Source organism: Microchirus variegatus, assembly GCF_963457635.1.
Source record: "Microchirus variegatus genome assembly, chromosome: 1".
Classification (NCBI taxonomy): Eukaryota; Metazoa; Chordata; class Actinopteri; order Pleuronectiformes; family Soleidae; genus Microchirus; species Microchirus variegatus.
In genome coordinates this window covers 7,155,370-7,299,008 of record NC_139802.1, presented here as the reverse complement: position 1 = coordinate 7,299,008, position 143,639 = coordinate 7,155,370, and the positions used below count along the sequence as shown (strand labels likewise).

The window sequence follows — 143,639 nt, the reverse complement described above, 5'->3', positions numbered from 1 at the left end:
TCAGAGGCTTGAGGCCGCAATGCAAAACCAGAGAACCATCTCCAAGTGCTGTAATAGTTCATTTTTAACACACAGTATCCTTGACAAAACTGTTTATTTGAAAGCTATGGCATGTCTTCTGAAAAACCGCTAGGAGATCGGTGGTTCTGCCTGGCCTACTACCTGAACTAACCCAGACTAACCTCATTATGATTGCACACTCTCCCTTATATGGAATCATGCCAATGTGACTGGGATATCTATGGGGTGATGGGGAGTGTGTCCGGCATAGTAAGTGTGGTTGCGCTCATCAAGGTTCCGACTATCTCCACGTCAAGTCAAATTTCTTGGTTGACGAGCAGTGTCGGGAGAACTTTAATGCTCATTCAGAAGATGATATCATTCCTGATGATGGATCTGAAATATCTCAGGCTAAACTAGCAGCGGATGTGTGGACATGGCTGTAAACAAAGTTTGCAATTTACAAGATATGGCATTTTACCAGGGAAAACATTTTTGTGGAAGATTACTGCATACAGAGGATACAGAGCTGTTATCAAACAGTCCATCCAGAAGATTTTTATGATAACTGTCAATGATCTCTGTTACAGTAACCAGACTACACTATGCCACATTCTTTTTTTTTCCTCCCTTCTCTTGTCCACCTAACAGTGAATACCTCCTGTGCTCCAGTCATATCTGACTGTGGAAATCCAAAGTCCTCTCACTGTGACATGCAAAGAAGGCTGTTTCTGCAAACTGGGATTTTTCCACAGTTGTGATGGTGGTGGTGGTGGTGGTGAATGTGTTCTTGTCTGACTGCATATATAATGACGTCTTTTATGAAATTCATGAGAACGTCTGTCGAGATGAGCACCGTGTCAGCTGCACTGTGTCTCTGTGTGTGGGCCACAATGCACATGCCACACAAGTCCTGGTGGATCAAAATGTGCCATCCAAGAAGGGTCAGACGGCATATTGGGCATAACAACCTGTTAAAGATAGTCATGCGTGCTACACACTATTATGGACAGAGCTTTAACTTTTATCACAGTTTTGAAATGAGGAAGAATGTGATTCTATTGTTATTATTCAGCAAGGGCAGCTGTTCCTGAGGATGAACATATCTTTGGCGAGGAGGCATTTGGGCAAAGTAAAGGTCAGAAATTTCACATTAAACATCTTTCTATATTTCTATTCTTGCATCTTCCCGATCACCGTCACCGCCTGGAACAAGCTACCATGAAAATGTGATCTCTGTTCAGTGTGCATCTGTGGCCCTGCTGCTTTCTCCGACAGGACCATTTAGTGGATGCCACTCCACTGTAGACCCAGAGGCCTTCTTTCAGAACTGCGTGAATGACTGTTGTGTGTGAGTGTGTGTGTCTAATGGGAAAGAAGAAATGTTTTGCAGTAGTTTGAGAGAATACACTATTGCGTGCCAGGGGCCAGGAGCTGGAGTCAAACCATGGAGGAGTGAGAAGTGATGTGAGTGATATTAATGTTGACTCTCTACATGTGTTGTTTTGGTACACCAGTAAATCACTGAGGTCTGCACACATGCTTCTGTTGTACTTTTCAGAACTCTGACAAGATCTATACGATTAAGTTGGAAGATTGATGTGAGGCTCGCTGAACTTTGGACTGCACCTGATTTTTTTTTCCCCGTCCTCCCGCAACACTCTCATGCCCTGGAAATTCACACTACAATATGTGTCAGTGCATGCCCCGAGTCCTGTGGTTTTTTTATCCACTGCCCGTGGCCCTGTTATGAGGGATGTCACTGTGACTCTGGGCACACACACACACACACAGTGGAAATGGCTGTATCATAGCTGAGCAATGTGGCTGTTTTTATCATGCGCACAGAGGCGATTCTAGAGTCTGTAGGGGCCCTAAACAAAAATACCCAGGGGGCCCTGTGTTCATCACCATTATGTTATAAATAATCTGACACCAACGAAAAATGTGAGTTCAATTTTAAAAAAAAAATTTTTAAATGAATGAAAGAACATCGAAACACCTTGTAATTAAAAAGTATGTGAAACTATAAATGTAAAGAACAATAAAATACTGTAAAAAACTATATAAACTTAGTAAAACAATACATTACACTGTAAAGAACCCACATTATAAAACAATATAAATATATAGAACAATAAAATACTGTAAATAACTGAAAAAAACATACAAACTGAGTAAAAAAGATCTGCATTACACTGTAAATAATCATTTTCCAACTTGCAGAACGATAACTTCACACAGGTTAACGTGAGGAGGGGCCCCTTTAGGGAGGTTTCCTAGTGAGATGTCATTGCAAATCGCCCATTGTTTTTTAAGGGGGACGGGGATGCGGCTGGTCACTGCACATTTCAGTAAAAACAGCCCTCGGACTCCGAGTGTCGGGGGGGCCCCCTATCAGCTCGGGGCCCCAAGCAGTTGCCTGCCTTGCCTGTTCACAAGCTGCGCCTCTGCATGCGCACTACTATGAGGTAGGTGGACATAAACACACAGCATATCGACGATCATTCACATGTTTTCCTTCGTCGAAGCGATGCAATGAAACTGCTTGTTTTTCATTTTGACAAACCTTTTTGATTACTCGTGGGTGTGCCATTGTTACACATTTACATGTGACACCACTCCACTGCCATTTCAGTTAAAAACATGTTGCCACACTTGAACAAAACGAGTAATGTCCTTTACTTATTCATGCACTACTAATAATATGACTCATTATTGATCGTGCCAAACGTACACAGGCCTCACCTGAATGTGACACACATGATGACTAACCGCATAATCTCAGGCCTTTGTGTTATCCTGGTATGTTGTTTTCCTGACTGTTAAGCGAAATAGCTGGATCACACATGCCAACAGTGACTCACCGTTTTCTGTAGATTGGGGAGAGATTGTAGACAGAGGGATGTTCTGAGCTGTTAAACTGCTCTGCCACTGCCATCATGCGCTGTGAGCCTGTGTCTTGCCCTGAGGGAGAGAGCTGCACCCTTAACGATACCTGGGGCTGTTCAAGAAGAGGTAAGCCTATCTGGTTCTGCTGGGTTGGGTGAAATTTCCTCACAAGCCAACTGTTTTTTTTTTTTTTCACTCAGCACACAAGTCTGTCAGCTTTTATGCTACTTTGATTTTCTTTAAGAGCTGTTTTGTCAACTCATACTGACCAAAGTTGTGTGTGTGTTTTTTTTTTCTTCTTTTCTTAGTGCCCTTTCATTTTGTGCTCCCATCTGCCTGTGGGCTTCTGAATGATTTTACTGCTTTGTCAGTTGAGATTTAATAATGCCTCCTTTTAAAAAATAAATAAATAAATAAATGTCTTATGGAAGGCTGTGACATTTTAAAAGTAATAATATGAGTGTATTGGTATTAACATTTACTGTCAGCCTAAATGGGCTTTGATTTTTGTGCGCAACATCATATTTGTACAGCTCATTTACATATTGTTTTCTTTGTTATGTAGCAGTCGTTTCATGGATGTCGTCTTCAGCTGCATGCGTCGCCTGCTTGACTGGATATTTTTTGATTTTTTTTTTTTTTTTTATGGGGTTGTATGAGTTATAGTCACTTACTTATAGTATTACATGCAGCTGGCTGCACAGAGATGAGTTCAGTGAATGTTGTTTAGCCAATTTACCACTTTACAGCTTGTGTTACTTAGTAAGCTGCTCACTCCTCTGCACCAGAGTCCGTTCACATTGGCACCATTGACAGTCATTAGAGTCACACAGAATACACGTTGATGTGTAATTCTGGGTTTCTATATCTATTTTGACTACTTGTATGTAATCAAGTAACTTATTTATGAAGTGATTACTTGCCATTTCCAAATCAACAAAACAGGAGACATCGTGTATCTTTTTTGTATGCAGATATGCTTTCACGTGAGCGCGAATCCCAATTTGTTATTATTAACAACCCAACAGCTGCGTCTGTTTGAATATATGTAAAGTATTTCAGGAAGATTATGTGAAGTTTTTGTGTGGTTTCTCCTCAATATTCATTCTTTTCTCCCATCAGCCATGTCTTGCCCACTGAATAGTCATGATGAGTCCTGTGGCACAGGCTGCCCTGCCACCCGTGAGATTCAGTTCAAGCCCCCATGCACCTTGGCCTGTGAGGGTTTTTGTCCAGTATGGTGACGTCTGTGCCCCCCCCCCCCCCCCCCCCCCCGTCCCAGTGTGGCTTTATTCACAATAGCAACAGTTGCCACAGCAACCAGGTGCAGTGCCACAGGGATCCGTGTGCCCCTGGTGAGCCCTACGGTCTTCAAGATGGAGTCCAAAGTTGTGTGCCCCTCAAAAATCAGACACCATGTGCTCAAATTTGACCATTATCAATATACAACTCATTTTCACCTGTTAGTACCAGACATATGTGGACAAAAACAACGACTTGAAATAGAGTCAGAACTTCACTTTTGAAGCCTCACAAACAAACAAAAACGCTGAGAGAACACTGAGGTGAGTGCAAATACCACATTGTTGCCGTATTTGTGTGTCGTTGTTGTTTAATTGCAGTGTCATAATAAGTGGTTCTATCTCCAGCACTTGTTATAAATAAATATTATCATAAATAAACCAAACTTGACAAAGATTAATTTTGAGAATGTGTTGCACTCTGCTGATTTTAATGTGTACTCTTGGCTCCCCCTACAGGTCGATGTTGTCATGAGGAACTCCACCGCACTTGCTTTCTCTCTGGGACTGCACAAACACACACAGTTAGCATCAATCTCCCCTATAAATATGCTAATGCTACTTTTGGACACTGTGGAAACTTTACCTCTGATCCAGACACACAGGAGCATCTCAATCATGAGTGTTTTTGCTTTGGAGAAGTGAGGTGAGTCCTCGGTGTGTTAAAGGGCTGTCTAGGAAGAAGTTGTCCAAAATGTTCATCTGAGATTCAGAGCCACTTCTCTGACCTGGAGGTTTGTGGGGAAATTCTGGAAGTTAATGGACCATTCAGACACTGTCATGCCAAAGTGGACGCACCCCTCCAGCTTTTACAAGCGCTGCCTCAATGGCTTGTGTCTTTATGGAGGTCCCCAACCTGCACTGTGTCACTTGCTCGCAGAGTATACTGCGCTCTGTCTTTCCCACAAGGCTACAGTTTATGCCTGAAGGAGTCGTGGACTCTGCTGTGAGTGTTCATTCACTTCCAAGTTCTGTTGTGCCAAGTGAATTAAATGAATATCCTCTAAAATTGTAAGCTGTGAGCTGTTCATGGTCTGAGCAAGCACACATTTCATCATGATCAGAGTGGTGATACTGATCACTGTACATCCAATTAAAAAGTGTTTGTATTGGTTCAAAGTCACATTTTCTTAATTCAACTTGCATGCAAGGTGCACTGTGACTCATTGATATTTAGGCCACAACCATTATTTAAAAAAAAAAAATATATATATATACTGTTAGACCACTAGATGGTACTAATGCATCACTGGTCAACCATAACCTTTACAGCATTTTTCCTTTGTTTCATAGGTGATCTGTCTCTCTCTGTGTGTCTCTACAGACCTATCCTGTCTCTCCACCATCCCTTTAGAACATGAGCTCAGCCTCTGTTCACCTCTGCTTTGTCTGGCAGAATAACACAGGAGAGATGCCTCTCTCTGTGTCTGTCCAAAAAAAAAAAAAAACTGTGGCTGCTATCATCAGAGCGAGTATCTCAGGGCAGGGTAACAGGTGATCTACATGAAAGCAAAAGCCGTTTGTGTCGTGCAGGCAGTGATCTGACTTGTCATCATGTTTCCTGTGAAAAGGGTAAAGACTGCTAGCTTGTTAGAGGTGTCCAAGGATGCCACCCCTAACCTAAAGTGGCACACTGCTCTGTTGAGGGATGCCAGTACATGTTTGATGGACAGGCATTGGAATTTCATGGGTCATGTAACGACACTTTTGTGTCCTCATTGTGTCCTGATATGTAGGATTAGTTAAGCGTCCTGTTCCCCAGAGACTGTGAGGGAGGATGTACATGTGTGATAGTGAGTATTTTTTTTATTTTATTTTTTATGGCCAGATCTGTGTACCATACCAGGCGAGCAGTGTGGCTGTGTAAATGACGGCATGGTCAGAAGTATTTTTATTTAATAAATGACTGTCACTTGCCCGGCTTACTTACTTAAAGGTGCCATATGTAAGAATGTGGCCAAAAATTGTTACTACATTCAAATAAAAAAAAAACGTGGTTTCGTTTTCTGACTTAACTGGCAACCCGTGGTTGCTCGGCAGCTGAGACTCTACTGACTGCAATGATTGGTAGACGGCAGTAGGTGGCGCCACATGCCAAAACATGATTTCAAAACATAAACATGATTTGCAGTCTGCTAAATATTTTTTTTAATGCAAATATTTTGGCTGTACTGTTGTTGTTGTTGGTGGTGAGTTCAGTTTGTTATATGAACATTATTCCCGAGTCTCTGTGACATATTAGGAGGATTTTATGGCCAGTTGCTTTAGATTTATTACATAATGCACCTTTAAATATTATACAATATTAGTAATCAAATTATTGGACCCCTGCAGTTCTTTCTTTTTTACTCTGGTCTGTGATGACTACATATGTCCCCTGCTGTGCATTGTTGTATAGTTTTAGATGGAATCGTGGGCTGTCAAAGGGATGGTAGCCATCAAGAATGATTTTCAGTTTCTCATTTACATGCCTTTGCATGAGTTTTTTTTTTTTTTTTCTTTAAGTAGAGCATATTCAAGATCAATGTCAGGGAAGCTGTGATGAAACAGAGAAATGTTCCTGAGCAGCAGTGTGTCTGTCTGTGAAAGCCATCAGAGTGTTGGTGTTTGCAGGCAGCACTACTGCAGCTTTGATGGGCTCAGCGATGACTGAGAGCTCTCGTACCAGTGGTGATTGCTCTAAGACAGCAAGGGAAAATCAGCTTCCTTTAAAATGTTGTCAAATATGTACTGTGTTGTGTTTATATTTCAACGCTATACTCAGACTAGAATGTGATTATAACGTGTCACTAGTTCGATCAGATGCAGCTCTTGCCTCCACTCGTATGTAAAAAAAAATTATATTCAACAGCAAACACAAACATATCATTTTATTGCCTAAATTATGATATGACATTTCACTTATGTTTTTAACAACTTAACTCAATTTTGCTGCTACATAAACAAGGTTCTTATTGTATATAGTACAAGCACATGAACCTCACAACACAAATATGGATGTCAGTCACTTAAACGGCAGAAACCATTATCAATATACAAGTGTAATAAATTGCCTTAAACAAGGTGATAGTAACGGGAGAATGATGAACACGATGCACCTCTTGACTTCACTGGTATGTATTAAATGAGGAAGAGTGATCCTGCTGGATGCCCGAAGGCATTACTATTCCCATTAAGTTCATTTAATTTCATTTCATTTAATGTATCCACATAGACAATGATCTGTATTTCCTGTTTGCATTCAACTGAAAACTGAGACAATAGATTCACTGAAAAGAATGAAGAAAGGTACACTAGCCACCATGAAATTACTGGTGATGAATATCAGATTACTTAGTCATGTCTGTCATACTAGTCATGGTTACATCTCAAGGGCGTGTCGACCCGAAGAACGCCCAAACTCTACGGTTACCACGTTTTGACTTTTAACACCATCTAGCATCACTATCTCTAAAGCAAGTTGCTATAAAAGGCTTTTTCATAGCTTCACTTTAACTCTGTCACTCTGTCATGATTTGGAAGTGGTGGAAAGGTTTTGGCAAAACTGTTCAATCTACTATTGGTTGTTTTTAAAATCAACAAATTCTAACCCTGCACACTGGTGGGGCAGCTACCTCTAATATATAAAATACCACATTCTCACATAATTTATAGCACTGCATCACTTCTGTCACAGAGATGGGTATCTTCTATATAGCTCAGAATATCATTTCCTATAAGGACACCCTTTGGGACACTGTCATAGGCAGTAGGGAACTACATAACAGTGCCCTTTTTTGATTGGAAGGTCACCCATAGGAAACAAGGTTGCAAAGGCATCTTAGGGCACTGCATGCATTATCTCCACTAGAAAAGAAAAAAAACATAATAATAATATTTTGCTTTAGCAGCCACAAATGAATGGCAGCCACTGCTTATGCTGTTGCCTGCCAGGCAGAGGAGGAGTGGCATCTTCTGTGGTTTCATGTCAAACGCCTCACAGCGGATGGACTTAATTAATAATTCTCTGTCAAGGTTTACTGATCTCCTACTGTGAAAACATTGACAGGTGCTTTTGTATAAGGCAAATACATCTGTACATCATTCATCAATAATACCTAACAACACAAATGACAGAGACCTGAAACATCCCACCACCCAGCAATTTTTTACCAATTTGATCGTTAAAGTAAATTCCTTTTCTTGTTTTCAATTCAACCTTACACCAGTGCTTTTCTTATAAATGGAAAGTGAATAAATATTTCCTGCTCCTTTTAATAGACACAGCAATTCAGTTGTCAGTTGTTGAAGAGCCACTGTGAACTGTGTGGACCTTGGTGTCCCACTAGCTGTGTCACAATAGTCAAGGCTGGATACTCCAAGTGTGTATTCATCATCCGGATGTTGTCAAAATGCTTCACTGCGCCACAGCATGGGCTGGAGACTTGGAGGAGCCTGCAGACAAACACAAATGCAAAACTTGTCATCTTCATGTTTATTCTCCAGATGCTGGTGCCAATCTCAGTTGACATAGGGCGAAAGGTGGTACATCCTGGACAGGTCCATAAAAAAAAACTAGACTCAAATAATAGCAATATGAGAAGATAAAAATATATAATTTAGAAGCTTTTTATTATTATTTAATATCGACAGGGATTAACTAATACATTTCAACTCATTCTTCATATGATTTAAACAGGGTTTAGATCTGAAGAGTCTACATTTGTGGATTAAGAATTTGAAAGAAGTTAAACCAGCTGTATTAGACCTGGTCAAAGCTGTATCTGTCCAAATCTGCTCTGAATAATTAATAATAATTATATAGTTGACTGCACTGGTTCAATAGTTGACTTGTTTATGATTATATGATGTTGTAATCCTCATATTAAATAGTGTTTTGTTTTTGTACAAATTATATCCGTTGTTCAAATGTGTTAAAGAAATCTGTGCAGAGGTAAGATCTATTTGCAAATCATATAACAATTTTGTAACATTCGCATGAATTTGAATGAAGAGCTTTGAGGGGAATTATTTTATGTGTCCATGTTTGTCTCAGTGCATCTGCATTGATGCATCTCCATTCCCTTCAGTATTACATACAAATATATATATATATATATATATATATATATATATATACATATATATATATATATATATACATATATATATATATATATATATATTAGGGCTGTCAGAATTAATTGTGGAATTAACGCGTTCATTTTCTTTTTTACGCATTAACGCACTTTCATCGCGCTACGGGTAGACGTGCAGTTTATGAACAGGCAAGGCGGCGGGCAACTGCTTGGGGTCCCGAGCCGATAGGGGGGCTCCCGACACTCGGAGCCTGAATGCATCAGTGACCAGCCGCATCCCCGTCTCCCTTAAATAACAAGGGTTGATTTGCAATGACATCTCAGTAGGAAACCTCCTTAAAGGGGCCCCACCTCTCCTCACGTTAACCCGTGTGAAGCTGAAGGAAAATGAAGAGGAGTTATCAATCAGGAAGTTAGCTAGGAAGAAAAAAAGAGGATGAAGAAAAAAGAAAGAAAGACACACAGTTGTAAGTGGCGCTACTGGCGCAGATAATGATATAATCATAACATTAACAGTCACTGTCTAACTAACGGGGACACAGACAGCAGCTAACATTAGCGTCAGAATGCTAGCTGACGCTAACGCTAACGCTAACTAGTAGAAGCAGTGCTTCAAAGTGCTGATGAGGAATTTCCTGCTGTGGGTTTAGTAAGAAAACTATTTAACTTCTATACTTTATATTTTGTTTATAATGTGAGTTATTTACAGTGCATTGTATAGTTTAAAAAAAAAAAAATTCGATTTATTTATATCGTCTTATAATGTGTTTTTTACAATGTAATGTTTATTTTTTAATAAGTTTGTATAGGTTTTTACAAGTAATTTACAGTATTTCATTGTTCTTTACATTTATATTTTCACATACTTTATTTATCTCTCCGTTCATACAACAATATAAAGAGAAAATTAGATTTTTTTTGGCATATTTACGAATGGTAATTAATCGTGATTAATCGTGATTAATCCACAGCTACCCTGTGATTAATCTGATTAAAAAATGTAATCTTTTGACAGCCCTAATATATATATATATATGTGTGTGTGTGTAATAACTGGAGCGTCCATCAAAACTAAATAATAATAATAATAATAATAATAATAAATAATGTGGTACATCACAAAAAGAGAACTGACTGGAAATAAATCACTAAACATTGAAAAATAAAATATATTATTGATATATTTATTTTTATTTATTTAATTGAGGGGCAGCTGTGGCCTGTTGAGGCAACTAACCTCTGTGTGTATAGTCTGCTGGAATTTTATTTTTTAAAATGTATTAGGAAAAAGAAGAAGGGAAACCATGAATTGTGCGGATGAGACCGTCTCATTTCTCACTGCACACTTGGAGGATACAGCCTTGACTATTGGGACGTGACTACCGTGTGTGTGCTAAGCTGTCCTCTTGTGGGAACTGTAGTGGACGTTGTGAGGAGTGCTGCCAGTGTGACCTTGGCTCATCAAGTGATGGACAGTGTGTGTACTGGTTTCTGACAATGGCTGCATGAATGAGGGACAGTATCATCTTTCTGGTCTGTTCTACTCTGACAAAAGTTGCCAAATGTGCAACTGTAACAAAGGAAAAGTGACCTGTAGCCTCATGGAAAACTACTCAGTAATTCATGGTCTTGATTTTAAACACAGTGTGCCATGTGTTTGCTTGCTATGGCTACATCACCTTTGAATGTGTTATTCTGCCTCACCACCGTGCTTGCACCAATATGGTGTCCATCCTTTCTCTCCAGAATTTTACAGTGGTCTGACTATTCTCTGGTAGTTAGCTATAAAAGTGTGGTAAATAAAGGTATGTCTGTTATTTTAGGTGAATGGAGAAGAACACCCTTTTGACAACAGAGAACTTGCGGCAAACCACATTGCAAATAGACTGATTATCAACCACACACCATCCGGGCTAGGATCTTGCTCTTCCAGAGCTCCGGCCCAGCTGGACTGTAGTAGCTCCGGGACAGTTGACACTTGTGGCAGGGACGGTGATGAGTGCACCCTGTCCTCACATGAAAGCATGTTCTGTGACATCCTGATGGACAACAGAATATAATTCAAGCACACTGTAAATCATTTCTGTGAATTTACGGCAGAATTTCAACAGTATTAGGTGTTTTTTAATAAACAGTGCTTAATATTACAGAACATCAGTGAAATTACAGCTCATTTACTATTTTTTTAACAGAACTCTAATGTATTTTACAGCACTTTACCATTAAAGTGTATTAGATATACAGATAGACAGTATCATGCATTATTCTTGGCATTCTGGGAAGAGCATTGCCCGAGCTGCACGTGAAGCTATTTACCTGCCATTCCTGATCCAGCTCCATCTTACTAATTATTTGGTGAGTAGCAACTTTATTTTATTGATTCATATTACATATAATATTATTGTATGATTCCATTAGTTTTGTTTGCATTGATGATTACAGCATATGCACATGCGAGAAGGATTTTGATGAGCAGCTAACTAAATTTTTAAAGTAGTCAAAAACACAAGGAGCACATTTTAATTTTTACAAAGTTAACGTTTGTTGACACCTGCATTTTGTCAGAGAATTGATTAAACTATTATAGTTTGTGTTAACTATTATCGTCTATGTAATTTACTCGCACAAGATTAGAATTACTTGGGGAGCTCTGGCGACCCCAGGTAATTAATCCAGTGCGAATAGGGCTTTGGACAACACTTTAAAGACAGTGCATGCTAATTATTGTGTGTGATAGGGCAGATTAAAATAAAGGCAAGTTTATTTTCAAGATAATTATTGGATCACACATTTAATAATGAAGAATTTTTGCTTTGCTGTAACTTTGACTGTTTTTCCATCTTGCATTGTGCAATTGTCTGTTCATTTGTATTTGGATTGACACATTTCTCTGATATTGCAGACGCAGTAGATGTTTTCACTACTGCTACTTACAGGCTGGATTGAGAAACCTGGTGTCTTTGAGTGAGCCGTAACTCTCCTGCCGATGTTCTTGGACTTCAACACAGTACAGTACTACAGACAGTGAGCTGACTTTCTTCTCAAAAACAAATAGTATCTCGGAATGACTTGAAATTTCACCCTGAACAACGATCCCTTGAAAATATTTGCAAACCTCTTAAGGAATAATTTTAATGAATTTTTGAATTTCAGGAAATGATCCATTTGCTCTGATGCACTTTGACAGTGAGCTGACTAGTCTCAAAAACAAAAAGGATCTCGGAATGACTGGAAATTTACCATCATAATAGTCGACATTGCCCTGAACAAGGATGCGTTGAAAATATTTGCAAACCTCTTAAGGAGTAATTTTAATTAATTTTTGAAATTCAGGGAATGATCCATTTGCCCTGACACACTTTGACAGTGAGCTGACTTTCTTTTCAAAGACAAAAAGTATCTCGGAATGACTTGAAATTTACCATCATTATAGTCTACATCGCCCTGAACAAGGATGCGTTGAAAATATTTACAAACCTCTTAAGGAATAATTTTAATGAATTTTTGAATTTCAGGAAATGATCCATTTGCCCTGATGCACTTTGACAGTGAGCTGACTTTCTTCTCAAAAACAAAAAGTATCTCGGAATGACTTGAAATTTACCATCAGAATAGTCGGCATCGCCCTGAACATCAAACCTCTTAAGGAATCATTTTAATGAATTTTTGAAAACCTTCTTTTAAATCCAATTTAAAAGAAGGTGTGTGTTATCCTCAAAACTCAGCTCTGTTATCAAACTTGAGTGATTTCTGCTCAAAGACTCTCAGGTCATTTTGCAGATAAATGTTTGGTCATATCGCACCAGAAAAAGTTGGCTGATTTGTCGCAAGTGGCTTTTTTGAAATAGAGTCACTGGAGGGGTCTGAAATTTACATAACAAAAAAAAACTATGAGCATGGCTTTCCACAGAAATGGCGGTGTTCATTGTACTGGGTGTGGTTGGATTAAAGAATCACACTTATGTCAACCTACAGCAGGACCTACATGTCATTTCCAGGATCTACTTTCATTTGTTTTAGAGGAATGTTTATTTTGAACTGAAATAACTGTTTTTTGCTTAGTTGACGATTTCCTTCCATCAGGATTTATAAAAGGTTGGCAAGAAATACATTCTTCATACTCTCAGAAGGTAGGATCTCTAGTCTACACTCTTCGCTTTCACATTATTTATGCTGCAAATTATATGTAAAATGTAACTTAAATATTTGTGTCTTTTAGCCACCATGGGCACTCTGCTGCTGCTTTGTGCTTTGGGGGTTTTACTCAACTGTAAGTATATTTTTTTTACACTTTGATTGTGCAAGGTTAGCTTTAATTTTACTCATTATGTATATATACACTACTCACAAAAAGTTAGGGATGTTTGGCTTTTGGATTCAATTCTAGAATGCACCTAAAATGCACTATAATCTTTACAGATGAACTTTAGTTAACTTTATCGTAACTTTTGAATGCACATGTCCAAATGTTCAATGTTTCAGTACTTAGTATTGAATAACAAGCTGTTCTCTAACAAGGTGATTAACTGCAAAAATCACAACAACTGTCTGATGTAGTGGTTCAATTGCTATTAAACCACTAAAAGTTCTGGTTCAATAACAATTTGTATTCAAACAGTCCTCTTCATCGTGATGTTCAAATTTAGACATCATGAGACCAAGACAACACTTTAAATTGATCAAGTTATTGAGAAATTAAGAAAGAAATTAGCATTACATCCTTCTACTCAAATGCCCTGCTGTCATGGTAGAATATCACTGTAGCGTCTCATCATTAATCCACTCACTGGCGCCTAAAGCATAATATGTTTTATGGGTCATCAAGCTGTATCCCATTCACCAAGGTGAATTTCCAAAGCTGACTTGCTTTATCACTAGGCGACAAGTATGGAATGAAATATGTACCACCAGAAACTGAATTTGAATCGTTTATATTTGAATTTGAATCGCTAAACTTGAATAATTGCATTAAAAACTGAATTTGAATCGTTTATATTTGAATTTGAATCGCTAAACTTGAATAATTGCATTAAAAACTGAATTTGAATAGTTTATATTTGAATTTGAATTGCTAAACTTGAATAATAGCATTAAAAAACTGAATGAGAGAGTGGTGCCCTTCTGCGCGCATCCACAATGTTTGTATACAGCAGGGATTAAAACTAACTTTTTTCACCACCGTCCTGGAAACGTCCCGAAAAACATTTTGAACCGTCCCGAATCGTCCTGAATCGTCCCGAAAATCTTTTTTGACATTTTGAGTTGTTACTTACTGATAATATAATAAAAACACAATACATTATGTTGATAATTAATAATATATTTATTTCCAGACTAGATTTGTTGTGTTGTAGATGACAACCAACACGCTCAGTCACAGAACTGTGGCCTACCGGACCTTCTGCCACTACTCCACCATTTAGTGACTGCATTTAGTGGGTTGTAGTCGTCATGAGAAGAGCCATGCATTGAGATTTGCATGAGGCTGTTTAGGGCTGTCAAAATTACTCAAAAGTTACGTTTGAAAAAACACAAATATTCAAATATCTGTATTTGCGCAAGATATCAATGACGCGCGCATCTGGGGTGCGTTTCATCCGCTGCATCTGGGGACTTTAAATCAGTCAGACGTCCTATATGACAAAACTACTTGTATAGGTAGTTTATTTAAGTTTAAACATATTTCACAACATATTACCTACACATGACCAAGAGCGCTGATCTCTCTCTCTCTCTCTCTCTCTCTCTCTCTCTCTCTCTCTCTCTCTCTCTCTCTCTCTCTCTCTCTCTGCGCATACTGGTTTACAGGGTTTCCCCCAGAAAACCTGCTAAGCCCGGTGGTACGTCTCGGGTCCACCGGCGGCCCACGGCGTTTTTATAAAAAAAATAAATAAACGCAGCCAAGTTTCGCTTTTGCGCAGAGACTTTCCAGCGTTTAACAGGTGATGTTCCACAGTGAACTCGCTCTGTTTCGACCGCCGAATTATCGGTGTTACCCTAAATATAACATCTTTATTGACAAGAACGGTGTAACCGTAATAATGACGCACTTGATAGTGTGACTTGGGTTTCAATCGGCACCTGGACATGCGTGCGCTGCGCTGATTACATGGGGGAACATGCGCCCGGTATAGAAAAAGCTGAGGTGTATAAAAAAAATATATTTTAAATAAATAAACGAGCAACGCTAAGCCTGGCGGGGCTTCATTCAGTGATTGAAACAAACATGTCAACATTAATGAAATGTTTACATGTAGTGCGGGCGCGCAAAGCAGACAGCCGCGCCGCGTCTCAAGCGGCGCACAGTGAGAGAGGAGCAGTCTCTGCGTCTCACTGAACAACACAAACATGAGCGCGCAGACATTTACCTTTTCACATAAGTATTTCCCACCGACCACGAACCCGTTCTGGTTCACAGAAAGTGTTAAAAACTTAAACAGAAAAATTTAGTCATTCAAAATTCTCTTTCGTTCTGTGGTCGTCCAGAGAGAGAATATTGATCGTCCCGATGACAATTAATTACGTCCCCGGGACGACGGGACGGTGTTAATTTTAATCCCTGGTATACAGCCAAGAGCCCTATACATATATATATATATACACATATACATATACATATACACACACATATTTTCTGGAAAATATATCTATATTTTTATAACTCCAAAACAGCTGCCTGCCATTAACAGCTAGTAAATCCGACTAAATGTAAATAAATCACAGCAGCTTCCCTCAAGCCTTGGCTCTGAATTCCCCATCGGGATATGAAGCCAAGTTATCGCTCAATTTGAGAAAATTAATCCAGGTTGTCAGTCCCATCAGTTGTGCATTGTTGTGCAGCCATACCAGGTGTCTGTGTGAATGAAGCTGAATGTTAAACGGGTTAAGAATTTGAGAGTGCGGCACATACTAGATAGTCATCTTGTTAGGATTAGCATTTTACTTCAGCTGCTATTGAGTCGGAACTCCTATAATGTATTTCTGACACAGGGATGTAATCTAAATCCTCTAGGTCCTGACTGAGCACAGAAAATGTTCTTTTCATAGAATAGGCACAGAAAAGTGACTTATGAGAGGCAGTCAAGTGTCTTTTCCTCAGTCTCAAACTCTTTCAGTGGCGATTAAAAAAAAAAAAAAAAAAAGCTTGCTTTCTCTTGCATGTCATATTGTTTCTTTGTACTGTTCGTAGGATCAAATATGACATAATTGATTTAATAATTTTCTTCAAATACATGAATTGTGAAATAGTTTTGTTTCTGACTGCTTTGCTTAAGGTAAACATTTCTTTGCTCCCACCCCATCTGTCAGGTCCATCGTCCACTGGATCAGTAGGCAAGGAGTTTGTCCTGTCATTCATGCAGAATTGGAAAACTCATGCAACCCCTAGACATCGGCTCTCTATCACTGCTGTTGAGGCCAATACTAAAGTGACAGTGTCTGTGCCTCCCTTAAACTTCAGAAAAGAAAAAACTCTTAATGCTGGACAAGGGGTCACTGTATTTCTCCCTGCCAAAGTTGAGATGTACGGCTCTGTGAAGTCTCCCAACTCAGTGCGCATTAAAGCTTCAGCAGATGTGGCTGTGACTTCCTTCAACTATAAGTCATACACGTCTGACTCTTCTTTAGTGTATCCCACCACTGAATGGGGTAATGAATATTTTATCTTCACACCCAGTGGATCCAGCTGTGGCACCTTTAAGGAGTTCTCTGTGACGAATGGAAAACAGAGAAACAGAATTAAAATTTTTCCACAAGGGTCCATCTTGTTCCACCGTCATGTCTTTAAAAAGGGTTCTCAAATGGTAATAGATCTCCAGCCATATGAGAGTGTCCAACTCCAGAGCAGATATGACCTCTCTGGCAGCAGGGTGTCCTCCCAGTACCCTGTTGCTGTTTTCACAGGTCACAGTTGCACCCAGGTCTCCACAAGATGTGACCATGTTAACGAGCAGCTACTGCCTGTCAGCAGCTGGGGATCCACCTTCATTGTCCCTCCCCTGAAACTCCAGAACAAATATGATAGTGTTATTATCCAGGCTTCCCAGCCCACCCATGTTACCGTCCGAAATGGCAACCAAAATCAGGTGATAAATATGATCAGAGGGCAGACCGTGACTATCAAGTCTATCAAAGAGCCGGTGTTCATTCAGGCTGATAAAGGCATTCAGGTCCTCATGTTCTTCAATGGCAAAAAATTACGCCGGTACAAATCCTTTGACCCTTTCTTGATGACCATCATGCCCACAGACCGTTTTTGCACCTCTTACTCACTAGGGGGTCGCAAATGGTTTAAAAACAACGCCCTGTTTGTGGCGCAGACTAGTGCTTTGGGAAAGCTACGTATCGATGGTAAAAGCTTTCCTCGTAATGTCCAGTGGAAAAAGGTTGCAGGGACAGATTTTTCATGGGCACAGATTTCTTATTATCAATTATATGGCAAAGGAATCCGATCCTCTCGAATCCGATCCTCTCGAATCCGATTCTCTCGAAACCGACATAATTTATTTAAAGGAAGACATGTCGTGTCCAGCTCCGGCTCCCCCTTTGCTGTTTACAGCATAGGATTCATGAACAGGAATAGTTATGGTGCTCCGGCACAATGTTTACAGTCAGGTAAGAAGCACACACTTCACTTGTTGATTGTAAAAAAAATCATAATAATCTGCTTTTCAAACATATATCATAATAAACACTAAATTGAAACTATGTGGAAACAGCATTTTACAGTGCAGATTCACTTCATATTTGTCCATTTTGTTTTTTTAAGCGAGAGAATCTTTGCCTGGCACCTGCTGGGCTACGGGAGATCCTCACTACCGTACCTTTGACAAACGACGCTTCGACTTCATGGGTACCTGCACTTATGTTATTGCCAAAAACTGTGGAAAGAATGATTTCCCAGCCTTTGAGGTCCTTGCCCAGAATGAGAATAGGGGAAGCCTCAGGGTGTCTTATGTGGCCCTGGTCACAGTGAAAGTGTATGACGTGTCCATCACAGTAGCTCGGTCTGAGGCAGGTCGTGTGAGGGTAAGACTCTTTTCCTCTTTTCCAAAATGAATCTTGTTTCATAAATGTAATTCTTTTTTTATTGTATTTCTTTGCATGGAGCATTAAAATGCATCATTGATAATTTATTGATTCCGTACCTTTGTGATGTATTTTCCGTTGCAGGTTGACAACATTGTGTGGAATTTGCCTGTAATCTTGAACGACAACAAACTTGTTATGAGTCACAGTGGTCGCTTTGTGCTCATTCAGACTGATTTTGGCCTGACTGTTCGTTATGACTGGAACCACCAGCTCATTGTCACTCTGTCCGGCAGTTTCGCTGGTAAGACCTGTGGTCTCTGTGGCAACTTCAATGGCAACCCCAGTGATGATTTCACCACGCCATCTGGCACACAGGCACGTGGGGCTGTGGCCTTTGGTAGCAGCTGGAAGGTGCCGGGGCTGGTGAAAGATGCTCTGTGCAGAGATGACTGTGTGGGTGGGTGTGACAAGTGTGAAAGCAACTTGATAAAGAAGTGGGAGGGTAGCTCGTTCTGTGGGCTTATCACACTTGTAAAAAATGGGCCATTTAGCAAATGCCATTCCATTATTGACCCACAAACATACCTGGAGAACTGCAAATATGATGTTTGCATGGGAGGTGGCAATCGTCATTTCCTTTGTCAGGCATTGGAGGCATATGCTGATGCCTGCCAGGGTGCTGGGATTCAGGTTCAAGACTGGAGAAGGGAGGCAAAATGCCGTGAGTCATGGAAAAATAAATCATGAAATTAGCACATTTATATTGTTTGATATTGATATTTAAGATCACTTATAACATGATATTCTTCTTTACACCCCTAAAGCTGCCAAATGTCCAGCCAACAGTCACTATGAGCTCTGTGGCAATGCCTGTCCTGTCACTTGTTCTGATCCTATTGCTTCCTCCAAATGCAAACGCCCATGTGTGGAGACCTGCACCTGCAATGCAGGCTTTGTTTTGAGTGGAGATCAGTGTGTACCTGCTGATCAGTGTGGCTGCACCTATGAAGGACGATATGTCCCTGCTGGGGAGTCCTTCTGGGCTGATCAGGGCTGCCGGAGCTGGTGTAAATGCATCCCTGGAAAAAGACAAGTAGACTGCCAGGATAAAACCTGTGGTGCAGGAACACAGTGCCAGGTGGTTGAGGGCATGAGAAAGTGTCAGCCAGTCTCATACAGCACATGCAAGGCCTCAGGAGACCCACACTACACAACCTTTGACAAGAAGAGGTTTGACTTCCAGGGCACATGTGTGTACCAACTTGTTGCACTCTGCTCCAAGAACCCAGATTTGGTGCCTTTTGAAGTTTTGGTGCAGAACGATCACCGTGGCAGCAAAGTGGTTTCCTTCACCAAGCTAGTAGAGATCAAGGTGTATTCCCTCAGCATTGTTATTACGAGGACACACATGGGTCGGATCATGGTAGGAACTGCACAAGTAACTGCACGAGTAATTGATCTCTTATTTGTTTTGTATTTCATCAAAGTTCATGGCATAATATATTCTCCTCCAGGTGAATAATGAGCTGGTCAACCTGCCCATCGACCTGGCAGGAGGGCAGGTATCTGTGTATAGGAGTGGCTCCAGTGCTGTTGTCACCACAAACTTTGACCTCAAAGTGTCCTTCAACTGGAAGACTGTTGTGTTTGTAAAATTGCCAAGCAACTACATGGGAGCCGTTTGCGGCCTGTGTGGCAACTACAACGGCAAATCCCAGGATGACCTCATTCCAAAGAATGGTGACAAAGCTGTCGCACCAACAGCTTTTGCTACCAGTTGGCGCGTGGCTGAGATCCCGGGCTGTGTTGAAGGCTGCGAAGGGGCGTGTCCAACTTGTGACATTACCTCCAAGGTTCAGTATGAAAAAGGAGATTTTTGTGGTTTAATGAAGGATCCCCGTGGGCCCTTCCGTGACTGCCATGCTAAGCTGGATCCTGCTGGATACTTTGAGGATTGTGTTTATGATGTTTGTCTGTATAATGGCAGAAAGGATGTGCTATGTGAGGCAATTGCAGCATACACATCTGACTGCCATGCTGTTGGGGCCAACGTGTACAGCTGGAGAAGCAGTCAATTCTGTGGTAAGACTTTTTATTATTATTATTATTATTATTATTATAGATAGATAGATAGATAGATAGATAGATAGATAGATAGATAGATAGATAGATAGATAGATAGATATTTATATTACAAGAATGGTGAAAATTATCTTTTATTATCTTTTAAACGGTTCTGTGAACCTGTTCTTTGTTTGTGCAAATTTCAATGTGTTTCTTCCATTTGGAATTGTATGTAGCTTTGTGAAGTATTTGATGACATCTGAAATCTTTACTCTCTGTACATGTCTCTTTTATATTACCCTGAAAATGGTCATATTTTCTTTTATGTTCTTTGTGTTCAGCACGGAAATGTCCAGTTCATAGCCACTATGAAATCTGTGCAACTGCATGTCCTGCCACATGCAAGAGTCTGGTGCTTCCTCAAATCTGCCATGATCGGTGTGGGGAAGATTGTGTCTGTGATGAGGGGTACATCCTCAGTGGAAACAAATGTGTTCCCTTCTCAAGCTGTGGCTGCATCTACAATGACAGATACTACCAGGCTGGCCAAGTGTTTTATCCCGATGGTCATTGTAAGAAGAAGTGCAGATGCATTGGCGATGGAGAGGTAATAGATACTGAAATAACAGTTTAACAGTTTAATAGTGGTCAGAGTGAACCTACTGTATGGAATACGAATTGTTGGATTATACGGTGATTCATTTGTTTTCCTCAGGTTGAATGCAATACATTCACATGTGGCCCAAATGAGCAATGCAAAGTTGAGAACGGGGTCCAAAAATGTCACCCTGTTGGTAAAGGTGTGTGCTACGCCTCTGGTGACCCCCATTACCGGTCATTTGATGGGCGAACATTCGATTTCCAGGGCACCTGCACTTACACACTCTCCAAGAGCTGTGGGCTGAAAGGCACCCACTTGGAGGCTTTCTCTGTTCAGGTGGAGAATGTGCCATGGACCCGGACGATGAACAGCAAAGGTTGGACAGTGTCTGTCACTAAACTGGTTGCAGTGGAAGTCTATGGCTTCACTCTCACATTGATGAACACCATGTTTGGAGTCCTGGTAAACACTTAATCCTGAATTATTGGATACTCACACAACACAATGTAACAGTAATGTTGTGCAACTGTATCATTTTCTTGTGTTGTGGCCGTAATCATAGTAAGTCATAGAGTGTTATAGTGTGATAGTAGTGGGGATGTGATGTAAACCTGTTATTTTAAAATCTCAGTGCAAAACATATTCACTTGCTTGGTTTAGTGGATTCACTGGCCACCTCACTTTCTTACACTGCTACTCGATATAAGTAAATTCAAAATCTCGTCCTCCTCAAATTATATCATCAACATCATCAAATTCGTCCATTATCAAATCCACAGATTTGGATACAGATAAACAAGCTTGAGGGAAAGGAAATATGGCAACTGCAAGAGCCCGCTGGAAGAGGGCGATTACACATGCGAAGAAAACTGAAACCTGGAGCATAAACTAAAAACTTCATAGAATCGGAATTCCATCTCAGTCCAATTTAAATATGTAAGTGAAAATGTAAATTAAAATATGCATATTAATTCAATTTAAAACAAATACCCGTAAAGTAAATCAATATGGATTATGAAATAAATACTTAAGTAATTAAAACTAAAAACGGGAACTAAATATGAGGCATCGAGAGGTTAGGTGCGGTGGGTTTGGTCGTGTTGCACAACAAAGTATAAACCAGGCTTGATTTTTTCATTGGTACTCAACTATTTTTGGAAAACTATGACTTGTATTGCTAATTGCATGAAATAACATGGTTAAATACCTGAATTTGTATGTATTTGATAATGTTATATTTTCATCATTCTTATCATCACTAAACTAAACTTTCCTCCCTTTTCAGGTAAATGGAGTGTTTGACTTCTTTCCACTCAATCTTAACGATGGAGCTGTACGGGTCTATCAGGAAGGCATACATTATGTTATTGCAACAGATTTTGGGCTGCTTGTGACTTACGATCTGGTCTACCATGTGACTGTCACGGTGCCTGGTAACTACCGCGAGAAGGTCTGTGGTCTGTGTGGCAACTTCAATGGCAACCAAAAAGATGACTTTCAAAAGCCTGACCATAAGGTCATACAGGACGTGAACAAGTTTGGAGAATCATGGCAGGTCTCCATTCCTGGCAAGGTGTGCAGCAGTGACTGCAAAGGAAAATCCTGTCCCAGTTGTGACCAAGCCCACAAGGCTGTGTTTTCAAAGTCCACTTACTGTGGAATTCTTACAGCACCCAAAGGTCCTTTTGCAGCCTGCCATAGTAAACTAGACCCACAGCCATACTTTAATAACTGTGTGTATGATCTTTGTGCTTCCAACGGGGATGGAACGGTGCTGTGTGACAGCGTAGCAGCCTATGCCTTCAGCTGTCACTATGCAGGTGTCGATGTGAAAAAGTGGAGGACGCCTTCATTCTGTCGTGAGTAAAAAAACCAAAAAGCTTTTTTGTTTCTTCTTATTGCCCTCTGTCAATTTGATGTTGTATCAGGACATGGTTTTCTCTTTATACACTTTCACCATGTATTTTGTGATTTATTTCAGCCATGAAATGCCACGCCAACAGTCACTATGAGTTGTGTGCAGACCCCTACTCTGCATCCTGCCCAGGCCTTATAGAGATTGCCCAGTGCTCCACTGGCTGTGTAGAAGACTGTGAATGTGATACTGGCTTCTTATTCAATGGACAGACATGTGTTAATGAGAATGAGTGTGGCTGCTTTGACAATGGGAAACATTACAAGGTAATGTTCAACACCTCTTTACAGAAAGGCAATTTCATACACAGTAACATGGATTCTTCAGTTTATTATTGTTTAATTTTCCACATCGGTGGCTGTAAGCCAGTTTGATCTGAAATATGTTCACTGAGGATTTCTCTGAAGCTTATGAAGCAGATTGTTTAAATTTGTGTTTTGTGACCATGTAGAATATGTTTAGAATGACCTCTCTTGAACCTGTTAATCCTGTTTTGTTTTCTCTGTATAACGAATGCGATCTGCATCACAAGCCTGGTGAGATTGTGTACGAGGAAGACTGTAACACCAAGTGCTCCTGTAATCAAATGAAAGGCTTGCTCTGTGAAAAGCACACCTGCCCTCAAGGCACCAAATGCTTGATCAAGAAAGGAAAACAGGCATGCTATAACACAGGCAAGTCAAATCATTTTAATGATTCATAACGTTTTAATCACACAATAAAAAATAAAGAAATTGGCAAAGTGATTTACCCCTGATTTATCCTGTGTAGATCCCTGCAAAGATGCCAATTGTCGAGTCATGGAGACATGCTATGTGAAGAAGGGTGAAGCTATGTGCGTCCCCAACTACAGAGGCACATGCTGGGCCTGGGGTGACCCGCACTACCAAACGTTTGATGGTTACAAGTTCGACTTCCAGGGCACCTGTAAGTACGTCATCTCAAAGACCTGTGGGAATCTGGATGGTCTCGTGCCATTCTCAGTCACTGAGAGGAATGATAATCGAGGAAACACAGCCGTCTCCTTCGTCAGGGAAATAGATGTGTCTGTCTATGGGTTCACCATCAGCATTGTCAAGAACCAATTTGGTCAAGTCATGGTAAGATTTGAGTTACTTTACTTACAATGTGTATACACACAGATTGTAAAACTATATATTCCATGACCTTCAGGTGGATGGGGAACTGGTGAATCTCCCAGTACAACTGGGTGATGGTCAAGTGTCAGTGAATCATAAAGCTCGCTGTGCAGTGATAGAGACAGACTTTGGCCTTGTTGTCAGCTATGACTGGATCTCGCAAATAGCCATTAAGCTGTCCAGCAGCTATTATGGCCTGGTTTGTGGACTGTGTGGAAACTTCAATGGCAAAAGAGGTGATGAGCTCCAGAATCCCTCTGGAAAAGCTGTCTCGTCTGTGATAGAGTGGGGCAAGAGCTGGCAAACACCTGAACAGGACAAGGACCATCCCTGTTGGGACACATGCAAGAAAAACTGTCCAAGCTGTGATAAAAGCCAGGTTAAGCGCTATGAAATTGAGACTTCATGCGGGGCCCTCACAGCCAAGAAAAATGGCGTGTTTGAGACATGTCACAAAACACTGGATCCTGAGGCCTTTATGAACAGCTGTGTGTATGATATGTGTTTTAATAAGGGCGACAGGAAGATGTTGTGTCAGGCACTTTCTTTCTACAGTGAGCTGTGTTGTGAGGAAGGAAAATGCATCACTGGCTGGAGGAAAAAGTTGGATTGTCGTGAGTATTTGTGACGCCCTTCTATCTTTTTTCAATATTTCAAACTCATATTCAATCAATGAAGAACTTATATTTCATTAATGTTTTTAAATTCCACTTCTATCCAGCAATGAACTGTCCACCTCACAGCCACTATGAAGAATGTGCCAGACCTTGTCAGCCATCCTGTCCCTTCCCTGAACAGAAGCAGATCTGCAAAGGTGGCTGTGTGGAGACCTGTGTGTGTGATGCAGGTTATGTCCTCAGCGCTGGTGTCTGTGTGCATGCTGAAACATGTGGTTGCTCCTATCAGGGTCGCTATTACAAGCCAGGTCAGCGCTTCTGGGCTGATGAGGCTTGCGGGCGCCTGTGTGAGTGTGATACGACCCTGGGCATGGTGACGTGTGATGAAGCATCCTGCTCTGCCCAGGAAATGTGCACCATAGAGGACGGAGTGCGTGGCTGTCAGCCCATCAAACCTGCCACATGCTCAGCCTCAAGAGACGCACACTACCTCACTTTCAATAGCCAGGAGTTTAACTTCCAGGGAGCATGTGCATATCAGCTGGCAGGGCTGTGCTCTGAGGAACCTGGACAAGAGCCGTTCAACGTGACTGTGCAGAATGACCACCTGACAAGCAAAGCTGTGTCATATACAAGGGCCGTCATCTTTTCAATTTATGGAATCACCATCAGCATCAGCAGAGAAAACCCCAACAGTGTTCTGGTAGGTATGGATGTGGATGTATAGATACTGTGAAGCATAGAATATTATTAAAATTTCATTTTTAATTTTCATTTAGATTTTTAAGATTGACACCTCTTGTAGTTACAGAACTGATAGCAAAAACACGACAGATACTCACATTGGGATGACAGTGCCATCTTTCATTGTGCTAATTTTCATATTTTTTCGTCTTTAGCTCAACGGGCATCTTACTTTGTTGCCACTGGAATACAAAGATAAGCTCAAAGTGTTTGACAGGGATCAGAGAGCTGTTGTGGAGACAAGTGCTGGAATCACTGTGACCTTTGACCGGAAGAGCAAACTGACCATTACTCTGCCCAGCAAGTACCAGGGTCTGCGGGCTGTGTGGCAAATACAATTGAAACGCTAGGGATGATCTGATCATGAAGAACGGCCAGATCGCCCAAAATGAAGCCAAGCTGGGGGAGAGCTGGCGAGTGCTTTCCCTATTATATGCTAATATTGCAAAGATTTAATAAAGTTACTTTTACTCTCGGCTATACTTTGTGATATTTATTAATAATCAGAAAGAAAACATTCTGTTACTCAATTCTGTTCAACAGTCCGTTTTTTTTTTTCGCTTCACCTGGTGCCTCCCAATAACAAATAATTAGACTTGGGGGAAAAGACAGCAGGAATAACTAGTTCCATAACATCTAAAATTATACAACTGTTTGTTCTCACCTGTTGCAAGCAAGTATTAGAATGAGAGACGTTCAATGAAAACCTCCCAGTGTGCTGCTGTATCAGCAAGGGAGATCATTAAAGTGAATAGGCACAGGTGAGCTACTTAATATAAGCATGATGACTTAAAGGGATAGTTCGGAATTTTGGACATAAGATCTGTTTTCCAACTCAGCCGGACGTTTTCAAGAAATTTCATTCAGTTCTTCTAGTTGCCGAATTCGCTGATGCTATGGCTAGAGCAAGTCAATGGAACAATTTAGCATGGCATTAGAAACACTCAAACCGACTCCACAGTGCACCTGAGGCAAATCAATTGTAACGGCAGACTATCGATGTACATATCTGTGTTGATAGAATGTTTGAAATAAAACCAGCAGCGTGTCATACTACCTATTAGGCTATGGCAGTGGTGGACTGATTCCATGCGAGGTTAGTCTTGTTTCAAATATTATTCTATCAACACAGATATGTACATCGATAGTCTAGTGTTTTAATAGATTTGCCTCGGGTGCACTGTGGAGTCGGTATGAGAAACTAGAGAAAAAACTAACCTTGCATCGCATGAATCATCCATTTTTGAGGGACTACTTTCTCAGCAGCAGCGGAATCAGTTTGCCGCTGCCATAGCCTAATAGGAAGTATGACACATGAGTGTTTCCAATGCCATGCTAACTTGTACCATTGACTTGCGCTAGCCATAGCACCAGTGAACTCGGCAACTAGAAGAACTGAATGAAATTTCTTGAAAACGTCTCCATCACACCGGCTGAGTTGGAAAATAGGTCTTATGTCCAAAATTCCGAACTATCCCTTTAAGACTCGCTGTGAACGCAAACATATACACTCTATATGTGTCATGCAGATCTGAAAAATCATCGAGAGTACCGTCAGATCAAGTTGTTCTTGATTCATACAAAACACCACGGCAAAAACAGGCAACTTTTTCCTGATAGAAACATACAAATGAATGTACATAGGTCAAAGTATTGGGGCGTAAATTGGACACTCTAAATTGACTGTAGGCGTGAATGGGAGATTGGATGGTTGTTTGTCTCTATGTGGCCCTGTGATGGTCCAGGGTGTACCTCACCCATGACATTCATATCATTTCACAAACCAGATACTGTAAATGTCAAGTGTTTTCACATGTTGTGTTTAATAGTACACTCTGGCCAGCAGAGGGCCTGCTTTAATGAATGAACAGTAGGTAGAAGGTGGCTGGTCCAGATGCAGGTCCTAATATTTTATCCCAAGTGTTGGCTGTTCTTGCCAGCTGTAAGGGTTTTCAGTGTTTTGTTCTATAAACAGTGATTAAGGGTTTTAAAGACATTTGAACAAACTCGAGCTGTTTAGTGATAACACACTCAAGCAGAGAAAAGTGTTATTTAGTAACAGTGATGTTAACGTGTGTCCGATATAAATTATCTGAATCGAATTTGACATGTATCACTATGTCATTCATGGTAGGGATGGGCATGAATACTTGATTACTTGTTGGATTATAAAAACTCAGATATTGTGACTATTCCTGAGTATATTCAAATTATATTTATTAACAGACCAATTACTAAATTGCCGAAATGCTGACGGCTTCTCTGTGTGAGGGGTCTGCCTGTGTGGTTCAGAAAAAGATCGCAGAGAGGACAGGGATCGTGGAGAACATGTCTCCTGTGAGGGCCACTTACTCTATTTCACAGGAGGTCACTCCCAAAATCTGCAGCATCTGTGGCAACTACAGTAACTACTAAAAAGATAATATGATTGTGGTGTTTAAAAGCACAGTGAGAAGAAGGTAGTTTTGTATTGTGATGATGTTCACAGGGTGTTGTAACCTGTTCCTGCCTATAGTGGGCGCATACAGACCACACGGGGCTCTTGAGGAGTAGTGAAGAAGAAGAAGAAGCTCAACCTGTCGTTGGCGGTGTGTTTTTACCTGCAGCCGGATAATAAACAAGCCCCATGTCAAACCGAGTAGTGCTAGAACTGTGTCCTGGAAAAGCGCCATAAGAGAATTTGATTTATGACGTTGGTAAATCTTTTCCTGAGGAGTTAATGGTCTCAATTGGTAGCTTGGTGTCTTCTTCAATAGTACATAATATCAATTTGTATATGATGGACCCATTTTAGGGAGAAAAAAAACAAGAAAACATTAGTGTGATTGACCACTGGTAGTGTTCAGTGGGAGCCTGGTTGTAAGTGACACCTTTTTTTTGCAACCTCAACCGAGTGTTGGCCAAATCATGATTCTGGTGGTTTCAAAACGGAATTTGTGATTCTTATGGGTGACGTCACGACTGGTTACCACTTGGTATCCACCAAGTGGTATTACTGTGTGTTTATTATGCTTTTAACATTTTTTTCTGATTGTTTTTCTGCTCTCGAGTTTACCCTGATGTAAACACACAGAGACCTCGGGAATACTGGGATTATGAGTCCCATGTTGTTGAATGGGGGTAAGGCAAAAGCAAATTAATGGGGCTTCAGTTATCTTGTATAATTTTTTTAAAACTTTGCTGGGTAAATATTATCAGGATCATTAACCTTGATTTGTTCCTATTTTCTTAGGAACCAGGACGACTATCAGTTAGTCAGAAAATTAGGGAGAGGCAAATATAGTGAAGTGTTTGAAGCCATTAACATCACAAGCAATGAAAAAGTGGTCGTCAAAATACTGAAGGTGCGGATATAAATGCTTCATTAATCGCAGCAATTTAAATGTTTTACATTAAAACATTTTGTCACTTTATTTGGTCTCACAATACTTTCTCTGTTCACAGCCTGTAAAGAAAAAGAAAATCAAGAGAGAAATAAAGATCTCGGAAAATCTGCGGGGTGGCCCTAATATCATCTCACTGTTAGATATCGTCAAAGATCCTGTGGTACTTTGTTATTTCTATTGCACTGTAACAATTCTAAAATACACACACACAACTTTGTTTCTTTAAAAAAAACCACATGTGCATTGTTTTCTTCTTTTTAGTCCCGAACCCCAGCTCTGGTTTTTGAACATGTGAACAACACAGACTTCAAGGTAATGTTCAGTGCGCTGTTGACTTGTAAACTGTGATAAGCTAACACAAATTTATTTTATCTCTAATGTCTCATGCTTTTTTATTTTTTACAGCAATTGTACCAAACCCTATCTGATTTTGACATACGGTTCTACATGTACGAAATCTTAAAGGTAGGAAACTGTGTTCATACTAAATGTTTACATTCTTGTCTTGTCACCTTTACAAGAAATATTATCTTATCATGCGAATTGTTAACAAGTTATTTAAAAAATTTTACTTTTATGAACTCATTCCATGTCTTTTCATCCGTCTTTGTATATGTAGATGTATGACTACAGCTTGGACATGTGGAGTTTGGGGTGCATGCTCGCCAGCATGATCTTCAGAAAGGAACCTTTCTTTCAAGGGCATGACAACTATGATCAGGTGAGAAGAAAGTCTTTAACATATTCTCTTGTAGGTGTGGTCGCACATTATTCCAAAAATAGACATCTGCAACATAGGTGGGGAATTTGTTGTTCCCTCTCTGATTCAATCCCTGATCTGTTCCAGCTGCAGGATGTTCAAGGGGCTCCAAGTGCAGCCATAGAAAAGTGTTTGACACCTTATGGTCAGTGTGAGATGATATATATTCAGATAAGGCCACTGAGCAGTGGCTCAGTTTGATCTCTTATCATGGACATTGTGAGGGCAGCTCCTCCAGACTTGTCGCGGTGTTTCAGATCCTCCTGTGTGGATTATCAGTCACCATACAGGAAGGAATGGTGAAGGTACAACTGTGGAATCAGTGTTTTACAGGTGAATGGACAGTTTTTTCCACAAAAAAGTCAGAGGTCACAGCAATGGGCCAATTTACTCACTGGCCCACCCAGCCAAGTATGAAAAAAAATAATTTTGTTAGAAAAAAATAAATACATGTTTGTAAAGGAAATATATTTCAGAGTCATTAGCCCACAAGAAGGTTAACCCTGACATTGACGTTTGTTCCCCGGCACAGTTGCTCTCAGCGTGGATTTATCCCTGCACTGCACTGATGCTGCCCCCACGCAGCGACAAAATAACATCATAAAACCATATCTAACTTTAATAAACACAGACATGCTGCATACCCACAGAAAGGTCAGAAACTCAGCTAAAAACTCATATTAACCATTCTTATTTTCACCAAACACCGACGGATCAAACCAGCAGGAGTGAAAAAAAAATGATACAGCGCACAAATTGGTGTCCATTGGCGTTTTTATGTAATAAAAACATGCTCTTAAATATATATATATATATATATATATATATATAGACATTTATATGAAATATATTTACACATGTGAGTCATATTACCTTAGGTATTATTATTATAAAAATATTGCTCACTGTTGATGACAATAGCTAACAATCATATTTAGTATTATATTTTGTGTATAATCTACAGGTGGAGGATGTCGTGGCCCAGTTCTCATTTTAATTTGATATTAATGGAGTTTGAGACCTCTGCCTTAAATAGTTTACAGAATCCTGGCAGCGTTGTTATGAGTCAGACCATACAACTTCTTTAAACAAGGTCATTTCTGTTGATTGAGGATTATGATCCAACAAAAATAGAGAGCACACCTTCTTTTAAATCCATAACACGTTCACAGTGACAAAGTATTTACTTTGGCTCTTTCACAAACAATTAATGCATCCTCCAGTACTGTTGCTTTTCTTAGGCGATGCACAAAACCAACAGCACATCCCAGTTTCAGTGTTGGTTTTAAATTTAATCTGATTCTTTCTTTGGCATTGACCATGGTATTGCAAGGAGGACTAGACTTTAAATACACAAATAGGAAAAAATGTTTCGAGTATGCTTTATATACTTGGTAGAGTCTTTAAACTGATGGAAAAAAACAACAACTAAGAGGCACAAGAGCATTTCAAAAGTAAAGCTAATAAGAGCGGAATGTAATATCACTGCTGATTATGCATATACAGTATGTGATGCGAAAGATAAAAAAAAATATCCTCTATATTTTGAAGTCCTCAAAACTCAGCTCTGTTATCAAACTTGGGTGATTTCTGCTCAAAGACTCTCAGGTCATTTTGCAGATAAATGTTTGGTCATATTGCATTTTCACCTTGCCCAGATGAAAATGCACAGTATCGTTTGCACAGAAAACACAGAAGGTAAATAATGAGAGTGGCCAATATTTGCTATACATCAGACCCAATAATTTATTCTGGTTAATACGTATACAAGGAGAGAAAACTGAGTCATTTTGTAAAAGAAAACACAAAATAAACTCTGCAATGGCCCATTTTTGATCTCATGAGAAAATGCTTGTGTGGCTGTTCCAACATTCTTCCACTGTGCCGTACTGTGTTATCTCCTGATACCTCTTGACAAGCATTGTTGCCATCCCCTCAGCTATTGGCTCTCCTAAAAGAAGCTAGAAGTTGCTAAATGATGTCATCACCAACTGCACAATTGGCAATGTGTATGTAATTGTAATAAACACTGTAGGAGAGACAAAAAGTGATTAAAAACACCCTGGATATGTTTAGAACTATAAATGAACTTTCTTTTGTCCATTTGTTTTTCTTTTTGTTACAAACCCCCCTCCTTTATCTGGGTTTAGGACCAGCAAAAGTGACCCCAAAGAGCCATTCATTTAGTTTTCTTAAGTCTGGTTTAGTTGATTTATGCTAAACTCTAATAACACGAGAAAAAGTTGGCTGATTTGTCGCGAGTGGCTTTTTTGAAAAAGAGTCGCTGGAGGGGTCTGAAATTTACATAACAAACTCTAAATACTATGAGCATGGCTTTCCACAGAAATGGCGGTGTTCATTGTACTGGGTGTGGTTGGATTAAAGAATCACACTTATGTCAACCTACAGCAGGACCTACATGTCATTCCCAGGATCTACCTTCATTTGTTTTAGAGGAATGTTTATTTTGAACTGAAATAACCGTTTTTTTTGCTTAGTTGACGATATCCTTCCATCAGGATTTATAAAAGGTTGGCACGAAAAACATTCTTCATACTCTCAGAAGGTAGGATCTCTAGTCTACGCTCTTCGCTTTCACATTATTTATGCTGCAAATTATATGTAAAATGGAACTAAAATATTTGTGTATTTTAGCCACCATGGGCACTCTGCTGCTGCTTTGTGCTTTGGGGGTTTTACTCAACTGTAAGTATATTTTTTTTACACTTTGATTGTGCAAGGTTAGCTTTAATTTTACTCAGTATGTATGTATATATATATATATATATATATGTGTGTGTATATATATATATATATATATATATAGTAAAATGATCACCTTGTTAGAGAGATATATATATATATCTCTCTAACAAGGTGATTAACTGCAAAAATCACAACAACTGTCTGATGTAGTGGTTCAATTGCTATTAAACCACTAAAAGTTCTGGTTCAATAACAATTTGTATTCAAACAGTCCTCTTCATCATGATGTTCAAATTTTGACATCATGAGACCAAGACAACACTTCAAATTGATCAGACTATTGAGACATTTTTTAGAGTTTTTTTGTTGTAGTATTGTTGTTAGCTCTTGTTTGAGATAAAGAAATTACCGTTGAATCCTTCTACTTAAATGCCCTGCTGTCATGGTAGAATATCGCTGTAGCATGATGTTTTCATAGGGATATTCTTGTCGAATATCCATAACTTTTTGTGAGTAGTGTGTATACATACATATATATACACACATATTTTCAGGAAAATATATCTATATTTTTATAAAAAAAAAAAAACAAAAAAAAAAACATCTGCTTGCCATTATCAGCTAGTAAATCCAACTAAATGTACTTCTGCTCAGTTAATAAATCACAGCAGCTTCCCTCAAGCCTTGGCTCTGAATTCCCCATCGGGATATGAAGCCAAGTTATCGCTCAATTTGAGAAAATTAATCCAGGTTGTCAGTCCCATCAGTTGTGCATTGTTGTCCAGCCATACCAGGTGTCTGTGTGAATGAAGCTGAATGTTAAACGGTTAAGAATTTGAGAGTGTGGAACATGGTCATCTAAAAAGGAAATGCGTTTTTGTTAGGATTAGCATTTACCTTCAGCTGCTATTGAGTGGAAACTCCGAAAAATGTATTGCTGACACAGGGATGTAATCTAAATCCTCTCGGCTCTGACTGAGCACAAAACATGTTCTTTTCACAAAATAGGCACAGATATTGATAATATTTCAATTATGCAATTATATTGTCTGCAAAGGTGACTTTTTGAGTGCTGCTGAGAGGCAGTCAAGTGTCCTTTCCTCAGTCTCAAACTCTTTCAGTGGCGATAAAAAAAAAAAAAAAAGAAGCTTGCTTTCTCTTGCATGTCATATTGTTTCTTTGTACTGTTCCTATAATCAAATAGAACATCATTCATGTCATACTTTTAAAATACATTGTGAATTGTGAAATAGTTTTGTTTCTGTTTGCTTAAGGTAAACGTTTCTTTGTTCCCACTCCATCTGTCAGGTCCATCGTCTGCTGGATCAGTAGGCAAGGAGTTTGTCCTGTCATTCATGCAGAATTGGATTAAAAATCATGCAACCCCTAGACATCGGCTCTCTATCACTGCTGTTGAGGCCAATACTAAAGTGACAGTGTCTGTGCCTCCCTTAAACTTCAGAAAAGAAGAAACTCTTAATGCTGGACAAGGGGTCACTGTATTTCTCCCTGCCAAAGTTGAGATGTACGGCTCTGTGAAGTCTCCCAACTCAGTGCGCATTGAAGCTTCAGCAGATGTGGCTGTGACTTCCTTCAACTTTAAGTCATACACGTCAGACACCTCTTTAGTGTATCCCACCACTGAATGGGGTAATGAATATTTTATCTTCACACCCAGTGGATCCATCAGGGGCACCTTTAAGGAGTTCTCTGTGACAAATGGAAAACAGAGAAACAGAATTCAAATTTTTCCACAAGGGTCCATCTTGTTCAACCGTCATGTCTATAAGAAGGGCGATGAAATGGTAATAGATCTCCAGCCATATGAGAGTGTCCAACTCCAGAGCATGTATGACCTCTCTGGCAGCAGGGTGTCCTCCCAGTACCCTGTTGCTGTTTTCACAGGTCACAGTTGCACCTCACGCTTCTCAAAATGTGACCATGTTAACGAGCAGCTACTGCCTGTCAGCAGCTGGGGATCCACCTTCATTGTCCCTCCCCTGAAACTCCAGAACAAATATGATAGTGTTATTATCCAGGCTTCCCAGCCCACCCATGTTACCGTCCAAAATGGCAACCAAAATCAGGTGATTGATATGATCAGAGGGCAGACCGTGACTATCAAGTCTATCAAAGAGCCGGTGTTCATTCAGGCTGATAAAGGCATTCAGGTCCTCATGTTCTTCAATGGCATAACATCAGGGTGGTACAAATCCTTTGACCCTTTCTTGATGACCATCATGCCCACAGACCGTTTTTGCACCTCTTACTCACTAGAGGCTCGCAAATGGTTTAAAAACAACGCCCTGTTTGTGGTGCAGACTAGTGCTTTGGCAAAGCTACGTATCGATGGTGAAAGCTTTCCTCGTAATGTCCAGTGGAAAAATGTTGCAGGGACAGATTTTTCATGGGCCCAGATTTCTCACAATCAATTATATGGCAAAAGAATCCGATCCTCTCGAATCCGACCCTATCGAAACCGACATAATTTATTTAAAGGAAGACATGTTGTGTCCAGCTCCGGCTCCCACTTTGCTGTTTACAGCATAGGATTCATGAAGAGGAATAGTTATGGTGCTCCGGCACAATGTTTACAGTCAGGTAAGAAGCACACACTACACTTGTTGATTGTAAAAAAAATCATAATAATCTGCTTTTCAAACATATATCATAATAAACACTAAATTGAAACCATGTGGAAACAGCATTTTACAGTGCAGATGCAGATTCACTTCATATTTGTCCATTTTGTTTTTTTAAGCGAGAGAATCTTTGCCTGGCACCTGCTGGGCCAGGGGAGATCCTCACTACCGTACCTTTGATGGACGACGCTTTGACTTCATGGGTACCTGTACTTATGTTATTGCCAAAAACTGTGGAAAGAATGATTTCCCAGCCTTTGAGGTCCTTGCCCAGAATGAGAATAGGGGAAGCCTCAGGGTGTCTTATGTGGCCCTGGTCACAGTGAAGGTGTATGACGTGTCCATCACAGTAGCTCGGTCTGAGGCAGGTCGTGTGAGGGTAAGACTCTTTTCCTCTTTTCCAAAATGAATATTGTTTTTATTATTGTAATTGTTTTTTATTGTATTTCTTTGCATGGAGCATTAAAATGCATCATTGATAATTTATTGATTCCATACCTTTGTGATGTATTTTCCTTTGTGCAGGTTAACAACATCATGTGGAATTTGCCTGTAATCTTGAACGACAACAAACTTGTTATGAGTCACAGTGGTCGCTTTGTGCTCATTGAGACTGATTTTGGCCTGACTGTTCGTTATGACTGGAACCACCAGCTCATTGTCACTCTGTCCGGCAGTTTCGCTGGTAAGACCTGTGGTCTCTGTGGCAACTTCAATGGCAACCCCAGTGATGATTTCACCACGCCCTCTGGCACACAGGCACGTGGGGCTGTGGCCTTTGGTAGCAGCTGGAAGGTGCCGGGGCTGGTGAAAGACGCTCTGTGCAGAGATGACTGTGTGGGTGGGTGTGAAAAGTGTGAAAGCAACTTGATAAAGAAGTGGGAGGGTAGCTCGTTCTGTGGGCTTATCACACTTGTAAAAAATGGGCCATTTAGCAAATGCCATTCCATCATTGACCCACAAACATACCTGGAGAACTGCAAATATGATGTTTGCATGGGAGGTGGCAATCGTCATTTCCTTTGTCAGGCATTGGAGGCATATGCTGATGCCTGCCAGGGTGCTGGGATTCAGGTTCAAGACTGGAGAAGGGAGGCAAAATGCCGTAAGTAAATAGTAAATTATACAATTAGCACATTTATATTGATTGATTTTGATATATTAAGATCACTTATCACACAATATTCTTCTTTACACCCCTAAAGCTGCCAAATGTCCAGCCAACAGTCACTATGAGCTCTGTGGCAATGCCTGTCCTGTCACTTGTTCTGATCCTAATGCTTCCTCCAAATGCAAACGCCCATGTGTGGAGACCTGCACCTGCAATGCAGGCTTTGTTTTGAGTGGAGATCAGTGTGTACCTGCTGATCAGTGCGGCTGCACCTATGAAGGACGATATGTCCCTGCTGGGGAGTCCTTCTGGGCTGATCAGGGCTGCCGGAGCTGGTGTAAATGCATCCCTGGAAAAAGACAAGTAGAGTGTCATGATAAAAACTGTGGTGCAGGAACACAGTGCCAGGTGGTTGAGGGCATGAGAAAGTGTCAGCCAGTCTCATACAGCACATGCAAGGCCTCAGGAGACCCACACTACACAACCTTTGACAAGAAGAGGTTTGACTTCCAGGGCACATGTGTGTACCAACTTGTTGCACTCTGCTCCAAGAACCCAGATTTGGTGCCTTTTGAAGTTTTGGTGCAGAACGATCACCGTGGCAGCAAAGTGGTTTCCTTCACCAAGCTAGTAGAGATCAAGGTGTATTCCCTCAGCATTGTTATTACGAGGACACACATGGGTCGGATCATGGTAGGAACTGCACGAGTAATTGATCTCTTATTTGTTTTGTATTTCATCAAAGTTCATGGCATAATATATTCTCCTCCAGGTGAATAATGAGCTGGTCAACCTGCCCATCGACCTGGCAGGAGGGCAGGTATCTGTGTATAGGAGTGGCTCCAGTGCTGTTGTCACCACAAACTTTGACCTCAAAGTGTCCTTCAACTGGAAGACTGTTGTGTTTGTAAAATTGCCAAGCAACTACATGGGAGCCGTTTGCGGCCTGTGTGGCAACTACAACGGCAAATCCCAGGATGACCTCATTCCAAAGAATGGTGACAAAGCTGTCGCACCAACAGCTTTTGCTACCAGTTGGCGCGTGGCTGAGATCCCGGGCTGTGTTGAAGGCTGCGAAGGGGCGTGTCCAACTTGTGACATTACCTCCAAGGTTCAGTATGAAAAAGGAGATTTTTGTGGTTTAATGAAGGATCCCCGTGGGCCCTTCCGTGACTGCCATGCTAAGCTGGATCCTGCTGGATACTTTGAGGATTGTGTTTATGATGTTTGTCTGTATAATGGCAGAAAGGATGTGCTATGTGAGGCAATTGCAGCATACACATCTGACTGCCATGCTGTTGGGGCCAACGTGTACAGCTGGAGAAGCAGTCAATTCTGTGGTAAGACTTTTTATTATTATTATTATTATTATATAGATAGATAGATAGATAGATAGAAAGATAGATAGATAGATAGATAGATAGATAGATAGATAGATATTAATTTACATAACAAGAAAGGTGAAAATTATCTTTTATTATCTTTTAAACGGTTCTGTGAACCTGTTCTTTGTTTGTGCAAATTTCAATGTGTTTCTTCCATTTGGAATTGTATGTAGCTTTGTGAAGTATTTGATGACATCTGAAATCTTTACTCTCTGTACATGTCTCTTTTATATTACCCTGAAAATGGTCATATTTTCTTTTATGTTCTTTGTGTTCAGCACGGAAATGTCCAGTTCATAGCCACTATGAAATCTGTGCAACTGCATGTCCTGCCACATGCAAGAGTCTGGTGCTTCCTCAAATCTGCCATGATCGGTGTGGGGAAGATTGTGTCTGTGATGAGGGGTACATCCTCAGTGGAAACAAATGTGTTCCCTTCTCAAGCTGTGGCTGCATCTACAATGACAGATACTACCAGGCTGGCCAAGTGTTTTATCCCGATGGTCATTGTAAGAAGAAGTGCAGATGCATTGGCGATGGAGAGGTAATAGATACTGAAATAACAGTTTAACAGTTTAATAGTGGTCAGAGTGAACCTACTGTATGGTATACAAATTGTTGGATTATACGGTGATTCATTTGTTTTCCTCAGGTTGAATGCAATACATTCACATGTGGCCCAAATGAGCAATGCAAAGTTGAGAACGGGGTCCAAAAATGTCACCCTGTTGGTAAAGGTGTGTGCTACGCCTCTGGTGACCCCCATTACCGGTCATTTGATGGGCGAACATTCGATTTCCAGGGCACCTGCACTTACACACTCTCCAAGAGCTGTGGGCTGAAAGGCACCCACTTGGAGGCTTTCTCTGTTCAGGTGGAGAATGTGCCATGGACCCGGAGGATGAACCGCAAAGGTTGGACAGTGTCCGTCACTAAACTGGTTGCAGTGGAAGTCTATGGCTTCACTCTCACATTGATGAACACCATGTTTGGAGTCCTGGTAAACACTTAATCCTGAATTACAGGATACTCACACAACACAATGTAACAGTAATGTTGTGCAACTGTTTAATTTTCTTGTGTTGTGGCTGCATTCATAGTTTGTCATAGAGTGGTATAGTGTGATAGTAGTGGGGATGTGATGTAAACCTGTTATTTTAAAATCTCAGTGCAAAACATATTCACTTGCTTGGTTTAGTGGATTCAATGGCCACCTCACTTTCTTACACTGCTACTCGATATAAGTAAATTCAAAATCTTGTCCTCCTCAAATTATATCATCAACATCATCAAATTCATCCATTATCAAATCCACAGATTTGGATACAGATAAACAAGCTTGAGGGAAAGAAAATATTGCAACTGCAAGAGCCCGCTGGAAGAGGGCGATTACACATGCGAAGAAAACTGAAACCTGGAGCATAAACTGAAAACTTCATAGAATCAGAATTCCATCTCAGTCCAATTTAAATATGTAAATAAAAATGTAAATTAAAATACGCATATTAATTGAATTTAAAACAAATACCCATAAAGTAAATCAATATGGATTATGAAATAAATACTTAAAATCTAAAAACGGGAACTAAATATTAGGCATCGAGAGGTTAGGTGCGGTGGGTTTGGTCGTGTTGCACAACAAAGTATAAACCAGGCTTGATTTTTCAATGGTACTCAACTATTTTTGGAAAACAATGGCTTTTATTGCTAATTGCATGAAATAATGTGGTTAAATACCTGAATTTGTATGTATTTGGTCATTTTATATTTTCATCACTAAACTAAACTTTCCTCCCTTTTCAGGTAAATGGAGTGTTTGACTTCTTTCCACTCAATCTTAATGATGGAGCTGTACGGGTCTATCAGGAAGGCACACATTATGTTATTGCAACAGATTTTGGGCTGCTTGTGACTTACGATCTGGTCTACCATGTGACTGTCACGGTGCCTGGTAACTACCGCGATAAGGTCTGTGGTCTGTGTGGCAACTTCAATGGCAACCAAAAAGATGACTTTCAAAAGCCTGACCATAAGGTCATACAGGACGTGAACAAGTTTGGAGAATCATGGCAGGTCTCCATTCCTGGCAAGGTGTGCAGCAGTGACTGCAAAGGAAAATCCTGTCCCAGTTGTGACCAAGCCCACAAGGCTGTGTTTTCAAAGTCCACTTACTGTGGAATTCTTACAGCACCCAAAGGTCCTTTTGCAGCCTGCCATAGTAAACTAGACCCACAGCCATACTTTAATAACTGTGTGTATGATCTTTGTGCTTCCAATGGGGATGGAACGGTGCTGTGTGACAGCGTAGCAGCATATGCCTTCAGCTGTCACTATGCAGGTGTAGATGTGAAAAAGTGGAGGACACCTTCATTCTGTCGTGAGTAAAAGAAATATATAACTTTTTTGTTTCTTCTTATTGCCCTCTGTCAATTTGATGTTGTATCAGGACATGGTTTTCTCTAATACACTTTCACCATGTATTTGGTGATTTATTTCAGCCATGAAATGCCACGCCAACAGTCACTATGAGTTGTGTGCAGACCCCTACTCTGCATCCTGCCCAGGCCTTACAGAGATTGCCCAGTGCTCCCCTGGCTGTGTAGAAGACTGTGAATGTGATACTGGCTTCTTATTCAATGGACAGACATGTGTTAATGAGAATGAGTGTGGCTGCTTTGACAATGGGAAACATTACAAGGTAAAGTTTGATCTGAAATATGTTCACTGAGGATTTCTCTGAAGCTTATGAAGCAGATTGTTTAAATTTGTGTTTTGTGACCATGTAGAATATTTTAGAATTTAGAATGACCTCTCTTCAACCTGTTAATCCTGTTTTGTTTTCTCTGTATAACGAATGCGATCTGCATCACAAGCCTGGTGAGATTGTGTACGAGGAAGACTGTAACACCAAGTGCTCCTGTAATCAAATGAAAGGCTTGCTCTGTGAAAAGCACACCTGCCCTCAAGGCACCAAATGCTTGATCAAGAAAGGAAAACAGGCATGCTATAACACAGGCAAGTCAAATCATTTTAATGATTCATAACGTTTTAATCGCACAATAAAAAATAAAGAAATTGGCGAAGTGATTTACCCCTGATTTATCCTGTGTAGATCCCTGCAAAGATGCCAATTGTCGAGTCATGGAGACATGCCGTGTAAAGAAGGGTGAAGCTATGTGCGTTCCCAATTACACAGGCACATGCTGGGCCTGGGGTGACCCGCACTACCATACGTTTGATGGTTACAAGTTCGACTTCCAGGGCACCTGTAAGTACGTCATCTCAAAGACCTGTGGGAATCTGGATGGTCTCGTGCCATTCTCAGTCACTGAGAGGAATGATAATCGAGGAAACACAGCCGTCTCCTTCGTCAGGGAAATAGATGTGTCTGTCTATGGGTTCACCATCAGCATTGTCAAGAACCAATTTGGTCAAGTCATGGTAAGATTTTAGTTACTTTAGTTACAATGTGTATACATACAGATTGTAAAAATTTATATTCGATGACCTTCAGGTGGATGGGGAACTGGTGAATCTCCCAGTACAACTGGGTGATGGTCAAGTGTCAGTGAATCAGAAAGGTCGCTGTGCAGTGATAGAGACAGACTTTGGCCTTGTTGTCAGCTATGACTGGTTCTCGCAAATAGTCATTAAGCTGTCCAGCAGCTATTATGGCCTGGTTTGTGGACTGTGTGGAAACTTCAATGGCAAAAGAGGTGATGAGCTCCAGAATCCCTCTGGAAAAGCTGTCTCGTCTGTGATAGAGTGGGGCAAGAGCTGGCAAACACCTGAACAGGACAAGGACCATCCCTGTTGGGACACATGCAAGAAAAACTGTCCAAGCTGTGATAAAAGCCAGGTTAAGCGCTATGAAATTGAGACTTCATGCGGGGCCCTCACAGCCAAGAAAAATGGCGTGTTTGAGACATGTCACAAAACACTGGATCCTGAGGCCTTTATGAACAGCTGTGTGTATGATATGTGTTTGAATAAGGGCGACAGGAAGATGTTGTGTCAGGCACTTTCTTTCTACAGTCAGCAGTGTTGTGAGGAAGGAAAATGCATCACTGGATGGAGGAAAAAGTTTGATTGTCGTGAGTATTTGTGACCCCAGTTCCATCTTTTTTTTCAATATGTCAAACTCATATTCAATCAATGAAGAACTTATATTTCATTAATGCTTTTAAATTCTACTTCTATCCAGCAATGAACTGTCCACCTCACAGCCACTATGAAGAGTGTGCCACACCTTGTCAGCCATCCTGTCCCTTCCCTGAACAGAAGCAGATCTGCAAAGGTGGCTGTGTGGAGACCTGTGTGTGTGATGCAGGTTATGTCCTCAGCGCTGGTGTCTGTGTGCATGCTGAAACATGTGGTTGCTCCTATCAGGGTCGCTATTACAAGCCAGGTCAGCGCTTCTGGGCTGATGAGGCTTGCGGGCGCCTGTGTGAGTGTGATACGACCCTGGGCATGGTGACGTGTGATGAAGCATCCTGCTCTGCCAAGGAAATGTGCACCATAGAGGAGGGAGTGCGTGGCTGTCGACCCATCAGTTTTGCCACATGCTCAGTCTCAGGAGACCCACACTACCTCACTTTTGATGGCCACAAGTTTAACTTCCAGGGAGCATGTGCATATCAGCTGGCAGGGCTGTGCTCTGAGGAACCTGGACGAGAGCCGTTCAACGTGACTGTGCAGAATGACCACCTGACAAGCAAAGCTGTGTCATATACAAGGGCCGTCATCTTTTCAATTTATGGAATCACCATCAACATCAGCAGAGAAAACCCTAACAGTGTTCTGGTAGGTATGGATGTGGATGTATAGATACTGTGAAGCATAGAATATAATTAAAACCTGTTGAAGAAGTAACCACAGGCTGATTTTTCATTTAGATTTTTAAAGTTGACACCTCTTGTAGTTACAGAACTGAAAGCAAAAACACAAAAGATACTCTGAGCCACATTCATTCATCTTTCATTGTGCTAATTTTCACATTTTCCGTCTTTAGCTCAACAGGCAGCTTACTTTGTTGCCACTGGAATACAAAGATAAGCTCAAGGTGTTTGACAGGGATCAGAGAGCTGTTGTGGAGACAAGTGCTGGAATCACTGTGACCTTTGACCGGAAGAGCAAACTGACCATTACTCTGCCCAGCAACTACCAGGGTGCCGTCTGCGGGCTGTGTGGCAACTACAATGGAAACGCTAGGGATGATCTGATCATGAAGAACGGCCAGATCGCCCAAAATGAAGCCAAGCTGGGGGATAGCTGGCGAGAGCTTTCCCCATATATTAACTGCTAATATTGCAAAGATTTAATAAAGTTACTTTTACTCTCGGCTATACTTTGTGTCGCTTCACCTGGTGCCTCCCAATAACAAATAATTAGACTTGGGGAAAAAAGACAGCAGGAATAACTTGTTCCATAACATCTAAAATTATACAACAGTTTGTTCCCACCTGTTGCAAGCAAGTAATTAGAATGAGAGACGTTCAATGAAAACCTCCCAGTGTGCTGCTGTATCAGCAAGGGAGATCATTAAAGGGAATAGGCACAGGTGAGCTACTTAATATAAGCATGATGACTTAAAACTCGCTGTGAACGCAAACATATGCACTCTCTATTTGTCATGAAGATCTGAAAAATCATTGAGAGTACCGTCAGATCAAGTTGTTCCTGACTCATACAAAACACCACGGCAAAAACAGGCAACTTTTTCTGATAGAAACATCCAAATGAATTTAAAATAATTAATATTGCCATGACATTCATATTATTTCACAAACCAGATACTGTAAATGTCAAGTGTTTGCATCATGTTGTGTTTCATAGTACACTCTGGCCAGCAGAGGGCCTGCTTTAATGAATGAACAGTAGGTAGAAGGTGGCTGGTCCAGATGCAGGTTCTAAAATGTTATCCCATGTGTTGGCTGTTCTTGCCAGCTGTAAGGGGTTTTCAGTTTTTTTTTGTTCTATAAACAGTGATTAAGGGTTTTAAAGACATTTGAACAAACTTGAGCTGTTTAGTGATAACACACTCAAGCAGAGAAAAGTGTTATTTAGTAACAGTGATGTAAACAACGTGTGTCCAATGCAAATTATCTGAATCGTGTTTGTTTGTTTCTCATGCTGCAGGTGATTTTGACATGTATCACCATGTCATTCATGGTAGGGATGGGCACGAATACTTGGTGTATTTGTTGGATTATAAAAAATCAGTCAGATATTGTGCCTATTCCTGAGTATATTCAAATTACATTTATTAACAAACCAATTACTTAATTGCCGAAATGCTGATGGCATCTCTGTGTGAGGTGTGATCACCGTGATCACCGTGAACAAACCGACATGTGACATGGGTCAATGCTGAAGAATAATTAAATAATTCCCATTTCTCAGTATCTCAGAGAGGACAGTGGTCATGGAGAACATGTCTGCTGACTTACTCTATGTCGTAGGAGGTCACTACCAAAAATGTGTGGCATCTGTGGCAACTACAGTAACTACTAAACAGATAATTTGATGAGTGCAGAAGGGAACAGGGCCTCTGTTGTGTCTGTGATCGTCAGGTCCTCGATCACTATGTGGTGAGTACATGAAAACCTACTCCAACACTTCTGTGTTCAGATAAAGTTCACTGCTGAATTTATCAGCATTGCTATGATGGTTCTTTGCTCCCCTCTTTATGTTACTCCCAATGTTAACTTTGACTATTTTAATAGCAGCCCATCCATGCTTTTAATCAACGATTGTACTTGGTGGTGGAAGTTTCCATTTTGAACTCCACTTTGCCCCTTATTATGCAAACTCCAAACTTAATTTGACCACTGGAATAATCGAGTACAGATCAGCGAGTGATGGGACAGCTCTTTGACCATTCAACCGCTTATTTTTTTAACAGCAAGAACTAAAAAGGACTCCACGGAGTCCTTTTAAAGGAATAGGAGTGTGGTTTTTAATTGCATTTGATCTAATTTAATTAAGAAATAGCAGAGAATCCCCTATGGTAATTACTGATTAAAAAGCAGGTGAGGCTGACAGGCATGGCCATCAAACGCTACCAAGCTTGCAATCCAATCACTGCTTGTCATCCAAGGACACTTAAGACTCATCTGGGTACAATATTAATTTGAGCCCTAGTCTTTAGTTCTGTGCTCCAGCCTTAAGACAGTCTCTTGGAGAATTAAGGTTAGTGTATTCCATTTCCTCAATTCATTCAAAGTAGTCATCTTATTTTCAGGAGTTTTAATACCAGGCCGTCAGCAACTCGAGAAAATACCCTGAATGAATATCTGAATGAATGCAGAATTGAAAGCTTAACTGAAAGCAAGCAGCTGTAGAATGTGGCTAACATTTTTTTTTTTTTTTTTTACAACCCTAATAAACTGGACTATGAAAAATGTGGAGTGATTCTGCTGAACTTGGCTTATTCACATCCAGTCATCACATTAGTCCATTTCTTTGTGACTCGTTAAATGTTGTTTACTTGGGTTCTGTCTTCTATTGTTCTTTCTTGATTACTGGGAGAAAAAAAAATATATGTTTCATTCTTGACCAACACCTCCATCTAGTGGACAAATAAATTGTACCGTAGCAATTACAGCTCTTTCCACCACTCTCTTGTAGCAGCATGTGTATGTTGTATCGAAGATCCTTTATCTTCTAAATAAATATCATAACTCTATGCTCACTTCACTGTTTGCCTACGCCATTTTTGATTTTCCCCACTGAGCCTACAAGTATCACTGCTTTAAATAAATCCATGACTGTGTGTGTGTGTTTTACAGCCATAATGGGACACAACCTTCTCTATGTGCCACTAATGAAGGAGGGAATGTGGCAGTTTGGTGTTGAGGAGCCGAGGGAAAACTACGCACCATTGACAGACTGTGCTGGCTGTGGAGGCACACGAGTGTTAATGTTTTCACTTCACTGCAACGAGCCGCTTGCACCACAGCCTGTGAGTTACACCACGGAACAACAGGTTCGCTGCTTGACACAGTTTGGATACTCATATTCGAAATATCTTACTGATTGTTATGGATTTCAGATTTGTATCTTTTTCATTTTTGGAGTGAGACATCAACTTGTTAAAAGTATGCACACTTACTCACAAAGGGGACTTAAATTATCAAGGAGTAGAACAAAGAGTCATGTTTTTGACTTACTGTGTGGAGGAAATGGGGAAATGCCTATAAAAAAAACTTTGCAACCACTGTGAATACAATGGTGAAGAGCACTTAGAATTGTACACACACACACTCACAGTATTTCTGAAGACCAATTGCCTTTATCTTATGGATTTTGTTAAAGGCGCCATATGTAAGAATGTGGCCAAAAACGGTTACTACATTCAAATTCAAAATACCGAGGTCTTTTAGGTTTAGTTTTCTGACGTAACTGGCAACCCGTGGTTGCTCAGCAGCTTAGACTCTACTGACTGCAATGATTGGTAGACAGCGGTAGGTGGCGCCACATGCCAAAACATGATTTAAAAACATAAACATGACTTGCAGTCTGCAAAATATTTTTTTTAATGCAAATATTTTGTCTGTACTGTTGTTGTTGGTGAGTTCAGTTTGTTATATGAACATGAGTCTCTGTGACACATTAGGGGGATTTTATGGCCAGTTGCTTTAGATTTATTACATAATGAATAAGATCTGCTCAAATCCTGGTAACATACAAAATGTATTCAGTGACAGAGAAGATGGGTATAATGTCAGAGGAAAATATTATCTAAAAAAAGGCTATATCCGTACTAATTTTTAGAGCATTTGATTTGGTGGAGTGACTTTGTGGAACAGTTTGGATAATGAAATCGACAGAAGCAGAAATATTATACAATTAAGAAAATGAGTAAAAATACTATATTTTCAAGATATAGAAAACAGGTACACTAGTGTATACTATACTGTAGTATAGTATAATATAGTAATATGGACATTGGTTTTTTTGACATTGTTATTCTGAGTTGGGGTTTTTTTGTTTTGTTTTTTTATTATGATGTTCAAAATAAATATTAATTCATTCATTCACTTAAAATGTTTTTACAGAAGTGCAAAAATAATTTGATTTGGAATAATTGATACATTTGGTGAATTGGTCACTCTAAATTGACCGTAGGTGTGAGAGAGTGTGAGTGAATGGTTGTGGGTGTGGAGGATAAAGCGGAAGATAATGGATGGATGGCTGGATGGATGGAATAATTGATACTGTAGGTCTATGCTGCTTTAAGGGGTGCGTTGTCCATAAACTACATTTCCTGCCACTAGATCGCAGTGTATCATTGTATATGCATCATGCGACGAGTGAAATTGAGATTGAGACTGTGATTGCAGCAGAATGTATTCACAAAAGCCACAACCAAAAACGATGAGGCAGTGCAAGATGCAATGCATATCTTTTTTACTCAGTTTATATATGGTTTTCAGTTATTTACAGTATTATTGTTCTATATATTTATATTGTTTTATAATGTGGGTTATTAACAGTATAATGTATTTTTTTTACTAAGTTTATATAGTTTTTTAAAAGCTATTTACAGTATTTTATTGTTCTTTACATTTATATTTTCACATATTTTTTAATTACAAGGTTTTATTTCATTCATTTTGAAAAAAAAATTTTTTTGAACTCATACATTCTTCATTGGTGTCAGATTATTTATAACATAAAGGTGATGAACACTGGTTGGAAGGGCCCCCTGGGAATTTTTGCTTAGGGCCCCTACAGACTCTAGAATCGCCTCTGATTGCACTTCCAGTGTGTGAGAGCGACATCTAATGAGTGTGTTTCCTCCCTGAAGCATCCCAGAAATAACAATACATTGAATAGTCACAAGGGGGCGACTCTCCTAGTTGCATGGAAGTCCATTGGGAAACTGAGCCTTGACTTGCAAAGCTAGTAAATATTTTTCTTGGTAGTTAATGGTCTCAATCGTTACTTTCAGGTCTTTTTCAAAAGTGCATGTTGTCAATGTTGTCAAATTATGTCTCTGACAGGACACCAGTGTGATTTACAGCTGATTTAGCTGTACGCAACTGGACATGCTTGAGATAATACAGTTAAAATTGACACACTTCAAAGACTATTATCAAGCAAAATTCACATAAAAAACATACTGAGTTATTAGTAGATACATTTGCTGTCAATAAATGTTCTAAACACACATGCGGGGTAACATCTGTAAACAGCGTTGAGTCTGTGAACACGCGAAATCACGCGTTTTTAAGTCATTAACAAATGTGTGTGTGTGTGTGTGTGTGGGGGGGGGGGGGGGGGGGCACATATTAGTGAGACACAGTAGACAGTAAACAAGTAAGCGGAACACGCTGTAGCTCTAAATTCAGTTGTTTATCCGTTTCTTTTTTTGTTATTATTGGAATGGGATAGGGGGGTTAGGAGGGGGGGCTAAATAAGAACTTCAAAATAAGTCACAGCAGCTCGTACCCACCCCCTCCTCTCTCTCTCTCTCACGCTCCCATTCCTGTGAGACAAGACCAAGGAGAAGCGGAACCTTATCTTGGTTGGACCGCTTCAGACATTTCAATTGCAAAAAAAAGCATCATAAGTGGTTTTATTTTGCTGCTCATAGCAGAATTTATATCATTATTATTATTATTATTATTATTATTATTATTTTCACACACTAACTTAGAAAACTGCAGCAAAGTTCGGCTCAGTGGACGGAAAGGAGGAAAAGAAAAGACGGTGAGTTTATTGTATTATTTTATTTATTTTTTTAAATGCCTAAATTGGTTCTTGCAAACGGCCTTTATTTAAACACATTTGGCGTAAACACATTAAATCGTTAAACAGTTCGACACTCGACTCAATATTTGACTTGTTTGTGTCCACGTTGTTTTCTCCTCGACTCGTTTTTTTTTTTGTTCCTCCAATAAATGCCTCTGTGACCATGTGACCATTTAATTGCACGAATCCATAATCTGGGTTATTTTGGCTAGCCCTCGCTATCACCGGTGTGTTGCAGACTATCCATGCTGAGGAAAAGTTTTCATTCCTTGGTAGAAATGCCACGCCAGCCGAGGAACTGCGTGTTTTAGTGGCCGTTTCCACCGTGGACTGGAGGAGAATATTGTTGTCAACTGAACTCTCGTTAAATTGCTGTTAAATCGACGTCAACAGCAACTCGAAAAACTTCAAGTTTGCGTCATGTCGGGTACTTTGCGTGTTAAAGGTACAGTGTGAAGTTTCAGCTGAATGTCAGTCGCCTCACTCTTCCTCTCTAAACATGGAGTATAAGCTGTGGTAGCCTTCAGTTATCATTAAAACTCAAAAGATGTCTAGTGTGTATAGTGGTCCAACATGGCAGCATCTGTAGAGAACACTATGAGACCTTGTTTAGACTGCAAATCGGATGTTTTGAGCATATTCAGACTGTATCTCGTTTGATTTGTGGCTGATTCTTGCAAAGATGGCTCAAACCACATTCAGGGGAGGTTTTGATTGTGATTCTGATTGGGTTTTTACAGATCCTTTTTAAATCTGAACATCTCGGGTTGCTCAGATATGATTTAAATGTGTAATGTGAACAGTTGGTCAGGAAGATCAGATTCTGATCGGATATGCTTACTAATCCAATTTGGGCTGGCATTCTAAACAAGGCCTAGCAAGCTCTCATTCTGTGCTATTGTAAACAACTATTGATGCACTGAGGTGATTGTACACTCCAAACAAAATCTGAGTCGAATTTATCCGTGTTCCATTTCTGCCAAATAGAAACAATGTCGGCCAACTTATACACACTGGACTTTTAATTCTTGCATTGTCAAGTCACACAGATAGTATTTTCTGAAGTAATTAATATTTGCCCATTCTTTTTGACCATTAAGAGCATAATGACTAGATTAATAATGAACCTTAGCATTACTAGCATGTGGTAAAATAATATCTGTTATTACTGAAACACACGCACACACTCTATAATATGATTTGAAGTGCAGGGAAAGCTTTTCCCCCCTTATTGACAGACTGTTAGGCATTATCCTGCTTTATTTTAATCCATAGTAATTATTTTTTGAAGTGTTGCCTTTTTGCCGTCTCCCCATTATAGTTGTCTGCATTACTCAGAAGTCTAACAAACAAGATTATTTGATCACTTCTTGTTAGTATAACTCACCCTTGTGCTGGTTTGATTAAACCTAATTGGCAGGCCGTTGTTAATCCTGCGCCCTCTCCTTCTCCACATTCACCCGCCCACCTCCACTCATGTGAGAATCCACGTTCAGCGGTGGTCTCGGCCAAAAAGAGGAAAACAACATTCTTATTCCACGGCTTAGAGAGTTAGTGCAGGGGTGCAACATTTCAATGTTAGTGCAGATCCTCAGGTTTTTATTAGAATAATGTGACTGTGGAGGTGATTGAACAACATGGTTGTCATTAGGGATGTGACAATGTGCAATTAAGTTGCGCGTTGTGCCTGTGATGAATCGGAGAATATTGTTAATGCTTCACTTGAGTGTCTTAAAAATGCTCACTGACATACAGTCCTAGCAATTTATTGGCATTTAAGTGCCACAAGGGGGAGCCTATAGTTGTGTCAGGAACTCATGATTTGTGTAATACTTGTTGGTTATTTAAAGGTCCACTGTGTAACAATTTGGTGGGTTTATTGGCACAAATTGAATGAATGTATTTAAAAATGGCTATATCAATAGAATGACTTCCTGGAGATGATTGGGAAAGGGTCCCACCATTAGGTATCACTAATACTAAGACATTGGACCATTAAAGCGGACCTAGACCGGAAGTTCCAATTAACGCTGTTTTTTAGTGTGTATCTGCGTCATTACCTTGTTTAAGAAGCCCTGAAGATTCAAAACAAACAGTTCAGCCACTGCTGAGAATGCTGTGTTTTATTGTAATCTCGGTTTCAGAGATCTCTGAAATAACCCGGTCCGGTTACGTAAACATCGGTTCTCCGGAACAGCAGATCCTCCTGGTCCGGGCACTAGTCCGGGCACATCCGGTTGCGTACATTGAACCGCAGAAGAAGAATAACGTCCGTTGTGGAGGTGTTTCACGAGCGTCAGTGTCTTCTGACTCTGGGTCTGACTCCGGGTCAAAGTCATTAAAGGGACTGCAGCGGGGAGTCGTGACAAAACTATTTTTAAACATTGTTAAAACAATGTTTTGATAATGAGTAGCAGTGCATCCACCGTTCCAGAGGGGGGAGCTGCGCTTCTGAGAGCGGGTGTGCTGAATATGTCACTTCCGGGGACTGGCCAATCACAAGACAGTTGGGAAGCCCGGGTGAGAGTTGAGTCTGAAATATCGCGGCTGGGAAACAGCGTCAGAAAAGAGGATTTCTATCGTTTACAGCAACTAGGAGGTTTTTGACCATAAAAACAAGTTAATGTATGTAAGAAGACCTCCATAACTAACATATATGTGCAACAGGACCACTCTATGTGAGAATAATCTAACAATAACTAAAGAGATGTTCACATTTTAACAATACAATATTAAATCACAACTACTCTTGTTTACTCTGGACAAGCATGACATAACAAAGTAGCCGAGCCTCCAGAAACCTTTTGGGGTTCAGGTTCACCGCAGACTGTAAAGCTCCTCCAGTCACAAAGTCTGGTTGTGTAGTTTTTAGTTTGTAAACATGGGTGTAAGACTATCTCAAAGAATGTACTGGATAATATATAGACAGGAGAACGGCACAGGGAGCTGTGTGCTGCATGTGCCCACCGGATGACCTAGTAAAACCAATCCAAACCCACTGACCAAACTCCATGTGCAACTCAACACCAGCTTTGCCTCGCACCCTTCGACTGCCAAGCCCCAGATCCTAAGGTGCCGAGTCTGAAATAGATCCTCTCCCCTCACAGTCGGGAGGCTACAATATTAAAACATAGACTAATCAGCCACAACGTCTATATGTGTTTTAGTTAGAGATAAAGATAGAAAGTTGTAATTGTCGTCTACAGAAAGGAACAAGTTATCAATGCAATGAAGTTCTTGACTTGTTTCTTTCTGGTTGTATGAACTTGCACTAGAAATTATACCTGAAACTCTTACGTATTTATTTTTTGTACACCGATCACCACAGCATTTAATGCTATCGCTGATTGTTTTCTACCAGAAGTAGACTTATATTTGAGGCGTGATCCTTGAACAAGTTAAATGCCCATGAAGACGCTGGCAGATAAAGAGTGTATGTCTCCCTTTGTATGTACTGTATGTATCCACTGCTCTGAGACCTGAGCTTTATCTGGTTTGGTATTTTCTAGTTGTAAGATTTTAGAAAACAGGCTCCTCTTTGTTAGCAAAGCATTTTTGATTAAAACTGCATTCCGTTCCAGAGTTTATCTCGAAAACACATTTTCATAAGCCACTTTACCACCACTATACAACATGTGTCGGGACTGAGATGATGCATCCGAATGAATAAGTTTAACTATACCCTCATGAAAACATTAATCCAGAATGCGAGCTTATGATCAGATTAAGACAGGAATTACTACTCTTTATATGTTTTAATGGTTTGTTTCTTAACAGCAGGTATGATGGACCTCGTGTTGTTGGTGGCATTCATCTCCTGGTTTTCTCCAGCACTCGGTGAGCTTCCCTCTACATTACATGTTCTTGTGAATGTGCAATTTTCAAGTTGCCTCCCCATTTTTTTTCACGAGTCCTTCCGTCACATAAACGAGCTAATGTGTCTGTGTAACAGGGTCAGGATTTGGTAGGGAAATGCCCGGTAAGTTTCCTTGCATTAGTGTGGTCACCAGCAGCATTGCATGGCCTTTTGAGAGCCTCATTTTGTGTGCGTGTTTCACACTTCACACTGGCATTAATTTTGGCTATATTTACATTTGATATTTTCCCTTCAGTGTCATTGTTTTGCTTTGCGGGAAAAGGCCATGTCAGAGTAGTGTAAATGTTTCTTTTTCAGTGCAGTTACAGTAATAAATTTATTCAGACATCGTCCAGGTTTTTCCATTGTTAATGTATCTTGCTCTGGGGTTCATTCCTGCGTGTGTGCTGCACGTCATCAGTTGAGCTTGATGTTAAGCAGGTTTTCCAACTGTCTTTCTAGAGACGACTCAAAAATCACTTTTCCATGTCCTATACTGAGTATCTACCAATACTGATATCAGTCCGATACACTCATTTTACACTTTACCTCTTAGCCATTTCAAAGAAATATTTCCTACAAAGAACATTTTTGCATATATAAGCATGTGATGTATAGTTTATTTGGATTATATTGGATTGACTATACAATATCCAATCTAATGATTAAGTATCACTTCAGTTCTTCCCTATTTATTTCCTCAGGATTGTATCAGTGTTTTTTAGGTCATTTTTCCATATTTACCTTCTGACGGTAATATAACAGTGAACTCCAGCACTTAAAAGGATTGTAAGACGGTTCATAAAAATACATGAAAAATTCAATAAAAAATTGTGTCAGAAGTGTTATCTTTTTATATAATGACATTTTAAAATGCCGATCACAATCACAGTTGAATGTGTTAAATAGCGAATGACGCAGCGTGAGATGTCGCAACTCCAAGGTTACATCCTTTTCACTCTCTAGCGTTATTTTATTTGTGTCCTCATTATTTGAACTTAATTGTTCTGGTTGTTTTTGCAAAGAATTATGATTTGGATAATTACCAAGTTCAGTAAACTGTCATGCAGGTTTTTAAAGAGTATACAGCAGAGAAGTGAGGGGTCTGTTGTTTCTCGTGTCACTGACAGAACACAGATTAAAGTAGATCAGAATCTGTAAACAATCTTGAAGAAAGTGTCAGATTTAATGTATGTGTTTACTGACTGACTGAGATGGATTTTAATATGTAAAGCAATGTCTGATGAATTCTTTATTCTGCTTTGTTGGATTATTTAAAACCTGTGATTATGCTTGTACAATTTTACTAAGATACAAGTTGGGGGTCTGGTTTTTATTTATACGCCACTTTTCATGCACCAGGGATGATTTAAAAACAGCAAAGAGACAGAATAGTCAGATATCAATACAAAGGTAAACATTACAATCAATAAGAAATGAAAGGAGGAGAGATTAGAGTCCTAAAAATGTCAAATAAATACATAACAAAGAAAAAAGGATTCTTTTTTTAAAAGGTAGAATAAAAAGGGTGATTAAAATGACTAAATAAGTTGAAGAAATGTTTTAAAAATTGCAGAATTGGGCTGAATGAAGTGTTCACGTTCTCTGCTGTGTGAATTTGCCTCGGTGGCATCAGTTTTACCAGTTGCTGACACGCAGTCACACACCAATGTGAATGTCTTTCTCCAGACTAATGATTTGTCTTTATTTATTTATTTTTGCAGCGTCAGCAGCAGATCGGGACAAAGGTGGGTATTATTTGAATCGAACCATGGAAAGTCCAATTAAGATAATTTAGCCGGCATATGAATTGGCTCTGGCACCGCACTGGCTAATGAACAGAAGACTGACTGAGAGCCTAAAAATGCTGAACAGCCACTTATATCGTAAGTGCTCTCTGAAGTGTGTCAGTGGATAAATCTGCCTCTCTCTCTCTCTTTTTCTCTCTCCTACCAGACTACGACAGTGCTTTTCATTATGGTAAGTGTTAAGCAGATGAACATGGTCATTTAACGGCTGTCTCTCTACACAGGAAACATCTGTAGGGTCAAGATGATTTTGCACTTTTTTTTTTTTTTTTTACAAGTAGTGGAAAACTTGCACCCTGAGGCCAAGATTCTTTATTAGTCTGCACATGCTCACAGTCCTGTCCACTGTGCTTCAGCTCATATTTTCACTCGGTCCAAGGCCTTGACTTGTACGACAGGACGTGACATCTACTTTGATGATGTTTTTTTTCTATATGTGTTCTGGTGAAAGAAGGAAAACCAAAGCTGTTGTTCCCACAGCTTGTAGGCCATTTGGGACTTCTCTAAATATACTACTTCTGAAGATACTAAGATATCAAAACAAAACAAATCAAAACTAAATTGTGTTATTTTACACTGATCCGTTTCGTGGGAAGATTTGGGTACATTTATCCTCTCAGGCCTCAGCCTTATCCCTGTTGATACCTCCAGTCACAACAGTGATATGAGAGAAAAACACTTACTCAAAATTCTGTTTATATTACTCATGGACTTGCCTTTTTTTTTTCTTTTTCTCTCTGCAAATGAAAATGCTGCCCCACACCAACCTCTGCCTGCTTTTGATTTGTTGTCCGTTTTGCACCATTTCTTCCCGCCTCACAGGAAAACACAACTACAGAGATAAACGTAACCACAGTGTTTACAGTTTTATATCTGTGGTTCTCCAACATGACCATTAGAGGGCGGGCAAAAAAAAATAGATCTACAAAAGCTGCCCTTGAATCAAAATGCGATTAAATGCCACATAGACGTCCGTGGTATTTTGTGTAATGGAAATTTTCCACGTGCTGCTGTGCATCAATACAAAGTACCTTTATCTCATTTCAGATTATGAATCGCTGAGAATCGGTGGCCTGGTTTTCGCAGTGGTCCTGTTCATCTTGGGTATTGTCCTCATTGTCAGTAAGTGCTTCTCCACGTGCGTTACACAGCACATGTGTAATGTCAAGAGTCACCGTCACCACACTGTGATTTCTGTGTGTGCAGCGCCGTTCCTCCCAAATGTACACACTTCTCCAAAACAAGCAGACTTCTGTTTCGCTCAAGTCTGCAGGGGAGGGGAGGGGAGGGGCACATACACCTCTTGCACAATCACAGCAGCCCTTTATATAGCAGGCCACGTTATCACCTTTCTCACTCGCAGTTTGCCTCAAAGATTCTTTCTTGCGCACTGCCAGCACGTAGTGGAAGCCACGAAAACCAAAACCAGCGCATAAATAATTCACTGAGATCCACACACTGTCTGCTCCCGTTTGTTATGAAGACTGTGGATTCCACACTTTAACACTTTGAAGAGCTGTGCCCTGTGTATAGAACATGTCGCCGTAAACGGTGGCAGGCACAATACTTACTATAAGGAGCAGCTGATGAAAGTGTAAAAAATACCTGATAAATCTTTGATCTAACAGTGAGCGAGTGATCAAACCACCACAAATCAAAGACACCACAGTTTTCATCTTTGCTCACTTGTTTACTTCTAAGACTAAAACTTGTCATCTATCTTTTGCTTCAGATACATTAAATATTACTTTTGAACTCCAAAATTAATTTATGTCAATGTTATTGTATTTTAAAATTTTATTATGTAGAATTGCAATGCACACGTATAGGAATGGTTTCAAAGGATTCTGTTTTCCCCGTTTCAAAGTGGGTGAAGTGAGCGGTGTCACCTTTCACGATGCCCGCTGCTTTATTCTTAGTCTTCAGAGTATGAAGGTCAGTAGTTCAGTCTGGGGGTTCCCTAGAGTGGAGTGTGCAGCAGCAGCTATTGCATATGAGGTGGCTGCAGCGTGATATGATCCTGTGGATAAGTGAAACCTTTATAAACTGGTTAAGCTGGCTTTATTGGTGCAGCCTCTGTTGGTTCTGGGAAAGTGTTCAGCACAGCTGCCGCTTTGGTGCAGCTTGTGTGTTAAATTAGTCAAAAGGTCAAAAGTTAGTAGGTTAAAAGTACATTGTGCAAAAAAAGTGTGTTGAGTTTTCAGTTGGCATTAAAACACAAACCATGTTTAGTTATATATATATATAAATATAACTATATATATAAATATAAAAGCGTCAAGGCTCAAGAGTGATGAAAAACAACATTTTACACACTGGACCTTTTTAAGTCCATTCATGTTAAACATAATATAAAAACTAATGAATATTACTCAACATAATGTATTGAGGCTGAGTCTAAACCTAAAACTGCTTAAAAGGCTTTGCTGTTACACTACATCAGACCAGTATCAGTGACCATCAAATTAAGTCAAACTAATGTTTCTGGCTGGAAAAAAGGATATTTATTGCTCATGGTTTATTATCTTCAATAAAAATCCATAATCAATCCGTGCATGCATTTTCCAGTGCAACATGGCAGGGCGTGGTGTCAACAACACCTGCAAAACTTTCTCCCGCTCTGATGAGTAAGCCAAAGCACAAGGGGGACACCTAGTGGCCATCTTGAAAATGGCTACTCCACACTGGCGCGTATGTGTGTGGTTTTAAACAATGTGGATTTTTGCTGGGATTCAGTTTTTCATACATCTGAGGACACCAACAGATTATTAATAGTTATTCATCAACTACTTTTTTTTTTTTTTAATGTTTAAGATGATTTTGTATACATTTTGTATAGGTTCAATATATCAGGTTCAACTCAAACGCCAACAGTCACAGAATGTGACTTTAAAATAACTATAAACCCAGTGGTGTCTTAAGACTTTTCACAGTACTGTATTTATATTAATATTGAGTCAAGTAAACTGGGAGCTTATAAGGCCTCCAGAGAATGTTCACCCCATTAGGCTTAATTGCACAAGCTCAGGTCTACATTTAGGTACAGAATCAAAGCTTGGAACAATCTCTTCTTTTAGAGCTGAATAATCCTGATGAAGTGTGCTGTTAACATTAGGTTGGCTTGCATTAATTGTTCTCTTTCTTTCCCCCCTTAAATTAGGCCGGAAATGTTCCTGTAACAAGTCGCGGTGAGTCGATCACAAGTAACATGAAACAAACCAAATGTGTTACATTTTTGTGAAATTATGTTATTATTATTATCCTTTTTTATTCCAGGAAACCCAATGCCGAACATGGAGTTCAAAGGGGTAGATATATATTTCTTTCCTCTATATTAACATATATAAATATAATGTACAAATGTTAAATGTTTACCTGTTCTTCAAAAAAAATATATCCGTATTCTTTCTGCAGCCTAGTGGACACAGAGGCAACAAACAGTGAACATTCGGTAAGTTTATTATAAACATCTGTGACTGTGTTTTGTGCAGGAGGAAGTAAGGATGTTAAGTTTAGTTATACATCACTAGCTGAAGATTCATCAAAACTTGCCTTTTACCTCCTTTCCACAGCGTCACCGACCGATGCCACTAGATGGCAGCAAATACCACGAGCACAGCGAGGGACAATCTTTCCATGAACACATGAAGCTTTCATCATTTTTACAAATGTTACTATGAAACTTTGTTTTTCCTTTTAGTGATATTCTTTGTATCATCTTTACGTGTTACTAGATACATGTAGCAAGGTTATTTTAGATTAGCAATGGTGTGGTTATCGTTTGCATTTTTGTGACTTCCAAATTGAAGCAAAGATAATAAATCATGTTTGAAAATCGTGAAAATTGAATGCATCACTGTGTATTTTCTCTCTGCCATTACAAGCGAAAACAGCCGTGTACTATGCTGCACTCCTGCTCCTGCTGACGCTGCAGAAGGTTCAGTTACACATGCAGTGGTAACTACCAGCAGTGAGAGTGTGAATGATTTATGCTGCATTGTGCATCTGCAGGAGGAAAGAAAAGTGCACATTACACTTGATTTTACTGCTCTCTTCATCCAGTGCTGTTCAGTATCAGATCTTCTTGCTCTAGTAAGCTCGGCCGATTTTGTAGAAGAAGAAGCTGCAAATGCAGGCTTTAATTTTCTCTCTGCAGCTGCAGGAGGAGGAGGCTGACTGCACTGCACAGTAGACACAGTGGTGCATTTTCAGCATGCACACTCATGTTTCTGTGTAAATGAAAATGGCCAGTGTTTTTTAGCAAGAAACTCCAGGTAATGGCACAACCAAAAACAATATGCAGACAAATTAGCGGAAAAATCTTGTTTGTTTTGCTTGTCGCCAATCTATTCTAAGCTAGTCTCGTCCACACCCTGTCAGTTTTGGCATCGTGATGAGCCCTGGATTAAAGAACTGGATTGGAACCATAGCTAATATTACTGGTAAAGCGTAAAACCTGTCCAGGTATTTCATATTTGAAAAAATTTGTTTTCAACAAGTGTCTTTATTTGTCTTTAATCAGGACATGTATCACATCATTCATTCCAAATGCCAATAATCACACAATCAAGACATAAAAACATCAAAGCTGCTGGTGCCCCAAGACTTTTGAAGAGTGCTGTATACGAGCTGAGAGTAGAATTATTTATTGACAGCTGTTTTCAAAACATTGCTCTTCTCTGCTGCTGTGATGATCATCTTGTATCCTTTTGTTTTTTTTTCTGCTGAGCAAAGATGCTGCATGGAGGACCTCACAGTTGACAGAAAGAAATACTCCTGAGAAAATGAGAATCCTATATCCTGCAGAGCTCGAGAGCTGGGAAGCTTGTTGTTGCCGAGTGCAGAATTTAAAAACACACCTATTGCTGTCCTTGGTGCTGAAATGGACACCTTAATCATTGTTTGTGCTTCCACACTTACACTTTGCCAATATGACCAACAGAGGCCACCAGAGGCTTGTTGCGTGAATGGGGTGAAGTCTGCCATCTTGTTTTTATTTGCTCTGTGATTGACCAGTCTGTTTCTTTTCAGAAACTCTGTTTCCAGACTCAAGTGAATTTGATCATGGTAAGATACATGTTTCTAATGTTAGTAAAACACCATCTATGTCATGAAGAGTTTTTTTTTCTCACTGTGGTTCATTATAAACTCAAGAGAAGCTATGTGGTGACACCCTGTACAGTTGTACATGATGAGACCGCTGTGTGGACCATTGTCCTCATTATTGTTATGTTTGTCTCTGGCATTTTAATAGCCTTGAGTAAATGCAGTCTTTAATCCGGATTGGTGGCTCAGTGTTAGAGTGAGTCATCGCTCACCTGAAAGGTTGTGGGATGGATTCCTGGCTCTGCTAGTCTACATGCCATAGTAGACCTTGGGGAAAACAGTTAGGTAATGCAGAGGTCCACTGCCACCCAGTGTAGTGTCCCAGAGGAATGGTCTAAGTGTGTTAACCTGAAGTCAACACTGTATGATTACTACTGGGCCTCCATTTTACGACTTTTGATGGACATAAATGATTTTATTTTTATTCTTTAGAGACAGCTCTGCATAATATTCATTCATACAGTTTTCGTAAAGTTTTGGCAAAACCTTTTCAATCTCATGTGATAGTTAGTTCAAAGGTTAATGGACAATATTGTATACTTATCATACTTCCACCAGACAGGTCATATAGATGCCTACAGTTATTCACACTGATGTTATTAGAGCTCATCATGCCGTCCCTGGTAGTTATAATACAGTAACTTTATCAAGGCAGTGTTTTTTGTAGTATTGTCCTTCAGTGTCGAGTCCCAAGCCTGTGACCGATTGCCACTCCTTTGGCGCTCTGCAATTCAATATTGCTGATCGTTTTCCTTTTTCTTGATGATATAATCTATGAACTAAATACATGAAATCATTAATAGCTACTACTGTATTTGATTCAGTAATCCATGTGACTGTAATCAACACATAAATGAAACCATGAAATAGTTTGTCTCTGTGGGTATGTTTGTAGATTTTTCTCAACAAAAAATATGTTTTGAAAGGATTTGTGTTACAATTTCAAATTGTATTATATTAAAATGTTATGTCTGTTCTTTTAGGTGCATGGAGAAGAACAACAACTGTGTCTTGTGACAATGGGGAACCTGAGGCAAACCAAACTGGCATGGAATGTGATGGAATTGTGCACCCTGTCCTCACATGAAAGCATGTACTATGACATCCTGATGGACAACAGAATGGAATTCAAGTACTGTTTGAACAGTGGTGTTGAGCTGATATTCTATTCTCTGCTCTGCTCCAGCCTGGATCTCCACCTACATGCAGGAGCTTCAGTCAGTGGGTTTTTATTCCCGAATGGTACGCCTCCTCACATCAACTAGCATTCACTAATGCTAATTGTTAAAACAAATTAAAAAATTAAATCACTAATGAAGTATATTTGTTTAGCAGCAGCTTCACTGGAAAACTTGACCATTTCAATCTTGATTTTTGTCTCTTTAAAGTTAGGGTGGGAGATCATATTCTGGAGATTTTTTTTTTTTGTCATAAAAATTAAAAATGTCAGTCAGCTGTGGAACGGACAGGCCTGTAAAAACACCATCCAATCATACTGAACGGCGTTGGATCGTGATGCATCAGTCAAACTGCCATCTCTCCTCCTCGTACCCCTCTTTGTACACTAATCGCACCAGAGCTCATGCTTTTGCTAAATGCAATGAGACAGTTGCAGCAACGTTATGGCAGAAAAGGTGCCAACAACAGTTGTAGGTAGCGAAAAGGCTGAAAAAGGCTGATGCAGAGCTGATCCAAGACCAGAGTGAACATCACACAGCAAGGGCAACAAAGGGATGTCATGGTGGATCTGCTTCTACTGGACCGGTAGATTAACTTTATGTCTTTGTTTACAGTATTTGTTGTTTATCATCATCACGTTGTCAATTGGACAAGTATCCAAAAACCGAAAAAGGTCATTTTCTGTTTAATGTGGATTATGATCCAACAAAAAATTGAGGGCACACCTTCTTTTAAATCCACGTTGTTTACAGTAACTAGAAGCTTACTTGTAAAATGACTATTAGTAAATGCCAATTCAATATTTGAGTTTGATAGTTCTTTCAATGCTTTGTCAACATATTGGATTAAAGAATCATCAAAGCAGTCATGGTTGGCACTGGACCACACCTATGTAAACCTACAGCAGGACCCGTGTCATCGCCAGGTTCTGCCTTAATTTGTTTTTGGGGAATGTTTTTTTTAAACTGATAGGATTTCTCCAGCTTCACGGTTTTTGATTGGCTTAGTTTTTTGTCCGTTGGAACATAAAAAAGGACGGCACTAAAAACATTCTTCACACTCTCAGAAGATTCACTTCACAAGACATTGTTTTTGCCGTCTTTCAGGTCAAATGGTTGCATTTATACAAGTCGAATAAAATCTTTTTTTCCGTCTTTTAGCCATGGGTGTTCTGCTGCTGCTTTGTGCTTTGGGAGCTTTACTCAGCTGTAAGTATCTTTTGTCATATTCCTATTTTTCTCTTTTTGTGTTAGACTGTGTAAGGTTTGCTTTAAGTTTAGTCATTTAAATATATTTCTTCAAAACCTTGGCTGTGAATTCCCCATCAGGACATGAGGCTGAAGTTATCACTCAATTTGAGGAAATGAATCCAGGTTGTTTTGAGAGTGCGACACATACTTGATAGTCATTAATATAGAAATGTGCTTTTGTTAGGGATTAGGATTTATTTTCAGCTGCTATTAAGTTGAAACCATTATAATGAATTGCCGACACGGGGATGTATTCTAAATCCTCTAGGCCCTGTCTGAGCACAGAAAATGTTCTTTACACAGAATATGCACATATATTATATTTCAATTACACAATTTTTTCGGCAAAAGTGACATTGAGTGCTGCTGAGAGGCAGTCAAGTGTCAGTGGCGATCTCTCTAGTATTGTTTTGTTGCACTCTTCATATGATCAAATATGTGTCCAGCCGAGGTTGTCTTGCTCGTCTAAATCCTTCGATTGCCTTGGCAAAAACTTGGCACATTGTCCATTTCCTACTTTTTTTTGGCATATTGTCTTCTGAGTTGCGAAACACCGTTTTGTTCCTGACTGCTTTGCTTAATGAGAACTCTTTTTTTGACATGTGTTTTTCTGTCTCTCTACTCCCGGCTCCATCTGTCAGGTCCATCGTCTGCTGGATTCGTAGGCAGGGAGTTTGTCCTGTCATTCATGCAGAATTGGATTAAAGATCATACAGCCCCTAATCATCGTGTCTCTATCACTGCTGTTGAGGCCAATACTAAAGTGACAGTGTCTGTGCCTCCCTTAAACTTCAGAAAAGTAGAAACTCTTAATGCTGGACAAGGGGTCACTGTATATCTCCCGATCCAAGTTGAGATGTACGGCTCTGTGAAGTCTCCCAACTCGGTGCGCATTGAAGCTTCAGCAGATGTGGCTGTGACTTCCTTCAACTATAAGTCATACACGTCTGACACCTCTTTAGTGTATCCCACCACTGAATGGGGTAATGAATACTTTATCTTCACCCCTGGTAAACCCATATGTGGCGCATTTAAGGAGTTCTCTGTGACGAATGGAAAACAAACAAACAGAATTGAAATTTTTCCACAAGAGTCAATCTCGTTCAACCATCATATCTATAAGAAGGGCTGTCAAATGGTAATAGATCTCCAGCCATATGAGAGTGTCCAACTCCAGAGCATGTATGACCTCTCTGGCAGCAGGGTGTCCTCCCAGTACCCTGTTGCTGTTTTCACAGGTCACAGTTGCGCCCAGGTCTTCTCAAGATGTGACCATGTTAACGAGCAGCTACTGCCTGTCAGCAGCTGGGGATCCACCTTCATTGTCCCTCCCCTGAAACTCCAGAACAAATATGATAGTGTTATTATCCAGGCTTCCCAGCCCACCCATGTTACCGTCCGAAATGGCAACCAAAATCAGGTGATCGATATGATCAGAGGGCAGACCGTGACTATCAAGTCTATCAAAGAGACGGTGTTCATTCAGGCTGATAAAGGCATTCAGGTCCTCATGTTCTTCAATGGCATAACATTAGGGTGGTTCAAATTCTTTGACCCTTTCTTGATGACCATCATGCCCACGGACCGTTTTTGCACCTCTTACTCACTAGAGGCTCTCGGAGGGTTTGACAAAAAAGCCCTGTTTGTGGCGCAGACTAGTGCTTTGGCAGAGCTGAGTCTTGATGGTACAAGCTTGCCTCCTAATGTCCAGTGGGCAAAGGTTGCAGGGACAGATTTTTCATGGGCCCAGATTTCTTACAAACAAACCCCTGGCAAAATTAGACATGTCGTGTCCAGCTCCGACTCCCGCTTTGCTGTTTACAGCATAGGATTCATGAACAGGAATGGTTATGGTGCTCCGGCACAATGTGTACAGCCAGGTAAGAAGCACACACTACACTTGTTGATTGTAATATAAAATAAAAAAAAATGTGAGAAACAGCATTTTACAATACAGATTAACTCCATATATTTCTATTCTGTTGTACTTTTAGTGAGAAGCGATTTGCCTGGCACCTGCTGGGCTACGGGAGATCCTCACTACCGTACCTTTGACGGACAACGCTTCAACTTCATGGGTACCTGCACTTATGTTATTGCCAAAAACTGTGGAAAGAATGATTTCCCAGCCTTTGAGGTCCTTGCCCAGAATGAGAATAGGGGAAACCTCAGGGTGTCTTATGTGGCCCTGGTCACAGTGAAGGTGTATGACGTGTCCATCACAGTAGCTCGGTCTGAGGCAGGTCGTGTGAGGGTAAGACTCTTTTCCTCTTTTCCAAAATTAATATTGTTACATATTAATGTAATTCTATTTTTTTATTGTATTTCTTTGCATGGAGCATTAAAATGCATCATTGATAATTTATTGATTCCGTACCTTTGTGATGTATTTTCCTTTGTGCAGGTTGACAACATTGTGTGGAATTTGCCTGTAATCTTGAACGACAACAAACTTGTTATGAGTCACAGTGGTCGCTTTGTGCTCATTGAGACTGATTTTGGCCTGACTGTTCGTTATGACTGGAACCACCGGCTCATTGTCACTCTGTCCGGCAGTTTCGCTGGTAAGACCTGTGGTCTCTGTGGCAACTTCAATGGCAACCCCAGTGATGATTTCACCACGCCCTCTGGCACACAGGCACGTGGGGCTGTGGCCTTTGGTAGCAGCTGGAAGGTGCCGGGGCTGGTGAAAGACGCTCTGTGCAGAGATGACTGTGTGGGTGGGTGTGAAAAGTGTGAAAGCAACTTGATAAAGAATTGGGAGGGTAGCTCGTTCTGTGGGGTTATCACACTTGTAAAAAATGGGCCATTTAGCAAATGCCATTCCATTATTGACCCACAAACATACCTGGAGAACTGCAAATATGATGTTTGCATGGGAGGTGGCAATCGTCATTTCCTTTGTCAGGCATTGGAGACATATGCTGATGCCTGCCAGGTTGCTGGGATTCAGGTTCAAGACTGGAGATTGGTGGCAGAATGCCGTAAGTAAATAATATATCATAAAAGTAGCACATTTATATTGATTGATATTGATATATTACGATCATTTATCACACAATATTCTTCTTTACACCCCTAAAGCTCCCAAATGTCCAGCCAACAGTCACTATGAGCTCTGTGGCAATGCCTGTCCTGTCACTTGTTCTGATCCTATTGCTTCCTCCAAATGCAAACGCCCATGTGTGGAGACCTGCACCTGCAATGCAGGCTTTGTTTTGAGTGGAGATCAGTGTGTACCTGCTGATCAGTGTGGCTGCACCTATGAAGGACGATATGTCCCTGCTGGGGAGTCCTTCTGGGCTGATCAGGGCTGCCGGAGCTGGTGTAAATGCATCCCTGGAAAAAGACAAGTAGACTGCCAGGATAAAAGCTGTGGGGCAGGAACACTGTGCCAGGTGACTGATGGCATAAGAACATGTGAATCAGTCTCATACGGCACATGCAAGGCCTCAGGAGACCCACACTACACAACCTTTGACAAGAAGAGGTTTGACTTCCAGGGCACATGTGTGTACCAACTTGTTGCACTCTGCTCCAAGAACCCGGATTTGGTGCCTTTCGAAATATTTGTGGAGGACGATCACCGTGGCAGCAAAGCGGTTTCCTACACCAAGTCAGTAGAGATCAAGGTGTATTCCTTCAGCATTGTAATTGCGACGGCACACACGGGCATGATCACGGTAGGAACTGCACAAGATTTAATTCATAAACACCGATAGTTCTCTTCTCTGTTTATAAATGGCATAATATATTCCCCTCCAGGTGAATAAAAAGATGGTCGACATGCCCATCGACCTGGCAGGAGGGAAGATATCTGCGTATAATCAGGGCTCCAGTGCTGTTGTCACCACAGACTTTGGCCTCCGAGTCTCCTTCGACTGGCATAGTGTTGTGTTTGTGAAGTTGCCAAGCAACTACATGGGAGCCGTTTGCGGCCTCTGTGGCAACTACAACGGCAACCCGGACGATGACCTGATTCCAAAGAATGGTGACAAAGTTGTTGCACCAGAAGCTTTCGGTTACAGTTGGCATGTGGCTGGGCTCGCAAGCTGTGGCAGAATGTGAATGCACCGGCTCTAGGACTGTTTCGCAGGGTTCTGAGAGGGCCAATCACCAGCCAGGTCTTTAAAATCAATACTCTTCACCAGAGAACTTCTTCACTCCGACACTGGCGTGTTCTCTTGCTCTGCAGATTTGCTGCTGAAACTGAAATTTTATTTGTTGTGGTGGTAGGATCAGGACATAAGTAAGAAAAGGCTACCCTGTACACCTTTTCACACATTAAGATGTTTTTTTCTCTGCTGTTTTACTCACAGCCACTTGTTAGTTAAGTTAAGTTAAGTTAGACTGGAGGTTTTTTTTTCATTGTTTTTATGGGTCTTTAAAAACAGCCACTCGCCAGGACCACCCACACATTCAAGGAACCTGTGTTCATACATTCAATCATACCTTCATCCATTATGTATTGAATGTTGCGGGATGATCCAGAATCTTTTTTTTTTCTGAGCCAATGCAATCACTAGTTATGATTCAAAGCATATGGAGACAAACTGACTGTCCCGATTTGGAAAAAGTTGATTCATATCGTAATGATGACTTGTTATGTATTGTATTGACAGACCTGTGCATATGTAATGTGTTCAAAGGGACATTAAAGGTGCAATCGTGGAAAATCTGATTTAGTAGAAGGTTCTTGTAAATCCTGCTGTTGAGTAGCAGCAGTCTGCACAAGCCACATCTCAGAAAGGGGTTGCAAACCATGAGGTGCCTCCTTTCATTTTACCATATTTACAATACACACATTTGAAAGGAGCTTGAGGTAGAGGCCTTGAGTGAACCTAGTTCTGATGTCAGTAAAATGTTGCCCTGTACCAGCTTTTATGGAGTTGGACGTTGGCTGGTAAAGCTAAAGCACAAGCCTGGCCTAAGAGAGCCAGGGTTGCTATTCAAGTGCAAATGCACACTAAACACTTTAACCTGTACAAGCAGTTTTGATTATTTTTCTCCATTGTAAAATGAGGGAAAGTTCACCAGAAAGTGTTCCAGGTTTGTCTGGAATATCGTCTGCTTTGGCTGTTTCCATACTCCAGTCCATACGTTCAAGTCTTACGGCTTGAAGCCGACATTGGTGCCGTCCATTTTTCAGAAACTTTTCCAGTCAACATTGCATTGACATCTGTGCGCTCTGTGAGGTCTGTCATTTTGATTCTCAACCATAGTTAATGCTCATCACTAATGCTTACAGTTGCTTTACCAGGAAAAAGTTTTACTTCCTGTTTTTGAATGACCAAGAAGTAACTGCATTATTTATATGGCAGCAGTCTGGGCCATTGAGTTTGTACAAATGTGTTTTTGTCGTCCTCACACCCAAACAAATATTGTCAGTGTCGCACCCTGAGAGACTTGATCACGGCCAACCTCTAAGACGCCACTGTCATGTCACGTTATTAAAGGTCATGGTATTAAAGAGTGATAAGCATAAACAGTCCACACCCAGCACATCACAGCCTAAAGGCGTGATGCTCCTTTTTCCTCTAATGATTCTGAGATATCTTTCAATTAAGGTCATTGCCCTGATCCCTGTATCAAACTATTTTTTTCTAAGTGCTTTAATTTGTTAACTGGTGATCTAAATGTTCGGACATCAGTGAGACTTAGAGATTCGGCAGGTGCTCAGTCCACAATTTGTTCGGAAATGAGTGCGGTACACGGCACGTACCATCCAGAGGCGATTCTAGAGTCTGTAGGGGCCCTAAGCAAAAATTCCCAGGGGGCCCTTCCAACCAGTGTTCATCACCTTTATGTTATAAATAATCTGACACCAAGGAAAAGTGTATGAGTTAAAAAAAAAAAAAGGTTTTTTTTCAAAATGAATGAAATAACATGGAAAAACCTTGTAATTAAAAAGTATGTGAAAATATAAATGTAAAGAACAAAAATGTGAATAGCTTTTAAAAAACTATATAAACTTAGTCAAAAAAATATATTAAACTGTAAAGAATCCACATTATAAAACAATAGAACAATAAAATACTGTAAATAACTGAAAAAAACATATAAAATAAAATAAAATATAAACTGAGTAAAAAAGATATGCATTACACATGTGTAATGCAAATAATATGATAGATATGCAAATAATCCTCTTCATTTTCCAACTTGCAGATCAATAACTTCACAGAGGTTAAAGTGAGGTGGGGCCCCTTTAGGGAGGTTTCCTACTGAGATGTCATTGCAAATCGCCCATTGTTGTTTAAGGGGGACGGGGATGCGGCTGGTCACTGCACATTTCAGCAAAAACAGTCCTCAGGCTCCTAGTGTCCGGGGCCCCCTATCAGCTCGGGGCCCCAAGCAGCTGCCTGCCTTGCCTGTTCACAAGCTGCGCCTCTGGTACCATCCTATTGAACACGGAGTCTTTGAACACCTTTGAACACCGAGTACGACACACCGAAACGTATTTCCAGGGCCTTTCCACCGTGTGTGGTTATTAGAGCTTAGTTAAAGAAACATTGTCTGGTTTACAGATTAGAGTCCTGGAGCTTCGTGTATAAAAGAGTGTAATCGGTACGTGCAGGTACTTTCTAATGCAATAATGTGTTTAGATAGTGGGGTGTGGTGTGTCAGTTTGCTCTTCTAACAACACCTGCAACCACTTTCTACCGCTCTGACAAACAACCCAGAGCACAGTGATGACACCTACTGACCAACGTGATGTCCTGCATACATTTAGAAAATGGCCTGGTCTGTGCACTTTTAACAACCTGAATTTGAAAGCTGTGACTCAGCTTTTCATGCATATATCATGGGATTTATAAGGGTTTATATTCAGGTATAGTATCAAAGCTTGTAACAATCTTTTCTTTTAGAGCTGAAGAAGGTTTATGAAATATGCTGCTAACATTATGTTGGTTTGTATTAATGTGTCTCTTTGTTTTTCTTTCCACAAAACAGGCCAGGAATGTTCCTGTTAGAGGTGTGAGCTGAGCTGAAGTGACAACAAACCATTTAAATGTTCATTTTTTTATTTCATTTCATTTATTTCATTATTATAACTGTTCTTAGTAGTTCTACTAGTAGTAGTATTAAGTTTATTATTAATATTTGTGAATGTGTTTTCTGCAGGAGGGACTTTACCTCCTTTCCACAGCGTCACTGATTGATGCCACTAGATGGCAGCAAATACCACGAGCACAGCAGAGGACAATCTTTCCATTAACACATGAAGCTTTCATCATTTTTACAAATGTTACTATGAAACTATAAAACCCTTTTTTTTGTGTGATTTCCTTTTATCACCAATAAGTGTTACTAGATAGTGTGGCAACTTTAAGACTAGCAATGGTGTCGTTATCGTTTGCATCTTTGTGACTTCCAAATCGAAGCAAAGATAATAAATCATGTTTGCAAATCGTGAAAATTGAATGCATCACTGTGTATTTTCTCTCTGCCATTACAAGCGAAAACAGCCGTGTACTATGCTGCACTCCTGCTCCTGCTGACGCTGCAGAAGGTTCAGTTACACATGCAGTGGTAACTACCAGCAGTGAGAGTGTGAATGATTTATGCTGCATTGTGCAGCTGTTGGAGGAAAGAAATATGCACATTACACTTGATTTTACAGCTCTCCCCGTCCAGTGCTGTGCAGTGTCAGGTCTTCTTGCTGTAGTGAGCTCGGCCGATTTTGTAGAAGAAGAAGCTGCAAATGCAGGCTTTAATTTTCTCTCTGCAGCTGCAGGAGGAGGAGGAGGCTGACTGCACTGCACTGCACTGCACTGCACACAGTAGACACACAGTGGTGCATTATCAGCATGCACATTCACACTTCTGTGAAAATACAAATGTCAAGAACTTTAAGCAAGAAAAATTCCAGGCAATACCAAAAACAATGTGCAGACAGATTAGAGGAACTCTATCGATCTTATAAGTTCACAGAGACCACACAAGATACTTGGTAAATCACAAATGATCATCTAATTTTTTTAAATCTATTTTGTAGTCAATTATTTGTTTTTTGTTCTTATGCAACTTGTTTATTTGAACGTTATTAACTAATGTGGCAAAAATTCCCTCTCGTCCACACCCTGTCACTGACCCCACCTCACCCCCCCCTATGGCTGCACCATTGTGCATGCATTGTTTTTTTTATTGAAGCCACCAGAGGGCCCCCTGCTAAATGTACACTGAGCAGACCAATACTGTACCTGCTGCCCTGATCACAGAACTCCTTCTTCAACTGCAACCCAGTAACCTGCTTAGCTCCACAGAGAAACGCAAGTCCTCCACATCTCTGCCGTGCAGCCATGTCCACCACAGGTTTGTTTGCTCTTTCCTCTTTTTTTTTTTGAAGAGTGTAACATACAGTTTTATCTGACTTGCTTAAATGCTCTACAGATTATTAATAACAAATTCCTTCGAAAACTCATCTTTATGTAGTTACTGCACTGTAGTTGCTGGTCTCTGTATCTGTTTTAAAGCAGCGAATTCAATAAAGCATCCATTGAAATGAACTCATTTTAAAGATGTTAATGGTTGTTTCTCTAAAGCAGAGACAAAACTGGGAAACTGCCAGCTCAACCACATGGGAATGAGGCTTCAGTTATTGATTGATGGACAGAGATTATGACAAATTGGCAGAAACTGTAATCTACAGCCCACTTATACTTACAAATGTTCAGTCAGTCTTTTGTTTCTTTCCATTCTTTTTACTACTACGTTTCTCTTTTTTTGCCGCTGTGATAATTACCTTGTGTCCTGCTGGCTTGTAACCCACTTTTTCGTGGTGCACCCTTTTCTGCTGAGCAAAGATGCTGCAATCGAGCAGCTCACAGTTGAGGGACAGAAAAACTCCTGAGGAGACGAGGAGCCAATCCTGCAGAGAGCTGTGAATGCTTATAGTTGCTGAGTGCAGGATTTTTTTTTTAAAAACACACCCGTGAAGCCTTTTGCTGAAATGACTATGACTATCCGTCTGTTTCTTTGCAGAAACAATGTTCACAGACAGAAGCGATTTTGATTACGGTAAGATTTACACTCTTCTCTCATGTTAGAAACCAAAAGTGCTATGTGTATCATGTACATAATTAGTACATAGAGTAGCTGTGTGGTGAAGTCCTGTACGGTTTTGTCCCTTATAGATTATGAGACATTGCGGACCACAGGGGTTGTCCTTGCTATTATTATGTTTGTCTCTGGCATTTTAATAGCCTTGAGTAAGTGCAGACTTCATTTTAATTTATCTTTAAAAAAAAAAGAAAAAGAGTGTTGATCAATACATAAACATAAAGTTTATGTTATGACTAATCCATCGTTCCTCAAACAGGTAAAAAATTCACAAAATGTGTAAAATCCTCATCCAAGTAAGATTTGTTCCAGACTTGTGGATGACACGCCTGTGCATGCTGTATGACTTTGACTTAAAGGGAGATACCCAACCCAGTCTGCTGGAAAAATATCTGTTTTCAATGTTGTTGTTGTTTTTTGACTAAAAGTGAGATTTCTACAGCTTTGCCCCGGAAGCCTCTTCTCTTATTGCTCTTTCCCTGCTCTGAAAACACAAAGCCCAAAAACTACCAGCACATCAGAGTTCACAGCAAACCTTCCGTGACAAATCACAAGTGGGCAGAGCTTTGATATTCTCTGTATCTCGGTACTTGTTCTTGAAAGGCTCCTTTTTTTTTTTTCAATGACACACTCGTTATGTGTTGGTTGAGAGTGGGCAGTGTGTCTTCAGCTGATCGCATGCCGCTTGTTTGACAAGAAAGACAACAGCTGCTGTTTGAAATGGACAGAAAAATACCCTGCATAGTTGTTTATTTTCTCTATTTTTTATTTTTTAACTTTTCATTCATGAGTTATTTCCCAGTTAAACCCTGTGGCTACAACTGTGTATGGCTCCTGATATCCTGGACACAATTGATCAAATGCACCCCGAGTGGACGTTGTGGCCACAGTCTTTTAAAAATGCACAACAAGTAATTATCGATGCATTTGATTCATCAAAAATGACACGAATAGTCACTCATTCTCTTCCTCATATCTGTTTGTTTGCAGGTCCAGCTCATCCGCTACTGAAATACCAAAGAAAGAGGGTCAGTTCACACGACTGGAAACAGTAATTACAGCTCACCACGTGCTGAAAAATACAATCGTTTTTTTCTTTTTCTTTTTGCAGTTCCTCCTCAAACTGTGTAGCAAACCGGGAACCATATTGTCACGTGAACCGTCGTGGGAACCATGCCAGCAAATGCACAGTCGCTCATACGCACACTGGTTACTAATGGTCATTCCTCTTATATACCTCTGTCAGCTGGATGATCAATAAACAGGGTTTTCCAATGTATCATAACCTGGTTTATTTGAATTTGCTCAGTACTGTGTGATTGTCGGGACTAAAACCTTCATTCAGTCAAAAATAAACAAATGAAAATGAATGAATATATATATATATATACACTTAAGTATATATATATATATATTAAGTAACAAGTATTCACCATTAACTGCTTACTAACATGCATATAAGTGGCATACTAGCCCTTTATCAGTAAATATTAAGCACGTATTAACAAAAAAAGTCTTGCGTCATGTCATAATAGAGGTAGAATAAGGTCATATAGAATAAGGTGTTAATACGTGCTTAACAATGACTAATAAAGGGCTATAAGTACACTACTTATATATGTTAGTATGTTAGTAAGCACCTAGTTAATGGTGAATATGTGTTCCTTAATATAAAGTGTTACCATATTATGTTACGAGCATGACATTAACTGTTTGTATCACTGAGCAACTCACTAACTCACATGAATGAATTTTCTGTGAACTTTATTAAGTGTTTTAAAAACAACTTATATAATAATCCAAATACAGTAATGCGTAAGAAAAGAAAAGATTAATTCGCAATAAAGATTTGTTTTAATTTATAAAAATATATAAAGTCAGTACTCTGTGATGTATTATCTAAAAAAAAAAATCTACATAAAGGTTTTTGCTTTATATTATCAGCCTTTTAAAGTTGACAGTTTTAGAATATATTCTAAAGTATAGGACTCTTGTGGCTTGGAATCACATCAGACCATTTAAATACTGCTGTATTTCTGTAAGTATGGCTCATCAGTAAAGGTCCATATAATGAAGTGAGTGTAAATAAGTGTGGTGTAGACACAGCTCTGTAGTGGGCTGTGGTGTATTTTCCATCCTGCTCATTTCTCTCGCTGTGTGTGTGTGTGTGTAAAACGGAGCATTTAAAAAACTGTACACTCGACATCAAAACAATCAGGCGGGACTTCAAAAGACAGTGTCGCCGTACTTTTATTCATGACTCACGGCTGAAATGTAAAGGTTGGCGATTTGTCACCGCACTTACTCTAATGTCATTCTTCGTTTGGTTTCCAATACATCATAGTTTTACACAGTAAAGTTTCTCTTTTTTTTTCCTCCCACCATAGAGAAAACCATACCAGAGGTTACTCACACAAGACGAGATGAACGTTAAATTATGAGTGATTATTGCCGTTTTCAACATAAGCACGAATGCTGACTGAAAATCAAAACCATCACTTGGTGTATCAATATGATAACGTGATGGGGGTTTTGACAGGAGACTCAGGGGAAGAGGAGGAGAGGGGAAGGGAGGGGAGGGTTTTTCAGGGACATTGTCCACAAGTTCATATCAACGATTTCACAGAAATCAACTTAAAACTGGGAGTGTAGCCTAATCAGAGCATGAAAGTCACTCCAGCAACGTCTTCACCCTCTTTTTTTGAAGGTAACTCTTAATTTCTTCTCATTTCGAGGTATTTAAAAGTATACATTTTGACAACAAAAATAAATACATAAATTATCATGTCTCTACTGCGACACAAATAGCAGCAGAAGGCTTTAAATGAGGAGGTCACAAATTTGGAATAATCAGCACTTTGAGCATGTGCATAGAAAAGAAATGAAAGAATAAAGTACAGCATGTTGACGTCACAGGTCATTTTAGCTTTATGTATTAAAGCATCATTTGTCAAATCCAATGTGAATTATACGTTTGTTTTGCCATCAAACGTTTGATAACGATAGGCCAGAGACTCCCAGAATAATCAGCTGTACTTAACATATATATATATATATGTATGTATATGTGTCCCCTTCTCAACAGAGGAAAGACTCTTTTCCTCCAAATGGAGATTACATTTAGTTTAAATCATTCCTGGTCCTGCAAGGACACGTTACGACGACGAGAAGAAGCTCCTCGTTTCTTCAGTATCATCTTCAGCTAGAAAGGAAAAGACACAGGGAGACGATTTAGACGAATTAGAGACGATGGAGGACAGAAACACAAACACAAACACGCGTGGACGTGGCCAGCTGTTAAAAATGAGCTCCAGCTCACCTGCTCTCCCTGGCAGCCGCTCTGCAGCAGGTGAGCCGGCTGGTCGTTCTCCAGGTTGCGGATACTGGGATCGGCTCCTTTGCTCAGCAGCAGCCGCAGGATCTCCTCCTGGTGGGGGTTACCATGGAGACCAGCTGCCATGTGTAGAGCTGTGTGTCCGTGAGCCTATGGGGAGAAGGGGATATGCAGCGTTACTCAGGCTGTTTAAAGTCATGCACAGGTACCAAGGAAACTAATGAAAAAGGAAAATTGAAAAAGCATTTTCGTTAACTGAAATGAAAATAAAAACTAGAGGGTTTTTTTTATTAAAAAAAGAAAGAAGAAAACGATAACTAACTGAAACTGAACTGTGTGTTTGTAAAAACTAACGAAAACTAACAAAAATTGTAGCGGAAATGTGCTTAGTTTTCGTCTTTGTAAAGTCATTTCATACTTAATCCTTTTGGGTTCATATGAAGTGTATTTATTTGTTCTCTGCTGGCAATTTTGAAAAGTTGTATTTGAGACACAATGCTTATTATCACCTTTCTGAATCTTGCACCTGGCAAATTCTCCATATTCCAAAAAAAACTAATAAAAACTAAAACTGTGTGTTTACAAAAATTAAAAACCAGAAAAACCGACTCTTGAAAACTAAAAAACTAAAAAAATAAAAAATAAATAAAAAATAAAACTAATGAAAAATCCAAAACTATCATAACCTTGACAGGTACATTTAATAATATATTTACATTTTTCATTATTATAATTTGAAATACAGTGTTGATTTGTGTGTATACACATAAACACACCAACACATGAAGCTAAAATGAAACCCACTTCTGAGTGTCACGTCTGCATGGGACTCACTTTCATGTTGACAAAGTCTTTCATGTTTTGCAGGGGAATCCTCAGCAGATATCGCACTAGGTCAATGTTCCCCTCTTTGACAGCCAAGTGCAGCGCAGTCTTGTTACTTTTGATTTCCTGGAATTGCAAAAATGATTGAGAGCAAAAAAACATAATGAAACCACGGGGTTAATGTGAGACAAACTAGAAAGAGAAAACAAAAATATTCCTATTATGACATCATCGTGGTAAGATAAAAACATGGGCACTTCCCCATGAGCTGTGAATTCTTTGAAAGGCCAGCACTGATGCACATTTGATGCTTCTATAACACAACCCGTGTTCTCACGTGACACTCTGTACTGTATCTGTACCTGGCTGCAAACAGACGCTCCTTCTTTGAGCAGCTTCTGCACACAGGAGAGTTTCTCTGCTGCCTTTGCTTGAAGGTTAACATCTGCCATCCCAGTGGCGGACAAAGCCTTCATGGTGACGCTGTGAGAAATGACTGCACAGTGCAGAGGAGTCATACCTGAGACAAAGAAGAAGAAGACACAAATTATGTTTAAATCAGTGAATCAATGTGGTAACATAATAATTATTAAAGGTGCATTATGTAATAAATAAACTGGCCATAAAATCCTCCTAATATGTCACAGAGACTCAGGAATAATGTTCATATAACAAACTGAACTCACCAACAACAACAGTACAGCCAAAATATTTGCATAAAAAAAAGTTTTGCAGACTGCAAATCATGTTTATGTTTTGAAATCATGTTTTGGCATGTGGCGCCACCTACCGCCGTCTACCAATCATTGCAGTCAGTAGAGTCTCAGCTGCCGAGCAACCACTGGTTGCCATTTACACCAAAAAAACAAAACCTAAAAGACCTCGGCATTTTGAATTTGAATGTAGTAACCGTTTTTGGCCACATTCTTACATATGGCAACTTTAAATGTCACTATAACAGAGCTTCAGGACATATCAATATGTTGTTTTCCGTCCAACTTGTTCAATCAGGAGCAAAATCTTTAAACCATCTGACATTTTACCATGATTATTTATTTTTATCATAACAATGATGTGAATGCCTTGCCCTGGTCAGTTGTATAAAGTACTTAAAAGGGATAATTGAGTAAAAATGACAAGAAAATCACGTTGGTAGAAGTTGAAGTCACTGTTTTATATAATATTACTTTAGTAAAAGTCTATGACATTTACTGTCATAGACAACCACGGGTTGCCAGTTACGCCAAAAAACGAAACCTAAAAGACCTCGGCATTTTGAATTTGAATGTAGTAACCGTTTTTGGCCACATTCTTACATATGGTACCTTTAAGTATCAAAAAGCAATTGATACTTGTTGTCTTTCAACTGGAAGGTTGTGGGTTCAATTCCTGGCTCTGCTAGTGTCCTTGAGGCTCATCAAGGCTAGAAAATCTCTATATAAATACAGACCATTACCAACTCTTCTTCTACTGATTTTATTTGACGAGTAACAAACATAGTTAGAGGAAATGTAGTGGAGTAAAAGTGCAAGTTGCTAGAAATATATAAATAACAAAGTAAAGTACAGATAAGCGAATTTTGTACTTAAGTACATTTACATTACAACACTGGCCCTGGTTCATCATCAGTAACATCAAATTTACCGTCAAAATTGCAGGCCTCCAGGTTGGCGTCAGGTCTGCTGGACAGAGTTGCCTGCAACAACATCAATACTTGTTAACGTCTGCTGAGGAACAGCTGACACGTCCGTCGGTCAAGCGTTTAGTTTCTATTGGTTGATGACGTTACCTGCAGAACCCTGGGAAAACCATAGTGCACGGCCAGGTGAAGCGCAGTCTGTCCGTTCACATCGCAGGCGTTGATGTCAGCGCCGAGTGACAGCAGATCTTGGACAATCTCTGGCTGGTTTGCAGTCACTGCCACCAGTAAAGCAGTCTGTGCAGGCACATTTGTGATACAGTTTTATATTTCGAAAAAATACTATACAGTATAGCACTTTTAAAGATGCGTCATACAGTATATGTATACCTTTCCCTTGTGTTCTTTGGCATCGAGCCCCCCGACCTCCCTCAGCCTCTCTGCAGCAGCGTAGGCACACTCCCTGAGTCCCTTGGCGGTGTAGATGTGCAGGATGCTGACAGTACAACAAGGGCACATGATAAATTAGTTACAAAAACAAGGCTTGGAAAAAAAGTCCTACATCGTCCCCTTTGACACTGAAATGTATGTTTCCATTTGAATCGTTCTAATTTCCTGTCTAATGCGTAAGCATGAGTGGCTGACTCATTAGCATCTTTTGTTTCTCTTAATCTTTCTAGGATCACCAAACTGCACACGCGCGTCTCTGAATTTCAGCCTCCGACTAAAAATGAAACTCGTACGGAAGCAAATTAATTGTGCATGTAGTAATATCAGCAGTGTGATTCAGTCTTTCTATGTGTGTGTGTGTGTGTTCTTATATGTGTAGTTTTGTAAGGACCAAAAATCCTATTAACCATAGAGAGTGAGGACATTTTGGCTGGTCCTCACATCTTTAAAGGGCTTTTTTTGGGGGGGGTGTTAAGACCTGGTTTTAGGGTTAGACATTTAGTTGTGTTGGTTAAGGTGAGGGTAAGGATAAAGATTAAGATTGGATGTTTAGTTGTAATGGTTAAGGTTAGGGTAACGGGTAAAGGTTAGGCACTTAGTTGTGATGGTTAGGGTTAGGGTAAAGGTTAGGGTTTGGCACTTAGTTGTGATGGTTAAGGGTTAGGGTAACGGGTAAAGGTTAGGCACTTAGTTGTGATGGTTAGGGTAAGGGTAAAGGTTAAGGTTTGGCACTTAGTTGGGATGGTTAAGGGTTAGGGTAAAGGGTTAGGGGTCATTATGTCAATGATGGTCCTCATGAATGGTGGGTTAGGGTTAGGGTTTGTTTACCCTAACCCGATGAATTTATCTCTAAGTTGACTTCATGTCCTCCCTTGTTTTCAGCAGGACTGCCAGATGACAGCTGCAGATCCCAGTCTTAGGGTTAGGGTTTGTTTAGGGTCTAGGGTCTAGGGTTACAGATGCCTCAAGTTTACTGTACTTTTCTTGGCAGTTCTTTGACACATTAGTCCGCATTTGCCATCCACTCAATCATAGCTTAAACTCACGTGTCTCCGTCTTCGTCCTGCCCCGTGGCTCTGCTGTAATCCATCCCTCTGAGCAGCGTCCTGGCCTCCTCCAGTCTGGTCGCATCCAACGAGGAGCCAAAAGTCACCGCTGTGGTCTGACCGGCACACAGGAGTGACCACGATGATGCCAGACTGGGATCTGCAGCTGTCATCTGGCAGTCCTGCTGAAAACAAAGGGAGGACATAAAGTCGACTTAGAGATAAATTCATCGCGTTTGCTGGGATGTTACATGTTAGTCTGCGGTTCGAGGGAGTTCACTTACAAAGGTTTGAGACGTTGTATCTAGAAAACCTGGCAGCTGCTGCTGCTGCTGATGCTGCTGCTGATGCTGCTGCTGCTGTGTGCCGTATTCAGACGTCACTGGAAGGTTGTAGGCTGCAGCAAACCTGGGCCCTGGGTGGCTGCTGGTGTAGTAAGAGAGTGAAGTCTCTGGTGCTGGGTTCCATGGCTCATAGCTCACTGCCATTTCTGAGTAGCTCCTTGAGGCACCTTAGAGGAGAGTGATGGGGTCAATATCGTTTACACTACAACCTTATTTTGAGTAGCTGTGGCTAGGGCTGGGTATTGATTAAAAATTAAATTTTGCTATCAATATTGATAACTGGGCAGGTTTTTTTTATACAAATTTTATTAAATGGGTTTCAACTTCAGATCTTCTTAACATACCTTCATTTATTAAAGCACCAGCCTCTCAAAACACAGCACACAGACACACTACAACAACCACATATTAAGCCCCGTCTTCCTGTTCTACTTTGGGGAGTGAGAACTGTTTCAGATTGTTCAGCCAATCACAAGCACTGTTAGCTCTTGGTGAGACAGCATGCTCAATTCCTATAGGCTCACTGATGCTGACTTTTTTGATATTGAATGTCATCACATTTTTGACATAAGGTGAGAGGAAGTTCAGTCACTAACAGTAAAGTATTGCAGTTTAATAACCAGCCTCAGGTCTGATTGATCCCTCATAAGAATTAAAGGGTTATGGTTTGATCCTTCAGTCCTAACTGTGGATCAGGAGCTAGTTTTATTGTGTATGTTGTTTAAAGTGTTGTAGAATTAGCCAAGCTCTTACCTGTACAAGTAAATTGTTCTGAAGAAGAGGTCAACTGCTGGGATAAAGTAACAAAAAAAAGACGAAATCATGAACAATCAGATCCTTTTTTTGTTTTGATGTATCGTTAACAAGACGCCGGTTCGTCCTCTGTGTGCTCACTTACTGTGACTGTAGTCAGAGGAACAGGACTTGTGGTTGCTGTGGAGCAGGAAGGTGGCACAGATGACGTCTCACGTCGTCTCTTCTCCTCCAAGAGTTTCTTCACTGTGGGCAGAGTGCAACACGGCTTCTCCTTTGGTGCTTGAAAACAAAAAAATAGTGCCAAATATATTGATATGTTGATATTTTATTGATGTGGGCTGGACCTTCCTGTGTAGAGTTTGCATGTTTTCTCTGTTCTATGTGAGAGTGAATGGTTGTTTCGTCTCCACGTGTCCCTGTTGTGGACCGGTGACCTGTCCACGGTGTAGCCCACCTTTCACCCTGTGTCAGCTGGGATTGGCACAAGCAGCCCCACGACCATCATAAAGCACTAGACAACGGTTTATCTAAGATCAGTAAAGTTTACCTCTCTCTCTCCATTTGGTTATCTGTCAACTGTTAATATAATATAGTAAATACACTGAGATAATGGATCAGCTCTCTGTGTCTGACAGTTTCTTATTTAATCTCACTGGAAAAGATGTGTCTGAAATTATACTAATTCTTATCTCCTCAGGGGCTTTTTACTTTATTATGGATTTTTTTTTTTTTTTTTTTTGCTCACCACGATATATCTATTTACTTTATCATGAGTACATGTTTCCCACTGCTCATACTGAACTATCATTTCCACTGAACAGGTAGGAAATGAGAAAATTAAAAAAAAAATAGGAAAAGAACATTACAAAACAGAATTTGGATGTTTCCAGCTGACACATACACACACATACACACACACACACAGGCCGTTTCCTCAAAATCTCCACCCCACACCTGAAAGATGTCGAGCGTGTAGTGATATTTCCACCCCGTGTGTGGAACCGCAGTGCACACACAACTCTGTGATGAAAACCTCCTCCATTAGGAACACACATTTTGTGGCCAGATTCATCATAAAATCTTCAGAATGGGATCGCCACAGCTTATTTTCTATGACATCTGTCGCTCTCCGTTACGCTGACAGAATCGCAAAAAACCACACCTTCCTGTCTTTGATGTTTTTCGCAGGCACGTCACCTCGACACGTGTACGCGCCTTGTGCTTGTCTAACGCTGCACCTACATGTCTGGAGAGGCTGTGCGATGTGACTATTTTGTCATTTCTCATTATTCTTTTCACTTGGTGAACGCAGAGCCACGGGGACAGAGCTGTTCACTACAGAGCAAATACACATACAGAGAGAGGGAGAGAGAGAGAGAGAGAGAGTGTGTGTGTGTCCTGCTAAAATAAATATGCAAATTCAAAGTGTGAGAGAGAAACATGTCTTTCCACCATGCTGCAGTGTTTCTGCTGAAAATCAGCACAGGGGCAAACTGGGACAAGAATTGTTTATCCAACCCTAACCCTAACACTTTGAGCTGTAGAGAACACTTCTGAAACACACTCTGAGCTCTTCTTCGTGTTTCCAGACGTACTTCAACCTCTTTACAGCATCTTCCTTCAATAGCACAATGTTGCTGCTGCCTCTGTCTGTCTTGATATAAAATAAATCGCCTACTGTGTGAAGCCCGGGAAACCTCAAGCCCAGGGGTTCTCAAAGTTTTGATACCCGAGGGACAATTTAGGAACCCAACGTAGGACTGAGGGCCGCCAAATGAAAAATTTGTAATAATTTTAATAACCAGATTGCAGTTGTACAGTTTACACTTATTGGTCTGTATCCAGTAATGTCCAATAAACATTTAACAAGCTTAGTACCTCCTGGATTAAAACTATCAACTGTAATTCATTGCGAGCCACCAGAAATGTTTCTGTGGGCTGCCATTGGCCCCCAGGCCGCACTTTGAGAACCAATGTTCAAGCCTATTTGCCCGTGTCCACACTCCCGGGGATACTACCTTACAGGGTGAAAATCTGCCCCAACAAACAAAAACCTGGTGACACATAAACAAGTGTCAGGATACATGACATCAGACTCTCAGTGTCTCCAAGTTTCATTTTTAGCTTCATAAGGTGTTACTATCTATTACTCAACCGTGACTCATTTGATCTTTACGAAAAAGCCACTTTTGACCTTTGTACACACAGTGTCGTCATCAACTTTTACACGCACAGCTGATCCAACCCCAACACTTTACAGTCTGCTCTGACACCTCAGCTGAGAGGGACTGTGGATGTCAGCAAGTGGCTTCTAGACTCTCGTCCAAGAGAAAGAGGACAACTGAGTTACATGCAAATATATTTTTGCTTTACACAAACTGCCCCCACACCGTTTTTTTGGCCCATTCTGTACAATATTCAAATAGAGTTTGTGGAAAACCCTGGACATTGAGTCATGTTGCGTGGGAGGTAGGGGATTCCTACGACCTTTCTCTTTTGGCTCGGTCCGCAGAGACAGAAAGAAGCACTGAGAAGCCAGTTTCCTCATTTTGTGGTTTCACAGACCCGTTGCACACTGCAAAAAAACACTAACTTAGCCCCGTGTCAAAGAAAGTCAAGCGAAGCAAAGTGAAATTTGTCACGTCACACAGCTTCGCTTCATCAGAAGGGGAAATGAAAACAAGCGAGGTGTATCAGGGTTTCCCCAAATGATGCTCTGACTCTTGGATTCACCCTAAGAGTGTGTGATTTCATCCGGCCGAAAAAACAAATGAAAGGCAGTTACATGAACTTGTCAGTGAAATGATAAATAGTGCATGCACACTATCAGTGGAGAGGTAATCCCAATGTGTTTAGTAAAAAAGACACTCAAAAAACAACCAAACTTTCGCAATTAACCATGAATCAATATTGCTGATAAGTACACCGCTCTATGTTGTCCATAAGAGACAGAGCTATTCGTCCAATAGCATCAATGTAATCCGAGCAGAGAAACAGTGACAAATTCAAAGCGCACATACTCACTTTTATCAAAGTGCATGTCAGAAACTGCTTTGAGGGTTTTTTCAACAGGTCGTCCAAGCTAATCAGAATAGGGATGATCTGATGGGATCAGTGGTGTCCTGGTGTGGAGTGCCTGGTGTCCTGGTGTCCTGGTGTCTGCTGTGTTGTCTTGTGCTGCTGCTTGTACACACAGAGCACACGTTGTTCCAAATCACCGCCCCCAGCTGTGGCTACGCCCTCTTGCAGGAGGGGAAGCCACACATTCACTATCGGGTCAAACCACGATGATGATATTCGATGACACGCGAGTGACGCTGAGAAAGTAGAGAGATTTGATTAGCAGTTATTGTACAATTATACAAATAAACACAAATAAATCATTACAGTGAGGACAGTTGGGATAATTATTTGGTGACACTTTTTGCGTTACAGTACAGCAATAATTATGTTAATTACAATAACTTTTAAATAAGGAGGTAAATTTATGGCTATATCATCTTATTGCTAAAGTAATTTCCTGCTTCCTACACTAGTAATAGTGTAGTAGTAAGGAGATAATACTATAGTAATACAATGTTATAATATCCAAGCAGCAGTGATACCTTCACATGAAATGTTTGTGAATTAAAATAATAAAAATTATCATATTATTTATAATTCATCCTCCATTATGTCAAATCCATGTATTTATCGTTGTTACCAGGTTATTACTTCGGGATTACAGTTGAAATAAAATGCTATTCGCTTATAATATTATGTCTCTTTGACAAAGTTATTACCATATTGTTACTAGATTGTAATGTAACCATAGCACCTACAAATTTAAGTTAAATCAAATGTACCTTTACGTGTTAAATGTATGAATGATTCTACAATATTTTATGATTTTATGACAAATAGATCATGTGTAGAAATATTAGTGTAGGTGAAGTTGTAGGCAAAGTTAGCCAATTACTTTAAGTTTACTTCATTGTTTTGTAGTTTTAATGTACAACTATGTACTTTATGAGATTATCAAGTGTTTTGTGTGTTAAATATACATTTTATTTGGACTACATTCGTCTTGTCTACATTTGTAATTATAAATAATATTAGGTAAATACACAAACCCCGGAAATCAACAGTGGACATAGAAGTGAATAATACGACAACAACATAATAATAATATAATAACACAAAAATGTTTGCGAGTGTTTATGAGTTATTTAATGGACTTAAATTTAAATGATTTTAGAATTGTTAATATATTTTTGTTTTAATGTTAAACCAAAGTCTTTAGAATACTTTTCTTTTTAAAATAACACTTGTTTCTGAGGATCAATCCTGTGTTTAATGTTTTTGATTTGTTTGTGTTACATTTATTCATTTTCACTGCACAGCCGGTGCATTATCCAATAGGCTCAGAGACTGTGTTAAATGCAGTGTATTTTCTTTGAAATGCTCCAATAGGCCAAGGTACAGTCATTTACAGGAACTTCTTTGTCACCTTAACAACAAAGACGTTATTGGAAAACAGTGAGAAATCTGTGTTTTGTTTTTTAAAAAAGAAAAAAAACTTGCCAAACAATATAATGAATTTCAACCAAAAAAAGGTGAATTGTGAGATGATGTGTTCTAATACAATAGCACACCAATTGAAACCCTAACAGATTGCTGTTAAAATAGCCTCAGGTTCTCTTTTTTTGTTTTTCTATAGATGGAAACGGAAAGACGTAAAGCTGATTTCCTGTACATGTCAGATTTGCCCAAAGAATAGTTAAATACCCATAGAACATGGTAGACAAGGTGCCAGCTCACAATATCTATGAATGCCTACACATGGTCAAATTCCCCTTATGAGTGTTTATCTATGTTTGCAGAAAGAAAAAATGACAAGGGAAAAAATGAGAAGATACAAAACACAAAGAAGAAAATAGCTGTGTGTATATATATATATACAAGTTTTAATGTAGAGGACAAAACTGTTGTAACATTGGCTCCATTTTTTTGATTTTTGATGTTGATCCTTAGACACAGCCGGTGCATTTGTTGACAGATTGCTGTTAGAATTGCAGTCAAGTAAAGTTGTGAAACTTGTGCTCTATTTTCACTTTCCACGCTATCAGGTTGCACGTCATCTGTCAGAAGGCCCACAGCTCCCTCTGCTGTTGCCCGGAGTCAAAAATCAATACGTCTCAGAGGCAAAGTGCAACCTAAACTGTGAGAGTCAGCAAGGATGAGCACAAGTGGTGACATTTGAGCAGCCCACACATTTTCAAACTCAGAGAACAGTGTGTCGGTGAACGGCCCCTGAAGAAGAACCAGAGTTAGAACCTCCACCATCGAGAAGAACAGGTACAGAAAAATACAATGTTAGATGAACAACAGCAAGATACTGTTTTTGAAGAGGCGTGTGTGCAATCAGAATTTACTCATGACTCAATTTCGATTAAGTTTTTTTCTATTGTCTATTAAGTCTTTATTTTTACTCATTCAAGTGTGCTGTGCGACATAAAATGTCTGCCTGTCAAACCACCCACTTCAGGCTGATGTTGCACAAGAGCACAAGTAGTGATTTAGGTCGACGGAGGATGGAACGCGGTGTGACGTCAGTTAGCCGTCAAAAGTGACAGCTGCAGGGAAACTAAAGTCACATCAGTGTCTGGATCTCAGAAAGCAGGTCAGTGCGGGACCAGAGCAAGGTATGAGGAGCTTCACTCACAATGACTTTTATCTTCCTCATCCCAACTTCTAACCATTAAATGTCCCTCGTGTCGCATTACTGCGGTTAACATGGTACTTGTTTAATGTGTTTAAGAGTTTTATAAACATCTCAATAGTTTGTAAAACTGTGATTGTGTGCCACATTAATTATTATCTTGTTTTTTTTGTTCATCTCTGCAGCTTTGTGACACAGAAGTGGTGTATTCAGTGCTGCAGATTTTTTTTTTAACATAATATAATGAAAGCTGAAGTGAATGTTGTGTGATTGTGGATTTGAATGTTTTTGAAACATGTTAATCAAGACAGCGTTGTGTCTTCTTGTCTTTCAGAAAGCACATAAGGGAGTTGATAAAAAAAAAATGGCAGTTGACAAATACTTGATCATTGTCCTGTTTTTCATTTGCAGTAAGTTTGATTTTTTTTTTTTTGTCTCTCTTCATTGTTGCACACACACACGACGTTAGGGTGGTCTTACACAGGAAAATGAAACCACAAACACCTTTTTTGTTTTTGCATGCCAGAAACCTATCTGAAGTGTTGAAGTGTTGTGCTGAACACATGAAGTGTTGTGCTGCATAAAATCATAAACTTTAAGTTCTGACAGAGTGTTTTCTTTCTTCAAGACTTGGCTGTGGCGTTCACGGGTAAGTATAAAAATGACATTTCCATCGGTACAAACATTAAACACAAGCAGCAAAACATCTAGAGCTACTAGACAGTTGCTTCTGAGTAGTCACCTTTTCCATTTGCACTCACATCTGCATCCCACTCGTCTTTGCATTTGCATGTTGTTTCACTGTCTGTGTGTGTGTGTGTGTGTGTGTGTGTGTGTGTGTGTGTGTGTGTGTGTGTGTGTGTGTGTGTGTGTGTGTGTGTGTGTGTCAGAAACCCCTGCAGCTTGCTACAGGATCGAGCTGCACACAGTGGCAGGCATCATCTTTGCAGATATGTTGCTGACTCTCATCATCGTCGTGATCACTTATCGCTGTGCCAGCTTTCGCCGTCAGAAGACAGAAAATGGTAAATTCGGTCAAATGCATTCTGTGCAGCTGATGTTTCACAATGGTCACGCGCTAACAATTCGGTGTCTCTCGTTTCTTCCCAGCTCACAAAGTGTACATGAACGTGCGCGCCAGGTGCAAGAGCTAACAGGTGTATTGCAAATACAACATGAGGATAAATGTACAGATTACAGATTGAGAGTAAAGGTGAATTAAACAATCCTTACATGAAACAATAAGCACAAGTAGAGTGTCTTCAATAATAGTGACTTGATCTATTGCAGAACTGCACTGGAGCGACAACATCCTGTTTAAACGGCTTACACAGGATATTAACTGTGTGATAATATTGTACACTGAGTCACAAGTGCTGATTTTATGGTTATAATAAGCAAAATGATCACTTTTGGTACTATCACAGTTCTATATGATCTTTGATGCCTCACTGTTTGATACTTACTGATTTTGTTTTTGTTGTTATTTTACGTACAATGTATTGTATATTTTTGTCTTTAAAAAAAACTCAAAACCCAGATGTTACATCTCAAGGATGTATCCCTTATAAAGGTTTAGCACAAAAGTTCAGCCTCTGTAGTGACCCACAGATTACTACAGATTCACCATTGTCACAAATAAATAAATACGTTCCAACAAAAGGTTTCACTAAATGAAAATGTAAGTTCATTCAGACACCCTGTGTATACTTCAATATCTACTGTATTTTTGTGTGTTGTTTTTAAAAATAAACAAATGAAATATATTTTAAAAAAAACATTGTTTTGGGTGAATGTGTCCTGTAGTGCCAGCTTCTGATTTTGTTTTTTTCGGCTCCGATTTAAATCCTCATGCTTTTCTCAAGTGACATTTGAACAGTGACGATCTGATGAGATTCAGTGTGTGTGTGTGTGTGTGTGTGTGTGTGTGTGTGTGCGTGCGTGCGTGCGTGCGTGCGTGGTCCAAAAATCATATAAACCTTACGAAATGAGGACATTTTAGCTGGTTCTCATGTCTTCAAATGGCTTTTTGGGTTGTCAAGACCTGGTTTTAGGGTCAGTGTTACAATTGTGCATGTGTGTGTGTGTGTGTGTGTGTGTGTGAGAGAGAGAGGAATTTCCCCTGAGCTTAAAACGAACTGCTTAGAAGTGGTTTATGGGTTTGTGGCCTGACCTTTTATTAATAATTTCAACTGACTTGTTAACGTCTAAACAATCATACTTCTGTTTTTTTTTTTCTCAGGACTGTGTGTCTTGTGTGCTGTGATTTCCTCTCAGCTCCTCCTGAAAGAGTAAATGTTCATTAGAACAGAAAACGACAATGTCTGTGCAGATTTATTGTTGAGCTAATTGTGAAAATCTTTTGGTTCTGTGACCAGTGAAATGATAGCAGTAAGCGAATGTTTAAGTTTTGCAAACACACACATCTCTTCTTCCTTTGTGTGCTGCAGGGTCTTTAGGTAAAAGAGTGTGGCTGGTTTTGGAACAGACCAAGTGGCGAGTTAGGAGAGGGAGAGTTCATCTTAATCAGGATTATGTGTGTTTGGGCTATTCTAATGAATAACTATGAAGCAATTTTGAAAATGTGTTTAAAACGAGCTAAATGTGTTTTCGCTCTTCGCCCAGATGTGGAGGTTTGCTGGACTGGTTAAAGTATCATAAACAGCCTGGACCAAGAACCTTATACGATGGTAATCTGCTTGCCAAATCATGTAATTTAGCTCCTTGTTGTCCCAGTCCAACCATCCTGCTGGTCCAGACTCCTCCAAACCTGCATGAACTTCCTTTTGCTATCCCTTTGCTATCCCTTGACCTGGGCTTTGTCGACTCTTGTGGCCAGAAAGTAGCTGATACCTGCCCGACCAATTCCTGGAATTGTTGTCTCGTGGAGCTCCACTTTGTCCGTAAGACACGCGAGAGTGCTGGTGAAAACCACAAGTCTGCGAAGTCCACAACAAGTTCTATTCTTGGCTCCACGGTGCAGCACAGAGTTCTACACAAACTTCCAGCCTCAGAGGATTTATCTGTCCAGTGGATACATATTATATATGACAGCAATGTGCCTGCTAGAGCCTGCAAATGTTCACTTTTCCAAATGCTAACTGCTGTTAGCTCCCAGTAGCCTCTGTGGCTGATGTCATTTACTGTCCTTTAAAGGTGAAGTAAGTAGTTTATAGTGACATCTAGAGGAGAGGCTGAAATTTACAACAAAGCACTGCTCCTCTGCTCACCCCCTCCCTTCCCTGAGCGCTACGGTATCCGCAGCCGGTCAAATGTCGTCCTCGTCGTCTTTCTCCGTGTCAGCAGATGAGGTTCGTGAGGCGAGGGAGAGGGCGAGCTACCGCGGCCGAAGCAGACGAAGCGGAGAGAGAGTAGGCGGGACTTCTGCTACAAGTAAAGAGACGCTTGATTTGTTCTCTTGCGTTTGTCTTTACAGGCTCCGGTAGAAACATGGCGTCTCGCTGCTAACAGTGGCTATGCAACCGCGGCCCGCGACCATGTTATTTTAAATTGCCTTTTTGAAACATCACGAAAATGAAACAACAACTATTATACAGCGACTAGACAAAGCAGGAGCACATAATATGTATAAAAAAGTGGATTTTGGGTAATATAAACCCATAAATACTACACAGTGTCCCTTTAAGTTTTCATTTTACTTCTGCATTTCACAGACATGTTCATTACGACACCAGGGAACGGGTTTAACTTGGAGAATTAGGGTATAATATGAGTCCTTTAAATCATTTATCAATCAATAATTTTGACATATACAGTATATATTTTTTGTATTATCTAAATTTTGAATGTCTATATATGGTGCTTTTGCTTATAAATAAAGAAACATTGTTTTATCTGATTATATATTTTGTTGTTTGTTTTTTAAATCCCACATATGTATTTTTTTTTTTTTCATTTGGCTGACAGTAAAGCATCATTGCAGATAAAGCTGTGGTTTACCATCGGTTAAGAGACTGAGCGGCAGCGTCTCTATGGCCAGGTGCCTGCACGAAACCACAGGTCATGAGGAAATGCTCTATTCTGGAGACACAATCACATACTATTTCAGCAGATACGGCAAAAAAATGGAGACAAAAATGATAACAAGTCAGTTAGTCCTGAATCCTGCAGATCAAAAGATCAAATGTAACTGATGTGTGTGTGTGTGTGTGTGTGGGGGGGGGGGTTATATGTGACCAGGAACACTGATGTCATTGTGACTTTACAGAAGAGAAACAAAAATACAAGCTTCCTCTTTGCTCAGTGGACTCCACCTATGAACACACACACACACACACACACACACACACACACACACTGACCAACATTTTCACCACTGACAGTTTTGCCTGTGAATAGCTCTTCCTCTGTTAACACTCACATCTCTGCTCTGGCTTGAACAATATTGTTTCCGTTGACTATCAAGCCAAACGATTCGAAGGACCGGTGGCCGTCACGTTCCTACTCTCTCGCTGCTTCCTCAACCTGTGACCGACGTAAAGAAGATGTTCGATGCTCTCTGCATTAGTGGTTCTTTGTTTGGTGAGTTTTGCTCTGTATGATAACAATTGGTGTCACAATAGGAAGGTCTAGGTTAGGAGGAATGTCTCTGAGCTGTTGTCTTCATCTGAGATTTTATCTCCTTTTCCAGGTTCTGCAGAAGGACAACAAGGTATTTTTTACTTTTTCTCTGCTCCAGTGAGAAGCCGTCTTTTGGTTTTGTGTTTCAACTCCTGTGTCTTCACCCCCCCCCCCACCTTCACCCCTTCACCCCTTCACAGAATGTAATTCCTGTTACCTGATCAGCATGACGACTGTCGTGGCCATTGTTGCCTCGGACATCCTCTTGACCGTCCTCATCACTATCTCCGTGTTCTGCGTTGCGATGTTCCACAAGAAACGGAGGGAGTGGGATTCTCATGACGGTGAGGGCCCTTAATGTTTGTGCATTGCTGCCAACATGTGAGTAAGCTGGTTGGTGAGATGTGACATGGAGGCAGAAAATCTGATTTGTAAATTGTTTTTGGGTTGGTTTTTTTTTAGCAGGTAGAAAAAATCTGTCATCATCAGTGTCAAAGAAAACGTCAACAGAGGTCACAGAATCTCCCTACCAGGTAAAGCAGAACTGTACCTTATTTATTTAGCCTCAAAGACACTATAGCTATTTTTCGCTTTACGTGAAATTTTGTTTCGCTGTTTTGCAGGAGTTACACGGAGTCCAGTCAGATGTGTACAGTGAGCTTGAGCACTTTAGGAAATGAAACAGCATTGCTATAAAAAACCTTCTCTTCTGTAAAGATTTCCACAAGCGATTACCAGATACAATCCACTGTATACGTGTCTTATTTGTACCATTTATATTATATTTACTATACTTATACTGCTTTAAACAGGAGTCAATGTGGAATAAATGTACAGAATGTTTATTTGAAATGAAATGGATATATATTTTATTCACTGACAACGGTATTGTGCTAAATGTGTTGTGTTGGATGTTAGAATAGACATTTGTATTTAAGAATAAATCAAACATCTGAAATGCATTGTTTACCTTTTTCATTTATATTTCAGAGGTTTCCTCACACATTTACACAGACTTCAGATACCGAGAGCAACAAATCCAAGGCTCAGTTAGATTCTGTTCTACATTATCAAAAGTCGACGGATTTCATTTCCTGAATTTTCTGGTACTACAGTTTCTATTCCAGATACATATTCCACTGAGAAAAAAACTTGTTTTCCTATATTTCTACATGTAATCGCACACAAAAAAAATCTAAATTCGTATCAAAAAGTCCCAGAAGTGTCTATATTTGGCAGCAGCCCGTCTGTCTTCCATGAGTCCACAAGTGTCAGCCTCTGACTCATGATGAAGGGAGAAACAGAATCTGGAGAAAAAAGAACGACAGAGAAAAAAAAGCTATTGTTATATTACGCTCATGACACAGAAAATCTGTTTTTTGTTGAAATCCAAAGGAAACTGACCTTCACGCGATCACTAGAAAGTCTGTCTCCTTTGTGGAACAGCGGCTCGGCATCTGTTCTAATAAATCAATTCAAAATATGAGATGTTGAGATGAAGTGGCAGATGTTAGTCAACGTTGTAAATGCATAGTTGATCGGCTGTTCGGTCTTTGGATGCTCTGTGGCAATAATGTTTTATCAATGAAGGATGGGGTCTTACCGTCATATTTACAGTACTGCTGCAGCCAGTCCGCCTCTGTTCTCCTCCACACTGTCCCAGTCTCTGCTTTCGCCGGGAGTCAACTCACGATCCAACGCATTAACTCGTTCTGCCTCTCTTTGGTGATCAGATCCACTTGTGTGTTTTCCACTCGTGTGATTGTCCACTGTCGTCCCTTCCTCACTGTCAGGATCAGTCCACTCTCTGCTCCCATGGTCCTGGATCAGTTCTCTGCTCGTGTCGCTGAGCAGAGAACTATCATTCATCGCCATCATCTCATGGCTTTCAAGATCTTTGACTGCATCTAGGAAAAGTAAAAAAAAATTACTTCAGCAATTGTCTTGCACGATAACAAACATGGCTACGATTTAAGGTCCTGTACCTGTGCTGTCGCCTCCATTATTATTAGCCTGCTCAGGTTCTGAAATACCAACAAAAGTCATATTATTATTTTGTTTGTTTGTTGTTTCTCTGTATTTGTTTGGGAAATTAAGTCTACACACCTGCAAATCCAGTCCTGTCAAAACTATCAGATGAGTTTGCCTCTGAAGTATCTGTGAATAGTACAGAGTAAAAGTGTGATAGTTTGTACAGAAAATGTATTACCTACAATTAAAACACACACATATATATATATATATGTGTGTATGTATATATATATATATATATATATACATACACACATATATATATATACATATATATATACACACATATATATATATATCTTTTAACAGGCGACATGAAAAGTACAGTGTACTAGTGTGATAGTTTATACAGAAAATGTATTACCTACAATTAAAAGGCATATATATATATATCTATATATATACATATCTATATACATATATATATACACATATATATAAATATGTGTATATATATATACATATATATATATCTTTTAACAGGCAACATGAAAATGTACCTTCAGAGTTGTTCTCTGTCACAGGTTTATTTGGAGGTTTCGTAAATGCTGCAGATACAAGAAAACATGTAGTTATTTTGCTGCAGGAGTTGTTTATGGTCACGATTAGACACTGTCAGGGTGCAACATTACACCCTGAAGATAAGGCTATAGTGACAAAAAAACAAAAAAAAAAACACCAATACACCAATGCAACACTCTAAGTTCTCTTTTGCCACTTTGCTTATATCTCACATCCATAAACTTGAGGAACCAAAAGTTACATGTTATACGTTTCTGGTGAAATGGGATATACTATGGGTTCTTCCTCCAAATTATTACATTTTGAATCACAGACCTGTGATATTTGCAGGTACGTTCATTGTGCCAAGTGCATCTATAACAAACAAACAAAAAAAAAACCATGAGATAAAAGCTCAACATAGTGATTTCATTATTTACATAGTGACATAAATAATCTTACCATTCAGAAAGCTTAACACATTCCCTCCTCTTTGAGCTTGAAAAAAGAAGAAGGAAGGAATACGGTGTTACTGCTACAGTCCTACTTCATAAAAAGTGAACATGTATTTGGAAACAGGCTGCGTGAGAGCAAGATCTCACTTTCACATGAGTTTACCTCCGATTGGGGCTGCGAACACCACGTTTGCGAAAAGAAGGAGGAGACAACACGAGAAGCTGAAGAAAACAACACCAGGGTTAATTCAAAGTGTTGCAGTGACGCAGGAATGTTTATATGAACGCTATGTGTCATATATAGCTTAGAAATAGAATATTTCAACAACAAAAAGGTGAAAAAGACAAAATATCAAAACTTACAGCTTCATTGTTCTGCAGCAGCATGTGTATCTTTCTGTTTGGAAGCAGGAGTGCATGTTCTGCTCTTATATACCCTGCTTATTAACATCTAATAGGTCCTGCCTTGGTTAATTACATATTCTGACACAATGTGTTGCATTGAGAGTTTGTCAAATGACTGTGTCTGTGTTTAACAGTGTGTGACTTGCAGGTAGAGAAGCAACAATTAGCCTGTAGGTTACAAAGACCTATTCATAAAAGCAATCCAGTAAGAAAGCAAATGTTGTCAACACTGAAATACACAGAGAGAATTAGTCTATTATGTGCTGAAAATTGGTCCATGGCTACTTTGGGGGAAATGCCTATGGCTCTTCTTTTAGATGACTGAGGTAGAGTTTTCCCACAGGCAGTGCATTGTTTTATCACTATTGTACCATTGTCCTTTTAGCCCTGTGTTTTTTGACCGAACAAATATCTTTTTAAAAGCAGGCCTCACTGAACATAGCAGGTATAAACACATGGTAGAAATAGCAATTTAGATTCCTTAGTGTGATTTGTGCTATTCAGGCTATCACGGTGTTGATGTGTTATTGTTGTGAAAATATCGTTTCATTATAACTTTTAAAGTAAGTGTAGGGTGACAGAACATTGACTGGTGGGCCACATGGGGCCCGCGGGCCGTGAGTTTGAGACCCCCGCTCCAGGACCTCGAGGCTCGTTCTCCCTGACATTACTGGACGTGATCTATCGCCACACTCTCATAAACACCTTCATCAGTGGAACTACTGTGAGAAGGTCCACGTTTGGTCCTGCATAAGTATGTGTGACAAACGGCTGTTAAATGTTATATTGGAGGGGCGGCAGATGGAAACAGCTGGAATCAGGGCCACGACCACTAACATAAGTCAGGCAACAAAACTAGTAAATGTTCTGTCTGTCTGTCTGCAAGAGGCCTGTAGTCACATGCAACTCAGTCAGTAATTGTGTGATGGGTGAGTAGCACTGGGTCTGAGCAGGAGTACATACTGTACTTATATTTAATAATCAGCACTGCTCTCAAATCCAGCACACCTCTCAAAAAAGTGTTTCAACGTCCCTGCCACAGATGCATGCTGACAAAAGTTTCTGTCTCTCATCAGACCTGTTGGTGGCAGAAGGAGCCCTCCATGAAAAAGGAAAATCGGAGCGCCCCCTGCAGGAAAGGCTGTTCGCACTAAGCTTTTGATCCCAAGCATCGCCATATTGACGTCCCAACAGCGCCGAGAGGTAATCGTGTTATTTCACCACAAATCGTCGTGCGTTGTGGGCCACTGTGTAGTGCTATACATGTCGGGCAGTGTTGGGAAGAAGACGCACCGCCGCGGTGCCGCTCTGCTGTTCGACCATACTGTTTGTAGGGTGTTTTTTCAAGGCGTTGTCAGCCAGTTGCCTCGCCAGCCAACAGGCTATTCACTCATGTAGCCTGTTAGCTTAGCACTTTTTTTTAGCTTTGTGGAATACATTTCCGAGGCTTAATTATTAGCTCTGTGTCGGTATGGACCACCAGAATGGCTATTTGACTGTTCGTTGTGTAATATGTTTGTTAATCTCCGGTGAAGGTCCATATTGCGATTGAGAGGTAGTTGTGACTTTCCAGCCGGCTTTTCCCTCTACTATTGGCGAGCTAATGCTAACTAGCTAGCAGCAGAGCCAGCTGCCCGGTTCGCCTGTTAGCTAGCTGTTAGCTAGTTCCACTGCACTTGTACAGGCCCTGGGCCACCGAGGCTTTCTGCGTACCCTCTCTTTTTCATGAAAGTAGTAAGCGGACACTTTTGTTATAACTGAACCAGTATGTTGCGACAGAGAGAGAATTCGTCGAGTGAATGCCTCCATTATTATTGGAATTGAATGTGATCGTATTGGCTGGCGTGCGCTGCCTCACATAGTTTACTCATGTTTGCTTAATTGACAGCATTGACTTTAATTAACCTACTTTGTCCCTGTTTTTTCAACAGGAGATACAGCCTTGGTGTAGCCCCCAGTGATGACTGTATTGAACCCTGTACCTCCTGATTAGACTGGTTGGATGCCCCCATTTAACATTCAGGTTTCTCCATTTCACACGTTGACTCATGATCCACCAGTAATGTCGTTTTAGTCCTAATTTCTTCCCAATTTGTAGGATTTTATTATTCTAGTATATGCTGCTGTGTTACACTGTAAGTAGCCATTGTTGTTAGCATGTGAGATAAACATTTTGACCTTGCTTGACGATCTTTGATCAATAAGTGTCATTTTTACCAAGGTGGCGATGAACAGCAGAAAGAGATGGTCTAAACTCCAATTATATAAATATTTGTTTTTTTATGTAGTTTGACCACCATAAAGGCATCTCTACCACTCCTGTTCCAATTCATCTATCACCAACATCCTGGAGGGACCCTCCCAGGTACTGTGTTGACTTCTGTTGAAATCTGCATTTCTGCTACATATTGTTTTCTTTGTGAAGCCATTTGGAAAGAAAGAATATATTGATCAGCCACTAAGGGGTGAATCTGTTGGATGCTAATGGAACTTTTCCACTGTACAGTTCTAGCACAGCTCGACTCTACTCGTGTTGTGTTTTTTTTGTTGCTTTTCCATCTCCATTGGGGATAATACCTGGTACCTGGTGCTTTTTTTCGTACTTGCTCTGGTGAGGTTCCAAGCAAGGTGAGTGGATGCTAAAATGTGATGTTGACAGTCTGCCAGCCATAGGTTGGCTGAGAGCGTTGTCACTGCACTGGAATCAAACCGAGCAATGCTGAACTCTAGAGTCAGTTGAAAACACTTAAAAATCCTGAAAACATGCGTTAATCTCATTTATGAAGGACATATTCTAAAATCAATATATAAGAGAGGAGTCTGGTAAGGCAAGTTATGGTCATACAGGAAGTACTGAACGATTCCATGAACAAATAATTTTACTTAACTGATTCCAATGATTCAGTACAGCAAAAAGAAATGCTTTGCTCGCCACTAGTTTGTGTGTTTGTGTTGCGTATAAAAAGGTCGTCACTGCAGTTTCGTGCAGCTGTGCTATGATGACTGGAAAACTTTGTGCCCGATGTCAAACCCACTAGTGCTAGAACTGTGTACTGGAAAAGTGAAAAGTGAGAGAATTTGATTTATGACTTGGTAAATGTTTTCCTGAGGAGTTAATGGTCTCAATTGGTAGCTTGGTGTCTTCTTCAATCGCACATAATGACAATTTGTATATGATTGTCCCATTTTTAGGAGAAAAAACTATAATATACAACACATGAGTGGACACAAGTGTCATTGTCTACTGGTAGTGTTCAGTGTGAGGCTGGTTGTAAGTGACGCCTTCTTTTTTTTTTTACAACCTCACCTGAAAGCTGGCCAAATCGCGATTCTGGTGGTTTCAAAACGGAATTTGTGAATCTTATGGGTGGCATCATGACTGGTTACCACTTGGTTTCCACAGTGCAGTCCAGCTCAGTTTGATATGCAATCCTTTGCATTTGGATCTTCTAAAGATGTGAAGGGTAGCAAAATTCCATACATCACATTTTTTGTTGTAACACTGAAGATTGTGACAAGATGACACTTTTAAGCACAAACATTACTCCTTAAAAAAGAGACAAGCAGCTGTGAATCCTTTGTCATAAGGCCATTATTTACAAAAAAATGCTCATGTTGTGGTAATCTCATTCCATTACCTTTGTCACCAGGAAGTGGTGGTTATCTGAAAATTCTCAGACATTAGTATTTGTAATTATTTTGTTATCACTGTGTATTTATTCTGCTTTTAACATTTTTGATTGTTTTTCTGCTTTATGTTTAGGAGATTTAGAGAAAATCTCGTGTAGAATATGTCCGGCCCTGTTCCAAGCCGCTCTCGAGTTTACCCTGATGTAAACACACAGAGACCTCGGGAATACTGGGATTATGAGTCCCATGTTGTTGAATGGGGGTAAGGCAAAAGCAAATTAATGGGGCTTCAGTTATCTTGTATAATTTTTTAAAACCTTTGCTGGGTAAATATTATCAGGATCATTAACCTTGATTTGTTTCTTCTTTTTTCTTAGGAACCAGGACGACTATCAGTTAGTCAGAAAATTAGGGAGAGGCAAATATAGTGAAGTGTTTGAAGCCATTAACATCACAAACAATGAAAAAGTGGTCGTCAAAATACTGAAGGTACGGATATAAATGCTTCATTAATCGCAGCAATTTAAATGTTTTACATTAAAACATTTTGTCACTTTATTTGGTCTCACAATACTTTCTCTGTTCACAGCCTGTAAAGAAAAAGAAAATCAAGAGAGAAATAAAGATCTTGGAAAATCTGCGGGGTGGCCCAAATATCATCTCACTGTTAGATATCGTCAAAGATCCTGTGGTACTTTGTTCTTTCTATTGCACTGTAACAATTCTAAAATACACACACACACCTTTGTTTACTTAAACAAACCACATGTGCATTGTTTTCTTCTTTTTAGTCCCGAACCCCAGCTCTGGTTTTTGAACATGTGAACAACACAGACTTCAAGGTAATGCTCAGTGCGCTGTTGACTTGTAAACTGTGATAAGCTAACACAAATTTATTTTATCTCTAATGTCTCATGCTTTTTTATTTTTTACAGCAATTGTACCAAACCCTATCTGATTTTGACATACGGTTCTACATGTACGAAATCTTAAAGGTAGGAAACTGTTTTCATACTTAATGTTTACATTCTTGTCTTGTCACCTTTACCAGAAGTATATCGGTGAGTATTCCTTTTATTTTTCTTCCTCTTTTTTTACTTGGTAGGCTCTGGATTACTGCCACAGTATGGGGATCATGCACAGAGATGTCAAGCCACACAATGTAATGATTGATCATGAACACAGAAAGGTATGGTCTCATTTTTAGCTTGTTTCCTGAAATTGTATTTTTACTGTGATGAGCAGCTTAAAATTAAAATCTCTAATATATTTCATTTGATTATTATTTTACTTCCAGCTCCGTCTAATCGATTGGGGTTTGGCAGAATTTTACCATCCCAACCAAGAATACAACGTGAGAGTGGCATCCAGGTACTTCAAAGGACCTGAACTGCTGGTAGACTACCAGGTGAGGCTCTTAAATGCTTACTCTGTGTGTCTTATCATGCAAATTGTAAACAAGTTATCCAAGAATGTTACTTTTATGAACTCATTCCATGTCTTTTCATCCGTCTTTGTATATGTAGATGTATGACTACAGCTTGGACATGTGGAGTTTGGGGTGCATGCTCGCCAGCATGATCTTCAGAAAGGAACCTTTCTTTCACGGGCATGACAACTATGATCAGGTGAGAAGAAAGTCTTTAACATATTCTGTTGTGGGTGTGGTCGCACATTCTTCCAAAAATAGACATCTGCAACATAGGTGGGGTTATTTTTGTCTTTGCTGAAGTTACCCCAACAGCTATTGTGCAATAGTAAACCCTTAATATAGTTGGCACTTCGATGTACTGAGTGTCAATTGAAAAAACAAACAATTTCATAATTACTGTAGGACATTGACCATACGTGATTAAATGTTATTTATATTGTGAGACAAGTAGTGAAAATGGTTCACTCTTTTACACTGAAGATAAAACAGATTTTCGATTAAGACTCAAGTGACTCATCAGTTTCATTTTAGCCATTTATTAAAACAATTTTAGTGCTTGAATGAATGGATGTCCAGGCTAACTTAGTCTTTGTGTTGAATTCCGTTTGTTTATTGATCATCCGCTTTAAGGTGGATAAACTGGCGATGCAAGTATTTGTCTAGTATAGCAGTAAAAAACATGCAGTCACCCATACGTGATCAGTGAACCCAATGCAGCTGCACCTGCCACTCCCTGTGCGCTATAACCTGAACAAATAATCAAGGTATAAACAAACACAAAGACCTGATAATCTGGATAAATGATCAGAATGGCGCCTACAAATACCTTTGCACTATTTATTTTGCAGAGTATATATGCCTCTAAACACAGTTACAGAAGGAAGCTTTCACCATCTTCTCAAACTGAACGGACTTAAACGTACACATTGTTAATTTAACAGTCTTTATTCATACATTTTTTTTTCCCACCGTAACCACTTTATTGACAAAACAATGAAGTAAACCCTGACCACAACGCTATGAACCACAATGGAATTCAATCAATGTCCCTTGATACTCTCCACAGGATTCAACACATTAAATATGTATCTGCATTATTGTTATGTGTCTTCTAACTTGCAGCTGGTGCGGATTGCAAAAGTACTCGGCACTGAGGACCTGTATGACTACATTGACAAGTACAACATTGAGTTGGATCCACGCTTCAATGACATTCTCGGAAGGTAAAATATTGAGGCAGTGTATAAAGGTTAAATCACTAACTTTTTGAGCAGGATTTTTCGTCAAGAACATCTCATATTAATGCTTTGTCCCTGGTCTGTTCTCTAGACACTCCCGCAAAAGGTGGGAGAGGTTTGTGCACAGTGAGAACCAGCACCTGGTCAGCACAGAGGCTCTAGACTTCTTGGACAAACTACTGCGCTATGACCACCAAGCTCGTCTCACGGCCAGAGAAGCCATGGAACACCCCTACTTTTGTAAGATTATCTTTTAAACCAAGATTTTTGCTCACTATTTAAGGTAGCTTGAGAATGTCAACATAATTTGCACTCGCTGGTTTTTGCCTGCAGATCCCATCGTTAAAGATCAGGGAAGGGGGGCCACTCCAGGAGGAATGGCTGCCAGCTCCACACCAGTCAGCTCTTCAAGTATGATGGCTGGTGAGTTATCTTTAATCTTCCACATTTCTATTGAATGAGTGGACCATTTTATTTTGGTCGCCTTTGAATGACATTATCTGCTTTACCCATCTCTGCTCCAACTTGCGGGGCAAACCCCCTATGAGACGTCAGTGTAAGGAAGGAAATATGCAGTACTACTTGTTAGCCAGTGTTTGTCTTTTGTGTAATTTATTGTTTGTGTATCGTGCCGCCAAAAGCTCCTCCCCGTAAAGCACAAATCCACAGGCAAACAAGACAAGACAGCAATTATCATGATCCCATGCTGCTCCCTTAAGTCAAACTAGTAGTATGTTTACATTCAAAGTTAAGTGGAGCTATGGTTCTAACTCAGTTGGACGTCTGTTCTTGTCCCCGTACACAAACACAAATGGGTAATCGATTTATCGTCTGAAATAACCTTTGCTACACGAGGTGGTGATAATGCCCCCTTTAGCTTGATATGGCGTGTTTCCCCTAGCGCGACTCCACTCGCCTCGGCACAGCACGGTTATTTTGCTTTTCCATTAGCGATAGTGCCTGGTACTTTTTTAGTACCTGCTCGCTTCAAAGCGGGCTGAGCCGATACTATGCGTGACTTCGCCAGACTGCGGTGCACTGATTGGTCAGAGTGCCGTCACAGGCATTGTTCCGTTTTGAAGAATCAAACCGAACAATGCCGAACTGTAGATAAATTGAAATGACTTGACAATCCTGAAAACCTGCCTGCATCTCCAACATTTAGCAAGGAAATCTAAAATCTCATAATTTAACAGAGGAGTCTGGTGTATTATGCGACAGCACTGCTGAGAGCCTGCGATCAAGAGCGGAAAGCCGCATCGCAAACCCTGCCGCTGTGTTTCAGTCCAGTGACTGTCAGTCTCCAGTCATGGAGGAAGTACTGGAAAAACTTTTTATGCTACTGATTTTAATGATTCAGTGTAGTATCGAAAACAACTGTTTACAAGTCACAAGTTTGTGTGTCACGTATAAGGCGAAGTCACTGCAGTTTCATGCAGCCACTGTGATGACCCCGCCCACATTGAGGAAGTACTATATTGTAGTGGAAAACCAACAAAACCATTAAGAGCTGAGCTGGGACCATGTCGGCATTGGTATTAGGTTTTTAAAGTTTTTTTCTTACGGCTAGTTGTCAGCATTTTGAGCGCCATTCTGAGTCTTCCTGTCATCTGTGAACTTTAAATTATTTCAATTAACTGAGCATAGAATGTACAAGTGCTGTTTTGAATTCGGCTGTGTTTTCTGTCACCGTTCTCTCTACCAGTTTCTATTATTTCTGGATTTAAGACATGGGTGCAAACTGTGGTGAACGTGCAAAACATCCAGGCCATCTTAAGTCTGACTCTGTTCTGACTAAACGTATACATGCAGTTATAATTTAACTTAATGTGATTTCATGCAAGTTTTGTATTTGTAAATCCGTTTCCTAATATAAATGTACTAATGTCTCCTTCCCCCCCCTTTCCCTTCCCTAAATGCAAGCAGTTCTAATTGACAAAAAAACCTTCTGTCTGTTCTAGGCATCACCTCAATGTCCTCCTCACAGCCACTGGCTAACATTGCTGGATCACCTGTCATCTCTGCTCCCAACACTCTGGCCACACAAGTCCCTGCAGCCTCTGGGGCCCAACCCTGAAGCCACTTCCTCACCTGTGTTAAATGTGTGCTCATGGCCACGTCTCGCCTAGATTTCACTGGGGCCCGGGGCCATGGCTCCCCTTTTTATGTTTAAAATAACAATGGAGAAAATTTAAAGTTGCTTTTCACATTCAGTTATATTTTGACACCTGGACTTGACAGAAATGTATTGTTGCACCTGTCAGGATTATTAGATTTAATTTGGGTGTGTTATTTGACAATACCATTGTCTAGAAATTCTAATAAGATGTAGACATGAAGAGAATGGATAATAAAATTTATTTTGTATGTTCCAAATATACAGTCTTGCTTGAAACTGTTTAATGGGGATCCTGCTGTATTACACTGTGAACCTTTACACGACTTCACAAAACAGAGTCAGGAATCTGGTGTGCCCCACTCAACCGTGCTCGCTGGTTGCACACGCAGTAATGTGCAGGAGTTGTTGGTGTTTTGAAGTTGTTAGATGCTATCATTCTTTAATTGGACTTTTGTAGATATTCTACAGTTACTGTCAGGTTGCATGCACCCAATGCTGAATATCACAGGGTCAATAGTTTGCCAATTTTGTGTTACTTTCACTTCTGTATGTGTATGTATGTGTTCATGTTTGTTTTTTATGAAGTCTCTTACACATGATTTTGATGACATAGACAATTTTGTATCTTTTGTTTTATGTTGGGAGGGAGTCATCACCTACAAAAACAACTTCAAAAATAAACAATTTAAATGGGGCTTCGCAGGCGCTACATGTTATTGCATGTACCATGTGTTGACTGTTTGCATTTGCAAAATATGAGTGAATTTTAAAGCAGAACTAGAGTCGGCTAATTCCTCTGGATTATTGCATCAAGTGATTTATGGTGTGTCAAAAACAAATTTCAAAGTATTTAAGGTGGCTTTGGTTGACATGTGGTGTATAGCTGTTCACAATTGGATGTGGACACATACTAAGACACCTAATTTTTGTTACTTTTCTATTATCTCCAGTCAGTCTGACCATTCTCTGCAAACAACGAGCCATTTTCTCCCACAGAATTGCCCCGCACTGCATATTTTCTCTTTTTTTCAGACAGTCTCAGCACCACTCGCTGTTGAGATAATGGAACTATCTCTTCAAACACGCGTAACTGTCATTTAAATAACCTTAATTGTTTTATTTTGCGCGCGTGCGTCGTTGTGGACATTCATGAAGGCTGCGTTAATAGTAGCCATATTTCCGACAGCCATGAAGGCAGCATTGGTGGCACATGTGCCTCAACAACAGTAATTGAGTGGATTTAAAGAATACATTTGACAAAGTTTACCTTTTGGTAAATAATTTACTAATGGAAAAACTAGTGTTTATCTGTTAGTGCTGTTAGTTTGTTTTTTTTCCTTCTGCAGTTTCTCGTCTCCAGGGAACAGGCCAAGAATCACCAGCCCAACTGTGAATGTGGCTCGGAAACACCCGAGTAGGTAACTATTCACCAACTACAACCAAACAAATCTCAAAGGCATTGAAACTAACCCTTTTGCTGCTGTGTACTTTCAGATAATCGCTCGGAGGATCTAACAGTCGTTTATCACTGCTGTGAGTAATTTCACTATCATCAATGTTTGAGTGGTTTATCTGTTTTTCTCTTAAACTGGAATTGACATGTAATACATCGAAGTCCATTGTATCCCTCTGCAGGTTCCCCCCCCCCCCCCCCAGCGATTTAATTTCCTAACATTCATGTGAATAATTTCATGTTTTTAATATCTCAAGGGTCTGAAGTAACCTGGGCTACCAGTCTCTGATGTGTCTACATTCATTTTCACGACATCTGATTGAATGATTAGTGATGAGGATGTTTCACATTTGTGTTTGGCTCGTGTGTGCCTGCAGAGTTATGTGGACAAACCTGTTTGTCCTTCAGTTTCAGTGAGTTACCTCTGGGCCCATAAGGAGACACTGAGATTATTACTCCTGGGCGTATGCAATCACTTAATTTCACTTTTTATAACAATGCTTTCCTTGTTTCCCATCAGATGATGAGATATACCTCTTTGTTGTCAACCATCCTCAGCACAAAAGCCCAGTCGAGGTCTTTAGATTTGTTGAGGACGATCACTCCCTGGTGCATCTGAAAACAATAAAGCATGATCTTCGTAGATAAAAGATAAGACCACTGTTTGGAATAATATATGACTGAATTTCACAGTGTGATATTCTTTATTTTAACAGACATATACTGTATATGTGGCAGAGCTGTTTGACCACAATGTGCATATGTTTGAGTGGAAATGGCCCCTGTGAAGGAACATTTTAGTAATCATCAGTGTGTGTGTGTGTGTGTGTGTATATATACTGCAGAGGTGGAAAAAGTACTAAAATATTGTACTCAAGTGAAAGTACCAATACTTTGATGAAATATTACTCAAGTAGAAGTAAAAGTAGTCCTCTGAAAATTTACTCAAGTAGAAGTAAAAAAAGTAGTTCATTTGAAATGTACTTTAAGTAAAAGTTACTTAGTTACTTTTGCGTGGGGTGTGAGGGTAGTAGAAATATGACAAGGGGTCAGAAATCCCAAACTATTTTGGAGCTCCAGTGCCAGTGCTGGTGCTAATCACATCATCATTTTTCTGGTTCTGATGTATATTTTCCCCCTGTAGGTCTTCATTGTGCTGAATTTCTATTTTTACTTAGTAACAGATAGGATTTATAAAGTAACTAAGTACAATACTTGAGTCAATACGTACTCAAGTAAAATACAAAATCCTGATTTTAAATTGTACTTAAAAAAAATACTAAATACACAAAAAAAAGTATTCAATACAGTAACTTGAGTAAATGTATTTAGTTAGTTTCCACCTCTGCATCTTAGCAATGGCTTTCTTGCTGCAACTCGACCGTTCAAATCTGTAACTCGAAGTCTTCTCTTCACAGTTGAAACTGAACTTGCTTAGGACGTCCACTATGAAGCTATTGTCCTGTGAGCCTCTGATCACGTGAGCTGTTGACTCTGAGAAACTTGTCTTCTGATTCTGTTGTGGCTTTGGGTCTGCCAGACCTCTTCCTGTCAGAGTTTCTCCCAGTTTCTGAGTGCCTTATGATGGTGAAGAAAACTGTACTCACTGACACCTTGACTTTCTTCTTTTCATTTTGGGTAACCTTGCCTTTTTTTTTTTTTTTAATACTTCTCGCACTACTTACCTTTGTACCATTTCAAGCTATTCATTGGACTTGAATGGCTTGAATTTCACTAAAAATTGAAAAATTGGGGTGTACTTAAACTTTTGACCGGAAGTGTATGTTATCCATTAGCGTCAATTTAGTACTTTTGCTACTCTGCCCTGTCCAGATGGTTCTATGCTAATCCCCAATGGAATAACCTTGGTTGCAGGTGACGTCCCTCCTGATGAACTTCCATTTGCAAATCATCAACATTGCAATTCTGGTGACTTCAGCTGGAGTTTAGATCTTTACGTGTGACATCACAGCCAGTTGTTAGTTGGAAAGGATGAAGACACTGTTCCAAAAAAAGTAATAAATAATATTGCTGCACATTCGTGCACTCCACAGTGTTTTATGCACTGATAAAACGAAGTAGGGATTGTTGGGAAGAGCACAGAGCATTAGAGATGGCATAAAAAGGGCACTGTATACCAACATAAAAACATCATCCTGATGGTGAAAAACGATGGATGGAGTATTAAGATTTGTGGCCTGCTTTGCTGCCTCAGGGCCGTGATCGCTTGTCATTATTGAGGCTCCACTCCGTTCGCATACCTTGGTATAAACAGTAAAACAGTATTTGGCTTTTGTACCACCAGAGGACACTTGCGTACCACAGTTTGGCAACCATAGATTTACATAATGTATATCACGTGTCAAACTCAAGGCCCGGGGGCCAGATGTGGCCCGGCACGTCATTTTGTGTGGCCCGCGAGTCATTAATTGGTCTTAAAATCTGTGCTAAAATAGGTCTGTGCTGCTTTAAGGCGTGCGTTGACCATAAACTACATTTCCCACAATGCATGCAATGCAATTCAGATTCTAATCGCAGAATCCATACTTTTTCTTTACTTTTAGAATTTGGATTCTAATCTCAGAATTCCGACTTTTTCTTTAATCTCAGAATTCACACTCTAATCTCAGAATTCATGCTGTTTTATTTATTTTTCTTTACGTGATAAATAAATACATATAAATAAATAAATGACTCATGGGTGTTCTATTTGTAAAGGAAAATAAAAATCCCACATTTATGTAAATATAATATTGCCGACTTCTCTTTTTTATTCTTTAGAATCTTCAGATTAGCACACTCTTAGCACACCATCTATTGCGTTACCCGCAAAGTGACGGCATCCCGCCACTAGATCGCAGTGTATCATAGTATATGCATCATGCAACGAGTGAAATTGAATAAGTAATAAATAAAGAAAGTTATTTAGCAATATGTTACCTTTATTTTACATTATACATTTATCCTGTATGACAGTTACATCTGGACCTTTGAGGGTAACCATGATGCTGATGTGGCCCTCAGTGAAAAATTAGTTTGACACCCCTGATGTATATGATCATTAGTGACAATACATTATGATGTATAGTGTGTCCAAAGCAAGTATTAAAGGTGCATTATGTAATAAATCTAAAGCAACTGGCCATAAAATCCTCCTAATATGTCACAGAGACTCAGGAATAATGTTCATAACTGAACTCACCAACTAGAAATATTTGCATTAAAAAAAATCAAAATTGTTTGCAAACTGCAAATCATGTTTATGTTTTGAAATCATGTTTTGGCATGTGGCGCCACCTACCACCGTCTACCAATCATTGCTGTCAGTAGAGTCTCAGCTGCTGAGCAACCACGGGTTGCCAGTTTCATCAGAAAATAAAACCCAAAAGACCTCGGTATTTTGAATTTGAATGTAGTAACCGTTTCTTTCATATGGCACCTTTAACTTGTTTTCTGGTAAGGGTGAAAAAAGTTGGTGTATAACCATTGGCTTATTGCTGTTGCGTTTTTTATCATCTGGAACAGTCTGGTCATTCTCCTCTGACCATCTGGCATTAACGTAGCATTTTTGCCCAGAGAACTGCCGGTCACAGAATGTATTCACTGTTTTTGGACCTTTCTAAAGAATATAGATATGGCCATGTATGAAAAAAAAACAGAAGATCAGCAGTTTCTGAAACACTTGGTCCAGCCTGTCTGACACCGACACTAAGTTGATGCCATGATGATTGGCTGCTTAAATATTTGTATTACGCAGTAGAGCAGGTGTACCCAATAAAGTGGCCAGTGAGTGCACATACAGTATTTCCATATGATTTTGAAAAACATGTACTCTATTTGCTGTAAGAGATATATACATATTGGACCAAATTGGATATTGAATAATTATTAAATACATCTGAAAGCTGTGTGCGTGGCTACAACTATTGTGTCTTTTCGATTAAAAACGCACACATTATGCTGCATTTTCGCCTGTTTACACACTCGTTTAAATCGTGGATGTATTATCAGAATATTCATGGTTTAATTAGCCGTTATTACTTTCTGTGTTTCCGACGGTCGTGAAGGCAGCGTTAGTGGCGCGTGTACCTCCTCGGCTACCGTAGTTGGGTGGATATAAGTTTGAGGAACGTTTGCATTTTTAGGTAAATCATTTCCAAATGGGGAAGCTAGTGTTAACCTCTCTGGTAATAGCTGCCGTAGCGGCGCTGTTGGGAGAGAGGATTGTTAACCTAAGGTAACTTAGAAACAAACTTCGTTAATGTTTGAACACCGACTTTTTTTTCCCCACCCTATATTTCTGGAGTAAAGTATTGATTTGTGTTGAAAACACTGCAGGAAAAGGGCTCTCGCCTCCAGGGAACTTGTCAGGAATCACCTGCCCAACTGTGTGACTCTCAAACACCTGAGTAAGTAACTACTCACCAACTACAAGCTAACAAATCTCAAATAAACATTCAGACAGATTCAAACTAACTCCTTTGCTGCTGCTGCTGCTCCCTTTACATTCAGATCATGGCTCTGAGGATATAACAGTGGTTCGGGACGGACTCGCCTTTATCAGCACTGTGAGTATTTGTATTGTGGATCTGCCACGTTTGTCTAAGTTTAGAGAAGCTCATCATAAAAGACACTGCAGAAGATTTACAACTCGGAGCAAAACTCGCTATGAATTAAAACACACAGCCGTGTTGGAAAGAGTCATTTTATTTCAGGTAAAGGCGTAGTATGCAGGATTTGTTTATGGCATTATTGATCAATAGTTCACTATTAACCATTCAGTCTAATGTTAAACAAGTGATCTAAGAAAGAAAGACTCTTCTGCACCACCCCTGGGCTCTGTTTACAGCCTTGCACTAAATCTATTGCCGTGTGAGGCGAAGTCCAATCAGGTCACAGACTTGATGATGCAATTACACACAGTTTTGCTCTCAGGAACTTGCCAAAATAAAAAAAAATTGTTGTCCAGCAGATAAATGCTACTACTTCCCTTATATATATATATATATATATATTAGGAACAATAGCAGCGTGTTAAAAGTACTTTTATAACTCCTGATTCTTTCAATCAACATGTTTATCTTCAACTCTAATTCATGTGTTCATCACATTTATCAGTAACTTTATGGATAGCGATGATTAGACAAGCAGCCTCCCCGGGAATCAGTGGTGAAGTGACCACAGGTCTCAGTGCATCATCACACAGTCACAGCTCCACAGTCCAGGACTGAACACAGTGATTAAGCGCAGCATCTCCTCTCCTCAATGAATCGTACGCAGCTGTGACGTCACTCTGGGAAATAAGATTTGCTCCATGAATTAAAAATATAGAATATAAAGAGCTATAAAAGCCTGTGTCCATGTCTCGAAGTGTCCCGTGGACAGTTTTACAGTCGTCTCTTTTACTATTGTGGTCAATGGGAAAATTGCTTTTTGGGCCCCATGGGATTTTTTGTTGCAGTACCCGCAGTGGCCACCATGTAAAAATTGTCTTCAAGGCAGAGGGGGCGGTGCTCTATCCAGTTCTTATAATACATCCATGGTTGCAACACACATAGTGCAAATGATGTCACATTGTTTCTGTTGATGTCGTACTGATGCTTTATAATATATAAATAGTTATATTTTATCAGATGGAGGGAAGAAGGAAAAACAACCAAAAACCCAGATTTCTACAAAGCTTATAGGCCATTGAAAAAAACAAAACAAAAACATATCCATATGCTGTATTACATTTTTTTTCTATACAGAAAAATATATGGTGCCACGTTTTGTCATGTAATGTTTTATTTAACGACCTAACATCTGTGTTATTCCATGTTTTTTTTTTTATATACTGTACATCTCAAGGGTCTGAAGTATCCTGGTATACCAGTCTCGGATGCGCCAGGAAAAATCTACTCTGTTGATGTACAAGATCCTCGGATGAAACCAGTGGAGCTGCGTATGCCAAGAAACTTTGATCTGGACATATTCAACCCCCATGGCATCAGTGCATACATCGATCCAAATGGTGAAAGCACGTTACACACATTTCTGTCACAAGGGGAAAACATATAGTCCAGTGGCTTGTTTTTTTTTAATTTTAAGTAAGAGTAACATCAATTCTGTTTCATATTTTTCATTGGACATCTGATTGAATGATTAGCGATGAGGATGTTTCACATTTGTGTTTGGCTCGTGTGTGCCTGCAGAGTTATGTGGACAAACCTGTTTGTCCTCCAGTTTCAGCCTCTGGGCCCATAAGGAGACGCTGAGATTATCACACCTGGGCGTATGCAATCAGTTAATTTCACTTTTCATAACAACACTTTCCTTGTTTCCCATCAGATGATGAGATATACCTCTTTGTTGTCAACCATCCTCATCACAAAAGCCAAGTCGAGGTCTTTAGATTTGTTGAGGACGATCACTCCCTGGTGCATCTGAAAACAATAAAGCATGAGCTTCTCTACAGGTGCTGTATGGTGACAAATGTAAACTCTACCCCATTTAAAATAACAAATTCTGATATTGGCTAATATAATATTTATTGTGTGTCATTAAAGTGTTTTTTTTATTTTTTTTAAAAATGTGATTTCTTTTTTTTTCCAGTGTAAATGATATTGTTGCAGTGGACCTGGATAGCTTCTATGCAACCAACGATCACTATTTTTCCCACGAGATCCTTAAATCTGTGCTGGAGCCTCTTCTGTCTCAGCCTTGGACTAATGTTGTGTACTACAGTCCCAAGGATGTAAAAATAGTCTCTGAAGGTTACTACATGGCCAATGGCATCAATATGTCTCCAGATAAAAGGTAAGACCAACGTTTGGAGAAAGTCATCTTTCATGCTTGTTTATTGAAATGTCCTTAACTTTATTTTAAACTTTATAAATATTTATAGACATATATATGTGGCCGATGTGTTGGACAACAATGTGCATTTATTGGAGCGGAAAGAAGACAATACTTTGGCCCCTGTGAAGGTAAATATTTGAGCAATGATTTTTCAGTTATTCACCCATCATTTCTTGATTAGTAGTTAAAGGTTTAAAAACCATGATGTTTTTTCCTGTCACCAGTCTGTGGCTCTGGGTTCACTCTGTGACAACATTGAAGTCGAACCTGAAACAGGCGACCTGTGGTTAGGCTGTCACCCTAATGGATGGAAACTTTTCATGTTCGACCCCAAGGACCCAGCTGGATCAGAGGTTTGTCCGTTCACTTAAACCAGATAAAACACATTAAGCCTTACGTGTTCACTTTTTAAAATCGATCGTGTCTTAACTAAAACGGAAAGATAAGTCTTACTGTAGGATCATTGTAATTCTCACTGTCACTGGATTGTGTTTTCTTCAGGTCATCAGGATCCAGAAGATCCATTCTGATGAGCCAGTGGTGACTCAGGTGTATGCAGATGATGGTCAGGTGATCATTGGGTCATCTGTAGCCACTACATATGGGGGGAAGTTGCTAATTGGCTCCGTGTTCCACAAAGCTGTGGTCTGTGACCTGAAGTAGACGATGACACTTTTATCTTTTAAATTGACTTTAGTTCAATTAAAAGATGAAATCCAGGATTAACTCTGGAAAATCTCTCACCCAGATATTAATGAATCATGATCAAAGCGATGATTTGACTTGCAGACACTTGACTGGTGTCATAGTTCGTAAATAACCAGCGGTCAAAGCTGCGAGAAGGTGGATGTGTTTCATCACCTGACCCTGGGTAAAACAGGCAAGACACTGAATTAAACACGTACATGAAACACTGAAATAAGTTATGTTACAATAAAAGTTGTAAAAACAAAGATATGGCTGTTTTGCTTTGTATCATAAAAGCTTATTCTTTAAATAGGCAGGATAAAGTGGTATGATTTCAGCTGTCTGGAATCATAAACTTAAACCTCTTGAGTTTATCCATGAACATAGTTGTATGGTGGTTAGTCATCAGTCAATTCAATGTATATTGTCCTGCTGTAACGTGATTAATTTTCTTTAATTTGCTGTGCTCTATTTGCTGTAAGAGATATGTACATATATATATATATATATATATGGACAGTTGGATATTGAATAATTATCAAATACATTTGAAAACTGTGCGTGGCTACAACTGTTGTACCTTTTTGATAAAAAACGCACCATCTCTGCTGCATATTCGCAGAGGCACAGTTTGTGAACAGGCAAGGCAGGCAACTGCTTGGGGCCCCGAGCCGATAGGGGGCCCCCCGACACTTGGGGCCTGAGGGCTGTTTTTACTGAAATGTGCAGTGACCAGCCGCATCCCCGTCTCCCTTAAACAACAATGGGCGATTTGCAATGACATCCCAGTAGGAAACCTCCCTAAAAGTTATCGTTTTGCAAGTTGGAAAATGAAGGTGATTATTTACAGTGTAATGCATATCTTATATTACTCAGTTTATATATGTTTTTTCAGTTATTCACAGTATTTTATTGTTCTATATATTTATATTGTTTTATAATGTGGGTTCTTTACAGTGTAATGTATTATTTTTTACTTATTTTTAAGTTTATATAGTTTTTTAAAAGCTATTTACAGTATTTTATTGTTCTTTACATTTATATGTTCACATACTTTCTAATTACAAGGGTTTTCCATGTTATTTCTTTCATTTTGAAAAAAAAATATTTTGAACTCATACATTTTTCATAGGTGTCAGATTATTTGTAACATAATGGTGATGAACACTGGTCGGAAGGGCCCCCTGGGAATGTTTGCTTAGGGCCCCTACAGACTGTAGAATCGCCTCTGCATAATTCGCCTGTTTACACACTCGTTTAATTCGTGGCTGTATTAACAGAACATTTATGGTTTAAATAGCCGTTATTACTTTCTGTGTTTCCGACGGTCTTGAATGCAGCGTTAGTGGCGCGTGTACCTCCTCGGCTACCGTAGTTAGATGTATATAAGCTTGATAAACTTTCTTCTTTAGGTAAATCATTTCCAAATGGGGAAGCTAGTGTTAATCTCTCTGGTAATAGCTGCCGTAGCGGCGCTGTTGGGAGAGAGGATTGTTAACTTAAGGTAACGTAGTAAACAAACTTCGTTAATGTATGAACACCGACTTTTTTTTCCCCCACCCTATATTTCTGGAGTAAAGTATTGATTTGTGTTGAAAACACTGCAGGAAAAGGGCTCTCGCCTCCAGGGAACTTGTCAGGAATCACCTGCCCAACTGTGTGACTCTCAAACACCTGAGTAAGTAACTACTCACCAACTACAAGCTAACAAATCTCAAATAAACATTCAGAGAGATTCAAACTAACTCCTTTGCTGCTGCTGCTGCTGCCTTTACATTCAGATCATGGCTCTGAGGATATAACAGTGGTTCGGGACGGACTCGCCTTTATCAGCACTGTGAGTATTTGTATTGTGGATCTGCCACGTTTGTCTAAGTTTAGAGAAGCTCATCATAAAAGACACTGCAGAAGATTTACAACTAGACTAGACTTCTCAAATGTGGACTAGCTTAATCTACAAACCGTGGAGATTCATAAAAACAGACTCTCTGATTTGTGAAACCTTTATTCTATTTGTGAAAATGCAATAAAGGAATATTTCACAGTTTTTCCAGCATATAGACCATTATGTGTTTTATGAATCTTCAGAGTCTGCAGGATAATCTAGTCCAGATTTCAGAAGTCTAGGTACAGTAGTTTTGGATCCAGACCTGTTCTAATGAGGTCTGGGTATAAAACAAAAACTGTGAAATCTCCCCTTTAGCATTTTCACAAATAAAATAAAAGTGTCACAAACACAACAGTGGATGTCATGCAAGGTTAATGTCTTACCTAACATGTCTAAAATGTTTTCACATCAAGAAGTGTCACAAAGAAACAGACAACCAGTGTACAAACAAACAAACAAACAAAGTCGGACTGCGCATCAAGTTGATTTCCCCTTAACTTTCCCCTTAAATGCCGAATCGGAGGCTGGCGAATCGGTGGCTAACTTCAGCGGCGTCCAGGATTATTTGTGGCATTATTGATCAATAGTTCACTATTAACCATTCAGTATAATGTTAAACAAGTGATCTAAGAAAGAAAGACTCTTCTGCACCAACTCTGGGCTCTGTTTACAGCCTTGCATTAAATCTATAGCCGTGTGAGGCAAAGTCCTATCAGGTCACAGATTACAATGTTTCTGTTGATGTGGTACTGCTGCTTTACAATGTATGAATAGTTATGTTTTATCAGATGGAGGGTCAAAAAAACATATCCATATGCTATATTATATTTTTATCCATACAGAATAATATATGGTGCCACGTTTTGTCATGTAATATTTTATTTCTCGGCCTAACATCCGTGTTAGTCATTACCTCTGCCAAGGAGGTTTTTGCCGGAGTTGGTCTGTCTGTCTGTCTGTCTGTCTGTCTGTAGACGCTATCACTGGCTACAACACTCGCTGTCTGACCATAACGTTATCACTGGTTACAACACACTGTCTGACCCAGGCGTGGCGGCAGGGTGTATTTCGTAGGCACTGTGCCAACAACATTTTCCACAGCATTTTCCCCCTAAATTATTAGGCTAAAATATGTTTATATGTTGCCAAAATATCAATGCTAAGAGTACTGCTTTTCTAGTTTCATGTTTTCCTCTTTTTTTTTTATATCGCAAGGGTCTGAAGTATCCTGGTATACCAGTCTCGGATGTGCCAGGAAAAATCTACTCTCTTGATGTACAAGATCCTCGGATGAAACCAGTGGAGCTGCGTATGCCAAGAAACTTTGATCTGGACATATTCAACCCCCATGGCATCAGTGCATACATCGATCCAAATGGTAAAAGCACGTTACACACATTTCTGTCTAGTGGCATCAATTCTGTTTCATATTTTTCATTGGACATCTGATTGAATGGTTAGCGATGAGGATGTCTCACATTTGTGTTTGGCTCGTGTGTGCCTGCAGAGTTATGTGGACAAACCTGTTTGTCCTTCAGTTTCAGCCTCTGGGCCCATAAGGAGACGCTGAGATTATTACACCTGGGCGTATGCAATCAGTTAATTTCACTTTTTATAACAACACTTTCCTTGTTTCCCATCAGATGATGAGATATACCTCTTTGTTGTCAACCATCCTCATCACAAAAGTCAAGTCGAGGTCTTTAGATTTGTTGAGGACGATCACTCCCTGGTGCATCTGAAAACAATAGAGCATGAACTTCTCTACAGGTGCTGTATGGTGACAGATTTAATCTGTACCCCATCTAAAATAACACATTCTGATAATAGCTAATATAATATTTATTGTGTGTCATTATGATTTCTTCCCAGTCTAAATGATATTGTTGCAGTGGACCTGGATAGCTTCTATGCAACCAACGATCACTATTTTTCCCACGAGATCCTTAAATCTGTGCTGGAGCCTCTTCTGTCTCAGCCTTGGTCTAATGTTGTGTACTACAGTCCCAAGGATGTAAAAATAGTCTCTGAAGGTTACTACATGGCCAATGGCATCAATATTTCTCCAGATAAAAGGTAAGACCAGTCACCAGTGATCTTTCATGCTTGTTTATTGAAATATCCTTAACTTTTTTAAACTTTATTAATATTTATAGACATATATATGTGGCAGATCTGTTTGACCACAATGTGCATGTATTGGAGCGTAAAGAAGACAATACTTTGGCCCCTGTGAAGGTAAATATTTGAATCTTTCAGCAATGATTTTTCAGTGATTGTGTTTACAATTTAACCACATTTGCAAATATTCCTGAATAGTAATTAAAAGTTTAATGTTTTTTCCTGTCACCAGTCTTTGGCTCTGGGTTCACTCTGTGACAACATTGAAGTCGAACCTGAAACAGGCGACCTGTGGTTAGGCTGTCACCCTAATGCATGGAAACTTTTCGTGTTCGACCCCAAGGACCCAGCTGGATCAGAGGTTTGTCCGTTCACTTAAACCAGATTGTAACATTAATCACAATGTCTTCGTCATTGTGATTCTCACTGTCTCTGGATTGTGTTTTCTTCAGGTCATCAGGATCCAGAAGATCCATTCTGATGAGCCAGTGGTGACTCAGGTGTATGCAGATGATGGTCAGGTGATCATCGGTTCATCTGTAGCCACTACATATGGGGGGAAGTTGCTAATTGGCTCCGTGTTCCATAAAGCTGTGGTCTGTGACCTGAAGTAGACGATGACACTTTTACCTCTTAAAATCCAGCATTAACTCTGTAAGTCTCTCACCCAGACAGAAACATAATGACTCATGATTTTAAAAAAATGTGACTTGTAGACTCTTGACTGGAGTCATAGTAAATAATCCGCAGTCGAAGCTGCATGAAGGTCATCACCTGACCCTGGGTAAAACAGGCAGGACACGAAATAACCATATAGATGAAACGATGTGAAACAAGGGCTATGTTACAATAAAAGTTGTAAAAACAAACATGTTGCTGTTTTGCTTTGTATCATAAAAGCGAATTCTTTAAAGCTACGGTAGGCAGGATAAGGTGGTAATAATATGAATGTTTTGAGATGTCACATTTTACCCAATATTATGATATCTGTTTGAATCTGGGCAGAATGTTCAAACTTAAACCCACATTTGAGATTAAAAAAAAATACTGCCTTGAAGTACAGCAGACTGTTGGAAGTAATAATCAAGTTGTCCAGCAGAGGGTGCTGTGAGCACCGTTTGGCTTCCATCCATGTCAAAGTAACAGTGTATTTATATTGTTTTGCACAAACCTAAGCTCAATGATCCTCCTGCCACGACATGTTTGTGGTTCTACAAACATAGATGCAGCAAAATAATGAATGAGAGTTGGCTAATTACTCTGAATTATTCCTTTGAACAGTAAAAGTCGTTGGGGACGGACTCGCCTTTATCAGCGCTGTGAGTATTTGAGATGGAGACCTGCCCACATTTGTCATACCCAATACTGGATATGTGGCAGATCTGTTTGACCGCAATGTGCATGTGTCTGAGCGGATAGAAGATGATACTTTGATCCCTGTGAAAGTAAATATTATAGTAGTTTTATAGTTTCTACTATTTTTAGGTGAATTAATGTGGAATTTCCTTTTTTTTTTTAAATGCATCAATTTGTCATAAAAGATTATGCGTTCTTCATCAAGGTCACCTTACATAGAGTGGAGTGGGGTTTTAGCAGAGCTGGTGTCTTATCAATGACATTAGTAAGGAGGTGTGGTTGAGAATTATTTTGACTGATAAGAAAACTTCAACATTTTCACGTTAGGAAACTGTGTGTGGCTATACAACTATTAAAAATGCACACATTCTGCTGCAGATTCGCCTGTTTACACACTCCCAGCGACTTGTTTAAATAATGGATGTATTATCACAACACTCATAGTTTAAATAGCCGTTATTAGCTTGAGAAACTCTTTTCCTTTAGGTAAATCATTTCCAAATGGGAAAGCCAGTGTTAATCTCTCTGGTAATCGCTGCCGTAGCGGTGCTGTTCGGAGAGAGGATTCCTGGAGTCAAGTATTGATTTGTGTTGAAAACACTGCAGGAAAAGGGCTCTCGCCTCAAGGGAACTGGTCAGGAATCACCTGCCCAACTGTGTGACTCTCAAACACCTGAGTAAGTAACTACTCACCAACTACAAGCTAACAAATCTCAAATAAACACTCAGAGAGATTAAAACTAACCCCTCTGCTGCTGCTGCTGCTGTAATAATGACTCATTCAACCCCCATGGCATCAGTGCATACATTGATCCAAATGGTAAAAGCATGTTACACACATTTCTCTCACAAAGGGAAAACATATAGTCCAGTGGCTTGTTTTTGTCAATTTCAACCTACATCAATTCTGTTTCATATGTTTCGTCAATGTTCCACATTTGTGTTCGGCTTGTGTGTGCCTGTAGAGTTATGTAGACAAACCTGTTGTCTGACCTCTGGGCCCATAGGGAGACGCTGGGATTATTACACCTGGGCGTGTCTGGATTTCTGCAATCACTTTTTTTTTTCCACAACACTTTTCCCATCAGATGACGAGATATACCTCTTTGTTGTCAACCATCCTCAGCACAAAAGTTAGAGGTCTTTCGATTTGTTGAGCACAAACATTCCCTTCTCTACAGGTCAGTCAGCTGACCCTGGGTAAAGCAGGCAAGACACTGAATTAACCACGTAGATGAGACACTGCGAAATAAGGGCTAAAGGGGTAAAAACAAAGAAGTTGCTGTTTTGCTTTGTATCACAAAAGCTAATTCTTTAAAGCTACAGTATGTAATGTAATAGTATTTGTACCAGGTGGTAATACTGTGAATGTTTTGAGTTGTCACTTGGGCAGAATGTTCAAACTCAAAACTTAAAACCACAGTTGAGATCAAAATATACGGCCTAGAAGTACATCAGACTGTTGGAAGTAATAACCAAGTTGTCCAGCAGAGGATGCTGTGAGCACTGTTTGGCGTCCATCCATGTCAAAGCAACAGTGATTTTATATTGTTTTGCACGATCAAGCGAAATGATCCTCCTGTCAAGACACGTTTGTGGTTCTACAAACATAGATGCAGCAAAGTAATGAACAAATCTGGATTACACATCGAGTCATCTGTTCATCTTCAGTGGTATAGTGCGTTGACATGTATTTTATTGTGTTTATTTTCCTATTCTCCTTTAAATTGCAGTGCATCCACTCTATTGGTCCACTCTCTCTCTCTCTCTCTCTCTGAAATGCCCTGTGCTGTGATTGGTGAAATTGAGCCCAGTGGAGAGTAGAATTATGAACCAATAAAAATATTGTGAAAATATGGAAAAGAAAATACATATTGAGCACATTTCTTCATATTTTTTTTTTTTTAAACTAAATTGTTCATTTCTCTTACATTACAGAGATTGATTACTGTTTTTACAATACTGCTTCATGGGTTTTTACTTTATTGAACAGTATTCATGATGCATCCGTTTTACAAGGAGACAGTCTACAGTAAAACAAACACCATACTAGAAATACCAAGTAAAAAGCAAAACTAAGTACAAGTCATAGACACAAACGGTAATCATAAATAAAATCCTGAGTCTTGCTGCTAGGAAACTGTTTGACAGCCCAGCCTTGATTTGCATACTTGATATAAAGCCATTTCCTTAATTCATGACAGTTGTAGAATCATTTTAAAACAACTCCCTCTTTCCTCTAACTGGCTCCACAGTGTTGGTCAATTTGAAGATCCATTTCAAAAAGGGAAGATTTAACCCTTTTCATCCTTGTCTGTTATCACGTGTTCATTTACCTTGAGTATGGTAAACCTAGTCTCTCCACCGTCAGGATGCTGCACACTTTGTTCTTCTGCAGCGTCTTTGACGGACACAGTGAAGACAATGCCGCCATTTTCTGACTCGGGTGCACCGCTGGCCTTGTCCTTCACGTTATCTGTCCTCGTGAATCCCGGCGGTTCGAGGTGTGCGTTGCTCTTTTGCTCCGCGTTGCTCGCGTCAGCCTGTGGTTGGTTGAACAGTTCAAAGACGCTTATGTTCTTCTTTCCCGGTGAATGATCCAGGGTCTGGATGTCCAAGTCGTTGCAACTCTGAGAGCGATTTATTTTGTCATCGGGCTTTTTATGCTTCGCCATGATGCCAATCTCTTTGATGACGGTGCTGTAGTCGTCGCCCTCCTGCTCAGACAGGAATTTGAAGATGTCAATAACGGACTGCTTTATGATAGGGTATTCCTGTTTTCCTTCTTCTTGTGGCGGCTCCTCGTCGCTTAACTGTTTGTTTTTGTTTCTCCTTTTCCTGAACACTTCGCGAGCTTTCACTACCATGTGGACATTCCAGCTGAAGAAAAGAGACAGCCAGGCCAGACCCATGTAGATCCATATCTCTGCAAATACTCTGTACAGAGGGGGGTATTCGATGTTGGGATTTACACCTGGAATGGAAGTAGAAGCACTGTTATGACTTTTAAAACAAAGAACATGACAAATTGTGCAAAAAAATAACATATAGATCAGGCATGTCCAAAGACTTTGTATGGCCCGCAGCTTCAGTTGTGTAATGTATTATTAAAGGCCAGGGATAGCCTAGATATCTTGATGCACCCTAGCGGTAGCTAATTTAATTTGTTGTTGGGTTCCATGTACAAACTTGCGAAATGGTTTGGCCAATCTAATCGTGTATAGAGTCGGTGGGCGGGCTTAACATAATGACGACAGAGGTGCGACCTTTCCGCGTGTAGTCCAAGCCCGTCTCTGATGTATATACAACTAACATACCTCGTGATGCTGCATCGAATATTAGCTCTCAGAGTAGGCAGAGGCGCGCAGCTTGTGAACAGGCAAGGCAGGCAATTGCTTGGGGCCCCCGAGCCGATAGGGGGGCCTCCGACACTCGGAGCCTGAGGGCCGTTTTTACTGAAATGTGCAGTGACCAGGGGCATCCCCGCCCACCTTAAACAACAATGGGAGCGATTTGCAATGACATCTCAGTAGGAAACCTCACTAAAGGGGCCCCACCTCACTTTAACCTGTGTGAAGTTATCGTTCTGCAAGTTGAAAAATGAAGAGGATTATTTGCAGTGTAATGTATCTTTTTTACTCAGTTTATATGTTGTTTTTTTTAAGTTATTTACAGTATTTTATTGTTCTATATATTTATATTGTTTTATAATGTGGGTTCTTTACAGTGTAATGCATTTTTTTTTACTAAGTTTATATAGTTTTTTAAAAGCTATTTACAGTATTTTATTGTTCTTTACATTTATATTTTCACATACTTTTTAATTACAAGGTTTTTTCAACATTTTTCGTTGGTGTCAGATTATTTATAACACAATGGTGATGAACACGAGTTGGAAGGGCCCCCCGGGAATTTTTGCTTAGGGCCCCTACAGACTCTAGAATCGCCCCTGAGAGCAGGCTCGTGGTCTCGTTTTATCCGGACGACCTGCCGCGATTCGTACTGCGGAGGCTTCCTCGTTCTTCTCATCCTCCACCTATCTCCAGTGCACCGGTCACAACAAGTCACGTTCAAGTCTCGATAAAAGACACCGCTGACAACAGTCGTTGGGCTCCGTTACCATAACACTTGTTGGCTTACAGTAAACGCACCATATGTGGAATACTTGCTCATTTCCGTCGTACTGACTACGTCACCTTCGTTGCTCTGATTGGTTGTAGCGCTATCCTGTTGCGTGCAGAGGGAATTTGAAAGACAACCGTTTATGCCGCCCCTCGGATTGAGCCCTGCCAATTGTGTGTGTGCGCCCAGATCAAACATCTCGATGTAGGTCTGGTTTGCCAGACTTAGGCCAGGGACAGACTCAGACAGAAAATCAGCTCCAGCCACATGTCACCCGCATTAACTCAGCTGGTAAAGAGTTGCCCTTTGAAACTAGAGTCCTGAGTTCACAACCCAGCCGTGACAGGCAGAGCTATCCATTCACCTCCTATTATGTTATGTTGATATCTGACTCCAGATGTAAATGAAAGGCAGATTCTCACGTCTATGTGGCTTAGATTTCATTACAGTGTATTTGTGCAAAGGGACCATTGGCCCCTGGGAATCCTCACATTATCAAACCTGGTACACCCCTGGTAGAGATGAATAAACCTACCTGCCACATAATCCCCAAAACCAACCGTTGTGAGTGTAATGAAAGAAAAGTAGATGCCTTCCAGGTAAGTCCATCCTTCCAGAGACATGAAAACAAATGGGGGGATCACCAGGTGCACAAACAGCCCCCATAAAAGGAACAAAGCCGTGCAGATGAATTGGACCTTTTTCTGGCAGAAGGAAGAAAGGAAACACAAACACCAAAAACCGTTACTTGAGATTACAACTTCATGTTTGAAAACTTTGCCGTTTAAACACAGCATTCAGTCTTTTCTTACCACTGACATATTCCTGCGGAGCAGAACCTGGGACAGACGCTTAGCCCTGTCCCCAAAGAATGACCCCAGTTCACTAATCCATACCAGACACAGCGGGATCCCACACAGACCATACAGGATGCAGAACACACGGCCACCTTTAGTCTTTGGGGCAACGTTGCCATAACCTGTGGATGACGAGAGAAAATATCCACTCACAGCACCGACAGATTTACATTAACTAATGACCTAAAAGATTGAACCAATGTTGTTCAATTAGTGCCAAATACAGCAGCTCTTACAAACCTATGGTGGTGACAATGGTGGCAGCAAAAATGACAGAGTTGGCCCAGTCCCAGGAGTTGTGATATTTGTCACCAGTGATGGTCACGCCTTCACCCGCAGCCTCCGACACGACCTGATGGGTAAACACAGTAAGTCCACGTACAAAGGTGAGATTTTTAGGCTGGTTTTTTTTCCCCCACACACACTTTTTTTCTCTCTAGATTGGCCCCCTCGTAACCTGATGACACTATCTACACCAGGGATCAGCAAGTAAATGCGGCCAAGGGCTAATTCTTTTGTAAGCTATTGAATACTGGGCCAAAACATGGTATCTTCATGGTTTTAAGACAAAGTGCCTTCAAACGTCTTCAGTCAGAAACAAAAAAACCCACGTTTGCTGCCTTAAACTAACAATAATGTGGACGTTGTCTTTAATCACCAGCTTGTTACGAAGACAAACGCGTGTGAGATACGTACTCGTACTGTTAATATTTATTGTGCTTTAATTTTTATATTTCAAATCAAACATTTAGTTTAGGTTAACTGTCAATTCTAGCAACATAATCTATTTGAATAATTTCAAAAAGTTTTTTCAGAATAAAAGCACTTAACTGGATATGAAATGTAAATTTTAGTTGTGAAGCAAATAATTTAAGATCAGATTTGTTAAATCATCTGCCGGGCCAGACACTGATGCTGGTGGGCCAGATTTGGCCCATGGGCCACCAATTGCTGACCCCCGATCTAGAGGGCTAGGAACAATAATAATAAAAAAAATAGGGGCCCTCAAACAGCTACAAACGGCCCTGTATGTAGCCTGCTTTACACCGGGACACACCTTATGCAAACATGCAGTCTTTTGTTGCTGTAGCTTGTATGAAGAGCTGGAGGAGAAACACACACACACACACACACACACACACACACACACACACACCCTCGCGCGCTCATGGCGCACTGCTGCGTCTAGATTAAAAAATAGAAATGCTTCAAACTTTCTCGCGTGTTGTAAAGTGAGGAACCATTGAGCTTCTTCATTGTCACCCGATCCACCGAAGCAGAAGTACAACACGCTCGCTCAATTTGCTCCTGATCAGGAAAAACAAGTCCTGAAGTGTCCTGACGCGTAAAGGAAGGACCTGAACCGACTTCCCATTTTGAGCTGTAGAAGCGCGACATTGTAGTGTCGACTTCAATGAACAATGCAATAATATACACTATAGTAAGTTGTAAATTTAACGCTGTAGGCTACATTTTTAGTTTATTGCTTTAAACTTTGATGCGGGCTCTGTTGGCTCTATTTTACGCATCAATACAAATCAACATTTTTTTTTTGAACAGCTACGGTGTTATAATGTCATAATATAAACAAAAAACAGGTGGAGATCATACCTCCAGGATCTCATCCAGATCCTCTTTGGTCAAGCAGGAAAACTTGTTTAATAAGTTTTCTCTCTGGAGGATGTATTTGTCTCTGGCGAACATCCAGTTTGGCTCCTCGAGAATCTGGAATATCGCGGCCCCGATCGACAGGTAGAAAATGACACATGAAGTTAAAAGTGGGCCCTTATCAGCCATATTAAAGTCATAACTTCAGTCTGGACGACGACGAGTGGCTCATGTTCATTACACGGGACAAAAACGCTTATATTCCCATCCGCTCTTGTTGCCTTCCTGCTCAACCAGTGCAACACTGCTCTCTGTGGAGACACTCGTGCTTTGTTCAAGTGGCTGCTGCTGACAGTGTTGGAACACGTCCTATAGCTCCCTGTTTAAATATATATTTAAATATTAAATATTAGGATTGTTGAAACATCATTTTCCAAATGTAAAATTGCCCAAAAATGACATTATTCACACGTTATTTGTTTTGTTTCAGAGTTCAATCAATATCAGTAAATAATGCAAAACTCATTCATGGGCTCTGTATTTACATTCTTAGCAGATTACACTTGGTTTATTAAAGCTTTAAATTATACAATTATACAGAGGCGATTCTAGAGTCTGTAGGGGCCCTAAGCAAAAATTCCCAGGGGGCCCTTCCAATCAGTGTTCATCACCTTTATGTTATAAATAATCTTACACCAATGAAAAATGTATGAGTTAAAAAACATTTTTTTTTTTAAATGAATGAAATAACATGGAAAAAGCTTGTAATTAAGAAGTATGTGAAAATAAAAATGTAAAGAACAATAAAATACTGTAAATAGATTTTTTTTTAAACTATATAAACTTGTAAAAAAAAATACATTACACTGTAAAGAACCCACATTATAAAACAATATAAATATATAGAACAATAAAATACTGTAAATAACTGGAAAAAAAACCATATATAAACTGACTAAAAAAAGATATGCATTACACATAATATGTAATGCACATAATATGATAGATATGAAAATAAAACTCTTTATTTTTCAACTTGCAGAACGATAACTTCACAGAGGTTAAAGTGAGGTGAGGCCCCTTTAGGGAGGTTTCCTACTGAGATGTCATTGCAAATCGCGTATTGTTGTTTAAGGGGGACGGGGAGGCGGCTGGTCACTGCACATTTCAGTAAAAACAGTCCTCAGGGGCCCTCCCTTGCCTGTTCACAAGCTGCCCCCCCCCTCCAAAAAATACAATAAAATAATAAATAAATAAAAAATTTAATTATGAAATTTCCTTATATTTTATAAACATTATTCAGACATTTCTGCAGATGATCATTTCCCAAGGACAAGCAATCTAACTCAACAACAACTGTGAGAAGATTATTGCAGCATACAACAGGGGACACCACCTTCAGTCGGTCAAACAGTATCTGTAGGTGTGTGAGTGTCGGTGATGACAGTTACTCTTATCTGCATCCAGAAGGCTGGAGTTAAGTGTGTGGAGTGTTTGGGTGTATGCTGGCTGTTTTCTATGATAACATGGGGCTGTGGTAGGAGCCTTGTTTTCTCTTCTTCTTTTGACCAGTGCAGTAGACAATAAATCATGATGCCATAGCCTTTTGTTATAGTATGTACTCTACTAAAATCCCTAATCTTAAAGGCACAGTGTGTAGGATTTAGCAACATCTACTGGTGAGGTTGCACATTGCAGCTGAATATCTCCCACCTTACCTTTCCCTTTGGCATAGGCAGGGTTTAAAACATAGAACTAAAAGATCCTTTATTTATGATGTATAAGGCATATTTTCAGTAATGCAGTGAGATAAAGTGAGAGCAAGACATTCATCTCAATTCTAATATGTTTTGTTTCTTAATTCTTAATGCATAATTGTGATGTGCAGCCTGTACTTTTTTTGCTTTCCCCCTTTGTCAGACAGCAGTGGGTCGGCAACTTCTGGTGTGGGAGAGTAAAGCGTTTACAAAGTGACACCTGTCAGCCATAGGTTTTATTATGTGAGCCTTTTGCTTATCCTCTTATGACCATCATGATATTCAGGCCGCCTGGACTTGTTTTGATTTTAAGTGTGAATTTTACTTTCAATATTTGTTTTTTATATATTTTTATTTCTTATTTGAAATCTATTCAAATACGTTTAAATATTTAATAAATAAATACCAAATGTTCTAAAATACTACATATAGTGTTTTTGTTCTTCATTGAGTTATTATAAACATCTTTGACGTTATAGAATGTATGTAAAAATAACGTCAGTTACTTTGCTGAGTAACTAATTACTTTTACAATGTGGTAACTGAGTTACTAACTCAATTACTTTTGGGGAGAAGTAATTTGTAACTATAACTAATAACCTTTTTAAAGTAAGATGCCCAACACTGGTGGCAGCCATGTTGTAAATCAGTGTTTTCCAACCCTGGTCCCCAGGGAACAGTGCCGTGCCATGTTTTACATGTTGCCCTGCTGTAAAAACACCTGATACAAATAAATCTCAGATCATCATCAAGCTCAACTTTCAACTTTTGTCAAAACATTTTTTAAATGTTATATTTCAACTTTTGTCATTCATTTTTTCAAAAAAATATATTTTTCAAATTTTGTCTTTAAAAAAAGAAAATAAAGAAAATAGTATTTAATTATTTTTTTTTCTCTCAAAACTTGCAATGTAAAAAATAAAAATAAAAATAAATGTTTCATCTGAATCAGGTGTTTTGTTTTGGAGCAGGGCAACATTCTAAAACATGGCATGGCCGCCTTCCCTGAGGACCAGGGTTGGGAAACACTCTCATCCCTCCTGTGCTGCTGTGCCCCAACCAGCCCTGACCAGCAGGAGGCGCACGTTTACCACCTGCCTCACCTGTGTGTGGTAAACACACCCGCAGTGACGTGAAACAACCACAGGTTCAGGCTGTATCTTGCCTCGAGCGTGTCCGTCATTTGAAAAAGCAGCAGCTCTCCGTGACTTGTGAAGTACAGCCTCCACCTCTGATCTCCACCCTGCTCTACTTTAACTTGCTGCGTCACTGTCCGTGGCTGCGTCATCGCCTCTCCCGTGGAAACCTGGTCGATAGACTGACTCCCAAGTTGCTCTGGAGGGAAACACCGGGTGGAACCATGATGTCTCCAACCTGACGTGTGGAGGCAGAGGAGGGAGACAGCTACCTGCTCAGGTATGATGACTCACACTCACCGTGGCGCTGTGTTTGTGTCTGTGTTCTCTCTCTACGTTTCCTCACCGCGGCGGTATGTTCGCAGTTGACTGCGCCGCATTTAGAAAGAGGGATTAAGTCAAACAGGACGAGGTCGATGCTTCATTTGTGCCGTAGCCGTAACATGAACTCATAAAGTACTGTAGTGTCTCACTACATGATAAAACACGTCAGTCAGAGATGTTTGTAAGGGGTTTGTGAGTCCCCAACACGTCACAGACCAGATACTGGTCAACATATTAAGCCTTATCTCAAATAAACAGCAAGGAAATGTGTTTAGAAACAGACAGAATGTTGCTGCACTGTAGAAACCTGACAGGAAGCATGAGTTAATACTGTTATGTTGACGTAACCTTTGTTATTGTTGTTTTCTCTGTTTTTATATAGAAACAAGTGAGAGTTTATCAAAACAGGACCAGGGGTGTGCACAGACATTTGTAGGGGCAGGGGCTCCAGTAAAATAAGGGCCCTAGATATTAATAGGTCTACTCAACAAGTTTCTCAAAAATGACTGCCACCTCGCACAAATTAATTAAGATATAAAATGATAGAAAATAAAATAAAGAAAACAGGCCATTTGATGTGCCTATCTGTGCACATCCATGTGATGACATGAACAGTATAGTTGCTGCCTCTTGACATTCCACTGCCTGAGTATTCTGTAAGTACCTCAGCCATAACAACTGAAAAACCCTACTTGGTTACAGTAATGCGAGTAAATGTGATTCATTACTTTCCACCTCTGGTTGCAGATAATAACTAAAAAGATCAATTTGAATGCACTGACTGTCTCTCTCTCTCTGTATGTGTGGACACTCTGTGACCTGGTCACTCTGCCTGCGTCTCCTCTGCATGGACTTCTACATGGACGATGATGTGAGTATCAAAATATCTTTTGAGCTCTTTACAAAAGCCCTTTGCGCTGTTGCTGCAATGTTCCCTATGCATATAGTCAGTGTTTTGCACTTGTGTTTGTATCAAAACTACAACAGTATGGCGTGAAGGTAATGTAGACTAACAGTTGAAATCATCATCTCTGCTCAGCTGCATAGAGTTTTATTTTACTTCTATTTAAACATGTCTTTGGTTTCAGTTAATACAGAGACTAATTGGTATCATTTATTGTTGCTTCTGTTTAATGTCCCTGGACAAAGTGAGTGTGTCGTATAAGGATTGATGTGATATTGAGTGAATGAAGAGAGCGTGCAGCTGAATTTGTGTCGCACATTTTTTTTTGTTGACGGCCTCCACGTCAGATTAGTTTTGGGAGGGGTAGTGACCATGTCATACTCAGGCATCTGCTCGCAAACACTTTATCTTTATCTCCCATGAACACATGTTCCCTGCATGCATACCAACTTGGTGTTAACTCAGAGTAAGGGTTGGCGGGGATTCCTTTTCTTGAGACATAAATGTTGACTAAGGTTTTATCCTCTCACCACCATGTTTCTTCTTTTTTGTGTAGTTGTGTTTTTGAAAGCGTGTCAACAAAATTAGAAGTGTGACTAGAGTGCATTGATTTTTTTTTTTTTTTTTTTTTAAAGCGATAAATTGTGGAAGGTGAATTAATTCACCAATTTCTCCACCAGGTGGCAGTGTAAACTAAGTCAATCTGGCCATTTCCACTAGTTAATCAAACAGAATAATAACATCCTCTTTGTGGTCTAGAATGTCTCCTACAATTTGTTCAGTGTACTGCAAAGCCTAAGGCATGGAGCAGTGTCCTTTTTGAAATCACACATGTGTTGTGCAACTGTGTGCATTTTCAGCCAGTGCCATCACTTTGTGTTAACTGTGGATACAAACAACCTGGTCATTTTACTAGCTGCAGGAAAAATATGCCACTATTTTTGTGGGAAACTTACTGTCCTGCTTTGGTTTATAGCACAGGACGACTTTGTGAGAGAAACACAGGCTGTACATAAAAATGGATCCAGTCTTCTAGTTGCAAAACAAACTCGCAGAGAGATATGAAATTGGACCAGTGTTTGAAAGTTCACATATTATGATACTGGCTGTCAATCACATCATCTGTTTTTATCATGTGCAAAACTGACATTGTGTTCTTTTGAAGAAGAGTTGACTCTAGCGATCGCAACCGTGGACTAAATGTTTAGGGAATAATTTTCCGACAGACTTTCATTTAAAGGTCCCATGTTATACCCTATTTCTCCAGGTTAACCTAGTTCACTGGTGTCATAATGAACATGTAAGTAAATTGTAAGTAAATTTAATTTATGGAGCACATTTAAAACAGTTTTCACTGACCAAAGTGCTGTACAAAGAATAGGGCTAAAAATAGAGAACATGTCACATCTGTGACATGCTTTGGTCAAAATACCATAAAGATGAAGCACCACAGTAGTTCAATCACTCTGCCAAAACAGCCCTGTTCAGAACACTTGGTTTAGTAGTATCTCTTTAGGTCCACCTTAAAAAAGGTATCACAAAACTTAAGGGACAGGAAATGACATCAGCCACAGAGGCTACTGGGAGCTAACAGCAGTTAGCATTTGGAAAAGTGATAATTTGCAGGCTCTAGCAGGCACATTGCCGTCATATATAACATGTATCCACTGGACAGATAAATCCTCTGAGGCTGGAAGTTTGTGTAGGACTCTGTGCTGCACTGTGGAGCCAAGAATAGAACTTTTCGTGGACTTCCGGTTTTCAGATACTGTTGCCCTCGCCAGCACTCTCACGTGTTTTACTGACAAAGCGGAGCTCCGCAAGACAACAATTACAGGAATTTAGCGCATTGTGACGTCCCAGTGAGTGCGGAAGTCAACATTTCGTGTTTTATCACCTGTACTTAGGAGTCATATTTTTTCACACTTTGCCGACTGATAGGGTCTCCCGAGTCCCAAATTTAACGATTTAAATTATAAAAAAGTTGTTTGCATAATATGTCGCCTTTATATTAGGGCTGAACGACTCTGTAATAGAGGTCTTTATTTTGACCGGAATTGCGATTGCGATATGATTCGCGATGTCAGAGGGAATGGTTATTCTTACATCATTATTCTCATTTTTACTCAAAAAACATATTTCAACTGCACTAGGCTGTATTGATTAATTGTTCAGCCCTATTTCAAACTGAATCCTCGTTGCTTCTTCCCTTGTAAAACTGTCGGACTAATGTGAATTTCATACACAGTCTATAGAAGAAACATTGTGTTGTATAATTTAAAGTCTTTAAGTTTTGATGGATTGCAAACTTGTCCTAAAGCAAAAATATCAGAGGCACCGAGTGCTGGCAGAAAGGGGCAGAAACACTGGAACATTCCTGGTTCATCAATTCTTCATAACATAATGGAGCACCATGAATATTGATGCCCTGGGACCATCTTTTCTGTCCGTACTCTTGAGAGCTCAGAACCCAAGCACAAATAAAATGCATGCATGCAACTATGCACACTCTCACATACACTCACAATCCAAATTTAAAGCACAGTTGTGAAGCTGCACATGTTTTACACAAGACGCTGGATCTGTACTCTGATGTAGCGGTACATGATGTAATCACAATCATGAAAATGTTCTGAACTAACGGAGCACTCAGCAGGAGCAACGCTCTGCAGTGTTTGTCGGAGAGTGACTGGGGAAGCACAAAGTGGGTGTCAGTGTTTACCGTGTGAGTGAGTCGTCTGTGAGTCTGTGGTTCCAGTCTGTCGTCGTCTCCAGGGAGCGACTTTGGCTCTCTGAGTGCTGCTCCTCTTCTCCTCCCCTCCCCTCTCCTGGGTCCAGCTCAACACCTGCTCCTTGCAGTAGTAGGCTCAGGGCAGGGCAGGGGTTCCTAAGCAACTGGAGGCAAAGTACTATCACGTAGTCTTTGTTTGTCTCACTTGCTTTTCCTCTGCCTCTCCTGTCCTGCTCATTCCCCATGAAACTAAAGGCAAAGGGGAAACGGCATCAACACAAATGAAGATCCATCCAGAAGTGGGACTCTTCCTGTTTCCCCCCCTTTGCATTTGACTTTTTAGTAAATGTTTAACACCGCTGGTCTGAAAGCTCAGTGGTGCTGCTGCTTATTCAGCGCACTTTGACCACAGTCTGAAGAAAGAAAATATGCCACTATCGACCGTTTACGTGTTTCGCTATCCTTTCATATCATTTGGCATCTCTCGTTTTTCTTGTTGACTGCTTTGGACTTTCTTTCTTTTTAAAAAAAAAAACAAATTAAATCATCGGATTTGGGGAGTAACCTTTAAACGGGTAAGACCTTTTTTTTTTTCTTTTTAAATGAATGAATGGCAGATAATTTGTCCAGAAGAGACACATGACACCAGTGTGCGTGCGTGATGGTGCCTTACCCCATGTGTGAGAGAATAATGAACCCCCTTACTTCCCCCTTCTCCCTGTGAGCACTAATGGGGTCAGGCAGATGGGTGGAGACCACGCCGGGGTCCATTAAGGCAGCTTGTGTGTATGTATGTGTATGTGATTAGACGCACATGTGCGTGCTATGTTGTTTTTTTGTTGTTTTTATACGATATTTTATATGCTGTTACTTTTCCAAGACATAACATCAGCTGATTCTCCTTGGTGCACGTGAATGTTGGTGCTTGAAGAAGAGTAGGATTCACCGGATTCACATTTACTCTGGCCTCCCTCCCCTCCCCTCCCTCCTCTTTGTGGACATTGTACTATGTTAATGATTGCACTCCCTCTCCTTCCTCCATGCATGCTGGACGTTGTCGTAGAAAGCGCTGTGTGTGTGTGTGTTGTTCCAACTCGTTGATTACTTCTGAATAATAATTAATGTAAATAATATGATCATGCAAATATTTGCTGGCATTAGAAGCAATTTGCTCATTTGTCTGCCATAAAATGTATAGCTTTTGAGTACGTCATCAAATGGAGGAAAAACAAAAACCTGCAAAAACAAAACTTTTAGGGGGGGGGGGGGCAGTTTTTAAATATGACAAACCATTGTGAACAATGATAATTGCAAATGTATGCATATGTACTTCCTGACTGTTTTATCTTCCATTCACGTAACACCTAATATTACACTGATTCCAATCCAATCCAACTTTATTTATAAAGCACTTTACAAACAACAACAGCTGAAACAAAGTGCTGTATAAAATACTGTAGAAACTAGAAAGTATAAAACCAACACAAATAAACAGGGTGTTTCACCCAAGCAAATACATTTATGTGATTTTCATCATCATTATATATATTTATTTGAAAGTTATTGTTCCAAAATTCCTAATTTTCCAGTAATTTTGGAGCATTTTTATATGGTCCCCTCATGATGCTTTCATTTTGTTAGACATGACACAGTTTAAAATAAAAGAACACTATTCAAATTTGTCATGTATTGTCATGTTTTGATATATTTTGATGACAAGTCCTTTTTTTTAATGTATTTATTATCTCGGGTAAAAATCACCCGGCGTGAGTGATGGTGTTTTGAATTTGAGCGATAGTGGTCTAGGGTTAAATGAATCCCAACTTAACTTTATCCAGGTTATTCTACAAATGTGTCGTCTGTTTTTTTTTTTTAACTACTCTGAGCACTTTTGGGAGGAAATTATTCGATGTTGGTGTTAATCCAGACCCAGGATATGCAGGATTTTTATATGTATCACCTTTGGAGATAGGAAGTGCAGTTTGTGCTGTTTTTTACTCATTAAATGTTTGGTTTCTTTACATCAGCAGGATGACGTATAGTGTAATGGTGCAGATATAAGACAGTCGGCGTTAAACATGTCTTGTGGACACGTGGTGGTGGTGATGCAGTTCTCCGGCCCCCCTTGTTTCTCAGTTGGTCAACTCCAGTCCGACCCTGAGTGCGAGGCTCCGCCCCTTTACGAGCATCGGACACCGTCGGCACAACAAAGCATGTGCGGCTCCGCTACATTGTCTGTGCTGTGAACGTGCGGAGTATAATATATAAATAAACATATAGGATTTTGTCGGATTTCCTGCCGTTTGCTTTCCCACCGATGCTAATCCTAGAGTAGGTAAGGTGCATTTCAAGGTTTGTGCTCCCCCCTCCCTCGCGCTGGTTGGTGAGTTAGTGTTTGTTTGTTTTTGTTGAACATTCGGCGCCATTTTCGTACACAGATTGTTTAAATACCCTGGCACGTTGCCCCCCGACGCAGCCCACCACTGTTCGACAGTTTAATTAAGGTTAAAATAAGAGAGAGAGAGATAAAAAAAGGCGTGTGTTATGGTGAATTAAATCTCAAAGCGTGTACTTGTTGTTGTTTGAATGAAAAGAGTCGAGTAGGAGTAAACAGCGTCCTAATATGAATTAAAGTAGTTCCTCTTCACCGAGGCAGTGATGTGTTTAATTTTCCTCATATTTGAGGAAATGACTGGGAAAGTTATCATACATTCAACTTGCAAATATTAGAAAAAAACCCTCTCACAAATTGCTTGTTGTTTTTTCTGTCCATGATGCGCTTGTTATTAGTATTTTGTGTTATTGTTGTTATTTTTAGGCATGTAATTCAAAAGATGCTGATGAATACACCTTTTCAGCGTCAGTCCTTCACTGTAACAGCTTATCTCCATGTGAAGAACAGCACGAAGGCTTCGGTGCATTTAAAAACAAACAACAAAGTGGCATTTTAAACACACAGGAGGTGATTTTATTATATGTCAGTACCTTAAAATATGAGTCATCGTGTTATTCGTTTCCTCCCTGTGAGGTGTGTTATGACTGTTTTGGAGAATGTGTCTGCTGAGATGCAGAAATGGCTCTGCTTTTTCCCCCCATTCCATTTTCTGCTTGACATGACTTGCTTTTACCTCAAAGTGGAGCACGGAGTAGGGTTAAAAATATCCATCTTTGAGCTGGAGGGTGATGTGTGTGTGAATGTGTGTCTGCCTCTGTGCACACACGTACCTCCATGAGAAACTCATCCAATAAGCCTCATCTCCATTGATGATACTGCTGGATATATATAGTCGGATAATCTTTCATGAAGCGCCGCAGATGTGACGTAGGAAGGATGAGGAGGAAGAGAGCGGGAGAGGCGGCGTTAACGCACTCGGGGCTGGCAAGTGCTCATATCAGCAACAGAAGTAAACAGAGAGGTTATAAAATGGCAAAGAGACGGCGTGTACGTGTGCTTTGGTGTCGTCTCCGCTGCTGCTGAATCAGCAGTGTTTGTGAACTCGGAGGTGCAGTGAAGTGAATCTGAGCGTGTTTTTGGCTCTTCTGTGTGAGAGTGAGGTCACTGAGGTCCCAGAAGAGCCTGCTGGTGTTAATCCTCTTTTGGGAGTTATGATGCATTCATGCACTTAGACTACTAACTGCTCTGATGTATGAGTATTAAATACGTAGGTAACAGACCTATGCACTGTTAATCTTTGGATTTAACTCTAACGGCTGCACAATTGAGGAAAAAAACTTAATGGATCATTACCACACATTACTTTCAAAACAGTAACTTCTTTCTTTAATTGTGTCGATTCTAAGATGTTATGTCGATGTTTTTATATGTATAGAAGATGGAATTCTCCTTCAATCCTCCTTTAATATCCTTTTAAAACGAACAATATATTCCACTTGAGAGATGTCTGGATTTTGTGAAAGAACTACTTCTTTCATAATGTGCAGTGGTGCACAGATATACTGTTCCTTCCTTCAGTGGCTGAGGTAATGGTTCAAATGGATTCAGAGATGCTTTCAGGGCGACCACAGTAAATCAATCAGGCTACTTCATTCTTTTCCCATGTTGGTTCATGTTACAGCACCAGGCTCGCAGACCATCTGTGTGTATTGATTAGTTTAGGATTGAGTTTGGTTTAGGCTTACACAGTGAGCTACCCTCAAATAAACCTTAGCAACCGAGCACCTTTTTGTTTGAGCATCTCCCCCAGTTCACACAAGAGTCATGTCGTGAAATCAGTCCTGTAGTCTTGTGTCCAAAGTTGGATCACTTTTAAAATTCACGCCAATTGTGTGCATTTTCCATGGATGCTTGCTGTGGATTTTACGTTTTAAGTATAGTGTGCACATTTTGCAAATTTGAGATGTTGCTGGGCCGACATACACGCACCTGTGCGAGTTCAGCCTGACGCATGTTAGCGTGTACGTTGGCATTGTCTGTCTGTGTTTACTTATAAAGGTTAATGGGAGCCACCATGATGTCAGAGGGCAGATACTTCATTTGTGCTAGCCAGGTAGACAGAGTCCAACATGACACCATGAATCAGCAGCACACTGCTGATCGCCACTATCCTTCTGCCAGATCGTCTCCCTCTCTCCCCTGCACGCTCACATGCTGACACACACTTAGAGAGTCAGAAATGGAGGGACAGAACCGAAATGGGGAAGGCGGAGCCATAGATACTGTTGGCGGGGAGATAGATGGAGATAATCTTACTTGGACACTCGGGGGCTGATTAACTCTAAACTCCTTCTAATTCCTTAAGCCTTCTCTCCAGTACCCAGGAAACATGCTTCCTTTATGTCCACTTATTTCTACAAGGTGAGGTTATTTTTAGAAGTCCCGAGAAGCTCGTTGTCAGTCGATGGCCAGTGTCTGTGAATCTCCACAAAACAGGTGAAATCATCCTCTGCTTTCTTAAGGCTGCAAAATGTATCGCCGTGCGCACATGCGTGCACATGTGCATATGCATGTTGAGTGCAGAAATAGATATGAGCTCATCTCTAAAGGCTAACTAATGAGTCCCTACACCCTGAGCGCATGTTGCTATTTATATGAAATACCTCCTCAGCCTCGACTCCAGAATCTGCTCCATTCAGCTTCTTTCATCACAAACACACACATGCACGCAAACAGACACCGACTCAATAACAAACAAGGCGTAGCAGCATCACTGACGAATAATATGACGTTTTTGGTATTTATTCAAACTCCTGAAAGTGAGAGTTAACCCTGGAACTAATAGGCGTTTAGATTGAGATTTGGCTTTTGGAAACCGCACCAATGAAACACTTTCACATAATTTAAACGGGAGTCCTTAATAAATTGCAGCTCACACTCATGGTGTTCCTTAAACTCAAGCAAAGCAAGATTTAGGTAATTTTCACACCCTATAGTCTGCTAGTCCCCCCACGCTTGGGCACTCGGTTCAATTGAGTTTGCTTTCACACTGCACTTTAGTGAAATGAACTGAACCTTTTGAATCACGTATTCCCTTCCTCGCCTGAGGCGACGCTACATCAAGAATTACTGAACAGAGAAGACGAGACGAAAGGTGAACAAGAAAACTTGCTCATCTGTTTGTTAATGCATAGCAACCTCTGTTGAGCAAAACATGGAGCTGCATCAAATCCTATCAGTCTTTTCCAGGTTTTTTATTTAGGTTTTTTGTGAACATACTACACACATACCCTGCAACACACTGTATTGTGTTTACCCACAATAATCTGCATTGTAGTCCGCTTCCTGCATTTGGTTCACATGAAGCGAGACCTACGTTCACTTCTTTGGTGCACATTAGATTTCGGTTGCGCATTCACACCTCCCCAAACAAACCAGAATTTCCGAGCAGGGTTTGAAGGGCTGGTGTGAATTTTATTATTTCTGTACTTTTCCCTTCTAACAGTGGGTGGGAAGGGATATAGAGCAACCACGGTTCGCTCGTACAAGCCGTCTGGGCTTAGTTTAAGTTTGTTGTTATTCACAACGTGCATCGTGTAAGACGAGATGAAAATCTTAAATGAAAAATATAATAAAAAACATATGGAAAAAAAGAGCTGGTGTGAATGTATCCTTAAATTTCCCCCAACGCACGCTATATCTGATCTCAGTGAGACAATTAAAAGGTCTCAATCTGTTTTTCCCCATAAGTGAAATTAAATGAGTCGCATCAAAGCTGTAAAGATTTCAAATGATCTTCCTGTGGGAACATTTACTTTAATTAAAGGTCATATTAACTTTAAATCAGACCCTGATTTAACTCCAGCCGTGGTGTTTGCACCTGATCCAGCAGCTCTTTGTGTGCTTGCTCTTGCTAGAGGGTGGCCTACTTCATCTATAATTTAGCTCATTAGACACACTCATTATGTAGTATAGAAGGATTTTTTTTCTTTAACTGTACAGCAATATTTCATCTAATTACCTCCACACAGGAGAAGAAATTTGGTTTTCCGAGAGATTGATGCTATATTGAGAGATGCTGGTGTTGTGGTGGCTGCCGCCGCTATCTCAATCAGTCATGAGGCAGGTTAGTGTTGCTCAGCTGGCTGATAGCAGAGATGTTAGATGGCAAACACAAAATGGAGGAGGCAGCAGACACGAGCTCAGCTGTTCCATTAGAAGCATGTCTGTTTCCTGACAATCAGAATTGAGATGACAGAGCATTAAAAGACCCAGAGGAGCTGGGAAGCATTGATGCATACCAGTGTGTGTTGTGACCTAGGGACTAGCCCTGTTGGGGTTGGGGGGGGCGGTGGTCCTTCTGGGGGGGAAGGGTAGGCTGGATTAGTTATAATGTGCACCACAGTTATTGGTCACTGGACACAAACAATGGGAGGGTGAAAGAGGATTTGACGTGTGTGCTTACCCCTGCCCCTCCTCCTCCTCTCCTGCTGTCCTGTACTGACACAGGGAAGTGCATGGTATAGAGGGCGAGGCCGCCTGCGCCCCTTTGGGGCAGCCCTGTACATCTGGAAGATTGGCCTGCCCTCCTGTCTTGCTTTCCCCCTCCCCCCGAGGAAAGCACAGCCAAATTAGTCACAAACGTCTTTCCTCATTAAAGTTGAGGATTGATGGTGATGGTAGCCACAGCAACTGATCTCACTTAAAAGAGGTGTGTGCATTTGTGTGATTGCATTACACCTGCAGTGTATTTTAGACAGGGGTGTGATTTAAACGGCTGGTTGCAAGTTTCTATATATATATCAGATAAGTTATTCCTTGGATACTGTCTTTGAATCACATCACTGTATAGTTTGTCATTTAGATTATTTCAAGTATGAGGCTTTTTTTAATTGATAATGACATGCAATGAAGAAAATTCTGACGTATTTGGTTGATTTTCATTCATGTAGCGTGAACCTAACAAACATTTTCAATAAGGATGCGCCAATAAATGTTTTTCATATTACTGTTACTGATATTGGTATATCTGAATTAAATGTATTTCTGCCGTAGTTATTTTTTGGTAGAATTTATTGTTTGGGAAATGTTTTAAGAAGAATAAAATGGCCAGCCATAAAGTTCTGTTTTTGAATAATCAGGCCAATTAAGGATGACTTCATGTTCTAAATCACATCTGTGCATACATTTTGGAGGCCTTCTATTGTTATTGGAGCACTGCCCACTTTCATTGTCTCAGTTTTAATGAAATTGCTGCCTCTCAATCAACGCCATTCCGTTGACAAATTTTGGGTGAATTCATGTTGTACATCATCCTGTCACTGAGGTGTGTGTGTCTCAGATGCCTGAGTTGATGGGCGTGTGCAAGATGATGATGAGTCAGGCATGCTTAGTTGGCATGGATGAGCCGGGCGATGCTAATGGGCAGCTTCAGAGCAAAATGCCTCCTTTGTGTCAGTGAGATTTAATGAGTCTGTGATAGGCAGTGTGTTGTGTGTCTGCCCTCAGATTTCCATATCGACGCAGACACTCATCAACACAGACAGGCTATTGTTCGATGAAGTGGGGTTTGTGTATGTGTGCTTGAATCAGGACATGATATGTGATGCTTCATGTTTACAGTGCAAAACAACAAAAGGATGCAGAAATGTGAATTAATTACTTATACACATTTCTAATGGTAAATTGCTCTCGATTGAGGTCTTAGCTGAAATTATAATATTGAGGAGGAATAATGAGGCATGCATGCAGATTACCCTATTTGCATGATTAATGACCAGATTTTTAGGGCACCCTTGCAATTTATTCAGAAAAACCAAAATCAAAAGTGTAGTTTTTGTCATATTTTTTTAGATTGTTGCCTGCTCTAACAAATCTTCTGTATTCATGTATCTGCTGATTCTCTTAATTCATAGATTCAGATATATGAAGATGAAAAAAATATTCGACCCCAGACTTCTCAAACGTCTAGTTCAATCCAACCAACTTGTAAATAAACATAAAGAATATAAACAGAAAATACATTTTCTATTTTATTTGTTTGTCATTGTCAAATTAACATTTTTAAAGTAGTGATTTGATTGTTGCATCACTCACAGCAAAGTGAAACGTAATGTTTTCTAGATGGAGGCTAATTTCCACTGCTCCTAATCTTGTTTGTTGTGTTCTAAGTATAGCCGTGCTGTGCAGCATCACACTGTCCAGCACCGTGACCTTTTTCTACCTCTGACTCGCTTCTTGTCTCCTTCCTAGTGGCTACCATGACAACAGAGGCAAATGCAGTGAGTGAGGCGGACACTGAGGGCAAGCAGAAGGCCAGTGGCACAGAGCCACGACCTGAACCGGAGAACAAACAGAAGCCAGAGGCAGCAGCGTCCGAACCAGAGGAGGAGCAATCGAGCAGCAAGAAGGCCCAAGAGCAGGGCTCTGAGCCTGGGCCTGCTGACAGCGCCACCTCCCCTGAGGAAGAACAGCTGAAGCCTCGTACCCGGACCTCTGCTGGAAAAGGCCTGTCTCGCCTCTTCTCGTCTATCCTCAAACGACGCTCACAGTGCTCCGAGGGAGAAGGGTTTGAGGCAGAGAAATCTGAGGAAAAGACTGATAAAGAGGAAAAAGCTGACACGGCAAAGGAGGAGACGGTGGAAGAGGTGAAAAGTGAAGAGAAGGAGGCTAAAGCAGAGGAGGAAAAGCCTGAGGTGAAAGAAGATAATAAGGAGGAAAAAGAACAAAAAGAGGAAAAAAAGGAGGAGGAAAAAGTTGAGAAGAAGGGCAGTAAAAAGAAAAAGAAAGAGACCAAGAAGAAAGTGGAGGAAAAGAATGAGAATATAAAAAAGGACGAGGTGACAAATGAAGAAAAACATGTGAAAAAAGAGGAGCAGACAAAGGAGGAGAAAACACAGAGTAGCCCTGAGAAGAGTGAGGGGAAATCTGAGACTAAAGAAGAAAAGAAGCAGACTGGTGAAGGTAAAGAAAAGGGGGCAGCTGCTGGAAAGAAAGAGGAGGAAAGAGTTGACAAGAAGGTGACCAAGAAAAAAGAAAAGGAAGAAAAGGTAAAGAAGAAGGAAGAGGGAAAAGCCAAGAGGAAAGCAGAAGAGGAAGAAAGGGCAAAGAAGCGAGAGGAAGAGAAAGCAAAGAAGAAAGAAGAAGAAAAGGCAAGAGAGGCTGAAAAGGCAAAGAAGAAGGAGGAGGAAAAGGCCAAAAAGAAAGATGAGGAAAAAGTGAAGGAGGAGAAGACAAAGAAGAAAGAAGAGGAGAAACCAAAAGAGGACTCGAAAAGGGAAGACGAGGAGAAGGTGACGGAAGAGACAAAGGAAAAAGAGGAGAAAGAGAAAGAAGAAGAGGAGAAAGAGAAGGAAGAAGAGGAGGAAAAGGAGGAGGAAAAGCCAAAGAAGCAAGAAGAGAAGGGGAAGAAAAAAGAGAAGGGGAAAAACAAAGGAAAGAAGGAGGGGAAAGAGCCAAGTGAGGAGCAGGTGAAGGCCCCAATTGCTGCTCCAGAACCTGAGCTCAAAACAGAGCCGGATATTGAACAGGCTCCTGATCAGCACTCGATCAGCAGCGCAGAGACACAGGTGAGTGTGACTCATGTAGATATGACTCTTCACTCAAGAGATGGAGACCTTGGAGAATATGATGATGTGTTTTCAGAAGATACTCTGGAGAAACAGAGCTTTCTTGTACACATACTGCAGACTTGATTGCTTAGACAAACACATTTTATTTCCTTTAATACATTTTTAATAGTTAAAAAAGTGCTTGGTTGTGCAGCACGGTCTAAACTGATTCATGCTGCTTTGAACTTGAGTTCACATCAACGGCAGTACGGTGCTCTATGTGCACATTGTTGTTTTTCTTTACAGTTCTGTCATTAGTGTTATTAAATAGCACATTTTCCTCTTGCACCGTCATTTTCATCTGCATTTATCCTGTTTTGACTTGTGTTATCAGCCAGTTCAAGAGGAACAAAAGGAAAAGGCCGAGATAAAGGAGGAACCTGAAGTAGTGGAAGAAGTGAAGGAGGACGACATAGAAGAAAAGGAGGAAGAGCCAGCAGTGCAGGAGAAGGAAGACAAGGGAGAGGGAAAGAAGAAGGAGGAACCACTGAAAGAAAAGAAAACAGAGAAGAAGAAAGAAGAGGCTAAAGTCTCCAAGCGCCAGAAAACCATGCAGTGCAAAGTCACCTTACTGGACGACGCTCAGTTTGAGTGTGAGCTTGATGTAAGAGACCTTCCGACTTGTAGTATGTTCTGTAGTGTCTCTGTGGGTATTGGCGGTCTCTTTATACGTTGGAATGACTAAAGATTATCTCACTCCCTCTGTGTGTCTGCATGTGTCTCTCTATCGTTTAGAAACATGCTAAAGGTCAGGAACTACTGACAAAGGTGTGTGACCACATCAACCTGGTGGAGAAAGACTACTTTGGCCTGGCTAACTGGGAAACGCCAACCAGTAAGGTAGGCTGGGCTTTTTTTTTTCTCTCACATAGTTTTATGTTTCACAGCAAATTATGTTTTCGGTGATACTGATCAGAAACTGGTTGTGAGCAGTGGGTTTATATTCTGGTCCTTGCTTTTCTGCAGACATGGTTGGAACCCACAAAAGAGATCCGGAAACACGTTCCAGGTGCTGTGTATGAGTTCACGTTCAGCGTGAAGTACTACCCTCCCGATCCAGCACAGCTTACTGAAGACCTTACCAGGTGAGTGAGTCTTTATTTAAAGGAACATCTTGAGAATTTGTGTGTGCTTCCAAAAATCCAATTTCATGTTTTCCTTGAAACCTGGTGGAAGTGTTGATCTGCTACTGTGTAAATGTAAAAAAGAAAAAATCAGCCGTGTTTGTTAATCTGTTTAAAAAGTAAACTAGTTCTAGTTTCCTGGAGATGTGTGTTCTTGCAGCCTCTCGGTACAAAGTTCTATTATCCCCATAAAACACATTTTTGCCCCTCTCATATTTTTGTCAGGTATCTCCTCTGTCTCCAGCTGAGGAAGGACATCATGCGCAACATTCTCCCATGTTCCTTCGTCACACTATCCTTGCTGGGTTCCTACACGGTTCAGTCAGAGCTCGGGGAGTATGACCCGGAGCTCCATGGAGAAGACTATATGAAGGATCTGAGCCTGGCCCCGGGACAAAGCAAAGAGTTGGAGGACAAAGTGATGGAGCTTCACCGCACATACAGGTAAACAAAAGTGATTCTTACAGCTAGTTTCTGTTAACATGTCTCATAACCATGTTTAACCAAGTATTGTACATCAACTGTTCTTTACATTATCCAGACAATGAAAGACATATTTTAAAAGACTCGTGTCTTCTGTTTGCCAACTAGGTCAATGAGTCCTGCTCAGGCAGACATATTGTTTCTTGAAAATGCCAAGAAACTCGCCATGTATGGAGTTGACCTGCACCATGCCAAGGTAAGCTGTTTGCGGATGTTAACGGCTTTTCCGTTAATATATGGGTCACCATCATTATTTTAGGTCAGAAGTAAAATCCTGAAGTGCCCCGATCAGTATGCACCGATTCTATTTTTGCATTACACAAGGAGATTTTAATTGCAAAATTGATGTCTGTCCCCTTTCAGTATAAAAGGTTATTTCAAACACCCTGAACTCAAAGTGCAAGACCTCATAGTGTGAGGAAGTCTGCCCCCTGGTGAGCATTGACTGCAAATGCATTGCAGTAAAGTCTTTCCCTTTGTTTTCCCTCCTTTTTCATGCAGGATCTGGATGGTGTTGACATTACACTGGGGGTTTGCGCTGGTGGTCTGATGGTTTACAAGGACAAGCTGAGGATCAACCGTTTCCCTTGGCCCAAAGTGCTCAAGATCTCTTACAAACGCAGCAGCTTCTTTATCAAAATACGACCCTCTGAGGTAAAATCTGAATTTACATTTATATGTACAATATTAGTATTAGGTTTATAATCCCGTCATATTTAATTGTGGTGCCCTGGGACTGAATTAACAGTAAGGATTATACCTTTTTAATGAGATTCATGTAAACAATGTTTTCAAATCAAAACATAATCTTTTACATGTAATTAATTAATGTTAATTCTTTGTCTCCAACATCTCATTCAACACTGACATTATTTTTTTTCACCCACAGCAAGAACAGTATGAAAGCACAATTGGCTTCAAACTGCCCAACTACAAAGCCTCAAAAAAGCTGTGGAAAGTTTGTGTTGAACACCATACCTTCTTCAGGTAAGAGCAAGCAAATTCATTCTTCTTTAAAAAAAAGAAAAAAAAACCCAAGTAAGAGAAAAAGTGTCCCAAAAGGAGTGAGTAACCCTTTCTTGCTTCTCTGTGCTATTTACTAAATGCCTTCAACTACATTTAAGCCCAAATAAAAATGCATATATGTACAAAACCAATATTCAACCCAAATTTCGTATATAAAAAATCTCAAAATGTATTTACAACCCAAATATTCACCCTGTGAAAAGAACAGTGAATGCACAAAAAAAGAGACACAAAAAACCCTGTAATCCATCCTCACTTCATAAAATTCTTTTGTATGACTGTTTGAATTGATTTTCCCTTTGTGCTTTGCTTAAACACATTCCATAGTTTCACACCACAAACTGAAATACACTTTCTTTAAAAAAATAATATGTCCACTTAAATTGTTAACTCCCTTGCTTCACCTCTCCTTTTTCTTTATCTTTTTTCAATCTCAAATTTAAAACAAAACAAAATCTGTTCCTCAGGGTTTCAACAGTGGAGCCCCCCGCGTCACGTCGTTTTCTGGGCTTGGGCTCGAAGTTCCGGTTCAGTGGCCGCACTCAGGCCCAGACCCGCCAGGCAAGCTCTATGATTGATCGCCCAGCCCCTCGCTTCACGCGCTCTGCAAGCAAGAGGCTGTCCCGTAATCTAGATGGAGGTAAGTGTACAAACAGCTCTGGTTCTGATTATTGTATCCCACACATCTTTCTCCAGATTCTGCAACAACCCTCTGCATCAACCAGGTCTGAGACTGATGACTGGTGGTTGATGCTCTTATCTGACAAACCTCAGCCCTCTCCTGAATTCCCAGGTACCAGAAACTGTGCGGTTGCGCACCAGCACAGCATTTGTTTCATTCTTGCTCATCGCATCAATCAACCTGCCCCGTCTTTTGGATCATTCGCTTACATGCTTGTACATCTTTGAGGCATTTGCCTTGCAGCTTTGGAACAAATGGTTCACTTGTCACATAGGTGACATTTTCTGACGTGGAGATAACGACAGCCACTCTGTACTTTCCCTGGCATGATCCCAGGGTAAATTTTGTCACTCAAAGTGGAAAAAAAGACATTTACTCACATGCTCTGCTGCACACTGGCACTTCCAGTCTTGTTGCTATTGTACCTCTTTTTGGAATTGTCAGAATTGCTGCTTGTGTGTTGCACAACAATGACTTCCATATGCTTGTATCGCTATGGTCAACATGACTCATCCATTGCTTCTCCAGAGGCTATAGAACACGCTAAAGAAACAGTGGCATCTTTCATTCAGCTTTATACTAACCTATCAGGAGGTCACTAATCTGCTTGGCACCTGGCTTAGTCTAAAACACATTTGAAGCACTGAAGCATTCACAGTGGCCGTCAAGTCCCCAGCAAAAACATTACTTAACTCCTGTCACATCGTTATTTTCTTCACAGCCAGTGGAGAATCCAGTCAGACTTTCTTTCAGTCCTGGCAGGAGGAGCAGACTGGACAGACAGTCACAGTAACTTGGCAGGACACTGGTCAGACTGGTTCTCAAACCATCTCCCAGTCGGTCAGTCAGCCATCTGATGAGCTGCAGCAGTGGAGGAAGGAAGATGAGTGGTCTGACCTGCTGTATCGTCATCCTTCTTTTCCCTTTATCCAGCCTTTTGAATTTGTCAAACAACCAGGTATTGAATAAGATTCGTCTTTTTATAATTTAACACTTTATGATTAGGAACACTAACCGAGACATAAGATGCATTTGCCACAATATACGTGCTGCATTATTTTTCACGGCTTCCGTAGAAACCTCACGTGTTGCAGGTTTGTATGGTTGTCTGAGTGGATTCATTCATTTCATTTGGTTTGAAAGTGAGTATTTCATCTTTGATTTCATCAGCCAAGCTCACCTTGACAAACATGAACTTAGTGGACAGGCTTTTGCAACCCGCACTGAAAAAAGAAGATGACTGGTTCATGTATCTTGACCGAACCCTCAGCCCACCTTCACCTGAGCTTATTGAAAACACACGTGAGTTTATTCGTGTGATATTTGTGTGAATTCTGCCATTTGTTGATTTTTGAGGAGAGTTTGGTTAAAGGCATATTTTATTGAGTTTGGTTTGTGGTTCATGGTTTTACTGTCGTTTCTGATCCCCCCCAGTCCCTCCCCTAGCTCAGTTGCAGCTCCAGGATCAGGAGGATGAGCAAGAGCCAAGCAGCCAGGAGGTCATTGAGAGGCTTCAGGAAACAGTGACCTTGGTAGACAAGCTGGTAGAGGCAGGTGTTTTGGAAAGGAGGCTGAGGGAAGTGAAGGATTTGGAGGAAAGGCTCCAAGAAGTCGATGAGGTTGCAGAGAGACTTCAAGAAGTAATAGAGCAAGAGTT

At 40.1% G+C, this 143,639-nt stretch overlaps 9 protein-coding genes across 17 annotated transcripts; 7 read left to right on the top strand and 2 right to left on the bottom strand.

Annotated features, from left to right (window-relative positions):
* Window positions 1–17,070: 17,070 nt before the first annotated feature.
* On the top strand, window positions 17,071–42,676 carry LOC310933568 (IgGFc-binding protein-like; the record flags this gene model as incomplete). The annotated part of the gene is made up of 36 exons (XM_083897081.1): window positions 17,071–17,620; window positions 18,039–18,298; window positions 18,443–19,022; window positions 19,126–19,724; window positions 19,816–20,268; window positions 20,707–20,937; window positions 21,081–21,428; window positions 22,252–22,825; window positions 22,948–23,147; window positions 23,414–23,555; window positions 23,653–23,981; window positions 24,055–24,634; window positions 24,742–24,842; window positions 24,927–25,340; window positions 25,537–25,709; window positions 28,614–28,725; window positions 28,826–28,927; window positions 29,029–29,079; window positions 29,173–29,232; window positions 29,387–29,488; window positions 29,615–29,672; window positions 33,542–34,585; window positions 34,995–35,254; window positions 35,401–35,980; window positions 36,081–36,679; window positions 36,759–37,211; window positions 37,650–37,880; window positions 38,174–38,371; window positions 39,175–39,748; window positions 39,870–40,069; window positions 40,245–40,386; window positions 40,484–40,812; window positions 40,886–41,465; window positions 41,576–41,676; window positions 41,761–42,174; window positions 42,383–42,676. The coding sequence occupies 36 exons, from the start codon at window positions 17,071–17,073 to the stop codon at window positions 42,674–42,676; spliced, it is 12,018 nt and encodes a 4,005-aa protein (XP_083753207.1).
* A 5,177-nt stretch (window positions 42,677–47,853) lies between these two features.
* fxyd5 (FXYD domain containing ion transport regulator 5) lies at window positions 47,854–61,169 on the top strand. 6 transcript variants are annotated; one of them, XM_083891174.1, is made up of 10 exons: window positions 47,854–48,087; window positions 51,907–51,966; window positions 52,082–52,108; window positions 53,710–53,733; window positions 53,942–53,965; window positions 54,841–54,915; window positions 56,954–56,981; window positions 57,070–57,101; window positions 57,208–57,244; window positions 57,366–57,873. In XM_083891174.1, exons 2-9 carry the CDS (start codon window positions 51,912–51,914, stop codon window positions 57,210–57,212), a joined length of 270 nt encoding a protein of 89 aa, XP_083747300.1. In that variant the 5' UTR covers window positions 47,854–48,087; window positions 51,907–51,911; the 3' UTR covers window positions 57,213–57,244; window positions 57,366–57,873. The 6 variants fall into 6 exon arrangements, with proteins under 6 accessions (XP_083747300.1, XP_083747301.1, XP_083747297.1 ...); XM_083891175.1 differs by lacking the exon at window positions 52,082–52,108 and having other exon boundaries at window positions 57,366–57,897; XM_083891171.1 differs by lacking the exons at window positions 56,954–56,981; window positions 57,070–57,101; window positions 57,208–57,244; window positions 57,366–57,873 and adding exons at window positions 58,825–58,860; window positions 59,883–61,169 and having other exon boundaries at window positions 51,910–51,966.
* A 2,106-nt stretch (window positions 61,170–63,275) lies between these two features.
* On the top strand, window positions 63,276–65,961 carry LOC310933493 (IgGFc-binding protein-like). Its single transcript, XM_083896998.1, has 4 exons — window positions 63,276–63,582; window positions 63,733–64,312; window positions 64,413–65,011; window positions 65,094–65,961. Exons 1-4 carry the CDS (start codon window positions 63,403–63,405, stop codon window positions 65,394–65,396), a joined length of 1,662 nt encoding a protein of 553 aa, XP_083753124.1. The 5' UTR covers window positions 63,276–63,402; the 3' UTR covers window positions 65,397–65,961.
* A 6,839-nt stretch (window positions 65,962–72,800) lies between these two features.
* Window positions 72,801–81,941, bottom strand: nfkbid (nuclear factor of kappa light polypeptide gene enhancer in B-cells inhibitor, delta). 2 transcript variants are annotated; one of them, XM_083899779.1, is made up of 12 exons: window positions 81,810–81,941; window positions 78,928–79,064; window positions 78,783–78,819; window positions 77,970–78,196; window positions 77,686–77,870; window positions 76,580–76,685; window positions 76,340–76,486; window positions 76,195–76,246; window positions 74,913–75,070; window positions 74,560–74,676; window positions 73,711–73,875; window positions 72,801–73,593 (listed from the first exon to the last, which is right to left on the bottom strand). In XM_083899779.1, exons 1-12 carry the CDS (start codon window positions 81,823–81,825, stop codon window positions 73,522–73,524), a joined length of 1,419 nt encoding a protein of 472 aa, XP_083755905.1. In that variant the 5' UTR covers window positions 81,826–81,941; the 3' UTR covers window positions 72,801–73,521. The 2 variants fall into 2 exon arrangements, with proteins under 2 accessions (XP_083755905.1, XP_083755906.1); XM_083899780.1 differs by having other exon boundaries at window positions 77,686–77,867.
* A 6,989-nt stretch (window positions 81,942–88,930) lies between these two features.
* Window positions 88,931–89,747, top strand: tyrobp (transmembrane immune signaling adaptor TYROBP; the record flags this gene model as incomplete). The annotated part of the gene is made up of 5 exons (XM_083901633.1): window positions 88,931–89,028; window positions 89,138–89,158; window positions 89,268–89,411; window positions 89,533–89,600; window positions 89,691–89,747. The coding sequence occupies exons 1-5, from the start codon at window positions 88,992–88,994 to the stop codon at window positions 89,745–89,747; spliced, it is 327 nt and encodes a 108-aa protein (XP_083757759.1). The 5' UTR covers window positions 88,931–88,991.
* Window positions 89,748–93,609: 3,862 nt separating this feature from the next.
* Window positions 93,610–101,572, top strand: LOC310934226 (casein kinase II subunit alpha-like). Of its 3 annotated transcripts, none has more exons than XM_083897903.1 (15): window positions 93,610–93,662; window positions 94,391–94,482; window positions 94,748–94,824; window positions 96,223–96,351; window positions 96,467–96,578; window positions 96,679–96,780; window positions 96,881–96,931; window positions 97,025–97,084; window positions 97,195–97,278; window positions 97,387–97,497; window positions 97,616–97,717; window positions 98,644–98,744; window positions 98,851–98,999; window positions 99,093–99,182; window positions 100,721–101,572. In XM_083897903.1, exons 4-15 carry the CDS (start codon window positions 96,251–96,253, stop codon window positions 100,834–100,836), a joined length of 1,179 nt encoding a protein of 392 aa, XP_083754029.1. In that variant the 5' UTR covers window positions 93,610–93,662; window positions 94,391–94,482; window positions 94,748–94,824; window positions 96,223–96,250; the 3' UTR covers window positions 100,837–101,572. The 3 variants fall into 3 exon arrangements, with proteins under 3 accessions (XP_083754029.1, XP_083754031.1, XP_083754030.1); XM_083897905.1 differs by lacking the exon at window positions 93,610–93,662 and adding an exon at window positions 93,726–93,785; XM_083897904.1 differs by lacking the exon at window positions 93,610–93,662 and adding an exon at window positions 93,748–93,789.
* A 4,876-nt stretch (window positions 101,573–106,448) lies between these two features.
* Window positions 106,449–110,036, top strand: LOC310928188 (serum paraoxonase/arylesterase 2-like). Its single transcript, XM_083890681.1, has 9 exons — window positions 106,449–106,568; window positions 106,670–106,740; window positions 106,844–106,899; window positions 108,182–108,344; window positions 108,662–108,788; window positions 108,926–109,129; window positions 109,218–109,299; window positions 109,396–109,524; window positions 109,673–110,036. The coding sequence occupies exons 1-9, from the start codon at window positions 106,492–106,494 to the stop codon at window positions 109,832–109,834; spliced, it is 1,071 nt and encodes a 356-aa protein (XP_083746807.1). The 5' UTR covers window positions 106,449–106,491; the 3' UTR covers window positions 109,835–110,036.
* A 1,249-nt stretch (window positions 110,037–111,285) lies between these two features.
* On the top strand, window positions 111,286–114,481 carry LOC310929438 (serum paraoxonase/arylesterase 2-like; the record flags this gene model as incomplete). The annotated part of the gene is made up of 9 exons (XM_083892200.1): window positions 111,286–111,362; window positions 111,466–111,536; window positions 111,640–111,695; window positions 112,962–113,124; window positions 113,390–113,516; window positions 113,619–113,822; window positions 113,903–113,984; window positions 114,100–114,228; window positions 114,320–114,481. 9 exons carry the CDS (start codon window positions 111,286–111,288, stop codon window positions 114,479–114,481), a joined length of 1,071 nt encoding a protein of 356 aa, XP_083748326.1.
* Window positions 114,482–117,517: 3,036 nt separating this feature from the next.
* On the bottom strand, window positions 117,518–121,999 carry LOC310933455 (potassium channel subfamily K member 5-like; the record flags this gene model as incomplete). Its single annotated transcript, XM_083896951.1, has 5 exons — window positions 117,518–118,197; window positions 119,881–120,049; window positions 120,158–120,324; window positions 120,443–120,554; window positions 121,814–121,999. 5 exons carry the CDS (start codon window positions 121,997–121,999, stop codon window positions 117,518–117,520), a joined length of 1,314 nt encoding a protein of 437 aa, XP_083753077.1.
* Window positions 122,000–143,639: the final 21,640 nt, after the last annotated feature.

Excerpts from the sequence above, each read along its gene's own strand:
- fxyd5 (XM_083891171.1), top strand. The coding sequence starts at position 51,912 with ATGATGGACCTCGTGTTGTTGGTGGCATTCATCTCCTGGTTTTCTCCA. Across the intron at positions 52,109-53,709 it reads ATTTGGTAGGGAAATGCCCG|CGTCAGCAGCAGATCGGGAC; the intron begins GTAAGTTTCCTT and ends TTATTTTTGCAG. Across the intron at positions 53,734-53,941 it reads AGCAGCAGATCGGGACAAAG|ACTACGACAGTGCTTTTCAT; the intron begins GTGGGTATTATT and ends CTCTCCTACCAG.
- LOC310928188 (XM_083890681.1), top strand. The coding sequence starts at position 106,492 with ATGGGGAAGCTAGTGTTAACCTCTCTGGTAATAGCTGCCGTAGCGGCG. Across the intron at positions 106,569-106,669 it reads GAGAGGATTGTTAACCTAAG|GAAAAGGGCTCTCGCCTCCA; the intron begins GTAACTTAGAAA and ends AAAACACTGCAG. Across the intron at positions 108,789-108,925 it reads AAGCATGAGCTTCTCTACAG|TGTAAATGATATTGTTGCAG; the intron begins GTGCTGTATGGT and ends TTTTTTTTCCAG.
- LOC310933493 (XM_083896998.1), top strand. The coding sequence starts at position 63,403 with ATGGGTACCTGCACTTATGTTATTGCCAAAAACTGTGGAAAGAATGAT. Across the intron at positions 63,583-63,732 it reads CTGAGGCAGGTCGTGTGAGG|GTTGACAACATTGTGTGGAA; the intron begins GTAAGACTCTTT and ends TCCTTTGTGCAG. Across the intron at positions 65,012-65,093 it reads CACACACGGGCATGATCACG|GTGAATAAAAAGATGGTCGA; the intron begins GTAGGAACTGCA and ends ATTCCCCTCCAG.
- nfkbid (XM_083899779.1), bottom strand. Across the intron at positions 77,871-77,969 it reads ATACAACGTCTCAAACCTTT|CAGGACTGCCAGATGACAGC; the intron begins GTAAGTGAACTC and ends CTTTGTTTTCAG. Across the intron at positions 73,594-73,710 it reads GCGGCTGCCAGGGAGAGCAG|CTGAAGATGATACTGAAGAA; the intron begins GTGAGCTGGAGC and ends TTTCCTTTCTAG.
- LOC310934226 (XM_083897903.1), top strand. The coding sequence starts at position 96,251 with ATGTCCGGCCCTGTTCCAAGCCGCTCTCGAGTTTACCCTGATGTAAAC. Across the intron at positions 98,745-98,850 it reads TTCAATGACATTCTCGGAAG|ACACTCCCGCAAAAGGTGGG; the intron begins GTAAAATATTGA and ends TCTGTTCTCTAG. Across the intron at positions 99,183-100,720 it reads CTCTTCAAGTATGATGGCTG|GCATCACCTCAATGTCCTCC; the intron begins GTGAGTTATCTT and ends TGTCTGTTCTAG.